Source organism: Schistocerca cancellata, chromosome 7 (genome assembly GCF_023864275.1).
Source record: "Schistocerca cancellata isolate TAMUIC-IGC-003103 chromosome 7, iqSchCanc2.1, whole genome shotgun sequence".
Lineage (NCBI taxonomy): Eukaryota > Metazoa > Arthropoda > Insecta > Orthoptera > Acrididae > Schistocerca > Schistocerca cancellata.
In genome coordinates, this window is record NC_064632.1 from 284,675,385 (window position 1) to 284,819,563 (window position 144,179).

Here is a 144,179-nt window from a genome sequence, read left to right on the forward strand (position 1 = left end):
CTATACACTTAGGTTTCTGGCTAACCTCAGCCTCAACAAACTTGTCACATTACAAAAAAATTGAAATAACTGTAAGAAACAACATGATCTTTGTAATCAATTATTGTTTTACATTCAATAATTTAAATTGTTCTCTTAAGTTTCTGACTAAAATTACTCTCAGAAATAGTGCCAAATACAGAAAGAAATAGCCAAATATTTGACAGAAAAGAATAAAAATATAATCACTGGTAGTTTACTTATCAATAATTTAAGCTGTGCTCTCGAGTTCCACCCCACCCACACTGTCATACATCATGGCATATTTGGAATAAGCCGCATAGTTCACAAATATCATAGATTACACTAAATACTAAGACAACTGAAGATAAAATTTAATAATTTGCAATTGTATCCTTAGTAATGTAAGCTCATGACGTCAAACAGAATGTGTTTGGTCAAAGCAGATGCTTGAAATCAGATCATGTACTTGACCCTAGATGTGACCACTAATGAACTGTCCTCACAAACAAATGGCCACAACAAAATTGTGGCCAATAACACTGCCAGAACATGCAGCAGAGCATGACTTGCTCAATTCTAATGATCACTTCACATTCTGTATCATCTGGGTCCTTACCCTCAGCAGAAGCTTTTCTGAACTTTGTAGATGGGAGTTTTGCTTGCAAAACTTCCTTCATTCCTGTAATCCTCCTGGCTTCAATATCCAATAACCCCCTGCATCACACCTGCCTCCAACATGCCCCAGAACTCCAATTTGACCCATCCTGCACCCACATCCTCTTCCCCATAGTCACCTTATCCTCTGTTCTGCCCCCCTCCCAGTTCACTCCTCTACAACATTGTCGTCATGTGCTGCATGAACTCATTGGGGACAGTGTCCATCATGTCTCTAATCTCTGTCCCACACACCACGCACCTGCAGCCTCTCCCTGTGTGTGTGTGTGTGTGTGTGTGTGTGTGTGTGTGTGTGTTGGTGTTACTGCAATGATCCTTGTTTCTGTTAAAATACCTTTGCAACAGTGAAATGGTCTATAATATGCAATCAATAAAGATGCAAAGCACACTGTAGTCCAACAACTGCAAGATGCAAAAGCACTGTGATGTAGTTGCCGTCAGTCTAGGCACAGCTCAGCATTGTGTTGGTGTGCAGCTCTTCCATTGCTTTCACTGAATCCATACACTAGGTGCTTTTCGGCCAAGTTTTCATCAGTAAACTTATCCATAATACTGCTGTGTATCATTGTTAACCCAAAATTAACACTGTTCAGAAACAACATTTTTGGCAGACCTGAGCTGTACTGAATGCCAGATTGAGACTAATAGGTTGAAGAGGACATTATTGTTGTCAAAAGCATTTACCATGTAGGAATGAAAACACAACACACAGTGAGTACCACCAACATCTGCACCATTGTGCTGTATTTTTAGTGTAATAATGATACAAAGCTAACTGGGGCAAGGCATCAAATGCAATGCAATAGCTGTAACAAGCTGCCAAAGACCATGGTTCCCTTACACCAAAATACTCAGAAGGTATCCACAGAGGTTTGCAGTTATGTATCACTATTTCTGAATCACAAAATTTATTTACATCATTATATCTATGTAATTAACTATGAAACAGTGAAAATTGTATGAAAATAAATGCCTGTTATGGGTGAAAAAGTATAGTAACCCAAGAGAAAGAAAATAAAAAGGAATAAAACTTAAGGAAGCCAGGTTCGAATTTAATATCCCTTAATGTTGGAGTCACTATGGATATATGAATTTAGCTACGAACATAGAAGAATTATTTGCATTTTAACAGACACAAAAAACAGAGAAGTCATCTCTAAGACACTGACTAATGAGGACCACCCTAACGATGTTTCAGAGCAGCTACACAGAGTTCTTCCCAAGAATTAAGTATTTAAACATTTAACAGTGATATAGTAGTTAACATACAGATGTTTTCAATTTTCCACACTGAAAAATGCACAGAAAATTTCATTGCACTGAACAAAGGATCATTTCAAACCCTCCATCTCATTATGCTATCGCAGGAGATTTTGAACTGCACTACATTCACATGCCACAGACAGTTAATTTCCTTGAAGAAATGCATGCAGTTCAAATAAGAACTAGTATGTAATCACATTTAGCATTTTTAAAAAGGTATTTTTGAATGAACTGTGAATCTCAAATGACCAAAATGTTTGTGAAGATGACATACATGGAGATTTATAGCTCAGTTGCTTTATTAAGCTTAACGCATCAAGTAACGGTGTACAGTGCAAATTTGATTTAACAAACCATGCCCTAACAGTCTGACAAAACATGTACTCAAAAAATATACATGAAAATCACATTATGAATCCAGTCTTGTGTAACACCATACATGTCATGTTGTGCCTAAGACTGCAGTGTTCTTTGTGGCATTTAAAAATAACCTGCACAGAAAAAGATAAGATTCTGCTGTAACAATATTAGACACTTACACCAGATACATACAGAAATGCTATACATAACAAAGTGTTGCATCTATATCACCAAGAAAGGTTGTGCATACATTGGAGTTTTTCAAAATGAGACATTAACGTAAAGACCAAGTAACATATGGCTGTTGATGTAGCTATTAGCGTATCTTTGCACAGAAGATGAGCACAACAAATGTTTATCTGTCATTCATGAGGCACAAAAATACAATTTATATTGCAGCTGTCATGTTCTGTCTAATAATAATTTCAAAAATCTTGTATTTGTAATGTCCCACCTCAGTAGGTTAATATACAAAACCTGAAAATATATTGGAGTCTTATGTTGAGAAGACAGACTTTTCATCAATGGTGTCCCTGCCACTCCCTGGAGGCAAGTTTGGTGGGGAGTTTCCAATGACAAAATGAGTTTCTTTCATCAGATCCTTATTTTTGAGCAGCCTCCTGGAGTCAGAAGTAAAGAAACAAATGTCATAATATGGGAATCAAGTAGAGAATAAATATTTTCCATATCTGATTAGATTAAATTAAACAATGAATAAAATTAAACAATGAATAAAATAACTTGACTGACAAATAACGGAAACTGTTTTAAAAAGTTTCATGTTCATAAACACATTAGGCCCTATAACTAATTTTTAATGAAAAATTTCACTCACCAGCCATGTTCATCAATCACTGTGTGCACTTTTGGGGTGGGAAAGCCACTAAAGGGAGATGCCACTTGTAAATTGTAAGCACCCATATTCTCAAATACCAGCCAGTCACCAATGCTCAGCTCTGGCAGCAAAATTAAGTTTACTACTTTATCTATGTCTTCACAAGTTGGACCCCAGATAGAACTGGGGTATACTGCATGCTTTGTTCCCTTTAAAAGAAGTATTAAATTAAATTAAGAGCAGTTTAATGCACATTGTTAAATAACAAGTCATAGTATGTCTGCTTTCAAAGTCAATAATAATACATCTGAAGATATTTAAAAAACAAACTTATATGTAGAAAACTGTATTCTGACAATACTGTCCTTTAACATTAATGGTTTGATTGTATGACAGCTGCATTTATTGAATTAGACTGAAATCCAACTTTGTGATTTGTTAGAAACAAAGGAAGTTTGTCAATGATGATGATGCATGCAGTATTCCATAAAGCAGAACTACAAGAAAATACAGTCATCTCACCAGATTACAACACTGTGTGAAAAATTATACAAATATGCTATTTTAAAAGACAATATTTAAGAAAGGCTGTTGCTTTTCTATTTTAAAATACCATGTTTGAGTAATAGCTCCCTCTCCAATCGAAACCAACTTTTCAAAGTAGTGACCACGCAAGCAGGGAGGCTTGCATGTTTGCATGAAGCTGTGGGCTATGCCGGCTGTAGCACAGCTACTGGCAGGGTCTCCCATGCTGGAGAGGTGTCAGCAGATGAATCATACATAGTGCATCCCAGAACACCCAATCTCTCCCATATCCATTCCCACAGACCTTCCCCAGGTACCCATTCAAAAGTGTAATGCAATCCATGCTGAGGGGTGCATGTCACATGGGAAGATGTGTCATGAATGGAACCTCAGGGATACTGGTAATCCTCCATTAGCCTTGCACCTTGTGGGTCCCCATAGTGTGGACTTAATATATCCCCAATTCACATGGGGCCAAAATGGAAAACACAGAACAAAATCAAACAAAAACTGAGAGCTTGATGAGACCTAAAACACCCAAGCATCGGGACTGGAACTCATGGAAGTTCTTCCACAACAGGATTGGGCACTAGACCAGTTCGAGAAGTGGAAATCGTCACTGAGAAATTGGACAGGGTCAAGATCAAAGCCCTTGTTGCGACTCAGAGAAGAAAACTTCTCAGAGAACAAAAGGGAAAGGAAGGAAATGACTGGCTTCCGAAACATAAATGGAGTGGATTAAGGGTCTCAAACCTAAAACCTCCAAAAAAAGACTGTCTCAGAGTGAAGGGATTAAACAGACTCCTTCTACTTCCAAGACAGGGAACAAGGATTGAGTCTAATACTCCCATTTCTCCAAGCAAATGAATTTAGAAAAGTAAAGGCAAGAAATAGGAAAATAGACCTATAGTGCTGCACTCTCAGTTTTCAGGATGGCGGTTACAAAACAGGGCTAACCGCTCATCAACATCACCTCACATCAGGTGAAACTTGTTCAGATGGTTCTCTTTGAGAGGGTCAAAGGGAGGGGGAGGGTTGCACATTCAGGTCACAAGACAAGAGTGCTAATTTTTTTTTTTTTTTTTTTTTTTTATTTTTTTTTTTTTTGGGGGGGGGGGGCCAAGAACAGTGAATTGGCTTAAGGAGATGTTGACCAAAATATCATCGTGAGAGGGGGTGAAGCTGCTGGTCAAGACAGCTCCTGAACTCTTAAAGACCACTAAGATATTAGTTTTGGTACCGAAACTTCTTAAGGATACTTACACAAAGACTATGTTCATGAAAGTATGGGTGCAGGACCAGAAGGTCTCAATAGAGGACTAGAGTGTAACTAACCAAAAGGTTATACTGGATGGCCTAATCCTTGAGGTAAAAGTCAGTGAAGAATACCTGAGGGCCATGAAAGAACAGGACCTGAAACTTTGCTTAGGGCTCTCATAGGTTCCCAGCAGGATAATCAAAGACATTAGGAATGGTCATGGCTGCAAGTTGGTGGCTACAAGTGTTGCAGATGGACCTGCAGTGCAGCAAGGAGGCCACTGCTGTCCTGAGTTGCCTTCTGGGAGGACAGGTGGTGGACATTACACTTATCTAGTAAAAGTTGATTTAGGCTAGAAATCTAAAGAACTACAGAACATGCATTTATGTCAACAATGTAATTTCATTCATGCTGATGGTGGACATTTGCATCAGGGACTTAGTGACTATAAGGCTGCTGCAAAAGGAAGGTATCAAGAGGAAAATTGTACTGGCCTTGGCTTATATTCCTTATGAAGACGGTTTTCCTCCTTCCCAGGACATGAGGAGACTGGTAGACAGCTGTTCACAGCTTGACCTGGAGATCCAGAACAGGGGTAGCAAACCTTCCTTCAGGAATAGAAGAAGACATGAAGCAACTGACATAACTTTTGGAATCATCTTAATAGATAGTTATATCAAACAGCATCCTCTGGTGGTGGAACCATCCTTATCTGACTAGGTGTATATCAAGTTCTTGGTTGAAATAGGTCCTAAACAGACCATGACCAACGGAAATCATAGGAAAACAGACTGGGACTTATATAAAAAAGACTAACACTCAACCTATCTGAAGTCAGAACTACAATACAGTATCTAATAGCTGTTGAAAAGTGTGTGTGAATGTTTAGTGCTTATGGACACTCAGCAGCAGGGTTATCAGCACCCTTACATGCATTAAAAGAAACAAATGTGGAAAAAAATTTTAAAATGTGATCATAAGACAACGGGAAAGAATAAAAGATGCAATAAAGGAGACTAAAACATAAGTAAAACAAGAAGGGAGCAAAAAGGAAGGCACAGGAAAATGTCAATGGCTGATCACTTACATAAAATGTGGACAAGCCAGTCACCCTGCAAACATATTAAAACCGCCTCTCTAAAATCTTGATAAAAAAATTTGACAGTTCAAAAAACTTTAATACTCTAACCATATTCATCTGATCATCACCTAAAATATATTGCAGATCAGTCAGAAAATCAGCCAAGGCCCACCAGTCAGAAAATAAAATGCAGTCCAATAAAAGATGTCACACAATGATCTATACACCTCAAGTGCCACATACTGGATGGTCCTCTTGCCAGATCAAGAAGCCATGCATCATATGGCTGTGGCCTATGCAAAGTCAAGTGAAGAAAACCTCATCCTGTGTACGTGGATGGAAGGAAATACACCATAGCTGTAGTGTGGGCTTTACTACACGGAGCTTATAATCAGTCACTTCTAGACACTCGTACTCCCACCGATGCAAGAATCTTGAGCTCAACAACAAGGTGATGGCATGCAGAGGGATACCACAATGAAATACCTGAGGATCAAGACATGCCTCCTTGGCTGCTAGATCTGCCCTTTTGTTCCCTGCCCTAGTACATAGCATAAAAACACCTCCTTCCCCAGTCATTGCAGTTGGAGCAGGGCATCCTGGACAGTCTGGACTACATTACCTGCTGGGTACAAAAGTTTCAGCACATGGAGCGTACTTAGAGAATGTGAACAGACAATAAATTTAGCATTGGAAGATCATATCATCTGCTCCAGTTTTTGTGATGGTACCTTTTCCGTGAAATGTTTGTAAGATGATAGTTGACTTTTTGTGTTGGCTTCAGTTGTCTAGTGAAAGTATGATTCCAGAATGCAGTTTCATCAGCTGCAGAAATGACCTAGTTCAATGTGTTTGCCTCATTTTTTGTGCTTCAAATACCATTTCTTTGAATGTGGTTCCTTCTTGATGTTTATATAAAAAAAAGTAGTAACATAATTCATTTTTCCTGTTAACTAGCAAATTATTATAACGGCAACCTGCACATTGTTCCACTCTCACACACACTGAGAGTTCACTGCCGACTGACTACAGTCAAAGACAACTCCAGCGTCAAAGACATTTCACACAACACACACGCTTCCACTTGTAACCAGTCTCTTTGATATTCTTCGTCACATCTACTAATATTAATCAATTAGCATAAGATAAGAAAAATTACAATTCACAAAAAAATATTCTGACAAAAATATAAGAAAACATTTACAACCTCGATCATTAGATTTGGTATCGACAAATCCGGTAGAAAATAACACATCTCCCAAATCCATTACACAGTGCACGCAATATCGCATATAATTCTGCATCAAATACAGTAATGGCTTAAGGCAGTGGGACCTAGAGGCCATGATCCAAGAAAATAACAGAGCAACCAACACTGTTCCTCGGTTTTGATTCATTAGTAAAAACAACTACATAATTTTGGTGCTCGGATAAAATGTCAGAAAATATCGCATTAAAAACAGAAGCAGGAGTGTAATATCTCCTCTACTGCACTAAATCTAAAATTATGCTGGACCTCAGCAGTAACCAGGGTAGCAGATGGTTGTTGTTGTCGTTGTTGTTGTTGTTGTTGTGGTCTTCGGTCCAGAGACTGGTTTGATGCAGCTCTCCACGCTACTCTGTCCTGTGCAAGCTTCATCATCTCCCAGTACCTATTGCAACCTACATCCTTCTGAATCTGCCTAGTGTATTCATCTCTTGGTCTCCCTCTACGATTTTTACCCTCCAAGCTGCCCTCCAATACTAAAGTGGTGACCCCTTGATGCCTCAGAACATGTCCTACCAACCGATCCCTTCTTCTAGTCAAGTTGTGCCACAAACTCCTCTTCTCCCCAATTCCATTCAATACCTCCTTATTAGTTATGTGATCTACCCATCTAATCTTCAGCATTCTTCTGTAGCACCACATTCTCTTCTTATCCAATCTATTTATCGTCCAGGTTTCACTTCCATACAAGGCCACACTCCATACAAATACTTTTAGAAATGACTTCCTGACACTTAAATCTATACTCGATGTTAACAAATTTCTCTTCTTCAGAAACGCTTTCTTTGCCATTGCCAGTCTACATTCTATGTCCTCTCTACTTTGACCATCATCAGTTATTTTTCTTCCCAAATAGCAAAACTCATTTACTATTTTAAGCATCTCATTTTCTAATCTAATACCCTCAGCATCACCCAATTTAATTCAACTACATTCCATTATCCTCATTTTGCATTTGTTGATGTTCATCGTATATCCTCCTTTCAAGACACTGTCCATTCCGTTCAGCTGCTCTTCCAGATCCTTTGCTGTCTCTGACAGAATTACAATGTCAACAGTGAACTTCAAAGTTTTTATTTCTTCTCCATGGATTTTAATTCCTAATCCATATTTTTTCTTTTGTTTCCTTTACTGCTTGCTCAATACACAGATTGAATAACTTCGGGGAGAGGCTAAAACCCTGTCTCCCTCCCTTCCCAACCACTGCTTCACTTTCATGCCCCTCGACTCTTATAACTGCCATTTGGTTTCTGTACAAATTGTAAATAGCCATTCGCTCCATGTATTTTACCCCTGCCACCTTCAGAATTTGAAAGAGAGTATTCCAGTCAACACTGTCAAAAGTTTTCTCGGAGTCTACAAATGCTAGAAACATACGTTTGCATTTCCTTCATCTATTTTCTAAGATAAGTTGTGGGGTCATTATTGCCTCATGTGTTCCAACTTTTCTATGGAATCCAAACTGATCTTCCCCGAGGTTGGCTTCTACCAGTTTTTCCATTCATCTGTAAAGAATTCGTGTTAGTATTTTGCAGCCATGGCTTATTAAACTGAGAGTTCGGTAATTTTCACATCTGTCAACACATGCTTTCTTTGGGATTGGAATTATTATATTCTTCTTGTAGTCTGAGGGTATTTTGCCAGTCTCATACATCTTGCTCTCCCGATGGCAGAGTTCAGTCAGGGCTGGCTCTCCCAAGGCTATCAGAAGTTCTAATGAAATGTTGTCTACCCCGTGGCTGTGTTTCGGCTTAGGTATTTCAGTGCTCTATCAAACTCTTCATGCAGTATCATATCTCACATTTCAACTTCATCTACATCCTCTTCCATTTTCATAATATTGTCCTCAAGTCCATCACCCTTGTGCAGACCCTCTATATACTCCTCCCACCTTTCTGATTTCTCTTCTATACTTAGAACTGGGTTTCCATCTGAGCTCTTGATATTAATGCAAGTGGTTCTCTTTTCTCCAAAGCTCTCTTTAATTTTTCTGTAGGCAGTATCTATCTTAACCCTAGTGATATACGCCTCTACATCCTTACATTTGTCCTTTAGTCATCCCTGCTTAGCCATTTTGCACTTCCTGTCGATCTCATTTTTGAGACATTTGTATTCCTTTTTGTCTGCTTCATTTACTGCATTTTGATATTTTCTCCTTTCATCAATTAAATTCAATATATCTTCAGTTACCCAAGCATTTATAATAGCCCTCGTCTTTTTACCTACTTGATCCTCTGCTGCCTTCACTATTTCATCCCTCAAAGCTACCCAGTCTTCTTCTATTGCATTTCTTTCCCCCATTCCTCTCAATCATTCCCTAATGCTCTCCCTGAAACTGTCTACAATCTCTGGTTCTGTCAGTTTATCCAGATCCCATCTCCTTAAATTCCCACCTTTTAGCAGTTTCTTCAGTTTTAGTCTACAGTTCATAACCAATAGATTGTGGTCAGAGTCCACATCTGCCCCTGGAAATGTCTTACAATTTAAAACCTGGTTCATAAATCTCTGTCTTATATATTCTATCTGAAACCTTCGAGTATCTCCAGGCCTCTTCCATGTATACAAACTTCTTTTATGATTCTTGAACCAAGTGTTAGCTATCATTAAGTTATGCTCTGTGCAAAATTCTATCAGGCGGCTTCCTCTTTCATTTCTTACCCTCATTCCATATTCACTTACTACATTTCCTTCTCTTCCTTTTCCTACTACCAAATTCCAGTCACCCATGACAATTAAATTTTCATCGCCCTTCACTATCTGGATAATTTCTTTTACCTCATCATACATTTCATCAATCTCTTCGTCATCTGTAGAGCTAGTTGGAATATAAACTTGTACTGCTGTGGTAGGCATGGGCCTCATGTCTATCTTGGCCACAATAATGGGTTCACAATGCTGTTTGTAGTAGCTTACCCACACTCCTATTTTTTATTCATTATTATACCTACTCCTGCATTACCCCTATTCGATTTTGTATTTATAGCCCTGTATTCACCTGACCAGAAGTTTTGTTCCTCCTGCCACCAAACTTCACTAATTTCCACTATATGTAACTTTAGTCTATCCGTTTCCCTTTTTAAATTTTGTAACCTTCCTGCCTGATTAAGGGATCTGACATTCCACACTCCGATCCATAGAACGGCAGTTTTCTTTCTGCTGATAACGATATCCTCCTGAATAGTCCCCACCTAGAGATCCAAATGAGGGACTATTTTACCTCCAGAATATTTTACCCAAGAGGACACCATCATCATTTACCATACAGTAAAGCTGCATGCCCTGAGGAAAAATTACAGCTGTAGTTTCCCCTTGCTTTCAGCCGTTCGCAGTACCAGCACAGAGAGGCTGTTTTGGTTAGTGTCACAAGGCCAGATCAGTCAATCATCCAGACTGTTGCCCCTGCAACTACTGAAAAGGCTGCTGCCCTCTTCAGGAACCACACGTTTGTCTGGCCTCTCAACAGATACCCCTCCATTGTGGTTGCATCTACAGTACGGTTATCTGTATCACTGAGGCACGCAAGCCTCTCCACCAACAGCAAGATCCATGGTTCATGAGGGGGGAGCAGATGGTTAGCAGATGGTTAAAACCATGGATTTGAGGTTGTAGTCACTCCACAACAAGTGCCTCCAGTACATGCTACATGAGAATCCCAAACAGCATTGTCACTCATAGACAGCTGGAGAAAAGTTATTCCAGAGGCAGATGAGCTACAGTATGGTATGAAATTGAAGTCAGCACTCCAAGGAGATTACATGCTTGACACATCATGAGCAGCTGCTGCTGGATGGTGAGTGGAACTTCCCCAGTCTCAGCACAGAGAATGGGTATGGGACTGGTCCTGTATGCACCTGTGGCCAGCCAAATCACCTCAGGGTGAAAGTGTTAATGATCTTCAAATAAGAAGTGCTCATCAATCCACATACTGTGCACCCACAGTCCAGCTGAGAACACATGAAACTCCTATAAAACTGGAGCAGACATGCCCTGTCCCCTTCTAAGACCTGTGAATAAGACACTTTAAGATATTTAGTGCCTTCAGGGTTCTGGCTTTCAGATCTCTCAGGTGTGGCAACAACGACAATTATGAAACAAAAATGAGACTCAGAAATCTCATTGAGTCTCTAAAATGTAGAATGGTGTCCCTCACAGTAAATACTGGTAAATTAAAAACACACTGAGAACAATTAAAATAAATACACACATACTTATCTGCAGGAAACTGAAAACCTGTCTTTACAGCACACTCTAACCTCTGCACTGTAAGTTGCAACTGACAGCTTGCTGTTACAACACTGGAGGAGGAACACAAAACAGCAAAATCGTCACAAAGAAGTAGCACTGTACAGGACTCCATACTGTTTATGGCTATGACAAAGAGGGTAACACTTAAAACCCTGTCCTGACTGGCATGGTACTCCTGCTCAAATCAATCGCGAGTCACCAAGTCAGGTCCTAAAAAGCTGCTGAGGCAGGAAAGACTGTATGAAGTTGGGGAGATGGTCATGAAAGCCACTTTGATGCATAATACATAGTCTCCAAATGGTATCATATGCATTACTGACATTGAAGAATATGGCAACACACTGATATTTCAATAGGAAAGCCTACTGAATCGCTGTCTCTAGTAAAGTAAAAATTGTTGACAGTGGACCAAAATCGTTGGAATCCATACCAAGAGTGGCTAAAGACTTACCTGGCCTCTAACAACCTGACCAGATGATGGTTAACCATTTGCTCCAGGGTCTTTCCTACACAACTCGAAGACGGTACTCTGATAATTACTGGGACATGTGTTGCCTTTTCCAGTTTTGAGAAGATGTACCAAAATTGCCTCTCTTCATGAGATTGGAATGTTACTTGTATGCCGTATGAGATTAAAGCATTCAAGGAGGATTTCTTTTGACGCTCCAGGAAAATGTCTAAGAATGGTGTACTAGATCTGGTAGTGACTGGGTGCAGCATAACAAGTCTGAGACAGGGGCCAGGGCTCATTTCAGCTCCCACATGGAGAAATGGTAGTTGTACCTGTAAGTCTTGGAACTGTTGGATCTAAATTCCAATTCTCCTCTCTCTACAGTTGCACGGTAGTGACAAAATGCTGGATTCTGGCTTGCACATTTCTCTGCCAGCACCTGAGCGATGTCTCCGGAAGTTGTTTGGTGACACCCCTGTGCCAGCACTGTTGCTGTTGGTTAATGATTGCATTTACCAGGTTACTGATTGCGTTTTCCTGATGGCTTCCCGTACTTTCACAGAACAAGTGGAATGGCTAATGGAGACTAGAGACCTGTTCTTGCTCTCCTTAATCATGCATTGGGCTTTGGCTTTAGCATCTCAGAAGATTAGGGGACTGTATTAGATTAGATTAGATTAGATTAGTTTTTTGTTCCATAGACCCGTGCTGAGGAGATCCTCGTGGATATGGAACATGTCAATATTTTTTTTAAAGCTCAAATAACAATACTAATAGTACGAATATATACAATACATCATTTGTTTCTATAAAAAATTCATCAATGGAGTAGAAGGAGTTGGCCACTAGTAAGTCTTTCAGGCTCCTTTTAAACTGATCTTTATTTGTAACTAAATTTTTTTATGTTTGCTGGCAAATTATTGAAGATGAGTGTTCCTGGGTAGTGGATCCCTTTTTGAACTAAAGTAAGTGCTTTTAAGTCCTTGTGCAGATCATTTTTGTTCCTGGTACTGTATGTATGAACTGAGCTGTTTGTTGGAAAAAGAGATATATTATTTAACACAAATTTCATTAAGAAGTAAATATACAGAGGCAGTAATTAGTATACCCAGTTCTTTGAAGAGGTTTCTACAGGACATCCGTGAATTTACTCCACAAATAATACATATTACATGCTTTTGGACTCTGAAAACTTTTGTTTGACTTGAAGAGTTACCCCAAAATATTATACCATATGACATTATGGAATGAAAGTTGGCAAAGTATGAAAGCTTTTTCGTTTTTATGTCACCTATGTCAGCTAACAGTCAAATGGCAAATACAGATTTGTTAAGGCGTTTCTGCAGTTCTGTGGTGTGCTCCTCCAAACTGAATTTATTATCAAGTTGTAATCCCAGGAATTTAAGACTGTTAACCTCTTCTATCTGCTCTTCTTCATACTTTACGCATATGCTGGGTGGAAACCTCTTACAGGTTCTGAATTGCATATAGTGAGTCTTTTCAAAGTTTAATGTCATTGAGTTAGCTTTAAACCGTTTATTAATATCCATGAAAATATCATTAGCTGATCTTCCTAGAACTACACTTGACATACTATTTATTGCAAAATACTTGTGTCATCTGCAAACAAAACGAATTCTGCTTCTGACAGTGTAACTGATGAGAGATCATTAATGTACACAAGAAAAAGCAGTGGCCCTAAGATGGATCCTGGTGGGACACCACATGTAATTTCTTCCCATTCTGATTACTTAATTCACTAGTCCCTTGCACTGACACCCTTTGTTTCCTGTTAGCAAGGTATGACATGAACCGTTTTGCAGCACTGCCCGTGATACCATAGAATTCTAATTTGTTTAAAAGGATGTTGTGGTTCACACAATCAAATGCCTTTGACAAATCACAGAAAATACAAGCTGCTTGTAATTTGTTATTTAATGAATTAAGTACATTTCCACTGTAGGTGTAAATAGCCTTCTTGATATCAGAACCCTTCAGAAATCCAAACTGTGTTCTTGATAATATATTACTTGTAGTCAGATGGTTGAGAAGCTGCTTTACTTTTTCTAAAATTTTTGAGAATGCTGGCAAAAGTGAAATCGGTCTGTAGTTTGATGGTCTCTCTATCCCCTTTCTTGAATAGAGGCTTAACATCTGCATATTTTAGCCAGTCAGGAAATGTCCCAGTTATAATTGACAGGCTACACAAGTAACTTAAAATTGTACTAAACTCACAAGAACATGCTTTAATTAACTTTGTTGATATTTCATCGTAACAACTAAACTGCTTTGTTTTTAAAGATTTTATTATGGAAGTTATTTCTTTTGGTGAAGTGAGTGACATATTCATGTACCTGAAGCTATTTGTAAAGGCTAGTTTCAGATATTCAAGGGCATTATTTACTGATCCTCACAATCCCATTCTATCAGTAACGGATATAAAGTACTTGTTAAATAGGTTTGCCACACTATGCCCATCGGTTACTAATGTGTCTTCTACCCTTAATGCTATTTGCTCCTGTTTCTTTTTGGTTCTACCAGTCTCCTCTTTCACTATATCCCATACTGTTTTTATTTTGTTCCCTGACATTGCTATCTTCTTCTCGTAGTGGATTTGTTTAGACGTCTGAATTACTTTTTATAATATTTTACATTATTCCTTGTATTTAGCTAAATCATCAGCATTGGAGCTATTCTTGGTTGACAGATACATTTTCCTTTTTGTCATACAGGAAATATTTATTCCTTGTGTAATCCATGGTTTTATTATAGACTTCTGTTTAACTGGAGTAACTTTTAGAGGAAAACAGTTTTCAAACATGGTACTGACATTGTTCATGAATGTGTTACATTTTTCATTCATGTCATGAGCACTATAAACATCTTTCCAGTTCATATCTTTGAGCAGTTTTCTAAAACACTCAATTTTTGATTGATTGACTACTCTCCTATACTCAGATTTAGCAGTCTTCATAATCTGCTTAGAATTTACATCTAAAACAAGGAGCTGCATGCCATGATCTGATAGTCCATTTATTACAGGTTTTATGATATGATTTTGTTCCTTTGATTTGTCTAAAAAATTTTATCAGTGGCTGTCCTTGAGGATTTAGTGATCCTAGTTGGAAAGTTTACAGTGTGAGTTAGATTGAAAGACAACATTACTAACTGCAGTAAATGTTTAGTGGAAGATTGCATTAGAAAATCTGTATTAAAGTCATCAGCAATCAAAATTTCTTTGTTTCTTCCTGTTAAATAACCCAAAAGAGCTCCTAGATGATTTTTCAATAGATTATAATTTCCTGCAGGTGCTCGGTAAATAGTTACTATTATATAGGATCTGTTATGGAACTCTACTTCTGTCGTACATGCTTCTAGATGCTGCTCTAAACAGAATTTATTAATGTCAATGTTCATGAATTTATGGCAGTTTTTAATAAATGTGGCAACTCCTCCTCAATCAATATCTACTCTTCAGAAGTAGGAAGCTAGCTTAAATCCTGAAATGTCTAACATATCTATACCAGTGGTCACTTGATGTTCAGAGAGGCAGATTATGTCAATTTGGTTAGATGAATTCATTTAATCCATACAAATGAGTAGTTCATTAACTTTATTTCTGAGTCCTGGAATGTTCTGGTGTATTAAAGATAACTGATACTGCATACTAATGGGATTATTACTGCTTTGGCAAATATGAACTGGCAGTTTCTGATTCCTTTCTGTTAAACATTGTTGAAATGGAGGCTGTATGCTAAAATCTGACCCCAGTTCATCTGTTTTCTCAAACTGAGTGTGTCTGCCAATCTCTCTTAAAACTCATTTTCTTTCCTCCTTCCCTATCCTAAAAAAGGCATCCCTCTGACACCTGTGACCACTGGTATTTTACCACTTGTGACAGTGTCCCCGCTTAAGTTTTCTGCAATCAACCCAGACAGTTTTCCCTTCCCTTTCCTATTGAGGTGAAGGCCATGCCTAGTGTAGTCCCACCTATTGATAGCATCCACAGGAATCAAACCGATATAGGACCCTATATCTGTCCTAAGCAGCCACTCCAACTCCAAGTTCACCCTCCTGGCGGAAGAGTTCAAATCGGGCCGATCATGGCATCTCAACACAGACACAAATCCCACACTCATATGCTTCGTTGCTGATGCTATCTTCACCAGGTCACTCTCTATGGAATATTCAGAGTCTCTGTCAATGTTATGCTGTAGAGCAGCTTTTAAATCATCATCCACCCATTCCTGGATGCAGCTGCAATGCTCAAACACAACTAGCTGGCTAAACAGCATCTAGTTAGCCTTGATGACTTTCCGTATTGGTGGCTTCCCTTCAGGTAGCGCTCCATCTGGTATGTGAAATCGAAGTGGGAAATGGTTAATGGAATGGAGGTCATCTATGACCTCCCACTGAAAAGAGTCTGCAAAGTCTGGAAAACAGAAAGAGAGGTTGGTGGCTCAGAATGAATCAGTTACAGTACAGAAATGTGTGTGAGTACCTGTGTTGGGGATGCACAGCTCATGGGAGGTCATGAGGCTCTCCAAAACCTGACTGTGAGGAATAGTAGAGGCCGAACCCCACAAAATATGATGGGCATTGAAGCCTCCAGTAGGAGAAATGGTCACGGGAGTTGTTCCAAAAGATCTATGAGCGCCTCAGAGTCGATCACATCTTGTGGAGGGAGGTACAGTGAGCAAATAATGATCCTCTGACACCCATGAATTTCAACAACAACTGCTTGCTGGTCAGCAGCCAGGGGGAGAGCAGAGGAGTGATGCATGTTATTGACAAACACAGCAACATCTCCCTTAAATCTGTCCCCAGTCAGGTGATCCTTGCAACGAAGGCTACAGTCACGAAGCACAGGGGTGTCAGTGGCTTTGAAATGTGTTTCTTGTAAACACAGACACAGAATGCGTTCCTGCCCTAGTGGTTTCACTTCCTCCACATGTGTCCTGAACCCATTAATTTTCCATTGTAATATGGGTGCCACCTATTACTGGGGTCGCACTTTCACCCTACCTTTACACCAGGGAGGGAATCCAGTAATAGGTGGGGGCTCAGTCAGACATCAAGCTCCATTGGTTCTACCAAAGAGTCAAGAGAGATGTCAGATGATAAGATGTAGACTCATCGGACCATTTACTTCCCGACTCCATCAGTGGTTGTTTTTTGGCCCTTGATTTTTTGCCCTGGCTAGGCTCCAGAGCCAAAACCACAGCAGTGGTAGTGGCACTGCTGGACAGTGGACTGGACTGAACCTATGAAGAAGCAGGGAGCTCCATAATGTGAGAGATAACAGACTTGTCTTATGTTTTGGGAGAAAAAGTAGGCTTTGAAAGAACTGCAGTGGCACAAGTGCACTGGCAAATGCAGGTGCTAGTGCTGACACTAGCAACCTCCATATGGGTAGCAGCTTCGGTTTCCTGAACTGATTGTTTGAGAACAAACATAATGGAGGTAGCAAACTTTAGGGGCTGCATGGCTTTATAGATCTTTCTGATGTCTCCATTTGAGATACATTTAGTTCTTTTAATTTCTGGTACCTTCCTATCTTCAAGAAAGAAACTGCAGTCCCTACTTCAGACAGGGCGATGACCAACACCTTCATGACTGACCTTACCACATTTGCCACATGTGGCTATTCCCTTACAACCTGAGGTGGTGTGCCCAAAGTGCTGGCATGTAAAACAGCCATCGGGTTAGGAAAATAAGGCCACACACTGTGGCAGAGGAAACCAGCCTTAATGTGCTCTGAAGTTTTGTACTGCCAAAAGACAGTATAAAAAAGTCTGATTTCAAGAGATCACCATCCACGCATTACATTATGTTCTGTAAATCAGTGATGCTTCCTGGGACCTCTCAGCTTTCACTCAACCAGATCCCTGCAAGTCACAACACCTTTGCCATAGTTTAAGATGTTGTGAAGTTCATTTTCTATTGCATACTCCAGGGGTCACTGACCATTATGGGTATTATTCACTTGTTGGGAATTGGATGTTTCTACCGACAGTGTCCCATTTCAAAAGCACTTGGCAGATTTTAAGCTTCCAGTGATTCTCTCTAAACCTTTTTGTAAGGAAAAATGTGAAACTTTCTCAAAGCTCCCTTCTTTCCATTGAATTACAAGAAACAATTTCTGGCCACCAGCAAACATTCTGTTACTCAATACTTATAGAGTCTGTGTAAAGCCTAAGTCTGGAGGAGTGGCTACATGAGCACCCTTGCTTCATTGGGTGTTGGTACCTACTAGCAGCCCACCATTTCTGCTAGGAGGAGGAAGAAAATATTTTGAAGGATCTATGCTGGCCCTGCAAGTATCTATGGAAATAAAAGTCAATCTAGACAGTGGCCCACATGCCTAGCTAAGCCTTATACAGGTACAATTGAAGTTCGGCAGGTTTCCCAGAGGTTGTCCACTAACAACTATTCCACCTCAACAGCCATGCATCTCATCAGCACACAGCACCCTTAAGATTGAGGACTTTTTACAGAGGTTTTAGCATCCTCGTGATCTGGGAGGTCAAGCCAAGATCCCCATTCCATGTGACACATGACATTCCGCAACCACACTGAACAATGGTCACTGAAGCAGGCCCAGAGCTGATGGTGACAAAGGACTGGCAGTGCTTACCACTCCCCAGCTCAGGAACCCTGGGGTCACCAAGTCCATTCTCAGCAGAGGAATGCTGAACCCCTGAGGGAGCTATTGAGGAAATGGTAGATGAAGTGACATCTGTCATTATGATTTCATACTTAGAAAACTGTCCTACCACCAAGAAGTACACCAACTGGAATGTACCTTGGTGGGATAAGAACCTGGAACTGCAAAGGAGGCAGGCAAGAAGACTGTTTAATGCTGCAAGAAGGAAAAGACAATGGGCAAAACATCAGGAGGCCCTTGGAAAGTACAACATTACGACTCAACAAGCAAAACTATCATCCCGGAAGGTATTCTGTGAGAATGTGGAAGGTACATTAATGTGGTAACGTGCACCAAACTTCACAAATTCCTCACTAGAATACCAAATAACTCAAGAAGCACTCTAAGAGAAGAGGGTGATTCAATCCCTGGGAGGTACCAATTTGCAGGAAACCAACAAGAGAACTGCCAATCTGCCAGAGAATGTGTTGATTACAAAAAAATACAGTAGACATTGGGAATATTTTAACCATTAAAGTCACTAGGACCACAGGGAATCTTTCTGGCTGTACTGCAAAAAGCAGGAGAGAGATTAATTAGATTCCTCCGCAGACTATTTAGAGTCAGCATACCAGTGGGAGTCTTTTCTATTGTTTGGAATGGAGTGTGGGTTACTTTCATTCTGGATACAGGTAGAAGTAATCATACCAGAGCAAAGGATATGAGATTGATGAGCCTGGCTTCCTTCCTCTTAAGGACTATAGAAAGACTTGTTAACATGCGAGTTGGGGAAAGTAGGTTAATTCAAGTTCCTCACCATATAAACAACATGCATATCAACTAGGGAAATCATGCGACACACCACTCCATTAACAGATGAGATGGTGACAAAACACTCCACTATCAGAAAATTGCTTTGTCTTCCTAGACATAATAAGGGCTTTTGGCACTATGACCTCCAAATCCATGATTAGAGGTGTAGAAGAACATGTCATTAAGAACACCATATGTAGATGGATTAAGACCTTGCTGAGTAAACAGAAGGTAGAAGCCATCAAATTGAATGATAAAATGGTGGTCAATACCACCAGAGGGTGTCTGCAAGGAGGGTTCTGTCCTCACTACTTTGGAACATAGCGATGAACAAACTCTTCAAAGACTTAAATACTAGTGGTTACTTTTGCCAAGGATACATGGCTGACATAGTCATAACAGCACTTGGCAAACTAGAGACTAAACCAACAAAGTTTTCCACTGGAAGGGAGGAGAGGGTACTCAGTGGCAGCTAGCTGAAAACAGTACTCAGAGCATATGTTGGAGATGTCTGAAGTTCCACAACAAGGGCTCCATCCAGGATCTGATTGAAGGGCTAGGATTAGCCAGACATGAGTTGGCACAGAGCATCAGCAGAGTACTGCTGAGGAGTGGATGTGCAAGGAGGTGTACGTTTGGATCTATTTCTGCACATGTGACTCTACGGAAAGAAGTAGATCCTTAGTGAGGAGGACCCCTCATGGAGCTTGACCCACTGTCTATCAGTTGCAATGTGATGCTCACCAGCGGCCACAGTAATGAGAGACCAAGCCAAGGAGGTATGCTTGTATGCAGTGCCTAACCATCCACCTGGTTGCCTGCCCATCAGGCATACTGCTAATATATGACATACCTCCTCTGCAAGAAAAGGAGAGAGATGGTAGCCAGCCTCAAAGTCAGGATCAACCTCCATGGTGTCAGCAGGTCCTCTCGGCATGTGTTGGTCCAGGGCATGCTGGCCTATTTCCATTGGGGTTGACCATGGAGTAGGCACTGTTCAGTTGCCATATACTTTTCAATATGTAGGTGGTGATTGGGTGACACCTTCTGGCTTTGCAGTTGATGACACAGGAATAAATAAAGTGGCTGAGCTCACATCGGAATCCAACAGTACATGCCTGTGGCAGACTTTGTGCAGATGTTTGCGGCAGTACAAACCATCTGAAAATTGTACTTCCACCACTGCTCAGCTCAATAGTCGTTTAACTACCTGTAGAGTCCAACAGTGATCATGTTGGGGAAATCTCAGGACTCAGATGTTACCATGAAGGGAAAAATGGTGCCAGTGACCCCATGAAGGAGGTTTTGTCAGCTGTCAGGCATGCAGAAGAGAGAGGTGTGACTGCTGTGGCCACCCATGAATTCGTTCAGCTCAAATGGTGCCCTCCTGCAAGAATGCCTGATAATAAGCCAAGAAGTTGTAGAATTTTGGAACACATATTGTGTTTGAGTATAATGACTTTTCTGGAGACTAGAAATCTACTCTGTAGGAATCAGCATGGGTTTCGAAAAAGATGGTCATGTGAAACCCAGCTCGTGCTATTCGTCCACGAGACTCAGAGGGCCATAGACACGGGTTCACAGGTAGATGCTGTGTTTCTTGACTTCCGCAAAGCGTTCGATACAGTTCCCCACAGTCATTTAATGAACAAAGTAAGAGCATATGGACTATCAGACCAATTGTGTGATTGGATTGAGGAGTTCCTAGATAACAGGACGCAGCATGTCATTCTCAATGGAGAGAAGTCTTCCGAAGTAAGAGTGATTTCAGGTGTGCCGCAGGAGAGTGTCATAGGACCGTTGCTATTCACAATATACATAAATGACCTGGTGGATGACATCGGAAGTTCACTGAGGCTTTTTGCAGATGATGCTGTGGTGTATCGAGAGGTTGTAACAATGGAAAATTGTACTGAAATGCAGGAGGATCTGCAGCGAATTGACACATGGTGCAGGGAATGGCAATTAAATCTCAATGTAGACAAGTGTAATGTGCTGCGAATACATAGAAAGAGAGATCCTTTATCATTTAGCTGCAAAATAGCAGGTCAGCAACTGGAAGCAGTTAATACCATAAATTATCTGGGAGTACGCATTAGGAGTGATTTAAAATGGAATGATCATATAATGTTCATCGTCGGTAAAGCAGGTGCCAGACTGAGATTCATTGGAAGAATCCTAAGGAAATGCAATCCGAAAACAAAGGAAGTAGGTTACAATACGCTTGTTCGCCCACTGCTTGAATACTGCACAGCAGTGTGGGATCTGTACCAGATAGGGTTGATAGAAGATATAGAGAAGATTCAACGGGGAGCAGCGCGCTTCGTTACAGGATCATTTAGTAATCGCGAAAGCATTACGGAGATGATAGATAAACTCCAGTGGAAGACTCTGAGAGAGAGACGCTCAGTAGCTCAGTACGGGCTTTTGTTAAAGTTTCTAGAACATACCTTCACCGAAGAGTCAAGCAGTATATTGCTCCCTCCTACGTATATCTTGCGAAGAGACCATGAGGATAAAATCAGAGAGATTAGAGCCCACACAGAGGCATACCGACAATCCTTCTTTCCACGAACAATACGAGACTGGAATAGAAGGGAGAATCGATAGAGGTACTCAAGGTACCCTCCGCCACACACCGTCAGGTGGCTTGCGGAGTATGGATGTAGATGTAGATGTAGAAGTTAGAGAGTGTGTCATCCAGTGAGTGTTGATGATAGATCTTCGACAGTTGATTCTTAAATGTTTGGATGAACCATTCTTCCAGGTCATTGGACACAGAGTTAAACAGCACCGTGTGGATAAGAGTGATTCCATTGGAAGCACAGAAGGATGTAAGCTCAGTGGACATAAACTGAGGCCTGTTGTCCATGACAAATGTTTTGGGAAGACCTTCAGTCATGAACATCGATGTCAAGGCTTGCATGGAGGACACAGAAGACATCTGGTACATGAAGGGAAAGCCAGATTCAACACCAACCACACTTAATCATGAATGACTCAGGAAAGAGTCTGCAAAATCCAGATGGAGTTGTGATGGTGTCAATGCCTCTGGGCATGGGAAATAGTGACACATAGGCCACTTGCTTTCTTTGGCAAGATGTAAAGGTTGCCACCATGGTGGCAATGTTGGCTTCAGTCCCTTTCCAACACACATGTTGAGGCACCAGGCATTTAGTTAGCATGAAGGTCCAATGACCATGGTGAAGCATGTGTATCTGGTGTTGGAATGAGAGCCTAGCCCAGCCATTTTTACCCTGGAGCAGCAGGTAACCACTGAGGGCAAAGAATTTGGCTTGTGATGCCAATAACTTTGAAAGTCTTGGTTGAGCAAGTTCCAGCAATCTGATGGCCATCACCACTGGACCAGAATGAGGAAGCTAGCAAACATTCTGGTCTTCTGCTGAATGCCAGGCCACCTGTTTGGCATCAATAGAGTGTGAGGCAATGGCTTCTTTATCACTGGCATCCAAGTGGCAGCAAACTTCCAGATCGAGTCAAAAGAGGAGTCCTGACCCACTGACCATATTGAAAGTAAGTCAGCATTGGCATGGTGATACACAGAGTGGCACTGGATATGGCAGATCCAATTGGTGAGAAACAAAGCCCACTGTTGAAGGCAGTGAGCAAATTTGGTGTGAATATTTGCATCAGATCAAGATAAGGGCAGCAGTGGTTTGTGTTCTGCCAGTAGAGTAAAATGATTCCCATACACATAGTTGTCGAATTTTTTCAAAGCAAAAATAATGGCCAGAGCCAATTTTTCAATCTGTCCAACTGCACTGACTCGATTGTCAATACTTTCGAGTGACTGGCCATTCCATGCCAACGACAATGTGCTAGAGGACAGTTTCTAATCCATTATCAGATGTGTCTGCTGTACCAGCCCAGGGACTGAGGGACCATAAGACATCAGACAGTTCAGCAGTTTTGTGATTTTGGAAACATGGGGGAGGAACTTATGATACTAATTCAATTGGTCCAATATAGACTGAAGTTGCTTCACATTCTTCAGAGGTGTAAAATTCTGCATAGCTTTGACATATTTTGGGCAGACTGCCAAACAACAGTGATGTCATCCAAGTAATTGGCCACACCCAGCAGTTCCAATGTATGATGTTCTAAATACCTCTGAAATATCACTGGGGTGTTCATAGTCCCAAAGGGCAGTTGATTCTAGTGGAAGATACCGAAGGGCATGTTGATCTCAAGCAAGTCCCATGATGCCACATCCAATGGAATTTGTAAATATGTATCCTTGAGATGAATATTCATGAAGCTATTGCCCTCAGCTAGATGAGCAAGAACCTCATTCACCTTCAATATAGGGTAAGAATTAACTGTGCGTTAATAGTATTCTTGAAGTCGCCACATGTATAGAGAGAGTCATCCAGTTATTTGACCAGCACAGTGGATGGTGTCCACTGACTGCTGGAAACAGCCATCGAATGCCAGCATCCTGCAAATGTTGCACCTCTGCCTGTAACTTATCCCAAAGGGCAAATAGGACATTAAGTGCCTTGAAAAAACAGAGCATGACCTGCAGTAGGAGGGTGATGTGGGCTTAAAATCCCATGACACCAGGAGTAAAATGAACAATACTTTGAGTGAAGAATTTTCTGTGCTGGACTGGATGCTATTGGTTGCATCATGCACTTCTAGCACAAAAGCATCAAACAGGTAAAGTCCCAATAAGTCTGTTGCCCTGGTGTATCAATGACAAGGAGGTGCACCATGCATGTTGTAACACCATGCTGAAGAAGAGCTATGTACTGTCTTTTGACCACCACTATGTCATTGCGGTAACTGCCAAGGCACTGGTTGAATGTTTGAAGTGGAGGAGAGCCCAACTGCTGATATGTGGTCCATGGAAAGATGAGAGAGGTAGAACCACTGTCCCCCTGGAAACTGTCTAGGTGATCATCAACAAAAACCTGCGAGGTCGTTTGTCAATCCCACGTGGGAAATACTGTGGGGACGTGGAGGACCTCTGAGTCTACCATGTCAGGTTCCTCTACTGGGAAGAGATTTGTAAGCAGACCTCTACTTTGTGACCTGTTTCATCACACAAGGCACATTTGGCATGGAAAATCTGGCACTGGCACACAGGATACATGAAAACAGTGAATGCGAATGCAAGAGGTCAACTGTTAAGGTAGGAGAATGTTGGTTTACCAGGAGGGGGAAAAGGGGAAAATCCTCTGAGTGGTGGGGGTTACTGGGGTAGTGGTGGGGGCGATGGGGTGCCACAGGTGAGTTGGACAGTGTAGAAGTGCGATGGACTGCACAGGGATGCTGATGCATAAAGGGACTGCACAAATGATTGGAAGACAGGAGACCAAAGCGAGGGCTCTAAACTTCAGTAAGAATGTCTGAAGCCCCTCATTGGGGCATGCACCAAAACCCATGTCCTGAATGAGTGGTGCAGCATACAACTGTTGACAGTTATTGTTTGTGCATCCAAAACACCGTTCCTCAGAGAGACCTTGCAGCATTGTGACCCACTCCCAACACCACTGTCCATGTTGCAATTTGTGCCACACTGCCACAGCATGCACTGGAAGTCAAAGTACTCCTGCAAGTAACATTTCAGTTCCTCATATGGCAAGGTGACAGTTCGTATTCAGAGTTTAATTGTTGAAGATAGGAGTAGACCTCTGGTCCAACATAAATGAGGAGGAGTGCCCGATGGTGGGCATCACTGGAGACACCAAAAGCCAGAAAATGCTGCTTGAGGTGGGACATATAGTCTGCCAAAGCTTTCAGTTTGCTGTCAAAAGCTGGAAATGGTGGAGGAACCCTGCAGTGGCCTTTAACTATGGAGGATATTTGAGAAGAACATTGTGAACCATCAGCAATGCTGCAGTAATGTCCACCATTGTGTTTACCAATCCCTCCATGATGCGCTGCAAATCTTGCAGGAACAGCAACACCTGTTGAATAATGTCGATGGGTTCTGGGACCAGGTGGTTGACCATGGAGAAACAAGAATATCTCACGTATCTGTCGACTCGGATGGAGTAGAGAAAAGTCTCCTATCCCTGTAAAACAACAAAGTGAATTAAGATGATAGGACATAGAGGACAATCCAAAGAAGTTTCCCACTGGAAGGGAGAAGAGGGTACTCAGCAGCAGCTTGCCAAAGACATTTCTTGGAGGTGATGTTGGCGAGGTCTGAAGTCCCACAGCAGTGACTCCAACCATGCTCTGATGGAAGGGCTAGGATTAGCAGGCACATGATTTGGCCCATAGCATCAGCAGAGAACTGCCAATGAGTGGAGCTGTGCCACTATAAATAGCATGTATGTGGAGGTATACTTGTTGATCTATTTCCATGCATGTGACTCAGCAGAGGGAAGTAGATCCCCAGTGAGAAGGATCTCTGGTGGTACTTGCCCCCTATCTATTTGTTGTGATATGATGCTCACCAATAGCCAAAGTCCTGGGCGGTGACACTTTGGAGGTATGCACGTACATGATGCCTCTCTGCCTGCCTTGTTGCTGGGCCATCAGGCTTACTTCTGATATATGCTAGTGGGGACAGTGAAGTATTTGGGGGTAATACTGGATGCAAAACTACCTTGGACCTCACACATAAAGAATATATATTCCAAGATGAAATATACTCTTATGTGTACTCGAAGGGCCTGTGGTAAAACTGTGTTCTTTGCCTCAGGAGTGTGTACTGGATATACACCACTGTAATAACATCTGTGATAAGTTATGGGGCTACAGTATGGTGACTGCTAAGGAGCTTAGCAAGGTGCAGAGAGTGGCCTGCTCAGCCATAGCAGGTGGAATTAGCAGCACACTCACTATAGGGGTGAGCTTATGCTGGCTATGCCTCCATTACACTTCTGGATTACAATGGAGACGGCAGCAGCAGCAGTATAAGATTAAAAACTGGTAACAACTGGAAGCTTTTAGGAAATACAGAATCCCACACCAATGTAGTGAATGCGGTAAATATACGAATGGTCAGGGAAATGCTTGCTGTCTATACAATAACTTCCCGCTGCTTCAATACAACTTTCATAGTAATAATTAGAAGCAAGACACTATGGAATAACGAATCTCAATACTGCTCAGGAGACAATGCCTGGTTTGCTGTCAGGCTGAAAACAGATGAAGATGCTGGGGTGGGCTATATGTGGTCTATCATAGATTAGAGAGAACAGCCTTTTGGGGAAACCAGCCACAGTATTCAAGGCAAAAATATCTGATGTTAGAGTGTATATGAAAGAAAATCTGCAAAAATTCTACAATAATTGTGGCACCAACATTCATTGAGACAGCCCACCAGCTCTCAAATCTCTATCAGCTCCTGCAACAAGATCAAAGATCATTTTAGAATGCCATAAGGCCCTTGTGAGACTAGGGGAAAGCAACAGGGGGGTTCCTGTGGGTTCCTGGTCACTCAGGAATCAGTGCCAAAGAACAAGCTAAGTTGGCAAGGACCGGAACCTGTCCTAACTTTCACTAAGGTGTTGGTAAGAACAAAACTGTATAGCCAGAGTAGGAGACAAAACAGACTATTGGACTAAGATCTAGAAACAGAAAAATGGCAAGCTAATGATTCTAGAACCATATTTCAAGAGAAGTTCTGTAATTCTGTGCTCATAGTAGGACTTTAAGAATCACCTACACTTGATGGATATTGAGAAAGAAGTCCCTAAATGCAGACCATGTGGTAAGGGGTACGAAACAACACCACATATAATCTTCTAATGCAAAGTGTTCAAAGACAAGAGACACAGAATATTCAGGTTATTATTCCCAGAAGAAATTGTGTCTGATGTTAAAGTTATAATGAAAAAGTAGTAATAGCAAACAATGGAAAATCCAGGATGGAATGTAACAATATAATGAAAAGGATAGTTGCTACTCACCATATATTGGAGACACTGAGTAGCAGGAAGACAGAACAGAAAGAATGTCAGATAATTGAATTTTGGCCAACAAGGCCTTTGTCAAAGGTCTTGGTTGCTGAAAGCTAACTTTCCGACAGTCTTTTCATTGTGCCTTTCTGCGACTCAGCATCTCCGCCATATGTTGAGCAGCAACTATTCTATTCATTATGTAGAAGTAGTAACAAGCCTCTTGTAACTCTTTAATGGTGTCAGCTGTTTACTAGATTAACAGGTGGAGAAACCACACAATAAACTCAGTTTTCATATGGGAAATAGTAATCTAAGACCGCTGTTGTTTTGTCTCCCTGCATAAATTAATCAATTAAGTAATAGCTTTGAATGTTCAACAGCTTAAAACTATTTTGTATCACTTCCTAAATTATATGCATTGCCTTAGTCATCTCATTCATAAAAACTATCACCTTTTTGTGTAGGATGTTCTAAAATAATCGTCGCAAACATAATAATGTATGTTTCACAAATGGGGAGTGGTAGAAAGGTATGACTCATGGTACAGTGCTCACACTCATTTGAAGTCTTAGTGGGCATTTAACAGACTTCAATGTGTGCACCATATGCAGAACACAGGATAACTGAACAATATTTCAGTTCCTCCTATCTCTGGTCTGGCATGTCCTCATTAATGTATGCAATTGCTGTTCTGATGCAAGCTCACAGTTTCTGCAGGTCCTGCATTGGCATCTGGAGATGGTATCCTTCATAAAGCCCCAAAAAATCTAATAGGGTTGTGTCTGGATACCTTGGGGACCATGATATGGGTCCTCCTTTCCCAATCTAGTACGTTGTAAGTGTGTCGTCCAGAGCCTTTCTAATAAACAAGACCCACTCAGTAGGGGCACCATCCTGCTGTAGCATGATGTCTAGTTGCAATTCTTTGACCTGTGGAGATGGAAACTGTTCCAGCATGTTCAGATAAAATCCCTACTGACACCTCTGCAAAGAAAAACAGTCACACCACACAGTCATGAAGCAGACCACAACACGTCTACTTTTGGAATATCACAAACAATTACCACAACAAAATGGAAGTTTTCACAGCTCCAAATCCTCACATTGTTTTGATTTAGCTTCCAGAACACACAAAAGCATCACTTTTCTAGATAGTCTGTGTCATAGCTGATGCAATTTGGAATCTCAATTGCAAATCTTTTTTACTTCGGCATGCCATAGATTGAAGTGCATGCAGTAGCTGCAGTTTGGTCTCAAGATAATTCTCTGTTGGACCCATTCCACATCTACATTACTCATGGTCAGATGTCCAGAACTTCTCCTCTCCATGACACTTCTGGATTCCTTTAACCCAGAGTATCACTGTCTTATGGTCAGATGTGATGGTGGTGTACTTTGTGAAGTGTATGGAAATTGTACTGGACCTGGCTGTCAGATAAGGTAGCTATTTGCCATTCTACACACTGTGCCATTTTTGGCAACAACTAACTTGGGAAAAAAGAGCACATCTAGAAATAGAGACTGTTGGTCCTTTTCTACATAAATTAGAAATTTATTTTGGCATAGAGATTGTTCAGATGCCTTAGGAAGTCATCGGGCTGTTCATCCCCATGGCTTGACATGACTAAGGTATCATCAACATACCTGCACCACATCTCAGGTTTACCAGGTGTCAAGGCCAGTACCAACTCAGTGAAGATATTGGCAAACACTGAACCCATGGCAGTGTATTCTGGAAGTGTCTCAAAACATAACATTTGGCAAGGCAACACATGGGTAGAAGAAATATCAGATATGGCCATTATGCCATGGTGATGGACAGAACTGGCCATATATTGTGCAAAAATGGCATAAATACAATTTACAAACCATCCGAGAAGATCAAAGTGGTTCTTTTGGAGAACAAATCTGCTTTTCATCATAATTTCCATAAATGTTAAGGAAAATAAACAATCAACTTCCAAATTCCATTCTCATACAGATATGCTACCTGATTTGCCAACCTATAATGAAAAATACTGCTGAGTGAGGTGGCACAGTGATTAGTGCACTGGACTTGATTTGGGAATATGAAGATTCAGGTCTACATATGGCCATTCAGATTTAGGTTTCCTGTGATTTCCTAAAATGCTTATAGCAAACGACAGGATGGTTCCTTTCAAAGGGCATAGGTAATTTTCTTCTAGTTTCTTCCCTCTGTCTCTAATAAGTTTATTGTATCTGAGACATTAAACTCTAAATTTCTTTCCTTCCTAAACAGAATTTACCTAACCCTTTGTAACTGAATAATTTAAATTTAGGTAAAGTAGCTAAAATTGTGTACTTTAGTATACATAGTATGAGGGAAAAATAATTTTAAAAAATAATTTCTCCACAATTTAAAATTTGTAATTCAGTTTCTTATTATAGTACTAATGCTGAGGATCTTGTCTTGGTGGATCTTGCAATGGTTCCTTGCCATGTGTACAACTACATCTGAGGAAGCTTCTGTATTTTCTTCTCCATCTCTTACAAAATTTTCCTTGTCTGTTTCAACCCAAAACTTGTAAGCAAAATCAGTTACACCACTGAACACAAAATTCTTTTTCTAACCACACTTTTGCAGTTTGACATGTATCATTTCATACTGTTATGAGATTTTGCTCAGCACATTTGTTCACCAACAGCCAGATATTGCTCAAGTGGCATTTTACTACACATTTCATTGAGTTTAATTGCCAGAGGTCTTATTTGAACAACCTGTTACAGACAGAGTCTTTCGCAGAAAGCAAATATCTGTCATCACTGAAGTGAATCAGCTCTCTCAGCTTGAGCACCATGCAAGAAATAGTTGATTTTTGAGGATCATATTCACACAATGTTGCATTTCTGAATCAGCTCAATGTCTTCACTTATATGTATAAAACAGAACAGTTACCAAAATCTGTATATCAGAATGTATGGCATGAAAGCATACCCGTTAAATACAGTGTCAGTTAAGGCTTACATAATACTTGTTTCTGACTTTCACTCTTTAAAAACAGCTGACATCAGATAAATATATTCTTGGAAAACAGCTGACGAATACTTGCAGCAGAGATATTTGGTAGAATCCTTGGGAACTTATAAAGGAAAATGGAATGCTCAAGCACTGCTACATTGTGAATCTTCTGTATGGGATATTTACTGCAAATTCAGGTACATCATGCCCATCTCTATTCCACAGGTCTTTGAAATGGAGATAGGCAGTTTAATAAGTTCCTGTGTATATCAGGAGACACAAAAAGGCATTCATCTCCAAACAGGTTGTGTCTGCATTCATCACCAAACAGGTTGTGGCTTGTGCATCAGAGGAGATCCCAAACAATCCATGAATGATCATCGTGTGCATGTTAGTGTACTTAGCAATGTCAGCTATCAATTTATCATCAAAATAAAGACAGAAAACTTACATTGCAGATTTTTGTGGCTTATACAAAATTGTGTTGTGGAATTTGGGTCTTCTCCTATGGCTAACTGGTTTTATCTGCATTCAGTCTGCCCATCTTTACTGATGTAGCAATTTTTAATGACAAATGACATTGAAATTTATCACTTGAATGGTAAACCACATCTGAATCCACACCATGCTCACTTATTTCAAAGTTGTCACTTCTGAACTTTCCTCAGATAGCGACTGTCATCAGTTCATTGCAGCTTTGATGTAATTCCCTCATCTGTGAGAAATGTTGAGATTTTTTGAAAGAACCTGAGAAACAATGTTGGAACATACTATGTAAAAAAGGACACTCCCTGAAACATGCAACTAGTTATAAAAGTGATAATAACAAATTTACTTATGAAATGATGCACATAAAATACTGTGATGGTGATTGCCTGTAAATGCTCGCATTGTATCACTTCACTGAAATACTGAGTAACACAGATTGTCATGTTGGATCAAAACACACAGTATAAGTAGATCTCAGGAGACAGCCATTCAATAGACGAATTAACATAGGGCAGGCTAACTTTATATAAAAAATCAGCAACAAAATATAAAACACTTGGATCATACTGGCCTGGTGTGAGAAGTTTAGGGGCAAAAATAAATGTTCAAGCTGGTATGATGAAATCAAAAGCAAAAATAATCATATGTTGTTCACATGAATTTTGTAATATAATAAACTGAATAACTAATGAATATCTTAACAGCTGGATTTCCACTGACAGACAAACATGGTGCTTTTAGCCACACCATATGAAAGGAGATAAGATATTAGAAAAGGGTTACTTACCCAGCTCATTATTGTTAGTAAGATTTGGAGCTCATGCACAATATATTATATAAACATTGCATACAGAAAAAACATTATCAGTGGCAAACAATTTTAATTTTAAAAATATTGTGAACTGAGCAGGCAATGTTGACATTGACACATCGTATACTAGAATTAGGAAATCCAGAGTATTTCCATTTGGAATATTTTGTGACTTGCCTAACATTTTTGACTGTGTGAACCATACAAAAGATAGATCTTACAGAATTGTAGACAAAGCAGGTTCATGGTTTTAATCTTATTGGCATGAAAGAAAGCAGTATGTATTAGTTACACTCAGTCACATACAATAGACACCAAAATTTGAAACATTCAGACATGGTGCACAACACGATTCTTTTGGTACCATCTGTTATTTCCCATACAAGCAAATAATCTTGTATATCCATTGTCATTTGTCAAAAATTTTGTACTTTTTGCAGATAATAAAAGTACAGAAAAGATAGCTAGTGAAATATTTGAAAATGTCAACCGATCATTCAAGACAAATTGATTATATACTTGAGTATTGCTCATCAGTGTGGGATCTGTACCAGATTGGGTTGACGGAGGAGATAGAGAAGATCCAAAGAAGAGCGGCGCATTTCGTCACAGGGTTATTTGGTAACCGTGATAGCGTTACAGAGATGTTTAACAAACTCAAGTGGCAGACTCTGCAAGAGAGGCGCTCTGCATTGCAGTGCAGCTTGTTCGCCAGGTTTCGAGAGGGTGCGTTTCTGGATGAGGTATCGAATATATTGCTTCCCCCTACTTATACCTCCCGAGGAGATCACGAATGTAAAATCAGAGAGATTAGCGCGCGCACGGAGGCTTTCAGACAGTCGTTCTTCCCACGAACTATACGCGACTGGAACAGGAAAGGGAGGTAATGACAGTGGCACGTAAAGTGCCCTCCGCCACACACCGTTGGGTGGCTTGCGGAGTATAAATGTAGATGTAGATGTAGATTATCTTTCACTTTTGACAAGACTCAGTTCAGCAACTCTCATAGTGTGCTACAAGCTACAGAAATACTCTGAAACATATACAAAAAGCAGAATTTCTTAATTTTTGGGACTATAGATATGTTACAGCATTAATTGGAAAATTGACTGCCTAGAATTAATGAAATATGTTAGTTCAGCTATGGCTATGACAGGACCCTTGCAGTTCATGGTGTAGCTGCCACATCAAATTTTGATAAAATTTCAAACTTTTGGTGATTGCCTTCATCATCACCATCATCATCATCATCATGGACTAAGGCTGACTGTTGTGAACTGGTGAGTCTCCCATTTTTATACTGCATTGCCACCCTCTACATCCATAGATTTTGTTTGCACTCTCATTTTGCGTTGGTTCACAGTACCATCCCCCACATCAGCCACAGAAGTCTTCCTCTGCACTCTTTCCTTATAAAGTTCATGCTTCCATGAATTTCCCAGTGCATAGCCTGTGCCCCTATTGAAGCTTTTTTCACAAAGTCTAATTTCAATTGCTTCCCTGATCACTGAGTCCCAACGGCTTGATGTGTCAGCTAGTATTCTTGTTTGTTCAAAAATCTTGCATGTATATAACAGGCTGTGTTCTGCCACTGATTTATCCAAATACCTGTATTTAAGGTAATGGTGATACTCAACACAGCAATCAGCAGCAATCTGTACAGACCGGACCACATAACATTTGCCATACTTGCAAGGAATGTTATAAATTCCTGACACTCTCAGGCACAGTTTACCCTTGATTGGTCACAACATTTCTTTAATGTTTTTGGGGTGCTGGAAGATTTTTCTGATTCTTTGTCTGAATAGGATTCTACCTGTCTTGCTAGTTGTTGCTCTGCAGAATGGAAACCACACTATGTGGAAGTCCTGTTGGCTTCCTTGAATGGTATTGTGTCTTGGGTTCCTCAACTGATCTAATATCATGGACAGAGTATGAATTCCTTCTAAACACTGCCATCATATAATTAATCTTAGAACTGGTGTGGTCCTTGTCTGTATAGTAAGATGTTCAGCATAGCTCTCTTATGAACTGCATGGTGAAAGCTATGCCCACTAAGATACAGATTTGTATGTGTCAGTTTCCTGTACACAGAATGGCTGAGTCATCCATCTGATTTATTTTTGACCAACACATCTAAAAGAAGGTAACTTCCTGTCTTTGTCCACCCGCTCTGCAAAACTTGTGTTAGGATGTATACCATACAAATGATAAACAAACTGCTGCAGCACCTCAATACCAAGTGGCAAGATTAAAAACTTGTCGTCAACATATCTGAAGAAGCAGGATAGCTGGAAGAGAGCACTGCTCAACATTTGTTCTTCAAAATCCTCCATGAAAAAATTAGCTATGGCTGGTGACAGTGGTGAACTCATAGTTTTTGCAGTCATTTCATAATAATTTTTATCACACAATAAGTAAGTTATCGTCAAAGTGTGAAATAATAATTTCAAAATTTCAGGGGGAAAATGAGTGGCCAACAGTTTTAATGTGTCTTTCACTGGTACCTTCAAAATAGAGAGGCCATGTCAAGGCTGACCATGACTTCATGATCACCATTATCATGGGGCATATCATCGCCCAAAATTAATTCTCCTTTGAAGGCATCACCTACAAACAAATCCATAGTATGGCAACGAGCAGCCACATGGCATCCTCCTATGTCAATCCATTCAAGGGACACCTAGAGGAATCCTTCCTGACCACCCAGAATCCCAAACCCCTCAACTGGTTCAGATTCATTGATGACATCTTCATGATCTGGACTGATGGCGAGGACACCCTATACACATTCCTCCAGTTCCTCAACACCTTCTCCACCATTGACTTCACCTGGTCTTCCTCAATCCAACAAGCCACCTTCCTCGATGTTGACCTTTACCTCAAGGATGTCTACATCAGTTCTTCTCTCCACATCAAACCTCCTACCCACCAATAACACCTTCACTTCAAAAGCTGCCATCCATTCCATATCAAAAAGTCCCTTCCATACAGCCTAGCCACTTAAGGTTGTTCCATCTGTAGTGACAAGCAGTCCCTGTCACTACCAAGGGTCTCACTAAGCCCACCAGAGATGAAAGTTGCCCTCTCAACCTTGTCCAGAAACAGATCTCCTCTGGCTTGTCTCTTGGGTCGCTCGCCACTACCCACATCCCCAGTGTCCAGCGACAAAGGAGTATTCCTCTTGTGATTCAGTGTCACCCATGACTGGAGAAACTGAATCTCATTCTCCACCAGATTTAGACCACATCTCATCATGCCCCGAAATGAGGAATATCCTCCCCACTATCCTCCCCAACCATCCAACAGTGGTATTCTGCTGCCCACCACTTGTCATGATATGAAATGAGAAATATCATGCCCACTATCCTCTCCATCCCTCTTACAGTGTTATTCTATGGCACACCGAATCTATGCAATATCCTTGTTGATGAATACTCCACCTCTGCTCCCAATCCATTGCCTCATCCCTCATGGTTTACATCCCTGTAATAGACCTAGATGCAAGACCGGTCATATACATCTTCTCCCTAGCACATACTACCATCTTGTCATATGCACCTCCTACCTGATCAATGATAGGGCTGCCAGTGAAAGTAGACATGTGATCTACAAACTAAGCTGCAACCACTATGTCACTTTCCTTGTGGGTAAGACAATTAACATGCATCTGTCCACATGAGTGGCCACTGCCAAACTGTGGTCAAGAGACACTGGCCACTCAGTTGGTGAAAAGGCTGAGTAACATGATGTGCTTCACTTCAGTGACTGTTTCACACCCAGTTCTGTCTATACTCTCTCTACCAACACTATCTTTTCTGAACTGCACAAGTGGGAACCCTTCCTACATAATATCCTTCATTTCCATGACATCCCTGGCACCAGCCTTCAAGTCCCTGCCCTCCACCTGCTCTTTTCCTCTCCTCTTCATGTCACCTCTTCCTTCACCCTTTCCCCCTCCCTCAGTCCTATCCCTTCATCACAGCCTCCTGACACTGCACCTAGCAGCTCTTCCTGTCCCCACAATGGCCCAGTATGCCCCCACAGGCAGCATTACATCTTCCTGCATTTGTACGCTGCTAGCCATCCCTGCCCCTTGCCTTCTCCTGTACTCACCACCCAGCCCAGAAGGTGTTCATGTCATATACAGCTGCAGTCCACAGCTGGGCCCCAGAGCCTGAAGACGAGTGGGCATGTGTGTATGAGTTGTGCTTGTGTAAATTTGAGTGTATTCTCTATTTCAGAAGAAGATCTTTTTTTTCCAAAAGCTTAAATATTTTTCATTGTGGCTGTTGCAACTCATTGCCATCTTTATGTGGTGAGTAGTAATCTATCTTTTCATATTGTTGTTTTTCTATCCTGGAGTCTCCATTGTTTATTTTATTTTATTTTATTTTACATGTCTAGTTCCATAGGACCAAATTGAGGAGCAAATCTCCAAGGTCATGGAATGTGTCAGTACATGAAATTACAACATAAAGGTAATAACAGTTAAAATAAAACGTTTATGAACGCAAAAGAAGACAAGCCATAAGTTTAAGTGAATGCAATCAACAATGTAACATAGGAATAAGCTTAATTTTTTGAGGAACTCCTGAACAGAACAGAAGATGTGACCTATGATGAAACTCTTCAGTTTTGATTTGATAGCACATGGATTACTGCTAAGATTTTTGAATTCTTGTGGAAGCTTATTGAAAATGAATATGGCAGTGTACTGCAAACCTTTCTGCACAAGAGTCAAGGAAGTGCGATCTAAATGAAGATTGGATTTCTGCCTAGTATTAACTGAGTGAAAGCTGCTATTTCTTGGAAATAAGCTGATACTGTAAACAAGAAATGACAGTAAGGAATATGAGAGGTCAATGTCAGAATACCCGGACTAGTGAACAATGGTCAACAAGAGGTTCACTAACTTATACCACTTATTGCCTGTTCTGCCCATTTCTGAGCCAAAAATATCCTTTGAGAATGGGAAGGGTTACCCCACAATACAATACCATATGAAATAACTAAATGAAAATAAGCAAAGTAAACTACTTCTCATGTTTAACTATCACTTACTTCAGATACTGTTCAAATAGTAAAAATTGCAGCATTAAGTCTTCGAACAAGATCCTGTATGTGGGCTTTCCACAACAGTTTATTATCTATCAAAACACTTAGAAATCTGAACTGTTCAGTTTCACTAATCATATGGCGATTCTGTGAAATGAAAAGGTTGGGTTTTGTTGAATTGTGTGTTAACAACTGTAAAACCTGAGTCTTACTGTGATTTAGCGTTAGTTTAATTTTGTACAAGCCATGAACGTATTACATGAACTGCACTATTTGAAATACAGCCAACATTGCACACAGCAACCTTTTTCTACCAAGTTACTGTCATCAGCAAACAGAAATATTTTAGAATTATCTGTAATACTAGAGGGCATATCATTTATATAAATACAAAACAGCAGTGGCCTAAGCATTGATCCCTGGAGAACACTTCATTTGACCGTACCCCATTCAGATTCCACTTCACAGCCATTCTCAACACTGTGTATCATGACCTTTTGCTGTCCCTTGTTTAAGCAAGAGGTGAACCAATTGTGAGCTACTCCCCATATTGCATAATGGTCCAGTTTCTAAGGAAATATTTTGTGATCAACACAATCAAACACCTAAGTTAAATCAAAAAAGATGCCTAACATTCAAAACCTTTTGTTAATCCATCCAATACCTCACAGAGAAAATAAAACATAGCATATTCAGTTGTTAAAACACTTGTAAGACCAAACTGTACATTTGATAGCAAATTATGTGATATAAAATCATCAATTACCCTGACATACACAGCCTTTTCAATAACATTAGTAAACACTCATGGTATAGAAATAGGTCTAAAATTGTCTACATTATCCCATTCTCCCTTCTTATAAAATGGCTTTACTACTGAATACTTTAATTGTTTAGGATACTGACCATTCGTAAAGGAAAAATTGCAAATATAGCTAAGTACAGGGCTAACACATGCAGCACAGTGCTTTAATATTCTGCTAGACACTCCATCATATCCATGAGAGTCCCTAGTCTTCAGTGATTTAATTACTGACTCAGTCTCACCCCTGTCAGTATCACAGAGAAGTATTTCCAACATCAGTCTCAGAAAGACATTTTCTAAGAGAGTTATATGATCCCCTGTAGAAATTAAGTTTTTGTTTAATTCACCAATGCTTAGAAAATGAGTCTTAAATACTGTACATATATCAGAATTATCAGTAACAGAAATATTTTTACTATGAACTGACTTTTTATCGTCGAACTTGTGCTGCTGACCAGACACTTCCCACGCAACTGACCGTATGGTTTTAACTTTATCCTGGCAATAAGCTATTCTACTTGCATACCACATACTCTTTGCTTCCTAATAACAATTTTAATCACCTTATAATACTGTTTGAAATGGGCTACTGTAGCTTGATTGTGACCACTTCTACATTTTTCTATAATCCCCACTTTGTTTTGCATTATATCCTTATCCCACTAGTCAGCCACCCAGGCCATCTTTTACTGCTAGTACCCTGTTCACAATGTTCTAATGAAAAGAAACTCTCAAAGAGCATGGAAAATGTGTTAAGGAATGCATTATATTCGTCATCTATGTTTTTGGCACTATAAACATCCTCCCACTCTTGCTCCTTAAGGAGGTTTAAAAAACTCTCCATGGCCATTGGATTAGTTTTTCTACATAGTTTGTAATTATATATAACATTTGTTTGAGTACAAAAACCTTTTAGTGTTAAAGTTTGTGCATCATGGTCTGAAAGGCCATTCACCTATTTACTAACAGAATGCCCATCTAGTAATGAAGAATGAATAAAAATACTGTACACGACTGTGCTACTGTTCTCCTGCATCCTGGTTGGAAAAAACACAGTCTGCATCAGACTATTTGAGTTTTGGAGACCTTCCAACATCATTTTTCTTGCACAATCACATACAAAATTAATATTGAAGTCACCACATATAACTAATTTTTGGTACTTCCTACAAAGTGAATCAAGAACCCTCTCTAGCTTGAGTAGAAATGCTCTGAAGACAGAGTTAGGAGACCTATGAACAATAACAATTAGAAGTTGTTTCACTGAATTCAACTACCCCTACTCAACATTAAAAGACCCGTTCAGTGATATATCTAAGGACTCAAATGGAATACTGTTTTTTACATACATGGTCACTCCCCCACTCCACAAAGAACTCCTTGAGAAACAGCTAGCTAATGTATATCCTGGCAAAGGAAGCCTCTCAATTAGATTATTTAAGTGGTGCTCCAATATACCAATAATGTGTGAGGCAACATCTATAGGAAGTGCACTAACTTTATTTCTACTACCTCTTATATTCTGATGAAATATGCTAATTCCCTGTCTACATCGATACCTGACCTCCTTTAAAGGTGATTCCTTTGTTAGAGGGACTTCTTTTAAGCAGGTATATCTATCAGCTGACTTCAATCTAAGAAAGGTGCAGCTCTAACACCAACTACTACAGGATTTTTTCCTCAAGTGATCCCACCACCACCCATTACACTGTCACTTATAAGCTTTTCCAGCCTTCCCTCCCCACAGCTGATGAGGTGCAGGCCATGCCTAGTGAAACCTGATCTATTGATAGGCTCAACTGGCACCAATGCAATGTGAGCCATGCCCTGTGTCATCAGTGCCTTCTCCAGCCCCATGTTATAAATTTCCAGAAGATTGTGATTAACAATTACTAGGAAGACAATGAAAAGGCTTCACTGAGAGGAGTGGTTACCACATTATTGTTCTAAGAGTGAGGCAGAGAAAACTGAGAGGTTAAAAACAGATCATGAAAATACATTGAAAGCGGGGGTTTGTCTAATGTGTATGTGAATGATGAGGGAACAGGATATGGTGCAGGTGCTGTAATGAATGAATATAGGCTTAGGCAGTCACCAGTAATTAGACTGTCAAAACAGTAAACCACTGAACTATTTCATTTGTATCAGAAGTGTGTCTGCATGAAAAATAATTAGGTATTCAGATTGATGGGTGGATATAGTAGTAAAGAAGTGAACAGCAGACATCAGTGGAAACAGCTTACTGAGTTTTTGGTAGCAGACGGGATAGTGGTGCAGTATCACTCAGATGTATACTACCAGTACCCTAACATTGCAAATAATTTTAAATATGGTGAAAACTTCTTCCACAATATTTGCTAATTAACTGAAATTAAATAAGCACTATTTTGTAGTTCCAATTCAGTCCATGTGTTTTCTTTGCAGTGGAGAGAGCATTCTTTTGGTTGCTTTAGATGTTTTTATATGTTTTGTTGTGGCCAATTTTATTGAACTGATAACTCCCAGTACCTCACTGACACAATAAAAGAACCATGAATCTTCTAGACAGGAACAATCCAAGAGCATAACAAAGTTTTTAACATTGTCAACCTTTGTCTCATGGGATTTTTAAGGTGAAATGAGGCTAGTGACCCTATTATAGAATATAGGATGAGAAGCAAAGAGGATACTACAATGGCATACCTGGATTAAGAATAGTGGAGTAGATCCTCCCTAATAGGAAGTTTTCAATAAAGTTGCACATCTGTTCCAATCTTCTATGTGCATATAATTTGATGTGATTCTTCAGTTTCTCCCAGCGTATTTCTTGCTCAAATTGTCCACGGGTGTACTGCCGGTTCGTAATGACCAATGGGCACAATATTTCAGTGATCAGACATGTTGCCATCATCAGGTACACTGACGTACTGAGCTCCTGAGGGTGGGTGGCCGTATTAAATCCCCTCCCCTCGTGAGGCGTTCTCTCGGTGGTCCGCACCAGCGCATCAGCGGTCAGTGAGAAAATGGCGTTGGTGTCTGTGGTGGCGTCGGTGTAATTCCCTTATACGCCCTAGTCACCTGTTCATTTCCTTTGCTGAGCATCTTTTGAACTAGACTCAGTGCTGGTTCCAATGCCCTGCTGAGATTGTAGCCGCAATCTCGGTTGATGAGTCCATCCCTGGTACAAATTTCGAGAGCCCCTCTAACGATGCTGTCCCAGTATTTAGATGTCTGTGCAAAGACCCTGGTATGTTGGTAGTCCATTTCGTGATTTAGAGACAAACAGTGCTCTGTGACCGCTTGTTGGGGTACCCAAGTCGAGTGTTCCTCTGATGTTCTCGGCAACGATCTTTGATGGTGTGCACTGTCTGTCCAATATGTCTTCCCACATTGACACGGAATCTGGCATATGCCGGCCTTCCGCAAACCGAGATCATTTATAATATTTCAGTTATTATAATATTACATATAATATATAATCTTCCTTCAGCTTCGGTCTCCATAGTGAATTTGATGTTCGGATGTATGGAAATCAGGTGTGTTGTTGCCTACTTTCGACCTTTGAACTGCCTTATCCAGCCAGTTATAGGGAGACTTACAGCTGAAAGACTCAGATATCCTGGTGAGTTTTGATGTTGTATCATTATTTACCGGGTACCCCTTCGATAGTCAGTTGCACTTATTGCACAGAAATTTGACGAGAAGACGACTGACCTTTTCAAGCATGTTCTGACCTCCACGTATTTCCTCTTTAATGGAGAATACTATGAAAAAAACAGAAGGAGTCACAATGAGGAGCCCACTCTCGCCTGTGGTCATGAATTTCTATATGGAGTACTTTGAGGAGGAAGGTTTGGCATCATCCAAATGGAAACTTACTTGTTTTCTATGTTATGTGGATGACACATTTGTGATCTGGCCTCATGGAAGGGACAAGCTCCTAGACTTCCTTACACACCTGAACTCCATACATCCAAACATCAAATTCACTATGGAGACTGAAGCAGAAGGAAGATTACCATTCCTGGTTGTCATGGTCAAAAGAAGAGCAGATGGCACACTGGGCCATGGGGTATACAGGAAGAAAATGCACACCGACCTGTATATGCAAGTGGACAGCTGCCACCACCCTGTGCAGAGGAATGGGGTGCTAAAACACTGGTGCACAGGGTGTGCATCATCTCTGATGCAGAGAGTCTGCCCCAAGAGCTGGAACACCTCAAAACTGTATTCCCGAAAAACGGGTACTCGGAATGGCAGAGCAGATGTGCTCTCCACCCCACCTTTACAGTACAGCGTGTGGAGATGGAAGAAGTCATGGAGGAAGAGACAGCCACTCCCTATATACCGTATACTGGCGCACTATCGGGGAAAACAAGATGAATATTGAAGAAACACCGAGTAGGAACTGTCTGTTGCCCACCAAATAAAACGTGAGCATTATTGGGAAGTGTCAAAGATGATCTTGGTTTGCGGAAGGCCAGCATATACCAGATTCTATTTCAATGTGGAAAGACTTATATTGGACAGACAGTGTGCAGCATTGAAGATCATTGCCGAGAACATCAGAGGCACACTCGACTTGGGTACCCCAACAAGTCGGCGGTCACAGAGCACTGTTTGATTGAAAAACAAGAAATGGACTATCAACATACCAGGGTCTTGGTACAGACATCTAAATATTGGGACAGCATCATTAGAGAGGCTATTGAAATTTGTACCAGGGATGGACTCATCAACCGACATTGTGGCTACAACCTCAGCAGGGCATAGGAACCAGCTTTGAATCTAATTAAAAAGATGCTCATCAAATGAAATGAACAGGTGACTAGGGCAGACGAGGCAATTACAATGATGTCACCACAGTCGCAATCACCACTGTCTAACCGACCGTTGACTCACGGGTGCAGACCGCCGAGAGAATGCCTCGTGAGGGGAGGGGATTTAATATGACCGCCCGCCCTCAGGAGATCTGTTTGTCAGCGCACCTGATGATAGTGACATGTCTGATCACCGAAATATTGTTCCCATTGGACACTACGGACTGGCAGTACACCCATGGACTATTCATGCATATAATTTGTTTAGGTGACACAGCATAGCTTTACTGAAAACATTTTGGAAGTCAAGCAACACTGCATTAATCTGGGTTCCACTAACTGCAGCCTTCTGGGTCTTCTGAATGAACAAAAGAAGCTTTGTTTCAAATCATCGGTAAATTCAGAATCCATAAGAAGTGTTTGGTCTCAAGAAAAGTAATCATATATGAGCACAGAGAGTTTATCATAATTATACCAGATATTGACATCAAAGAGATAGGGTGTAATTTCATGCAACTCTTCTGTGACTCCTCTTAAAGGTTGAAATGATGTGCAGCTTTTCCCAATTGCAAGTGCTGTTCTATTGTTTTAGCAACCTGTGACAGACTGTTGAGGAAATGAGTATTCCCACTCATTGAATATTAAATCTGATGGATCCACCATCTAGCTGACCTTCCTCAAACAGGAATTGTCAGTTGTTTCCACAGTTCAGTGTTCATTTATTTATATATATGTGATTCTTGTATCCACATAATGGTTCAACATAGGAACTGTGTAGTGATAATCATCAGTGAACCAATATCAGATCATATAATTTAGTATTTCAACCTAATTTTATGGCATTCCATTTCAGTGCCCTCATAATCAGTGCACATCTGCACATATGACTGATTTTATGTAGTATTAAAGTTTCACAATATACTAATAACTTGGCATCAGTGTTGAAAAAAACTGAGAGAATTAACATTTGGATGGATTGATCACATTGTTCTATTGTAGGTGAAGGCAGGTCAATTCAATTCATCGATGGTATTGGCAAAATAATAGTAAACTGCAGCTGTATAATGAAATAAGTTTCTCATTAACCACTTGTGTGACATACACCAAAACAGTCTTTAACCATATATAAGTACGCTGGGATCCATTGCAGATTATGATAACAGGATATGTAAACTATCAGATAGTCAGAGAAAAATGATTATTACCTGTTGAAAAGACACTCAAAAAATTTTCAGAAGTCATTCTCTGAAAAGAACTTAGGAATTTCTTGAGACTCACTACATATTACACCCTTGTAAGAATCTTTAAAATAACATGAGGCTAATTACAGTCCTATATAATCTATTATTCTTTTTATACTTTCTCTATGAATGTAACAGCATGAAAATATAATATACAGGGTGAGTTACTCACTATTGCCACCAAGAATAACTCCGAAAATATGGCAGGAGCTGAAAAGTTTGTTGGACAAAAGTTCCTTGGGACAATGGGGGCCTTAATATGATGTTGGTTTTTCATTGCTAGGTTGTTCCCAATTTACCATACACATATTTAAATGCACGACTTGTAGGGTGAGTATGTTGAGGATATCTTTCAGTGTATAAGTATCTAGCTCTCACTGAATTTTGTTGGCATTCTCCATAAATGACAAGCATATCGACTTGTTCTTCGAAGGAAGACATCATTCACATTTTCTTGATTCAACGGTACTAGTATTGCCATTCCTATTAGTGTTGCATTGTGAAACCATCGAATGGTGTTTACATGTCAATGGGACATTAGATGGATATGCCGTATTCAGCGAATATTTACTATTTGCACAATATATGAGAGAGGAGTGCGGGTAAGCTACTAAAAACAGCATAGTGAATGCATTATTGTGGCCAAGATAGATGCAAAGCCCCTGCCTACTACAGTAGTACAAGTTTATATGCCAACTAGCTGTGCAGATGATGAAGAAATTGATGAAATGTATGATGAGATAAAAGAAATTATTCAGGTAGTGAAGGGAGACGAAAATTTATTAGTCATGGGTGACTGGAATTCGAGAGTAGGAAAAAGGAGGGAAGGAAACATAGTAGGTGAATATGGATTGGGGGGAAGAAATGAAAGAGGAAGCCATCTGGTAGAATTTTGCACAGAGCATAACTTAATCATAGCTAACACTTGGTTCAAGAATCATAAAAGAAGGTTGTATACATGGAAGAATCCTGGAGATACTAAAAGGTATCAGATAGATTATATAATGGTAAGACAGAGATTTAGGAGCCAGGTTTTAAATTGTAAGACATTTCCAGGGGCAGATGTGGACTCTGACCACAATCTATTGGTTATGAACTGTAGATTAAAACTGAAGAAACTACAAAAAGGTGCTAATTTAAGGAGATGGGACCTGGATAAACTGACTAAACCAGAGGTTGTAGAGAGCTTCAGGGAGAGTATAAGGGAACAACTGACAGGAATGGGGGAAAGAAATACAGTAGAAGAAGAATGGGTAGCTCTGAGGGATGAAGTAGTGAAGGCAGCAGACGATCAAGTAGGTAAAAAGATGAGGGCTAATAGGAATCCTTGGGTAACAGAAGAAATATTGAATTTAACTGATGAAAGGAGAAAATATAAAAATGCAGTAAATGAAGCAGACAAAAAGGAATACAAACGTCTCAAAAATGAGATCAACAGGAAGTGCAAAATGGCAAAGCAGGGATGGCTAAAGGACAAATTTAAGGATGTAGAGGTTTATCTCACTAGGGGTAAGATAGATACTGCCTACAGGAAAATTAAAGAGACCTTTGGAGAAAAGAGAACCACTTGTATGAATATCAAGAGCTCAGATGGAAACCCAGTTCTAAGCAAAGAAAGGAAGACAGAAAGGTGGAAGGAGTATATAGAGGGTTTACACAAGGGCGATGTACTTGAGGACAATATTATGGAAATGGAAGAGGATGTAGATGAAGACAAAATGGGAGATAAGTTACTGTGTGAAGAGTTTGACAGAGCACTGAAAGACCTGAGTAGACAACATTCCATTAGAACTACTGATGGCCTTGGGAGAGCCAGTCCTGACAAAACTCTACCATCTGGTGAGCAAGGTGTACGAGACAGGCGAAATACCCTCAGACTTCAAGAAGAATATAATAATTCCAATCCCAAAGAAAGCAGGTGTTGACAGATGTGAAAATTACCGAACTATCAGTTTAATAAATCACAGCTGCAAAATGCTAACGCGAATTCTTTACAGGCAAATGGAAAAACTGGTAGAAGCAGACCTCGGGGAAGATCAGTTTGGATTCTGTAGAAATGTTGGAACACGTGAGGCAATACTAACCTTACGACTTATCTTAGAAGAAAGATTAAGAAAAGGCAAACCTACGTTTCTAGCATTTGTAGACTTAGAGAAAGCTTTTGACAATGTTAACTGGAATACTCTCTTTCAAATTCTGAAGGTGGCAGGGGTAAAATACAGGGAGCGAAAGGCTATTTACAATTTGTACAGAAACCGGATGGCAGTTATAAGATTCGAGGGGCATGAAAGGGAAGCAGTGGTTGGGAAGGGAGGGAGACAGGGTTGTAGCCTGTCCTCAATGTTATTCAATCTGTATATTGAGCAAGCAGTAAAGGAAACAAAAGAAAAATTCAGAGTAGGTATTAAAATTCATGGAGAAGAAATAAAAACGTTGAGGTTCACTGATGACATTGTAGTTCTGACAGAGATAGCATAGGACTTGGAAGAGCAGTTGAACGGAATGGACAGTGTCTAGAAACGAGGATATTAGATGAACATCAACAAAAGCAAAACGAGGATAATGGAATGTAGTCAAATTAAATTGGGTGATGCTGAGGGAATTAGATTAGGAAATGAGACACTTAAAGTAGTAAAGGAGTTTTGCTATTTGGGGAGCAAAATAACTAATGATGGTCGAAGTAGGGAGGATATAAAATGTAGACTGGCAATGGCAAGGAAAGCATTTCTGAAGAAGAGAAATTTGCTAACATCAAGTATAGACTTAAGTATCAGGAAGTCGTTTCTGAAAGTATTTGTGTGGAGTGTGGCCATGTATGGAAGTGAAACATGGACGATAAATACTTTGGACAAGAAGAGAATAGAAGCTTTTGAAATGTGGTGCTACAGAAGAATGCTGAAGATTAGATGGGTAGATCACATAACTAATGAGGAGGTATTGAATAGAATTGGGGAGAAGAGGAGTTTGTGGCACAACTTGGCAAAAAGAAGGGACCGGTTGGTAGGACATGTTTTGAGGCATCAAGGGATCACAAATTTGGCATTGGAGGGCAGCGTGGAGGGTAAAAATCATAGAGGGAGACCAAGAGATGAATACACTAAGCAGATTCAGAAGGATGTAGGTTGCAGTAAGTACTGGGAGATGAAGAAGCTTGCACAGGATAGAGTAGCATGGAGAGCTGCATCAAACCAGTCTCAGTACTGAAGACCACAACAACAACACATGAGAGAGAACTGTCAGAGCATGTGCTTCGATAAGTGTTGAAGTGACAAGGAATACCACTCAGTCCATGATAAGAAGATTGAAGCAGTGCATTGATACCAACAGTCATCACTTTGAACACCTTCTGTAAATTGATGCTCATGCCACCTTTGTGACCGCTGGCTTTCTAAGACCTTACATTACACATCAATGGATTCCTTTCAATAGCCCTTATCAGAAAATAAGTACCAAACTATACCATCCTATTTAAAAAAAGAAAAACAAAGTTGACCTTCATATCTCTGATGCCACCCCACCTAGAAACGAACAACCAGTCATATTATGGACCCTGTTGTCCTAAGCAACATCAATCCCAGAAAGTTTTCAGCTACTATCATACTTCCAGAGTTATTCTGGGTGGCAATAGTTAGTGACTCACTCTGTATAGTAGAGAAGTAAAAGTAACCTTTGCTATAGATTTTGCAGTGACTTACAGAGCATAAGGTTCCTGGTGAGCTAGAATTAGATTCAGCTGAAGAAACAGAATCATGTGCACTGTCAATAAAAAATTGTACTGCATTATAAAGTGAAAGCTTCTGATAATGTTGACCATAATAAATCTGTTGGGCAAGAACATTAAGTTGTGTGCTATTTAAGAGAAGTGGACTATGTTACATGTTTTCTCTTCATCACCTTCATCATCAACAACAACACAACAATAACGATGGCAGCAGCAACAACATCAGAAACACAACATTACATTCCATGTGCACTCATTACAGTACACTTAACAGTTTGACTTAAGAAACACAGCATGCAAGCTGCTGAAATGGCTTTAATTAGAAATGATTATTCCAGTTACAAGCCATATAGTACACCAAACCATTAATTACACAAACAAATGTATTTTATAAAGAAGAACACAATGCACATATATGTGTATAACAGATCTTGAAAAGCAGTAATACTACCCACAGAATATGATAAAAGTTTTTACACACTATTTTGCTATAGTGCCATATTATTATTCTTTGGAAAATGCCTGATTATCAAACTAAGCGCACATTTTCAGTGAGGCATAAACACAATCCCAGTATGATGAAGTAGCACAGATGGGACCTCAATTTTCCATTATGACATGCACTGTATTTATTATGTATGCATTTACAAAACAAATAACTGAATGATTCTGGTGTGCATTGAGAACTGAAGCAGAAGTAGTTCAGATTAAAAGTAATTCCAGTTAAAATAGATTTGATCTGAATGATTACGTACGTTGTTGCTAAGTGATATATTAATAAAATTTAAAGTTAAGATAACTAAAGTAAATCCATAACTCTGAAACCGACTATTAGCATGGCAAGAAGATGCTGAAATGAAAGAAGCAGTGAATAAATTTTAAATTACTTAGAGCACAATTTCTTTTCATTCATTTTAATTTGTTTCCTTACTTTCAAGAAGCAGCATAGGGAAATTATAAGATGTGATTCACCCATTTCACACAATATTAATGATGATAATTGTGCAAAAACTGTATCAAACTTACTTTAACAGGAATTGGTGTCACTTTTGCAGGTGCATACAATATGAAGTTAAAACTACCATATACTCCATCATTTATATAGTACATGACTGACGTTATGGATCCATCCTTTACATTACTAAGCTCTCTTTTGGAGTGGACATTTGCAGCAAGTGTGTAAGCAGAAGCAACATAAAAGCGCCCTGGTTCTGCTATAACTTGTGTGCCACAATCAGGAAAGAATTCTTCCAGAGCATTATTCACCACCTGTGCTATCTGTAAAATTGAAAGAAAAATTATATGTTACACAACACTGTGTAGTGAATTTCTTTATATGTGAAAGTTCTACTTCAGAATGAGATCCAAAAAAATGTATGTGTGCTTGAAAAATAGCAAACAACACTGTGTATACAGCAAATATAAAATAAGCTTTTGCAAGTATTTTGTACTTATTGTAGAGAAAAAATTATGCAAGGTTTCTGTAAACGAAGAAGTTCTCTAACAAGTGAGAGACTTATAATATTACCCTGTCTAAAGAACAACCCTTTTCACCAGGAAAACCACCACCAATATCAATTAGTTTCATGGAGAAACCCAGAAACACCCCATGGTCAAAAACCTTTCGGGATGCTGCAATAGCTTTGTGATAAACAGGTGGATCATCACAGCCAGAACCAACATGGAAACTGACACCCACAATCTCTAGTCCTAATGAGTGCGCCACATTCATTAGATGTGGTGCCTCTCTCTCTGGGTCACAACCAAATTTCTTCCCCAGGCAGCTTTTTGCTATAGCTGCATCACATCGTATCCGTATCACCAGCCTGAAAAATGAAAGACTGAGTAATATATTAAGCTAATTTCTTGATTTTTATTGTCTTACACAGTATTTTCAGAAAAAATAGTTATCCAAACAAACCAAATGTTCTTACAATATTTATTTATTTATTTATGTCAAAAGGAATATTGATTGAAAAAACTGCAAATTACAGGGAGACAGGATGGTTGGCCACTACATACATTCAGAGGGTGAAATTCTAAGACTGCTGATATACATGGCCGATGAAAGAAAACGAACAAATTATGCATTGCTTTTGGAAGTGTAAGGTCAATCTGGCTCAGTGGCTTAGCAGTCAAGTGCCAGACTACAAATCCAAAGGTCTTGGGATCAATCTCTGGTCAGTTATAGGACTTTAACTGTCATTTACAACTTCTTTCACTTACAGCAACATTGTCTTATGTGAAAAATGCTGAGCTCCACCATGGTTTGGGATCCACATTAAACTGTAGGTCTCCCTATAACTGGCTGGATAAGGCAGTTCAAAGGTTGAAAGAAGGCAACAACATACTACCTCCAACAGAACCATGCCTGGTAAAGTACACTACTGGCCATTAAAATTGCTACACCATGAAGATGACATGCTACAGATGCAAAATTTAACTGACAGGAAGAAGGTGCTGTGATATGCAAATGATTAGCTTTCCAGAGCATTCACACAAGGTTGGCACCGGTGGAGACACCTACATCGTGCTGACATGAGTAAAGTTTCCAACCAATTTCTCATACACAAACAGCAGTTGACCGGTGTTGCCTGGTGAAATGTTGTTGTGATGCCTCGTGTAAGGAGGAGAAATGTGTACCATCACATTTCCGACTTTGATAAAGGTCAGATTGTAGCCTATCGCGATTGCAGTTTATCGTATCATGACATTGCTGCTCACGTTGGTCAAGATCCAATGATTGTTAGCAGAATATGGAATCAGTGGGTTCAGGAGGGTAATACGGAACACCGTGCTGGATCCCAACGGCCTCGTATCACTAGCAGTCGAGATGACAGGCATCTTATCTGCATGGCTGTAATGGAATGTGCAGCCACGTCTCAATCCCTGAGTCAACAGATGGGGACATCTGCAAGATAACAACCATCTGCACGAACAGTTCGACGATGTTTGCAGCAACATGGACTGTCAGCTTGGAGACCATGGCTGCGGTTAGCCTTGACGCTGCATCACAGACAGGAGTGCCTGTGATAGTGTACTCAATGACGAACCTGGGTGCACAAATGGCAAAACGTCATTTTTTCGGATGAATCCAGGTTCTGTTTACAGCATCATGATGGTCGCATCCATCTTTGGCGACATGATGGTGAACGCACATTTGAAGCATGTACTCGTCATCGCCATACTGGCATATCACCCAGCATGATGGTATGAGGTGCCATTGGTTAGACGTCTCGGTCACCTCTTGTTCGCATTGACAGCACTTTGAACAGTGGACGTTACATTTCAGATGTGTTACGACCCATGGCTCTACTCTTCATTCGATCCCTGCGAAACCCTACATTTCAGCAGGATAATGCACGACCGCATGTTTCAGGTCCTGTACGGCCCTTTCTGGATACAGAAAATGTTCGACTGCTGGCCTGGCCAGCACATTCTCCAGATCTCTCATCAATTGAAAATGTCTGGTCAATGGTGACCGAGCAACTGGCTCATCACAATACGCCAGTCACTACTCTTGATGAACTGTGGTATCGTGTTGAAGCTGCATGGGCAGCTGTACCTGTACATGCCATCCAAGCTCTGTTTGACTCAATGCCCAGGCATATCAAGGCTGTTATTATGGCTAGAGGTGGTTGTTCTGGGTACTGATTTCTCAGGATCTATGCAACCAAACTGTGTGAAAATGTAATCACACTTGGGTCTAATATAATATATTTGTCCAATGAATACCCGTTTATCATCTGCATTTCTTCTTGGTGTAGCAATTTTAATGGCCAGTAGTGTACTTTGGTGTTCAAAATAGCCCTTTTTAGATTGATAACTGCTTTCCTTAAGTCCTTCCGGAAGAAGGGAATAAAGGTGAGTTGGGTCAAGCATGAGAGGAGACAAAGATTTGGGGGTTTGGGGGGGGGGGGGGGAGGAGGTCAGAGAGAGTGGTTAAAAAAATACATTCAATAGAAAGTTGATAGATGAATGAGCAAGAAGAAAATATGGATAATGAGTAAGAGATGAGTGCAGTGAAGAACTAGTATGAAAGTGGGAAAGGAGACAGGAAAGCACGAAGAGAATGAGAGAGAGAGAGTAAAAATGTAGCTAAAAAAGGAGCATCTTTATGTATATTTAGTACAGAGGTAGGAGGATGCAAAGTCTTGTTGCTTGTTGGTGGGTTTTATATTTAGTGAGGTTTGGATATGTACTTTCATGACATGATGGTCAATGTCAAGGACTTGGGAAAGCACCAGATGAATTGAAGTTTGGGAATTGGAGTTACACTGTTGCAGGAATTAGAGAACTTTTTGCTTACCACATGCTCAGAGCACAATGATGTTATTGCTTAATTTGTACAAAGCCACAGGGGGTGGGAGGAGCTGTATCTGGATGTCGAGGAGTACTTCTTCCATCCAGCCCAATGAAGGGGTGTCATAGGATGGGACCATTCCAGTTCCTGCAGCTGCTCTCTAATTTATTTGCAGACAAGGTCCTTAAATGCAAAGTACACTGCACAAAGGAATTAGAAGAGCACATTTTCAAAACCCTGTGACATTTCCCATTGTCATGCAGAAGTGTGAAATTTGACTCAAAGGTCCCTAAAACCTTCCTCTGCAATGGTGCATAAGTGTGGCACCTTGGAAGATCGCCCTCAGATTTGGCAAGGCATCGAACAGCAAGGCCAGAGCTCAGATATTCACATGAGGTTTAAGCACTGACATGAAATGTCACCGCAATTCTGCCCAATGCCACCAGGGCCATGTTATATGATTGTAAGGTTATCATACCCATCTTACACATATCTCACCCCCTCTCTTGATGCCTCTGTGATGTTGGTCAGAACTGCAACACCCAGAGTAGAATTCATGTAGTTTTCTTATGGTTGGCCAAGATAAACATTTTAGATATGTTGTTACTGGCTATCAACATGAAAAAGCCTCAGGAGAAAAAAACCATCCCTTCCATTGGAGAGACATTTACACAGGTTTTGTGATTGAAAACGACAGTTTCCAGTATCATGTGCAACAAAATTATGTTCTTGACAACCTTTCACACTGCTGACATCCCCAGATGATTCAACCCTTCTCTGAGAACATCATGCGACTGCAGCATCTTTGAATGTGATCCAGTCCCTTTTTACTGTGGCTTGACTACAGTTTCTGCTCTAGTATATACCATGGAACACAAGGAACCTTTCAAAAACATTCAATAAAACTTGGACATGATCTGAAGCAGTAAATGTTATTTATCCCTTTTTGCACCCTTCTGCAGCATGATCACTGGGAGTCGAGCAGGGGGGTGCAGGGTAGGGGGTGTGACATTGTTACACGCTTGAATAAAATGGCAAAGATCCCTCTAAGACCCCCCCGCCAATCTCAATCTCTCCAGTTCAGTGTCAACACAGCAATACCAACAGTGAACCTACAAACCTTTGTTAAGCACTTTAAAAATGTGCCTGTACAGAGACAACACTAGACTGTTTTTTAAGTGCCTGTAGGCAGGCAACCACTCTGACAGGCCACAGATTCTGCATGCCCACAAACAGATGCAAGGGCAGTAGCATAGTGCCACTCAACTGAAGGTTGACAAGGAGTTGCCTGCTTGCAGGTGCTAGGAATTGCTCAAGGGCTGTCTCTGTACAGGAGTGCATAAAATATTGTCAATAACATCATTCTGTGGCACATTACACTTCATACTGTTGTTTTCAGTCATGAAATGCGTGACAATAAAAGACTCAAAGACCTTCCAAGAAATTTCTGATGTCTTCTGCATGGATGGGTATCTCTGTGTGATTGATTGGAGATACTGGTCTACCAGGGCTGCAATATTTCCAGTCCCAAAAGAATCAGTTTGGATTCCGTAGAAATGTTGGAACACATGAGGCAATACTGACCCTATGACTTATCTTAGAAAATACATTAAGAAAATGCAAACCTATGTTTCTAGCATTTGTAGACTTAAAGAAAGCTTTTGACAATGTTTACTAGAATACACTCTTTCGAAATCTGAATGTGGCAGAGTAAAATACAGGGAGTGAAAGACTATTTAAAATTTGTACAGAAACCAGATGGCAGTTATAAGAGTCGAGGGGCATGCAGGGGAGCAGTGGTTGGGAAGGGAATGAGACCGGGTTGTAGCTTATCCCCAATGTTATTTAATCTGTATATGGAGCAAGCAGTAAAGGAAACAAAAGAAAAATATGGAGTAGGAATTAAAATCCATGAAGAAGAAATAAAAACTTTGATGTTTGTTGAAGACATTGTAACTCTGTCAGAGACAGTGAAGGACCTGGAAGAGCAGTTGAATGGAATGGACAGTGTCTTGAAAAGAGGATATAAGATGAACATCGACAAAAACAAAAGAGGATAATGGGATGTAGTCGAATTAAATCAGGCGATGCTGAGGGAATTACATTAGGAAATGAGACACTTAAAGTAGTAAAGGAGTTTTGCTATTTGGGGAGCAAAATAACTGATGATGGTCGAAGTAGAGAGGATATAAAATGTAGACTGGAGGTGCATTTCTCTCACATTGGACAATTCTCTGCAGTTGTCGTTTGTCCCATTTTTGCAGGTTCTTTTTCCATCTGCACTGATGTCACAGATCTGATGTTCCTGATATTCATGGTACACTAGTGAAATGGCTGTATGGGAAAATCCCCACTTCATTGCTACCTCGGAGATGCTGTGTCTCATCACTTGTGCACTGACTATAACACCACATTTGAACTCAGTTAAATCATGATAACCAACCATTGTAGCAGCAGTAACTGATCTAACAACTGCACCAGACACTGGTTATCTTGTATAGGCATTGCCGACCACAATGTCATATTCTGCCTATTTACATATCTCTGTATTTGAATACGCATGTCTATACCAGTTTCTGTGGTGCTTCAGTGTATAATATTGCTTTCAAGTTCATCTCCCCTGTATAGACCCTCTATGTGCTCCTTCCACCTTTCAGGTTTCCCTTCTTTGCTTAGGATTGGTTTACCATGTGAACTCTTGATATTCATACAGCTGCTTCTCGTTTCCCCAAAGGCCTCTTTAGTTTTCCTGTGGGCTGTATCTATCTTCTCCTTATTGAAATATGCTTCTCAATCCTTACATTTGTCCTCTAGCTATTCCTGCTTATCAATTTTGCACTTCCTGTCACTCTCACTTATTAGACAGTTGTATTCCCTCCCACCTGCTTCATTTGCTGCATTTTTAAATTTTCTCCTTTTTGATGAAATTCAATATCTCTTGAGTTATCCATAGATTTCTACTAGACCTTGTCTTTTTAACTATTTGTTTCTCTGCTGCCTTCACTGTTCCATATCTCAAAGCTACCCATTCATCTTGACTGTAATCATTTCCCCTGTTCTAGTCAACCATTGCCTATGCTCCTTCTGAAACTCTCAACAACCTCTAGTTCTTTCAACTTACCCAGATCCCATCTCATAAATTTCCTAGCTTTTTCCAATTTCTTCAGTTTTAATCTGCAGTTCATAATCAATAAATTTTGGTCAAGAGTCCACATCTATCTCTGGAAATGTCTTACAATTTAAAATCTGGTTACTAAATCTCTGTCAAACAATTATATAAACAATCTGTAACCTTCCAGTGTCTCCAGGTCTCTCTTGTTTTATGATTCTTAAACCAAGTGTTAACAATAATTAAATTATGCTCTGTGCAAAACTCTACCAGGCAGCTTCCTCTTTCACTCATTTCCCCAGTCCATATTCACCTACTATTTTTCCTTCTCTTCCTTTTCATACTTTCAAATTCCAGTGCCCTCTCACAATTAGGAAAGAATTAATAATTACAAAAGATAGGTTTATTCATCATAATCTTTTTCTACTTCTTCTTTAAAATGACAATGGTGGTAGTAATTGGAATTTCATCCCCTAAAACTGACCCTTCAACCACCTCCTTGTAATTTTTAACTTACCAGCATGTATTTAATTATTTTGCATGGAGTCATTAAAAAACAGTATTACAATAATTGTACATTTTAAAAATTAATATATTTTAAATGGAATTTGGAAGTATGTGCAACATAGTTATAAAAATGACCTCAAAGTCTTGTAACACTAGCATATCTGCTGACATGTGTTGGTCTACATTCTGCAAAAGAAAAAATACACCTTTTTTTTAAATATAAAAAGAACTTAACTGTAAATTAAAAACAAAGCAATAAGCAAAATAAAGGCAGTTTGTTTGAAAAAGGACATCTTGAAAATACAATTTGAAATGTAGTAAAGTGAGATAGCTGCTCTTGATCTAACATAACCTCTAATAGGAATATTGTTTTTTATTTTCTGCTCTCCTTCCCATAATAAATAGTTCAAACAGAAAAATTTAATTCAAAGAATTACTGTACACTACAGTCACTTTGGCCCTTTGTGGGTAACTTTGACCCACTGGTTGCAAAAAAATTTAAAATTGTTTTTCTCATGAAAATTACCTCATTAGCATGGTGTAAACAAGGCAGTATGCATTTGAAATGCACACATAATGATCTGGATGGTTATGAGTTTCCTGAAGTAATATCATAGTTTAATATATACAGCCAAGACACTCTCTGGTGCGAAAATTGTTACTGTTTAACAACTGGAGTGAGACTAGCACTTCAAGTGATAAGAAAACAAACATTCACATGCTTTGTAAGGATAATGCTTTTTTATTTAATTATTTCATACTTAATTAATGAAAAGTCGCTATATTTTTGAAATTCCATGTGGTAGTAAATTAACAATAGATATGAATTATCTTAAAATACATGTAAAAACAGCTGGATCACACTGATTCAATGACATAAGGTACAACTTATTCATGAAGAAATACTTTCGAACATCTGCATATTTGCAGCTTATTCCACTGAAAGCAGGAGAATATAGACATGAGAAGCATATATTTCTGTTGTTGTCTGGTGTTATTATCACAAGCACTTTATTTGACAATCACAAAATTTTTATGGGGTCTAATGACTGGCCCATTCTTACACTTAACTCATCTTTCTAACACAGGAATACTTTTGTGAGTGTAATCACTTTTGCTTCAAAAGCAAATGTGTTGAAGATCCTTGTGTTTGTGACTCATACTTGGCAACAATTGTGGAACTGGTTTCTTCTACATTGATTGACAACCAAGCTCTATCAGACGCTGCACTGTGGATCTTGTGGATGGTCAAGCTTCCTTCGGATCTACAGCTATACCTACTATCTCACGTAGCAGATCCTCCCAATGTTTGTCTATGCATGGCCGATCAGGCCTATGCAATCATTCGTCACCAACACCGTCTGTCATGGATGACAATGATTTTGCCTTCAGCTACATCCCCCATCCTCTCCACACAACCCCACCTCCAAGCTTACCCATGCAACATAAGGGGGCGCTGCTCGCAACTGTCATGCACCCTGTACGTACCCACTTCAGGAGCGATGTGGAGGGGTGTCCTTTCACTATCCACTCAGACCATAAACCCCTCATTGATGCAATATGCAACTTGGCAAAGGATCTACTACCACAACACTTCCAACACATGGTCTTCATTTGCCAACATTCTTCGGACACTAGTTACATCCATGGTGTGGAAAATGTTGTAGCTGACTATCTGTCTCGTATCTCGGTGATCTCCACACCCTTGAACTTAGATGAACTGGCGTGACTTCAGACTGAGGGTGTGGACATTCAATGACTGGTTTCGGATGACGAGTCTTTGCTTGCCATCAAACCTCAACTCCCACCCCTTAGTGCTGTGCATCCTACGGTGCGGGATCTTCAATGCTTTACACAATCTGGACCACCTCAGGACATGGGCAATGACAAGACTAGTGACTGAACATTTCATCTGGCCATGCATGTGGCATGATTGCCACTCCTGGACACACATGTGTGTCCATTGTCAACATAGTAAAGTGGGCAGATATGTGCAGCCTTCTTTAGGACAGTTTGACATCCCCAGTGGCCGCCTGCGGCACGTGAACATGAATGTGGTCAATCCTCTTCCCCCGTCTGAGGGGTACAAATACATTTTGTCTGTAATTGACTGCATAACCCGTTGGATTGAAGTGGTTCCTCTGGTTGACATTACTGCAGATACCATGCTCGCACTTTCTTATTGGCATAGGTGGAGAGATTTGGCTGCCCACTTTCACATACAATGGACCAGTGATGACTATTTGAGTCCTCACTTTTCGCTCAACTGTGTGAGCTGTAAGGAGCAGCCAAATTTCACACGACAGCCTATCATCCGCAGGTGAACAACTTGGTTGAGTCATGGCAGAGAATTCTTAAAGCTGCACTTATGCACCATGGTGGACTTTGGTCTGAGGCTCTTCCTTGGGTCTTACTTGGCATCCACTCTGCCCACATGGAAGACCTGAATGCTTTGCTGGTAGAGATTTTATATGGAGAACCTCTCATCCTGCCAGCTGAATTCATCAAGGACACACCCCCACCCGTGCAACTGATCTTTTGGCCCTCGCAGAACGAGTGCATGCACACGTTGCTCGCCTTTGCCCACCCCCACCTCATGCTCATTCCACACCACCAGTGTCTGTACACAAAGACCTGGTGTCATGCGAATTTGTCATGCTATGAGACAACTCAATATGGATGGCTCTGCAACCACCAACTCCGGTCCGCACCGCATCTTATGCCGCGGAGTTAATACCTTTGTTATAGTACTCAATGGACGATCGACTATGGTTTCAGTGCACTGATTAAAACCTGGGTTGTCCATCTCTGAGCCATGTTCCACTGCCCCCAGCCAGCCTTTCTTCACTGGCACCTTGCCCCGCTGATGCCACCACCTCAGCAGCAGCTGTACAATGCGGCTTCCAATGTGCCCACTTCACGCGCCAGACGCTGCCTTCATCTGCTGCACTGGCACAAGGATTTTGTGCTGACATGAGCTTGCTTCACCCCTATGCTCTGCACTGCCAAGGGGGGGGGGGGGGGTGGCGTAGGGGGGGGAGCGTAGGGGGGGGGGGGGAGGGGGGGGGAACTCTGTAGCACCTCTGGCATGAAGCGCCATGTCTTTGAACTGATGTTCTTTGACTTTACATTTAGTTCACTTTGTCTATGTCTCACTGCATGCCATGTTCGATAGCCTCTCTTGTAATTGCTTTGTTCAGGGTTAAAATAAATGTTCATTCGACTGCAAAAGTGTGTTATTATGGTTTTACACCATGTAATACCCACAGACTCTTTACAGCAGTACACCAACATTCTCATCTCAGCCCGCACTGCATGTAATTATCCCACTAGCCTAGTTAAAAAGCAGATTTCCTGGGCCATCACATTCAATCCTGATACTACTGATCCCTCCACAAAACAGCTTCGGAACACACCATTGTTGAATCAGTATTATCCTGGTCTGGAATGTATTAATCACCTACTTCAGTAGGGCCATGATATCCTAAAATCAAGCCATGAAATGCGATCTATTCTGTCTAAAATTATGTCCACCACACCTAGAATAGCTCTCCGTTGCCCTCCCAATCTCTGCAATCTTCTTGTAAGGCCCTATGCTCCTTCTGCACCCATCTTCCTACCCTATGGCTCCTACCCCTGTGATGGCCCCTGCTGCAAGACTTGCCCTATGCACCCTCCTACCACCACCTACAATAGCCCTCTTAACTGGCAAAACATATATTATCAAAGGGAGAGCCACCTGCGAAATGACATGTCATACACGAGCTACACACATCAAAAAAAGTTTTGTGTCACCCCAGTTCCCAGAACTACTGAAGACAGACATTGACTGTGGATATTATATCACAGACACAGTCCCTTTGACTGTTCAGAGATGTCACTAAACCCACCCAAAGATATAAACAACCATGCATGAGTAGTGTCTATCATACAGAGGGTGTCCAACAGCCGATCAGTTCCTGTCATTCTGCCAGGAAAGGGGCTATACGGCTTGTGTTGTCTGTAATTCAACCATGCCTAGATGGTCAATACTGTGGTTTGATTGCATCTGTATTGTTACTTTGTGCCAAGAAGGGCTCTCAAGAAGGGAAGTGTCCAGGAATCTCGGAGTGAACCACAGTGATGTTGTTTAGACACGAAGGAGATTCAGAGAGACAGGAACTGTCAATGACATGCCTCACTCAGGTTGCCCAAGGGCTACAACTGCAAGGAATGACTGCTACCTATGAATTATGGCTTGGAGGAACCCTGACAGCAACACCACCATGTTGAATAATGCTTTTCATGCAGCAACAGGATCTCATGTTATGACTGAAACTGTGTGCAATAGGCTTTGCAACCAAGACACCATGCAATGTGGTACAGATGGGCCCACCAACATGCTGAATGGACTGCTCAGGATTGGCATCACATTCTCTTCACCGATTAGTGTTGCATATGCTTTCAACCAGACAATCGTTGGAGATGTGTTTGGAGGCAACCCCGTCAGGCTGAACGCCTTAGACACACTGTCCAGCGAGTACAGCAAGGTGGAGGTTCCCTGCTCTTTTCAGGTGGTATTATGTGGGGCTGATATACTCCGCTGGTGGTCATAGAAGGTGCCGTACAATACGTGAATGTTATCCTCTGACCGACAGTGTAACCACATCGGCAGCATATTGGTGAGGCATTCATCTTCATGGATGACAATTCGCACCCCCATCATGCACATCTTGTGCATGACTTCCTTCTGGATAATGACATCACTTGAGTAGAGTGGTCAACATGTTCTCCACACATGAACCCTATTGAACATGCCTGTGAAAGATTGAAAGGGGCTGTTTATGGACGACGTGACCCACCAACCACTCTGAGGAATCTACGCCAAATCACCATTGAGGAGTAGGACAATCTGGACCAACAGTGCCTTGATGAACTTGTGGATAGTATGCCACAATGAATACAGGCATGCATCAATGCAAGAGGATGTGCTACTGGGTATTAGAGGTACCAGTGTGTACAGCAATCTGGACCACCACCTCTGAAGCTCTTAAGGTCACACTGTATGGTGGTACAACATGCTTTTCATGTGCAACAAAAAGGGTGGAAATGGTGTTTATGTTGATCTCTATTCCAATTTTCTGTACAGGTTCCAGAACTCTTGGAACTGAGGTGACACAAAACATTTTTTTTTTATGTTTGTACTATGTAAACACTGTTCAGCTTTCTACATCAGCATGACTACCATCAAATTATCAATTAGGATGAATGTACATAGGCAGAGGGTATATACTGGCAACTCACAATATCCTGTTGTACAGCTTCTCGGCACCTGTTTCACCACATGGGCCATCTGGATTCTTCCCCCAGACACCAGTTCCTCAGAACTCTGCAAGTGGCAACTAGCACTAGAATATGTCCTTGGTTCTCACTACCCACATGGCCTTAATTAACATTAATTCCTTCCGTCTCAGCTTTTCTTCACTTTAACTTCTCTTTGCTTCACTCCATTTTAGTTGTCTACATCTTTCATTGTCTTTCTCATCTATTTTTTCACTGCTCCCTCCCACCTCTATTATGTACAATGTGCTTAGCTTCTCACTCTTACTAACTCTTGCATGATGTTTTAGTAGTAATCTCTGTCTTGAATATTACCCTGTCTTACACCTTCAAGCACACAGGTTTTAAAATCTCGTCCGATGCAGTCCCCACAATCAGTCTTTCCTTCCCATCCTGTATGGTAAGCCTTGCCTGACCCACAGTTCTTGGTGACTTTCCCGAAATCTACCCATTTTCCTAGATCTCTCCAGTCCTTTCCCTTCATCCTTCTTCCTTCCCCTTCAACTCTTTGGCCTGAAGAAGGAGCCACTGGCTCCAAAAGCTTGACACTCACAACAGTCTTTTATGTGTGTGTTATGCCGCTGCTTGGTGAGTAGATTTTTTATCTATCCAATTAAATAATTTTTCAATAATCGATTGTTTTCATTATTAAATAGTGTAGGTATTAAATCCCATGTGGATTTCTTCCATTCCACATTCACTGCTTTGGCTGAAAGTGTAGTGAACAAACCTGTACTTTGTCCAGTAGATATATGAAGTCTCTCTGCAAAAAGTCAGATCTTATAGTGTTTACCAGCATTTTTTGGTTATTAAAGGAAAACAACATTATTCAGTAAATGTCAGTACTTTACAAGAGAATGGTAAATAAATGGTACAGCATTGTACTGTTTTGTATCTCCTAGTGTCATTAGGAAACTAAATAGTGGCAAGCGTAGTGCCATTTTTATGCATTGTCGATTTTTATGGCACAACATATACTCTCCATTGTAAAAACTATGTAACAAATCAATATAAACATTAGTTTCACATTCATCTTATATGGTATTCAGAAGTGTGGCTTGCTGACTGCTTGGGATGCTACCATTGCTGCAGGTAACAGAAAAAAATTGGAGTATCATAATTGTTATGTTAGACTGTGGTAATATTGTGTCTGCAGCACTGGACTCAATGTTGATCATATATATTTTGACAGCTATTACACCCCAATAACTTCTGTCTGAAAGGTTCACACCAGTTAGCTAAAAATACAATGAGTGTAATTTTGCATTGTGTCAGTACTAGGTAATAAGGTGAGATACTGTCATTTGTATGACATTCAGTTTGGATAATATATTTAATGCATCTATAACATAGTACACATTTTTGAAAAATATGTGGTTACCTTAGCCTGGGTCAAAGTAACCCTAAAACGAAGAATAATTGGTGTTAGAATCTGATGGTGATTCTGAAAGTTTCTCTGATGTGCAAGATGATGTCCAGCTCCACAAAATGTTGAAATGTAAATTAGCAGTTAGGTAATATGCTACTTTTGTACAAAAAAGTAGAGTATTCTGGAATTGGGACTGAGGTGATTGACAATATTGCTAAAGTGAACTGTATGGGAAAGACAATGTCCTGTTGCAAATGGTCAGAACAAAAAGATACACTATTTTATTCTTCAGAGGATTTGATGAAAAGTGTCAGTCCAACTAGCAAAATATGGCTATTTTGAAGTACCAGAGCTTCAGTACTGTAATTTGCATGATAAGGTTCACATCCATACAGTACAGTATCTATCAGCATATAGTTACCATTGAGTAACGTGTAAGTCAAAAATTAAATAGTCACTTGATGAAATATACTACACCTGCTTGTTTACTGTGTCACTTTGTGAATAAGTTCAATATTCCCTGTCCTTCCCTTCAAAAATGCAATGCTTTATTTGTTCCTCATGTGTGTGTGTGTGTGTGTGTGTGTGTGTGTGTGTGTGTGTGTGTGTGTAGCTTATGGGCACTTAATGGCAAGTTTATGAGTACCCTTACACACATTAAAAGAAACAAATGTGGATAAAACAGTGAAAATGTCAATATATGTTCTAAGACATTGAAAAAATAGTAAAATGTTCTATACAGGAGGTTAAAACACAAGTAAAATGACAGAGGAGATAAAGAAATGCACAGAGAAATGTGACTGGCTGACCACTTAAAAAAAAAAAAAACATGGATGAGCCAGTCACTCTTTGAATACAGTAAGACCATTTCCCTATAATCTTGGGAAAAGTATTGGACTGTTCACAGAATTTTGAAACTCAAAGCAAATTCATTTGGACATTACTTAAAATAGAGCACAGACCCAGTGGCAAATCCGCTGTGGCCCACTGGTCGAAAAATAAAATCCAGTCTAATAAAATGTGGCACGCAAAGATCTGTACACCAAAAGCACCACACACTGGAGGATCCTCTTGCCAGAGCAGGAATCCATGCATCATTGGGCTGTGGCCGATACAAAGATGAGTTAGAAAGACTTCCTCCCATTGAAATGGCTGGAAGAAGGTATCCCATTGCTAAGTTGTGGGTTTTACTACATGGAGCTTATTGTCGGTCATTTCCAGCCACTCATCTTCCCATCAATGTATGACTTTGTACCTCAACAATGAGGTGACTGCATGCAGGGGGATGGCACATTGAAAGAACTGAGAATCACAACATGCCTCCTTGGGTGTTACATCTGCACTTCCATTCCCCTCAATACCCATGTGCCTTGGTACCCAGCAGAAAGACACCTCCTTCCCCAGTCACTGTTGTTGGAGGAGGGCATCCTGGATATTCTGAACTACTTTATTTGCTGGGTACAAGCTTTGGAGAGAGTGAAGGGCACTCAGAGAATCATAACAGATAAGAAATTTAGCACTGGAAGAACGTCTCATCTGCTCCAGTGTCCACAATATCACATACAATTCTCCATCAAAGACAGTAAATTCTTGAGGCAATCAGACATTGAGGACAAGATCCAGGAAAATGAAAGAGCAACCAATGGAGTCCCCCTGCTTAGCCCCATCTTTAAAGATAGAAAGTATAGCATTAAAAAAAGAAGCAGGAGTGCAATATCTATCCTACTGCACTAAGTCTAAAATTATGCTGGGCCCCTACTGTAACCAGGATGGCAGACAGTTAAAACCATGGATTTGGGGTTGTACTTGTTCCACACCAAGTGACTCCAGTACATGCTACACACAGATCCCAAACAGCTTTGTGGCTTGAGGACAGTTGGAGAAAAGCCATTCCAGAAGCAGACAAGCAACAGTATGGTATACGAGTGAAGTCAAAGCTGTGAGGAGCTTACATGCCTGACACACCATGAGGAGCTACTGGTGGATGGTGAATGGCATTCCCTGGCCTCAGCACAGAGACTGGGTATGGGACTGGTACTAGAAGCATCCGTGGCCAGCCGAATCCCTTCATGGTGGACAGTGTCAATGATCTTCAAATAAGAAGGCCTTGCCAATCTACATATCGTGCACCCATAGTCCAGATGAGAACACACAAAAGGCCTATAAAACTGAAGCAGACATGCCTGTCCACTCCCCAAGACCTGTGACTAAGTCACTTTAAGATATTCAGTGCCTTCAGGATTCTGGCTTTCAGGACTCTCAGGTGTGTCAACCTTGACAATTGTGAATCAAAACTGAGGCATAGAAATCTCACTGAGTCACTAAAATGTAGAGTAGTGTCCCTCATAGTCAAGACAGGTAATAAAAACATGCCAAGAGTGATTAAAATGAACACACACATATCTGCAGAAAAACCCATCTTTGCAGCCCACTCCTATAACCTCCAAACTGTAAGTTGCGACAGATGGCTTGCTGTTGCAACACTGGAAGAGGAACACAGAACAGCAAAATCATTCACAAATAAGGGGTACTGTATAGGACTCCTTACCATACATGTTGTTGTTATGGTCTTCAGTCCTGAGACTGGTTTGATGCAGCTCTCCATGCTACTCTATCCTGTGCAAGCTTCTTCATCTCCCAGTACCTACTGCAACCTACATCCTTCTGAATCTGCTTAGTGTATTCATCTCTTGGTCTCCCCCTACAATTTTTACCCTTCACGCTGCCCTCAAATACTAAATTGGTGATCCCTTGATGCCTCAGAACATGTCCTACCAACCGATCCCTTCTTCTGGTCAAGTTGTGCCACAAACTTCTCTTCTCCCCAATCCTATTCAATACTTCCTCATTAGTTATGTGATCTATCCATCTAATCTTCAGCATTCTTCTGTAGCACCACATTTCGAAAGCTTCTATTCTCTTCTTGTCCAAACTATTTACCGTCCATGTTTCACTTCCATACGTGGCTACACTCCATACAAATACTTTCAGAAATGACTTCCTGACACTTAAATCTATACTCGATGTTAACAAATTTCTCTTCTTCAGAAACGCTTTCCTTGCCATTGCCAGTCTACATTTTATATCCTCTCTACTTCGACCATCATTAGTTATTTTGCTCCCCAAATAGCAAAACTCCTTTACTACTTTAAGTGTCTCATTTTTCTAATTTAATACCCTCAACATCACCCGACTTAATTCGACTACATTCCATTATCCTCATTTTGCTTTTGTTGATGTTCATCTTATATCCTCCCTTCAAGACACCATCCATTCCATTCAACTGCTCTTCCAAGTCCTTTGCTGTCTCTGACAGAATTACAATGTCATTGGCGAACCTCAACGTTTTTATTTCTTCTCCATGGATTTTAATACCTACTCTGAATTTTTCTTTTGTTTCCTTTACTGCTTGCTCAATATACAGATTGAATAACATCGGGGAGAGGCTACAACCCTGTCTTACTCCCTTCTTAACCACTGCTTCCCTTTTATGTCCCTCGACTCTTATAACTGCCATCTGGTTTCTGTACAAATTGTAAATAGCCTTTCGCTCCCTGTATTTTACCCCTGCCACCTTTAGAATTTGAAAGAGAGTATTCCAGTCAACATTGTCAATAGCTTTCTCTAAGTCTACAAATGCTAGAAATGTAGGTTTGCCTTTCCTTAATCTTTCTTCTAAGATAAGTCGTAAGGTCAGTATTTCCTCACGTGTTCCAACATTTCTACGGAATCCAAACTGATCTTCCCCGAGGTTGGCTTCTACCAGTTTTTCCATTCGTCTGTAAAGAATTCGTGTTAGTATTTTGCAGCTGTGGCTTATTAAACTGATTGTTCAGTAATTTTCACATCTGTCAACACCTGCTTTCTTTGGGATTGGAATGATTATATTCTTCTTGAAGTCTGAGGGTATTTCGCCTGTTTCATACATCTTGCTCACCAGATGGTAGAGTTTTGTCAGGACTGGCTCTCCCAAGGCCGTCAGTAGTTCCAATGGATTTTTGTTACTCCGGTGGCCTTGTTTCGACTCAGGTCTTTCAGTGCTCTGTCAAACTCTTCACGCAGTATCGTATCTCCTATTTCATCTTCATCTACATCCTCTTCCATTTCCATAATATTGTCCTCAAGTACATCGCCCTTGTATAGACCCTCAATAAACTCCTTCCACCTTTCTGCTTTCCCTTCTTTGCTTAGAACTGGGTTTCCATCTGAGCTTTTGATATTCATACAAGTGGTTCTCTTTTCTCCAAAGGTCTCTTTAATTTTCCTGTAGGCAGTATCTATCTTACCCCCTGTGAGATAAGACTCTACATCCTTCCATTTTTCCTCTAGCCATCCCTGATTAGCCATTTTGAACTTCCTGTCGATCTCATTTTTGAGACGTTTGTATTCCTTTTTGGCTGATTCATTTACTGCATTTTTATATTTTCTCCTTTCATCAATTAAATTCAATATTTCTTCTGTTACCCAAGGATTTCTACTAGCCCTCGTCTTTTTACCTACTTGATCCTCTGCTGCCTTCACTACTTCATCCCTCAAAGCTACCCATTCTTCTTCTACTGTATTTCTTTCCCCCATTCCGGTCAATTGTTCCCTTATGCTCTCCCTGAAACTCTGTACAACCTCTGGTTCTTTCAGTTTATCCAGGTCCCATCTCCTTAAATTCCCACCTTTTTGCAGTTTCTTCAGTTTTAATCTACAGGTCATAACCAATAGATTGTGGTCAGAGTCCACATCTGCCCCTGGAAATGTCTTACAATTTAAAACCTGGTTCCTAAATCTCTGTCTTACCATTATATAATCTATCTGATACCTTTTAGTATCTCCAGGGTTCTTCCATGTATACAACCTTCTATCATGATTCTTAAACCAAGTGTTAGCTATGATTAAGTTGTGCTCTGTGCAAAATTCTACCAGGGGGCTCCCTCTTTCATTTCTTAGCCCCAATCCATATTCACCTACTACGTTTCCTTCTCTCCCTTTTCCTACACTCGAATTCCAGTCACCCATGACTATTAAATTTTCGTCTCCCTTCACTATCTGAATAATTTCTTTTATTTCATCATACATTTCTTCAATTTCTTCGTCATCTGCAGAGGTAGTTGGCATATAAACTTGAATTACTGTAGTAGGTGTGGGCTTCGTATCTATCTTGGCCACAATAATGCGTTCACTATGCTGTTTGTAGTAGCTTACCCACACTCCTATTTTCCTATTCATTATTAAACCTACTCCTGCATTACCCCTATTTGACTTTGTGTTTATAACCCTGTAGTCACCTGACCAGAAGTCTTGTTCCTCCTGCCACCGAACTTCACTAATTCCCACTATATCTAACTTTAACCTATCCATTTCCCTTTTTAAATTTTCTAACCTACCTGCCCAATTAAGGGATCTGACATTCCACGCTCCGATCCGTAGAACGCCAGTTTTCTTTCTCCTGATAACGACATCCTCTTGAGTAGTCCCCGCCCGGAGATCCGAATGGGGGACTATTTTACCTCCGGAATATTTTACCCAAGAGGACGCCATTATCATTTAATCATACAGTAAAGCTGCATGCCCTCGGGAAAAATTACGGCCGTAGTTTCCCCTTGCTTTCAGCCGTTCGCAGTACCAGCACAGCAAGGCCGTTTTGGTTATTGTTACAAGGCCAGATCAGTCAATCATCCAGACTGTTGCCCTTGCAACTCCTGAAAAGGCTGCTGCCCCTCTTCAGGAACCACACGTTTGTCTGGCCTCTCAACAGATACCCCTCCGTTGTGGTTGTACCTACGGTACGGCTATCTGTATCGCTGAGGCACGCAAGCCTCCCCACCAACGGCAAGGTTCCATACATATGATACTGTTTATCAGAATGGCAAACACTTCCCTGAGGGTCACCATACTCCTGCTCAAAACGATCTGACAGCGAGCCAGCAAGTTAGGGCCTAAAAGACTACTGAGACAGGAAAGACCATATGAAGTATGGGAGGTGGCCACAAAAGGCACATTGATAGAGTTGTGTGTGAATAGAGTGTCTCCAAGTTGCATCGAATGCCTTACTGATAACAAAGAATATGCTCATACAGTGAAGTATATTTAGGAAAGCCTGCTGAATAGCTGATTCTTGCAGGGTCAGGCTTTTGACAGTGGACCAAAATCTTCAAAATTCACACTGAGAGCAACTAAGGAGTTGCCTGGTCTCTAACAACCATACCAGATGACGGTTAACCATTTGGTTCATGGTCTTTCTTACACATCTCATTAAGGTAACAATCCAATAACTACTGGGTCATGTGCAGTCTTTTCCTGATTTGAGGAGAGGTATAAAAGTGTCTCTCTCCATGAGTTGGGGAAGTGACCTGCCTGCCATATAAAATTAAAACATTTGAGAAGGATTTCTTTTGACACTGGTGACAAATGTGAAAGCATGCAGTACTGGATTTGGTTGTTACCAGGAGCAGTATCATGAGTCTCAGACATGGCCAATACCAGTTCCCACATGGAGAAGAGCAGTTGTAAGACTCAGAATTGGTGGATCTGAAGTCCAATTTTCCCCTCTCTACAGGTCCTTGGTAGCAACGAAGTGGCAGAACCTGGTTGGTGTTGGCAGTAGTTTGTGCAAAATTTTCTGCCAGCATCTCAGTGATGTCTCCAGGTGCTGTTTGAAGACAGCCCTCTTCCAGCACTGCTGCGATTGCTAATTAACATCTTTTACAAGAAATCCTCATGATGGCTTCCCATACTTTTGTAGAACCAGTGGAATGGTTGCTAGAGTCCAGGAACACTTGTCATGACCTCCTTAATTACAACTGGAATCTTGGCTCTCACAACCTGAAAGGCTATGACGTTGCCTCCTGTAGGGCACCATTTAAATCATCAAAGAGCTGCACAACAGTCCTGGATGGCTGAGCAGCACTCATCTGTCCATCAAGGTACTGGTTGCCTCATAAGATGACCTGAGGACTTTTGGATGAATAAGTCAGTGGCATTATGGATCACTTGTATGATGTAATCTACCCATCCCTGGATGCTGTTGTGATGTTCAAACATAGGCAGCTGGCTGAACAGTATCCAGTTAGCCCTGCTGACCTTCCATGATAGTGGATTCTCTTCAGGTAGTGCTCCACCCAGTAGGTGAATGCAGAGTGGGAAGTCGTCACTGGAATGAAGGTTGTCAATGGCCTTCCACTGAATAGAGTCTGAGAGGGCTTGAGAGCAGAGAGAGAGGTCGATGACTGATAATGACCCAGTAGCAGTGCACAAATAAGTGTGATTATCTGTGTTTATGATGCACAGCTCATGAGACATCATGAGGCTCTCCAAAACCTGACCCTGAAGGCAAGTAGAGGTTGAGCCCAACAAGACATGATGGGCATTGAAGTCTCCTAGTAGGAGAAATTGTCATGGGAGGTGTTTCTCAAGATCTATGAGAACCTCACAGCCTACTGCATCTGGCGGAGATAGATACAATGAGCAAACAGTGATCCTCCAACACCCATGAATTTTGACAGAAACAGCTTGCTGGTCAGCAGCCAGGGGAAGAGCAGAGGAGTGATGCATGTTATTGACAAACACAGCAACACCTCCCTTGGCTCTTTCTCCTGTGAGGTCAGCCTTTGAATGAAGGGTATAGCCCTGTAGCATACAGGGGTCAGTGCTTTTGAAATGTGCTTCTTGTAAACACAGACACTGGGGGCATTCTTGCACTAGCAGTTTCAGTTCCTCCACATGTGTCCTGAACCCACTAATGTTCCACTGCAATATGGGAGCCATCTATCATGGTTGTTGCACTCTCATCTGTCTTTCCACTATGGAGGGGAGCCTGTAATGAGTGGAGTCTCAGCACTGGGGTGAGATGATTACCCCAGACTGACACTGAGCTCCATTAGCTCTACCAAAGAGTCAAGAGAGACATCAGATAGTATGACTTCGACATTTTTGGACTGTTTACTTCCTGACCATCAGTAGTGGATGCTTGGCCTTTGATTTGTTGCTGTGGGTAGACTTCAGAGGCAAAACCGTGGCAATGATAGTGGCACTGCTGGACAGTGGACCAGACTGAACCACTGGAGGAGCAGGAAGCTCTGCAACGTTAGTGACAACAGACTAGTCTGATGTTTTGGGAGAAGAGTGGGCTTTGAAGGAATTGCAGAGGCACAAGTGCACTGTCAGATGCAGGTGCTAGTGCTGACTCTGTCAACCTCCATTTGGATAGCAGCATCAGTCTTCTGAACTGGTTGTTTAATAGTAGATGCAAAGGAGGTAGCAAACTTCAAGGGGCTGCATGGCCTTATAGATCTTTTTGACCTCACCGTACAAGAGACACTTAGTCGTTTTGATCTCCTGTATCTTCCTTTCTTCAAGGAATACGCTGCAGTCCCTACTCCAGTCAAGGTGATCACCAGAGCATTTTACACATTTAGGAGGAAATGAACAACCCAACACCTTCATGCGTGGCCTTACACCATTTACCATATGTGGCTGCTCCCTTACAATATAAAGTGGTGTGCCCAAAGTGCTGGCATGTAAAACAGTGCATTGGGTTAGGAAAATAAGGCCGCATTCTGAGGCAAAGGAAACCAGCCTTTACATGTTCTAGACGTTTTGTGCTGCTGAAAGTCAGTATAAATTAGTTGGATTTCACAAGATTGCCATCCACCTATTTTATTATGTTCTATACATCAACAAAGCCTTCTTGGGACCACTCAGCTTTAACTTCTTCTCCAGGAATGTTGACCAGATCCCTGTAAGTCACAACACAAGGTGTCGTGCAGTTTACTTTCTATTGCATATTCCCCAAGGCACTGACCTTTCTGGATGTTCTTCACCTGTTAGGAATTGGATGTTTCTACCAACAGGATCCTGTTTTGAAAGTGCTTGACAGATTTTAAGCTTCCAACAATTCCATGTAACCCTTTCTGTATAAAAAAGTGAAACTTTCTCAAAGCTCCTCTCTTTCTGTTTATAAGAAACTCATTCTGGCCAGCAGCATGTGTTCTATTACTCAATACTGACAGGGTCTGTGTAATGCCCAAGTCTGGAAGACTGGCTACAAGAGCCTTTCTGTTTGATTGGGTGTTGGTACCTACCAGCGGCCTACCATTTCCGCTGGGAGGAAGAAGAGAAGTTTTTGAAGGATCCATGTTGGTCCAACAAGCAGCTAGGGAAATAAAAGACCATCTAGACAGATCCCCGCATGTCTTGGTAAGCCTTATACAACTGAGGTGTGCAAGTTCTCCAGACGTTGCCTTCTAATGATTGCTCCACTTCAACAGCCATGCATCTCATCGACACACAGCACACTGAGGCATTTTTCACAGAGGTTTTCACCTTCCTTGTGATCTGGGTGGTCAAGCCAAGATCCCCATCCCTTGTGACACACATTGTTCCACCATCGTACTGCATGGTGCTTGCTGAAGCAGGCTCAGGGCTTACGGTGACAGGGGACTGGTGGCACTTACCAGTTCCCCCAGTTCCCAGCTCAGGAACCCTGGAGTCACCAAGCCTGTATTCAGCAAATTATGCTGGGCCCATGAGGGGATTTGTCCTCATACTCCCAAATGTCTGCTCTAGAAATATTTCATTGAATTTACTTTATTGCAATGTTATATTATTATTTTTTTTATGAAGAAACGACTGAGTGGGTCCAAGTAGCACCAAGTGCAGGTAACATTGGCCCACTTCCTTTAATGGTACCACAGCAAGAGACATGATGCAATTGTTTAATACCTTTTTTAACTGATGGTACATGTCTTTGACAATACTAGAAAAATTTATTTGAAATTTTCTCTCTGCCACTATCCTTCATTTTCTTCCCACATATAAAAAGATAGGCAAAAACTGAGCCAAAGTGACTCCACTTTATGATTTTCAGAATTTCTTATTTGTGAAAACCACATGCCCTTGAAAAATCAACTTTTCTAATAGCTGACTGTTTTATGATTGACCTATCTTACCTGAAAGTTCTGATTTTGTTCCTTACAAAGAACATACATTGTTTCTGAAAACTGTGTATTTCAAAACCTAACACTGAACAAAATTGTTTTCATCACAAGCATCCCAGAGTTTCTGGATCTTAAAATGTAACCCTTTGAATCCCCAGTGCTGGGTTCAAATGGCTCTGAGCACTACGGGACTTAACATCTGAGGTCATCAGTCTCCTAGAACTTAGAACTACTTAAACCTAACTAACCTAAGGACAATACACACATCCATGCCCGAGGCAGGATTCGAACCTGCGACCGTAGCGGTCGCGCGGTTCCAGACTGTAGCGCCTAGAACCGCTCGGCCACCAGCAGCCGGCCTAGTGCTGGGCTCACAGCACTAATTTTCCTGTTTTCAAAAATTTGTACTTTTAATAGAATAATATATTAGTTTACAAAATATTTCAATTAGAAAATTTAAGTTTCTAGGCAAATACTGGTGGCCTATTCTAAATACCAGGGATAAAAGTGCTTACCCAAGATGATGCTAAGTAAAATAGAAGCTATTAGTCTGTGTTTTAGTTTCAGATCAAATAAACTTAATGCAAGCATTTAGGAATCAAATGATCATACTACTACTTACAGGTTAGAACCTATCATCTATTCCATTTGAAGGATACTCAGATTATTGTTAAACAAAATAATTTATGTCTCTGAAGTACAGTATGTATGTACTAACTATCACTCCTGCATTTTATTTTTATTTCATCTCATATTATTACTGAATATGTAAATTCGCTGTATTCAGACAACCTGTAAGAAATTGAAGCATAACAGTCTAATTGAAACCCATTTAAACACACAAATTTTAACCATAAACAGTAATTTCTGACATAGAGGTGTATGGAAATACATACGTGTGGAAAAGCTACAAAGAAAATAATTATGGAATCTTAATTACACTAATGTGTAGAAGCTCTGTAAATGAAGGGAACATTTTCCATGGATAGAACCTCTAGTAATTAATAAAATATGAAAATGCATTATTGTAATTTCATATTCGAGAAGTTATACCCAAATAAAATAATGGACACAAACTAATATAGAATTGTACTTGCTGTTCTGGAGCAATCATGAGTTTATATAAGCATTTTCAGTTTTTATATTTTAATTTTAAGTGTTACTTAATTAAAAAATCATTTTAAACAATGCTGAGGATTGTTCAGGATTGTTAAGAAAGTATAAATAGTTAGAGCCATATTGGCATAGGAAGTCAGTTTGGTTTTGGTTTTTGAGCAATGAGCATGTAGCTGATCCTTTCGTATTGTAAATATTGTTTGCTTTTGTAATAATACTATAATTTTGTTTTGAAAGTATAATAAATATATTGAAACACAGTACAAAATTGATTTTTAATTTAAACTTTTCTTAAGTTAAAATTTTTACAGTTTCTGAGAGCTTAAGACTTCTGCTGCAACAGATTGCCAGCAATGATGAGTATTTTAACTATAATCAGAATTAATTCATAGTAACGTTTTAAGTGGTGGATGAGCTGGGATGCAGTGTAATTCTGTAAACTAATCTTGTATTTTGTTTCAGAGTTAATTTGTTTATTGAAGTATTCTGGAAGTTCCTTTTTGTGATGACTGGACAACAACCAGAGTGAACAACACTACAAAGAAGAACTTAGATATGCTTATGTAAAACACAACATGGAAAAATTAACTGTACTACAAAACTTATTTGAATTTTTACTTTTGGAAATTGCTTTTCATCTGCATTGTTATTATGTAGGATAATAGGGAGGTTAATAACAATAGGGAAGTTGACAATAATGGGGAGGTTCATGGAAACATGGAAAATAGTGTAGATGTTACTGATAACAATACAAGTATTAATGCAATGAACCAGGAAATAGATAACATGGGAGAGGATAGTGCTCACAATAGTGTATGTTCACCCTTTTGTGGATTTGAATGTAATGTATCAGCCTTGAATAGGTTAGTTCAATTAATGGAAGAACAAAACAGATCAATGGAAGAACAGAAAAAGACAATTAAAAAATCGTTTGATAAACATAATTTTTTTTCATCAAAAGCTTGATTACATTGGTAAAAAATTAGACAAACATGCAAATCAAATTTGCTAGCCAAAAGAGAGTTTAGAGGGGTGTTGGTAAAAAGTAGATGAGAATACCAGAAATGTGTCGACTATAGAAGGGAAATTGTTACCTTGAAACAGTAACACCAAAATTTTGAAGAGCGGCTAGATTCCGTGGAAAATTTCGAAAAAGCTGCTACTGTAGAAGTGTTACAATTGAAAGAGCTCAACAAAGATTTCATAAAGAAATTCACAGAAACAGACCACTGTATACAAAATTTCACTAAAATCACAAATGAGAATTTCACAGAATTAAAAGAAGATGTAGACACTTGTTTAGGCAAAATTTCGAACTTCATACCTAAATTCCAACGAATCGAAGATTCTGTTGCGGTGAAATCTTACTGTAGTTACAGTCCATTGTGGAACAATGTCAACATAAAAACATTTTCAGAGAAGGGAAATATACATCCAGTTGATTTTATGTGCCAGATAAAAGATAACTTCAATGTTAAATGAGTGATAATTTGAAAATTAAATTTTTTTAAAAGTTTTTAGATGGGGAGGCTTTGTCATGGGCAAACCAAGCAATCAAATCCAAAATGTCATTTAATGAGGTAGAATGAGCTTACATGAACAGAAACTAAACAAGCCAAAATTAAGTCAGAATTTTTGAATGGCACAAATTTCAATCACAGTGATGGTCACATCAAAACCTGTTGTGAACAGCAGTTATGAACTTTAGTACATCTTGATAAACCACTTGATGAAATGATCCAAATAGATGCTTTAAAACGTAGATTGTCACAAAGGATACAGTGGAGTCTGGCCTATGAGTCTGGCGACATTATTAAGGAATTTTTTTGATTTGTAGACAAATTAGACTTAGCCTGGGAAAGAAACGAAATCTATAATGACAGGCAAGATGACACTAGAAATAGAAACAGAGCCTTCAACTTCAGAAGGGGAAGGAGTAGCACAAATAGGACATACCAAAATGTTGTACCCAGAACACAACCTAAAGTGAATAGAATGAAGTTTGATAGGGAATTTTGGGAAAATTTTTTGTCTGAAAACAGCGATGAACTAAAAGATAGAAGAAAATCTTAGTTTATATTAGAAGAAAACACTCTGACAAATTTCTTTGACAATAGTAATGCAGCAATAGTTACAGATAGTGATGAGAACATATCCGATGAATATGGTTTAGTGAGAATATTGAGTGACTGTGAAATGAGTGTGTAGGGGTTATCGACGACAATAGTCAACTGCCTCATCCTTGGGAACGAACTTCTTTGAAAACTGTTGATCTCAGTGTGTTCCGAACTCTGTATTCGAGTGGATGTGTTTGTATCGACATGATCAGAATAAAGTTAGTTCATTATAAACGAGCGAATACTTAATGTTGTGTTCGATATTACCGTACGTAACATCTCGATCCCCTCACTGGTGACCTCGACACTCACGAACACCGCTTACGATGCCAGAAATGTGTACTGGAACATCGCCATGGACAGACAATGCAGCAACCCTTCATCGGATTTCCACGTCCATCGACTTCGCATCGCACCGTATCTGGATGCAGTGTATAGGATGCGTGATTAGTGTGTAAATTCCCGACTCATGTGAATCGTGTTTTTTGGTAACTTTCGTCACCTTCTCACACATCAACAATGCGACCAAGGCGCACACGTCGTCCGTCGAAACCCGCTCAACGCATCGGTAATTTCACTTCCGGACAGTACAGTGCTCCTTTGCCGATTAATTTGGACAATTTTGACTTGCTTTTGTGTAATGCATTAACTTTGTGCAGTGCTTTGATACTGGACAATCATGCCAAACAATGGACTGCAACAAATGGGGACTATGTTGCAAATCCCAGTTCACACAAACTCCGAACTACGGCTAAATCGCATGCCTGGTCAAATTCACAGGAACACCCTACCGATCAATGACAATGCACCAATTACACCGACAACAATGCCGGCTTTCTCTCAGTGCAACACTGGACGTGCTACGCCTCCCTCTACACAACACCTGAGCCGCACCGACTCTGCCTGATCGCTACCGACAGCGACATCACGGCTACCGCCTGCTGACTCACTGACCTCGACCCAGTCAAAACAAACAGCTGCGTGACATACGATCCCACCACAGCTACTGCACCTGCATCTTGTCAACAACTCGCTGACACTATACACACTTACCGTACTGCCGTTCACTACTCAATCACGCCCACAACTTGTTCACCCACCCCAGAAGACGATTTCAACTGTATCAATGCTTCATACAGCAGTGAACGTGTTCCCACTCCGCCGCCACTGAGTACTGAGTTTCACATTCGCGATCACACACACGATCTCTTCTGCTCGAACTTATAATGGTACTTGAATTACGCAACCATTACGGCACCTCACCTGAACCTCTCAATACCAGCTATATTCTACTGTGTTTCTGTAAAGTAGTTAACATATTTATGAGACAACATTCAGATTTGATTTCATTTTTGATACATCGATATGTTTATATTGCAATGATATTATTCTTATGTGTATTATTTCTTTGGTCACTATGATCTTTTACGTACTTGTAACTCTGATTTTTGGACGCATAAGCGATAGTTAGTTGGTTGTTAACTTGTTAGAGAGTCGGACCATGAGAAAGTCAAGTCGTGGACGTCGTGTTGGAAAGACGAATATAAAAGCAATTAAAAGGAAGTGTAACTTAATTTCAGAGTGCTGATTATTTTTTTACATCACCATTGTCCAGCAAAAGTGTAATCTCCAAGAATGGTTTGTGAAGCGCATCTACAAAACTTTTGAATATAGCAGAATAAAACCTAGGCCTCTTTGCATCCGAGCTTGGAATCATATCCACCTAGATTTTTGACAATTGAGCCATGATTTTACGACAAGACCAGCGTTGGAAACACAAAAAAATGAGTGCCTAGTTTATTCATTATTACATGAAATGACATTAACTGTGCTCTAATAACACCTGCCACATAATAACTTAGTTGTTGCCCAAAAATGCAGTATTTAGCAGCGTGAGCAACATCACAATCGTTTTTAAATTTTGACCTTTATTGTGGTAGGGTTGTTAGAAACTGTTACGTCAATACTGTGCCGCTGACCTTGTCTTGTATGCCAGGTTACCCTTTGATAGGGACAGATTCTGATTTCGACCCCATCTTACTCTGTGATACACAGCAGACTGCTTCACGACATACATTTTCACCTGAACAACTGCAACAGCTACGTGAGCAAATTGTGACATACAACTTGTTGGTACAAGATCAGTTACGCATGCTGCAGCCGACGCTGACCAAGCACGACATGCAACGAGATGCATTTTTGCCTGAACAACTGCAACAGCTACATGAGCAAATTGCGACATACAACTGGTTGGTACAAGATCAGTCACACATGCTGACACCGACCAAGCACGACGTGCAACGAGATGCTCCTGTCGTTGTTCTGCCTCCGACTGCTGACGATCCTTTGCCATTACAACCAGCTACAACTAATACCCTGACAATCACGCTACATGGATCTATGTCCCAGATGTCACAACTGTCATCAGCATGCCACCTCAAGTGGACATTCTACATTACTGATGTGATACAAGCAACTTATTTAAGCCACTGCCACTTTTCCTTGGTAGTTACAGACACTTCGTTTCTGTACCACGGCATAAATAGCCACATTCCAGTGTCGCTTGCTTTGCCACCCTCTTCACTACCTCCGCAATGTACGACCAACACATCTGCAGTTTCTGCTTCAATGAGTGAGCATCTTTCCGCTCCGACACACGACGTGCAGCAGTTTCACGCGAGCTGCTTGCAGCCTTACGACTCGACCACAGTGCTGACAGTGACAGCACACACGCAGTTACAGTTCCATCAAACTGTGTTGCCTCTCTGCCACAGACCAGTAGTTCATCCGCCAATTCGACGTCTTCACGTTCACATTATGTCTCATCACCTTCCTGCCCCAACCACGGTTTTGCTGACGACGTCCGCCTTACACCACCTCTTGCCACCACCATGCCTCATGCACAGGGCTCACGGCCACAACCCCCAACCTTCGCTCATGGCTGTTTCGCACATCAAAACACCGACACTGTCAACTCCGCTTGGAACATCCTGCCATCTACCTCTGTAACACACTCACCGTCCACGAACTCTGAGGTGACGCTTTTGTCTACACCGAAGTCATCCTCCGCCAAGGTCAGTCATGTGCAGCTTGCTGTTTTCTCCCCTGCTGCGACATCATGCGCTTCTATAACTCCCGTCATTACCGCAAGTGTTGCTCATCCGGCATCTAATACGCAACCTGTTAAGCCACAGCATGCTTGCCCCTTTATGTCATATGGCCAATAACAAACTGTTACTGGATACGTTGCACTTAATGCGGTGCTCGCCGGCAAATACTTTGGCAATACATCGCATCGTATCTTTGACGCACTCTGCGCCTTTGATCGGATCAAAACCCCGCTGCGCTGCACAGCCTCGGCACGACAATGTTCTCCCCACCGACACGCCGCCACCTTCTGCTTCCATTGTGCCATCAGCATCACGGCACGGTCAACCTGTGGACGCCTTCCACACCTCCTTCCCTCCGCTGGTGGCACCTGTGCTCCGCACTACCGGTGGGGGCTCTGTGGTGGTTATCAATGACCAGAGTCGACTGCCTCATCTTTGAGAACGAACTTCTTTGAAAACTGTTGATCTCAGTGTGTTCCGAACTCTGTAGTCGAGCGGATGTATTTGTACCGACATGATCAGAATAAAGTTAGTTCATTATAAACGAGCGAATACTTAATGTTGGGTTTGATATTACCGTACGTAACATCTCGATCCCCACAAGTGAAAAAGCTGATACTGGTGCTGTATGTGTGGAAGCTGATGTTCATGTGCTTGGCAATGGAGATGAGAATGACAGTGTAATTCCAGAAGAAATACCAGTAGACAACAGTAAGATAAACGAGGATGTGTTAGAACAGAATGGTCACAGTGTTGAGGTTGTTGAAGTGTGTGAAGAGCTAAATGAGTTTGGTGTTAAAAACAATATCAAGTGCAATGATAATGTTTCTGATGATAATGTTTCTGATGATGATGACAATGATGTTGATGATGATATATTGCTTACAGAATTGAATGGGATGGTACATGTAGAAGTTAAAATTGATTATTTGATGCTGAACGATTCTGGAAATTCTGACGTGTGTTCAAGTAATGAGTTAGAAACCAGTAGAGCAGTGCCAGATAGATTAATGTTGCCAGTTGATGTCAGTGATGTTGTGTCTGAATATGTTGGTGAAAATGGTAAAGAAGATCTAATTAGTGATAAAGTACTAAGTGTAGTTAGTGACTTTAGTAGCAAAAGTCAGTATGGTGATCAAAAGTTTGAAGTCATAAATGAAATTTGTCAAAATGTGCATTTACGACAGGAATGTTGTTTTGGAAATTTGGAACAAGTACCTAATAGTAATTCAATCAGTGAATGTGTACAAGTAGTGGAGGAAGGGAGTGTGTGTGTTGAAATCAGTAGCTTGCAGACAGATTTGAGGGAACTTTGCAAAAACAATTGCCTCGTTCATGAAAGTACCACAAAACCGAATAAACAACCAGCAAATAGCAAACTTGTGTTGAAGAATGTATACTCTATGCCACACATACAAATCCATGTTGTGCACATTGTCATGCCACACTACGAATATTCTGACAGTAGTAACAAAAACACTAATTGAAAGAAAATTACAAATCACAAAAAGTGCAGTTAATGTTGACTGCTTTCTGCAAATTCAAATACTGAGAAGTGAGAAATTGGATAACTTAAAACATTTGAAGCTAATACTGTAAAATATTTTTTTGTAGTTTATATTCATATTTCTTTTATGTGTGAATATCTGCATACTGTTACATATATTTTGTCTATTCATAGTGTGGGGGTTGAAAAGGGTATATCTGAACATTTGTGTATGCTTGGCATAGATTGGGGGTTGTTTGATTTTTATGTAGGACCATTGAATTTGTTGTTATTTGGACTTAGGAACCTGACACAGCTGAAATTGTGCAGACAACCTTAATCACCCATTTAGCATCATGATATTTGTTCTTTGACATTTGACACACCATTGGAAATTTATTTGTTATGCATCTTACTTTACACAGTCAAGATCATACAGTATACTTTAGCAAACTCTACAGTGAGTACTTTAACCCAGTGAAAGTGAAATAACCAATAAGAGGAAATTTATTTTCATTTTTTCATTTTTTGTTATCACATATTTATTGAATTCTTATGTCCATCATAAATTATGAATTAAACAGAGATTTGAGGAGTTGAAATAGTTGAAAATACATTCTGTGCATTGTATAGTCAAGGCAAAATCTGGGGCTGAACATCCTCTCAGAAACATTTTTCTGTAGTTTTGTGGTGAAATTTAATAGGTAGGGGATCTGTTGTACTTTCATAGATACACCATGTGCCTTGCCCCAGCCAGTGACTCCATATTTATTTCTGGAATCACTCCTCTTTTACTATCCTATCTTGTTAGTAAGAGCAGTTAGGATCCTTCTACAATCCTAGTGTAGACAGTGTGCAGTTTGTAAGACACAAGACTATATCTTGACCATGCATTTAATTTAGAATGTGGAAGAACAAAACAACACTAATTACAATTTTTTTAGAAACCAGCATTTTCCAAAAAAAATAAATAAATAAAAATATGTTTTTCTTATTAAGATTCATCGTCTAGTGATTTTCTACTGTGTACCAGTAAAATATGAACATAGTAATTTAGTATATGGTCCTTCAATGTGAAGGAACAGTATTTATTTCATGAAAATTTTAATGAAAAAGCAGATGATATGACTGACTGTTTGTGTGGCATGAATATTAAATATCTGACAAATGATATTCAAAAATATTGTGTGATTCTATGAAAGCTATGAATTCTGATGAAACATTCAGTGACAAGCATAACAATTGTGTGAGTGCAGTAAGAACAGATGTTATTTCAAATGATGACAACCTCAAATCATTCTAACATTTTCCTCAGGAGGTTGCAAACTCTTTTTGCAATTTGGCGGTGGTGAACCCAAGGCTCCGAGCTGGGGTGACCCTTTCCTTTTCAAGTCACATCCTCTCTCACTTTTCTGTCCAAACTGACCCTCCTTCCACTATTCATGTGCTCCAATAGCTAGTAAGTCAATGATTATGTTGTTTGAATGAATACAGGTAGTCAGAAAATGTGACAATGCAACATATGTATGAATTTTGAGGAGAGTTGGCGTGATATTTACTTATTATGTCTATGCAGTTATAACGAAGCTCTGTTAACATATGTATGAATTTTGAGGAGAGTTGGCATGATATTTACTTATTATGTCTATGCAGTTGTAACTAAGCTCTGTTAACATATGTATGAATTTTGAGGAGAGTTGGCGTGATATTTACTTATTAGGTCTATGCAGTTATAATGAAGCTCTGTTACATTATATTTGGGATATAATACTCTCATTGTGCTGGTAATGTTATATTCTCGTTGTGCTGATGATTTTGTAAAAAGTTGAGAAAATGTTTAGAGTTGGTGTAAAGTTTACTTGAGATATCTGTGCAGTTATAGTGAAATTCTATCACTTTACATCTGGGATGTGATTACAGTTAGGTTAGACTGTTTGTAGTCTTATATATGTGTTCTCATTTGGTTTGTCCTGTTACTATACCTATTATGTGAAAGTCACTGGATAGACATTGATTTACTATCAAGTATGAAAATACTCTATGTCATGATCTTGTCCTTAACATGTATTAGATCTACTGTGTAATTGGCAAAGGAACATTTCTCAGAAAGAAATTTATATGTTTGTATTACTTGAATGGTTCCATCTGTGGAGCATGAAGAAAATGGAATTTTATATTGGAGATAGTTATTGGGACAGAAGTGTTTCTGATTCCCAGGATTTGAGATTCACACAGTCTTATTTTCATGTTATTTATACCGCTTCAATGACCATTATGATCAACCATTGGTAGTCTTATTTAATTATTCTTTTACCATCTTAGTACTATGAGATAGGGATGATGTTTGTTACATGTCTGGTATCTGTATATGTCATGCTATATCCTTAGTATAGGTACAAGGTGTTCTTTGTCACAATGTCTACACAAATCTGAAAAAAAAAACAGCTCAGCTATCAACTTCATATGAGACAAAATGTTTGAGTTAGGTACTGTTCAATACTGGTGTATGTTACAGCAAGTCAATGCTTTTCAATATAAAAAAAAAATCAATAAAGTTTCTAAGCATTGTAACTTGAGATTTCCACTTCATCCCTGCACACTCCCCAGCAGTGCTTCAGCATCCGCCACTCCTACCCTGTTATCTCTCGCCCTCCTCACCTAACCTCCTCCTTACCCCCACCCAGCTACCTCTCCCATAATGCACTGCCACTGCAGTACACGGTGTGGCTTCAGCTGCCACAGACTGCAGTCATATGCGTGTGAGTTGCATTTGCTTGTATGTGTGTGTGTGTGTGTGTGTGTGTGTGTGTGTGTGTGTGTGTGTGTGTGTGTGTGTGTGTTTTGTCTATTTTTGACAAAGACCTTGTTGGCTGAAAACTTATTTTGTGACAGTCTTTTTTTGTGCCTATGTGCAACTCAGCATCTCTGCCATATGGTGATTAGCAACTAACCTTTTCATAATATTGTTGTGCTCCATCCTGGATTTTTTTATTGCTTGATTTTTACCTGATGGCTTTTCTTCCATGCTAAGCCAGTGTTTTTCTCCTTTGTTACTGTTCCTAATACTGTACTATACTCAATGTCTGTCCTTCATACTCTTCTTTCCTGTAATTCTCTTGTCGACTTACAAACTTCACTGTGTGCTCTACTTACAAGCGCACAACAGACTGCTACAAGAGCACGCTGATTGTTGATGTAGTATTGTACATCCCACATTACTCCCGCTGATATCATTAATTGATCACTCTCCCTGTGTCACTTCCCAGTATTTTCATGTGTTATTTCCCACACCTTTCCGTTGCCACACAATCTTGTATCTCATCCTACAAACACCTCCCCACTCCCACCCTTTCTCCATTCTGTCCCAGTTTGCACCCACTATTTCACCTCATCCAGTCACATCTGTCATCCGCATTCTTCACACTTATCAACCCTCATACCTGCTACCCACAGTAAAACTTTCTTTTTATTTATATCTTTTCTTTAATCTCACTGTGACTTCAGGCCAATTTTAGAGAGTTTTTGCCTTTCACTACTGTCGACTCCCTCAGATTTCATCTTTCTCATCCATTTCATCCTTCTTGTGATTTTTCCCATGTATCTGGGTGTACTTTTGAGAATTTTTTCGTGTGTAATTCTACATTATTTACGTAATTTTTAGGGTTTTTTCCCCAACACCATGGATCCTTGCTTCTTCCATCTGCATCAATACAGAAAAGTTTCCTTATCCCTTGCTAGAAGCCCATCCCACATACTGTTTCTGCATTGTTGTTTGGCTCATAGAATCCCCCCAAATTGCCTTACCATCAATTTACCCACCTCTGGCTGCCACCCCTCCTTATCACCTCCATCTGTTCAGATTCCAAAAATTCTTAGCCCACACCAACATAATCCTGCAAAACCATATCAACCAAGCCCAAACGTCCTTGCAGTATCTTCTCTCCATCTGTAAATTTCTCCTGCTATGTAATCCCAAATTCATGGAACCCCTTGTATACATTGAATCTCTTGCCCTCCAGCAACTAGGGCAACATGCACAATGCGACCTCAAAAAACTCTCCATCCTGCTCACTTTCTACTCCCACCTTGGAGTACCACTGTCCACCTCCTCCATAACAATCTCCAAACCTACCCCATGTCCCCTAATAGCTGACAAACCCTGTCTTGCAGAACTACTACATTTACACCACCCTCCAGAACTCCCTCCCACCACCACACAGAATCCAGAACCCAAACAGACCCAAAACACTGTCATGAACGTTTCCTCCAGAAGCCTTAGCCCCACAGAAATACCAGTCCGTTCGAAAGGCCTCACCTTTTGCCCCACTCCCAAATTCAATCACACAGGAATTATTAGAGACATTCTCTCCTTCTCCCAGTCCCTACAATGGAAAAACTTTTTCACCAGTAATCCTACCAATCAGACTCAACCAGAGACCAACGTTGAACCCTACCTGACTCACTTCACTCCTCCATCCAACCGTGATCCACCCCCACTGCTCCCAAATCACCCCTTGTTGACTTTCCAGAATTTCTTAACCTTGAACCTTGCCTCAACATCATTCCCCAAATCACTAAAGATGCAAACTACCCTTACATAAGCGGAAAGAACTGCAGTTCACCATCTAAAATCTTATCCCAACCTTATAATCCTACCTGCAGACAAAGGCTCCACCACTGTTGTTTTGAACCGCCTGGATTACCTGGCAGAAGGACACTGCCAGCTGTCTGATGAGTCCACCTGCAAACCTTTTCACAATGACCTCATTCCAGAAATCCAGCAGGATCTTCAGTCTCTCCTCAAATCCTTAGGCCCATCCCACAACTTCTCCCTGGAGTTCATTCTTCATTTCAATGTCTGCTTCACAGCCTGCACCATATGGATCCTACTCACCAACACCAGCTTTTCTGAATTGTGCAGGTGGCAATCCTCTTTGCAATATATCCTGGCCTCAACCTCCATTAGTCATTGTCCTCACCCATCCAGCCCCTTCTCTATTCTCACTCCAGAGCACTAAACACCGCTCTAATCCGCCAACACACCCAGTGGTTTTATTTCTCTCCTTTGCCTCTACCCCATCCCTCTCCCCTCCCCTTCGTCTAACATCCCAGTTGCATTCAACTGCACTTAACCTGCCTCCACCTTGTCGCTGCTTGCTCCCCCTCAGTACTTCAATGTCCCCCACTCCTACCCCACTATCCCTCTCCCTCCCTGCCACAGCCTCCTCCTTACCCCCAGCCAGTAGCCTCTTCTATCATGCACTGTTGCTGCAGCTCATGTGTGGCTTCAGCTGCCAGAGACTGCAGTCATGTGTGTGTGAGTTGCATTTGCATGAGTGTGTGTGTGTCTGTTATCTATTTTTGACAAAGGCCTTGTTGGCCAAAAGCTTATTTTGTGACAGTGTTTTTGTTGTGCCTATCTGTGATTCAGCATCTCTGCTATACAGTGAGTAGCCACTGACCTTTTCTTGATATTGTTACATTCCATTCTGGGTTTTCCATTGCTTGATTTTTGTCTCTAAGTTTCTCGTAAGTGTATTCAAGCAAAAGTATACTACAGTGATTCAAAATAAACAAGATTGCCCACAATACTAAAGAACTATTTGTTGTGGGACGTTACAGCATGGCTGTTTTCTTATCTTTAGCTGTCTCCTTACTTTGTGCGAAGTTTTATTAAAATTTAGCAATTCAGTGGTAGTGTACAATGAAAGCTTTCAGGACCAGATGTCTCTTGGTTGTATGGTCGTGGTTCAAGAAAATTTTTGGTGTTTTCTTTTGACACTGTCTTACTCCCAGGTGGCTACAGTGGGATGATCAATTTTATGAGTAACCCATTAGGTCTTATGATTGACAATTTTTGCATCGAAAAATTTGAACAGTCATCTCCAGAAAAAGAAAATAAGAAACCATGTCGATGGTATTGATTTGTGGTAGATACATTCATGGTTTGATCACATGGTAGAAAAGCTTTAGAAGAATTCTTTTGTTGCCTAAAAGATATAAATCCAATTATTTAGTTTACCATGGAAATGGAATATTTCTTGGATGTTTTAGGCATGAGATAGATTGATGGATGGTTGAAACATAAAGTGTTTTGGAAAGTCATGCATACAGACAGATTTTTCCATAAGAACTCCAATCATCATCCTCCACAAAGGAGTGATGTCATTAAAAGTCCTCTTGACAGAGCCAAAAGAATTTGTGGGCTGAAACATCCAGATGTCAAATTAAAATATTTGAAGCAGGTTTTCGAGAAAAATGGGTATTCGGGCAAAGAACACCCATGAACAAATAACAGTAGGCCAAAAGACAACGATAAAACTCAGGTGGCTTCTGTTCCCTTTATCAAAAAGTAACTGAGCAACTAAGAAAATATGTCAAGCACTCCGGTCTGTATAGGATAAATGCTCTCCTGTGTTGGCATGTAGGGTGTATAAGGATTCGGAGTACACATTGGAGCTACCGAGAGAAGCACTAAGTGAACATGAAAGTCTCTGTGGACTATGTGGACTAGGGAAAACAGAAAAATCTACTGTACCAAAGCAAGCTCTTCAGTCAGGAAATCATTAAGTGGAGTTTTCTGAAATCATAATTTTATTGACAATGACAAACTATTATCCATGGTTGTATAGAGAAGACATTAAAATACACTCCTGGAAATGGAAAAAAGAACACATTGACACCGGTGTGTCAGACCCACCATACTTGCTCCGGACACTGCGAGAGGGCTGTACAAGCAATGATCACACGCACGGCACAGCGGACACACCAGGAACCGCGGTGTTGGCCGTCGAATGGCGGTAGCTGCGCAGCATTTGTGCACCGCCGCCATCAGTGTCAGCCAGTTTGCCGTGGCATACGGAGCTCCATCGCAGTCTTTAACACTGGTAGCATGCCACGACAGCGTGGACGTGAACCGTATGTGCAGTTGACGGACTTTGAGCGAGGGCGTATAGTGGGCATGCGGGAGGCCGGGTGGACGTACCGCCGAATTGCTCAACACGTGGGGCGTGAGGTCTCCACAGTACATCGATGTTGTCGCCAGTGGTCGGCGGAAGGTGCACATGCCCGTCGACCTGGGACCGGACCGCAGCGACGCACGGATGCACGCCAAGACCGTAGGATCCTACGCAGTGCCGTAGGGGACCGCACCGCCACTTCCCAGCAAATTAGGGACACTGTTGCTCCTGGGGTATCGGCGAGGACCATTCGCAACCGTCTCCATGAAGCTGGGCTACGGACCCGCACACCGTTAGGCCGTCTTCCGCTCACGCTCCAACATCGTGCAGCCCGCCTCCAGTGGCGTGAATGGAGGGACGAATGGAGACATGTCGTCTTCAGCGATGAGAGTCGCTTCTGCCTTGGTGCCAATGATGGTCGTATGCGTGTTTGGCGCCGTGCAGGTGAGCGCCACAATCAGGACTGCATACGACCGAGGCACACAGGGCCAACACCCGGCATCATGGTGTGGGGAGCGATCTCCTACACTGGCTGTACACCACTGGTGATCGTCGAGGGGACACTGAATAGTGCACGGTACATCCAAACCGTCATCGAACCCATCGTTCTACCATTCCTAGACCGGCAAGGGAACTTGCTGTTCCAACAGGACAATGCACGTCCGTATGTATCCCGTGCCACCCAACGTGCTCTAGAAGGTGTAAGTCAACTACCCTGGCCAGCAAGATCTCCGGATCTGTCCCCCATTGAGCATGTTTGGGACTGGATGAAGCGTCGTCTCACGCGGTCTGCACGTCCAGCACGAACGCTGGTCCAACTGAGGCGCCAGGTGGAAATGGCATGGCAAGCCATTCCACAGGACTACATCCAGCATCTCTACGATCGTCTCCATGGGAGAATAGCAGCCTGCATTGCTGCGAAAGGTGGATATACACTGTACTAGTGCCAACATTGTGCATGCTCTGTTGCCTGTGTCTATGTGCCTGTGGTTCTGTCAGTGTGATCATGTGATGTATCTGACCCCAGGAATGTGTCAATAAAGTTTCCCCTTCCTGGGACAATGAATTCACGGTGTTCTTATTTCAATTTCCAGGAGTGTATATAAGCAAGGGGGTAATTTTAACAGAAAATAGGAACAAATGAAACTTGATGATGTACAGACAATGGCTCTGCAGAACTGATAGCTAAGTTTCTATCACTGACATGAGACAATCAATAGCTATGCTTTATCTCTGAGAAGGATTATTTCTTCTGATCACATGTAAAATTGAACATGCCCATTTTACACAGTATTTATGTCACTCTCTGGCATCCAAATTGTTATTTGGCAAGACCCATCATCTCCAGCAGCACCCACAAAACGTCCACTGCAGCTCTGGATGAAACGACAGGAACCAAAAAGTTTCTTTGACCATGGCTATACAAACCAGAAGACTCACCAGCAATGAACGGTAGTTGATGACATGTTTACTTTCACTATGATATATGTTCTGCCAGAAAGAGAAGTGCTTCTCCTGCAAAAATCCACAGAAAAACACATGTAGCAATGTTTGATGTGAAGGCAATAAATGACTGGAAATATGCATCTTATACACATATTTTTCGTTTCTGAATCATAAACCAGATCATACCACCTAGATGTCATTTATTGTTCAGTGAGCCATATCTTTGCTGAGCAGCAATAAAAAAGCAGGTGCATTGGAAACACATTTTTCATTCTGGCACCTCTCACAGATATTTTTGATACTTTACATTAGCAATGGAACAGCTCGAAAAGTGCATTTCAGTTATTAACATTTTTCAGTGTTCCACATCAAGTGGTTATACATTATTACACATTACTGAATGAAGGGTGATCGCAACTTCTATTCCTTATGCTAAGTGAATTATTGAATACAATTCTTACCCACTAAACTACTCACTTTGCAGTAGGAAACACGTTTTTTATTTTGTGAAGCTCTCGTTCACCATCAAAAGTCATTAGATCAACACCTACAGCTGCTGCATGGCGAAGGTGGGATAATGGTTTTGCAGGATGTGCAAAAATTATGCGACTTGGATCCACACCAACAGACAGAACTTTATTGATTTCAGCCTATAACAAACCAACATGACAAAGTTAATTTCCACACACACTGTATTCTGTGAATTTTAAATCAAAAGAGAACCTCCATAAACACAAAATGTGTTTAAAAAAAGGTTTAAAACATTCCTTGTTGCACTTGTTACCAATAAGGTTGAAAAACATCTTTATGATACACAGAGTTTTTGAGTACAATATTGTCAAATTATGAGGCAGAATTGCTGGCCAGTACATGTCTTGAGTAGAGAAAATGTGTAGTACTGTGAAGAGAAACACATAGTAATAAATGTGGCATACTACCTAGCTTTCAGAACTAGTTCCTCCTTTCAGGAGGAGAGAGGAATATAGTGGGGAAGGTTAAAAAGGAAGGTTGGGCTCTGTCTCCTGGATGAGACGGACCTGTCCACAGTGAGGTTGAGCACAGACAAAGATATTTAACATTATTTTTAGCAAGTTTAATTTTTCTGTAAGTAGCTTTGAATTGTACAAATTCTCATTTTTGCATTTGCATTTTGCAGACGGTTGTAATGCTAATAGTTCTAATTTCAATTTATGAATTTTTTGCAAAATTAATGGAATAAGGACATGATAATTTGATGTTACAATTAATAATGAAGTATTTAAATTAAGTCAAAAAAGTTCAGAGTAACTTCACCAGAAAAGTCTTCATTTTTATACTTAAATATGAATCAGTTCTATAACATAACATTTTATTTGTCAACAATACTTATTTTTATTTATGTAAATAGTCTGATAAAGCTATTGCCCCCAAAAAACCTCTCATTATGTTAAAATTCCTTTTACATCTAGTTACTCAATGAACAGGAAGGTTGACATAAGTATCCTTCATGAACTATAAAGCACATAATATTTCAGTAGATTAATTAACACATTCTTTTGAACAAATTCAATCAGTGGTCAAATGTAATCTTATCAATAATGTGAATTAACAAACAAAATTCCCACTTATTACAGTAGCAATCATTGCATGTAATTTTGTGATTAAAATCATTGTTGAAAGGAAAATAACATGTAAAAATTGTTCTAACATTAATGAACAATAATTTGTTTGATTGTCTTTATGCAGTTAAGTGGCCAGTTATGGCAATTACACCCACGTGGGATTCCATCAACGATTTCATATAACTGGATTATGTTGCATAGCTAATTCAAAATTCTCACAGTAATTCTATCTGTAGCCATAAAATGATAGCTAATAAGTGAAAAACACTTTAATATGTGTGCATTTAATCTAGCTTTTCCCAGGTAATACTTGTTATACTAAAGACTTCAATTACTGTGATAATTAAATTAGCCAAATATACTGGTTTCAGCTGAAGTGTCAAATCTAGATTCCTTTAAATTTCTGCCTATGACCGGACGCATTAGACATTAATTTCTTGTAATGTTTAGTGAGTAAACTATTAAATCAGCTACACCAAAATTAATCAGCTACACCAAAATTAATTTTTTTGAGATAGTAAGCTGTACTATTGAAACAGTTTTGCAGTAGAACAGTCAACACATGGTACTGTTAGGCACTGTACTGTTAATAATCATATATAAAGGCCACAGGTTTTAATTTTTGCTAATGTACCCATGAATTTTTATTCTAGTAAGTGTACTAGATCAGTAAATGTGAACCAATACATGGTAAAAAAGAAAACAGAAATTCAGTCTTAAACACTCTTCTTTTCCTCAAATTACTTTTTTTCTCCAGGAGATGCTCCAACCGCCAACCTCTAATATTTCTGCATAGGTGGCATCATCAAAAAGTCTTAAGATGTTTAGTCTGACAAAACAACATTGCTATACACACATACCAGAAAAACTTCCATGCACTCATCATTGTTTGGCTGTCATTTTATGGCCGTAGCTCCACAATGGTGCATTTTTGACCTACATCATTTGGAAAACTATGTTTGATTTCACTTTCCCTTTTCTGACCTTACTACCAGATTGTTTTTCTCCACCATGTATAAAATTCTAAAGAAAACAGTGATTTTAAGAAACTTTCCTGCTGTAGTTGAACATATATATCACAACAATTACATCTACATCTATACAATGGACATTAAACTACTATGTGACACAGAGTATGAGCAAATTAACTATCTGTTATCCAACTTTCCTTTACAGTGTATCAGGGATTCTTACAATGGTGCCAAGAGAAGGAGAATATCTCGAACATAAATACCTTGAAGACACATGTTTACTGTGTTTAATACATATAACTAGCTCTAAGCGATATTTAAAAGTGCGATACAATAAATGATGCAAAATTATTGACTGTGTCTTGAGAATGATGAAAACCATGCTCTGCACACAAAAAATGTCTAAGAACAAAGCAAAGTCAATTTCAGGAATTATTAAGCATGTAACACATGCATTCAAGGTACTTCAACTCTCTGATGATAGCATCAGTGAAACACATTAAATCCAAGTCAGTTGCACTAAACACAATTTATTCTTCCTGCCAATAATCGGGAAAAGTGACAAAACTTGGGCCATTGCAAGCAGATCTATTAGATTTACTTAGGCAGGTACTGTGTACATCACCAGCAAACTTCGTTCTTGCCAGATCAACTGTTAAAGAGACCACAAAAATCATTAAATCACTCAAAAACTTTCTCTCTCTCTCTCTCTCTCTCTCTCTCTCTCTCTCTCTCTCTCTCACACACACACACACACACACACACACACACACACACACTCACAACCACACACACACACACACACACACACACACACACACAGAGCTTCCTTGAGTTATTTTTCTAACCAGTCAATAAGTCAAGATTACTTACTAAAATGATTGAAAAATGCAGAAGCAATATCCATTTTTTTGCTTCCTCTGTTCTTAAAAAGTTTTGGGAATTAGCATATAAGATAATAATGAACCATTTTTCTGATTGTAACCTTTCAATAAATCATTAGTTTAACTCCTGTAAGGAATCTCTATAAAGAAAGCAATGCATTATCACACAAGCCTAGTCCTGTTAGAACTAAATAAGAAGGAAATCCTGCAGACTTTTTTTACAACTTTTCCATGACCATCATTTATGTAGATCACAGAATTTTACTTGCGAAAATTAAACTATTTTAGTGTTTAGTATATTCTGCCTACATCAGTGTAGTTGGTCGGTTGGTTGGTTGAACTAGGGGATGAGACAAAACAGCAAGGTAATCGGTCCCATCGGATTAGGGAAGTATGAGGAAGGATGCCGACCATGCCCTTTCAATGGAATCATCCTGGCATTTACCTGAAGCAATTTAAGGAAATCATGGAAAACCTAAATCAGGATGGATGAACATGGGTTTGAACCATCTTTCTCACAAATGCGAGTCCAGTGTGCTAATCACTGCACCATCTCACTTGGTGTCAGTGTAGTCACATATAAACAGCATATATGACAGGAATGATAGTAAATGAGGAGCAGAAAAAATTTGGTGTTCTGCAAAGATCAGTGCTTGACACACTGATGTTCTTGACTTACAAAATGTGATGTTTCTTAATAACACAAATATACTGACAAGAGGTCAAAAAACATTCACACCAAACACAGCCAGGAGAATGTTTAAACATTGTGAGAACTGTTTCACAGCAAACTGATAACTCTGAATACAACAAAAACACATATTATGCAGATACAGACAACTAAAGTGACCAACTGACACCAAAATAAGTGCAATACCATCACTGTTTTTGGGCACTACTGTGGAAGCATAGCAATGTAGCACTACCTAACCTACTGGAAGCCAGTTAGGGCATGGTGTCAGCGCACCAGTTAAGGTAACAGTACTATTTAGACATTACAAAACAGACTAGGCCTACAATGTGGATCAGTAATGATTAGACTTACTGTGTTGTAGGTTGCATTGGGTGAGGGACAGTGATGTGAGGTCATTAGGGGAAAGTTATCCCCAGTGAAGTACTGTGCAAGATTAATCTGTCTTAAAGTACAAATCAATTGAACTGTGTACAAAAACACTGAAATTTGATTTGCATGATACTGTGCTGGAGGACACAGGAAAGTTGCTTTAGATGAATGTGAGAGCAGAGTTTCCTGTTGATATGTTGTGCATAACAGAGCCACTAGAGAAAAACCATGTATTGGAAGCATCATGTTCTTTGTTAGTAGAAGCATTGTAGGGAAATGGGATGGTGAGAAAGTGACATCTTGGATACTTTGCTGCTGATGAAGTAAGCCTAACAAAGAGACTGTTAGTAGCAATTTTGATGTCCTGGAGGAGAATGACTGGGAGACATGAAGTATGAAACATGGGCAGCCACATATCACTGCTAAAGCTGCATTATGGAAAAAGGGTGGTGAGGGATAGAAAGGGTAGAGAATGAGAAGTTATTACTTGAGTTCAGGGACTTGTTTTATCCTCAGGGTCCATCACCAGCATTGCCCATAATGCAACACTGAGTTACAACAGGGACTGAAGCACTAGTGTATCACAAACCATATCATATATCTTGGCATTTAGAGGCAATTATGGATGATTTCACTAAATAATTAACAGTTAGCTGATGGAATAATAGAGGAGAGCACTAGTCCACAGTGTGACCATGACCAAAAAATCAAGAGAAGGTTTCAAAAAATATAGATTCTGGTATGACTAGTGGCATCTGAATAGTATAACAGTAATCAATGAGTAACCCATATCAAATATTGATAACTTACATCAGTGACGGTACATCTCTATCACAGGTTAAGGAATGGATACCATCAGACCAATGCCAGCATTCACAGTTACTTGAGGACGCTGGCAATTGTGAAGGATGCCATTTTGGTTAAGGAATGGACCACCAATATTTCAGGCTTAAAATTTTGCAAATGTTTGGCGTACCTCAGTGACACAGTTGTGTTTCCAAGGTTACAGAAGAACATACCAAAAGTTGAGAGAGGTTTCCATGAGGTTACAGGCCACAAACACTACACTGAGCATGGAGTAATGCCATTTCTCCTAGTAGGAAGTGGGTTACTTGGAGCATCCTCTGCAAGTGTTCTGGCCTTCTCCAGAGCCACTGACACCACTCATCAGCTGCCACCACTTTCAGAACTGGGTTACTTGCTGTTAGCTGGCCAGGTGATATTAGAATTCTGGGGTGCAACATCACCATCATGTAACTCGTGGCCACTCACTGTCTGCCAGCGGCCTCCACACCCCATGAGCCTTCCGTACCACTTGCCAAAAGATGTGCTGCAGCCACACTGTGACGTGCGAGTGTAGCCACATGAGTTGCAATGAAGTGATAGGCTTTTAATATTGTTTCAATAAGCTATGAATGGTTCTGCATTCCAGCAAGGACCCTTGCATGACCCTTGCCCATTGTCTAGTGCTGAGTGCAAGTAGCTCACCCAGCCCTGGGACTGGACTCTCATTAAATGAAACTTCATCCAGCAGCTTGATAGTATGACACACTTTTAGTCCCTGGAGTTGTCTTAAAGCTTGCCAGTGCACCGACAGCCACCAGTATCACAATGGCATTGAAGTAAACCATCATACAGGGCACCAAATTAGCAATGTCACAGCTACCAATATGTGATTTAGCAGCCAACATAAGCAAAATAATCTATTTATGTGCAGCCATCCAGCCACCAGAGCATGTATCATTCTGTTACACACTGCTGATGCTGTATCTGGACAGCTGACATGCATTGATTGTTTGGCAGAAATTGCGATTAAGCAGTTTGGTAACTGTGAAATCAGATAATCCAACTGTTTGGCCTCTGCTAGGCATCTGACATTGATTTTTCTACTGCCAGGCCTAAGTCAAGATTCAGGGCTTGGTGTCACCCTGACTCACTGCTGCCCACAACATTACAATTTCAGACATCAGTATTGTACAGCTGCAAGTCATGGAAATGTCAGGCAGCTATAATCATTCCATGTCAGCAAACATCCGATGCAGCACTGCCTAAGATACTACCAACCTAACTCTGTTTCCCAGCTGGATCCTTGGGTTTCTCACTGTGACTGATTTCCTGCTGCTGATTCACTCCCAGTATTCTAGGGGTGAACATCAGATAATGCTTGCAGGAAGTAGATACCTATTTGGTTCCATCAACATGATGTTAATAACAATTTGACACAACAGCTGGTGTATTGCTGACTGGATACTAACTGCAATAACCACTGTTTGAACCTGAAATGCCTAGATGAGGAGCAGCCACACCATCCTGACCAACAGAAGAACAGCTACCTATTAATAAAATAGTCATTCCACAACATCACGATACAGCCACGTGAAAATCCTAGGCATTCAGATGGATATCAAACTGAAGTATCAGCATCATGCAGGTAAGTTAATCAAGAATTTCAGCTCTCCCTGGTCTATATTCAAAAATCTCTGTCCCTGTGCTTGTCTGCTGATGGCAGTTTTACAATGATTTACATATTTTTATTCAGTATTTCCCTGTGGCCTCCATCCCCTGAACCATAGGTGCAATCACAATGGAGGGGTATCTGTTTAAAGGCCAGACAAACGGGTGGTTCCTGCAGGGTGGCAGTAGCATTTTCAGTAGTTGTAGGGGCAACAGCCTGGACGGTTGACTCATCTGGCCTTGTAACATCAACCAAAACATCATCACTGTGCTGGTACTGCTAACAGCTGAAAGCAACTGGAAACTACAGCTGTAATTTCTGCTTGCCTTCAGCCGTTCGCAGTACCAGCACAGCTATGCTGTTTTAGTTGATGTTACAAGGCCAGATAGCAGTAATGTATGCCCCCGGTAGCTGAATGGTCAGCGTGATGGATTCTCAGTCTTCTGGATCCTGGTTCGATTCCAGGATGGGGAATTTTCTCCACCCAGGGACTGGGTGTTGTGCTATCCTCATCATCATCCTGTCATCCTCATCGACTGCAGGTTGCCGAAGTGGCGTCAAATTGAAAGACCGACACCTGGCAAACAGCCTGCACAGTGGGGGGCCCTAGCCATACAATTAAATAAAACAGCTGTAATTTTTCCTAAGGGCAGGCATCTTTACTGTATGGTTAAATGATGATGGCATCCTCTTGGGTAAAATATCCCAGAGGTAAAATAATCCCCCATTCTGATCTCCGGGTGTCGACTAGTCAGAAGGACATCGTAATCAGGAGAAACAAAACTGGTGTTCTACAGATTGGAGCGTGGAATGTCAGATCCTTTAATCAGGCAGACAGGTTAGAAAATTTAAAAAGGGAAATGGATAGGTTAAAGACAGATATAGTGGGAACTACACTACTGGCCATTAAAACTGCTACACCAAGAAGAAATGCAGGTGATAAATGGGTATTCACTGAACAAATATATTATATTAGAACTGACATGTGATTACATTTTCACACAGTTTGGGTGCATAGATCCTGAGAAATCAGTACCCAGAACAACCACCTCTGGCCGTAATAACAGCCTTGATATGCCTGGGTATTGAGTCAAACAGAGCTTGGATGGCATGCAGCTTCAACACGATACCACAGTTCATCAAGAGTATTGACTGGCGTATTGTGATGAGCCAGTTGCTCGGCCACCATTGACCAGAAGTTTACAATTGGTGAGAGATCTGGAGAATGTGCTGGCCAGGGCAGCAGTCAAACATTTTCTGTATCCAGAAAGGCCTGTACAGGACCTGCAACACGCAGTCATGCATTATCCTGCTGAAATGTAGGGTTTCGTAGGGACTGAATGAAGGGTAGGGCCACGGATCATAACACATCTGAAATGTAATGTCCACTATTCAAAGTGCCGTCAATGCGAACAAGAGGTGACCGAGACATGTAACCAATGGCACCCCATACCATCACGCCGGGTGATACACCAGTATGGCAATGACGAATACATGCTTCCAATGTGCGTTCACCGCGATGTCACCAAACACGGATGCAACCATGATGATGCTGTAAACAGAACCTGGATTCATCCGAAAAAATGATGTTTTGCCATTTGTGCACCCAGGTTCTTCATTGAGTACACCATCGCAGGTGCTCCTGTCTGTGATGTAGCGTCAAGGGTAACCGCAGCCATGGTCTCCGAGCTGATAGTCCATGCTGCTGCAAATGTCATCAAACTGTTTGTGCAGATGGTTGTTATCTTGCAGATGTCCCCATCTGTTGACTCAGGGATTGAGATGTGGCTGCACAATCCATTACAGCCATGTGGATAAGATGCCTGTCATCTCAACTGCTAGTGATACGAGGCCATTGGGATCCAGCACGGCATTCCGTATTACCCTCCTGAATCCACCGATTCCATATTCTGCTAACAGTCATTGGTTCTCAACCAACGTGAGCAGCAATGTCGTGATACGATAAACTGCAATCGCGATAGGCTACAATCTGACCTTTATCAAAGTCAGAAACGTGATGATACGCATTTCTCCTCCTTACATGAGGCATCACAACATTTCACCATGTAAAGCTGGTCAACTGCTGTTTGTGTATGAGAAATTGGTTGGAAACTTTCCTCATGTCAGCACGTTGTAGGTGTCACCACTGGCACCAACCTTGTGTGAATGCTCTGAAAAGCTAATCATTTGCATATCACAACTTCTTCTTCCTGTCGGATAAATTTCGCGTCTGTAGCACATCATCTTCATGGTGTAGCAATTTTAATGGCCAGTAGTGTAGTTAAATTCGGAGGCAGGAGGAACATGACTTCTGGTCAGGTGAATACAGGGTTATAAATACAAAATCAAATAGGGGTAATGCAGAAGTAGGTTTAATTACGAATAAGAAAATAGGAAAGTTGATAAGCTACTACAAACAGCATATTGAACGCATTATTGTTGCCAAGACAGACACAAAGCCCATGCCTAGTAGTGCAAGTTTATATGCCAACTAGCTCTGCATATGATGAAGAGATTAAGAAATGTATGATGAGATAAAAGAAATTATTCAGAAAGTTAAGGGAGACAAAATTTAATAGTCATGGGGGACTGGAATTCTATAGCAGGGGAAGGAAGAGAAGTAAAAACAGTAGATGAATGTGGATTGGGGGGTAAGGAATGAAAGAGGAAGCTGCCTGGTAAATTTTGCACAGAGCATAGCTTAATCATCACAAACAATTGGTTTAAGAATCATGAAAGACGGCTGTATATGTGGAAGAGACCTGGAGACACCAGAAGATTTAAACTGATTACACTAGCTAACAAATTTAAACTTTTTTTCTGCATCTAGTTTGTAAATGGGTGGATTTATCTAATTTCAGGGTGCTGAATACACTGGTAAAATCAGTTTTTCTCTATGACATCACATTTACTAGATACACAGCAGAATAGAAAATGGTAATAGTGAAAATTGACACTATTAAGTCAAACAAAAATATATATTCAGAACATTTGAAATCAATACTATTTTGTATGTATCATGATGCCAATAAAACATCCAAATTACTTCAGAAGATATTTTCACTTTTAATCATCTCTGGTTTTCGAAAAATGTGACGATGGAGCTCTTCTTTTGTTTGCTGTTTCCTCACTGTCCCTAACAAGACCCAAGCAGTGGTCCCCGATCATCAAAGGGTTCCAATGGCCTTGGTAATGGTGTTCCATGGTAAAAATGTCATGGTGAAAGTGTTCACCATGCTCATCACTTATGGCTCCCAAATTTTCTGGGAAGAAATCAAGGCGAGAATGTAAAAAGTGAATTTTAAGTGACATTCTACACCCAATGTTCTTATGGTTGTCCAACAGATCATTCACAATGGTAACATAGTTTTTGTCTTTTCTGTTACCCAAAAAGCCCTTCACGATTGCTTTAAAAGAAGACCAAGCAACCAATTGGGCATCTGTGAGTTTGGTATCAAAGGTTGGATCTTTCAGCAATTTCATTATCTGTGGTCCAACAAATATACCATCTTTCAGCTTTGTCTCACTTAATTTGGGAAACTTTTCTTTGAAGTGATTGAAAGCCTCACCTCCTTTATCAAGAGCTTTTACAAAATTCATGATAAGGCCCAACTTGATATGAAGGGGAGGCAAAATTTTATCAGGTTCAACCAATGGGGTATTGTTCACATTTACATTTCCAGGAACATATGACTTCCTTATAGGCCATTCCTTGACTGTATAGTGGCTCTTGGTGTCACGGCTGTCCCAAAGTCACAAAAAGCAGCAGTATTTCATGAATCCAGCCTGTAAACCTGTAAGGAGTGCAACAACTTTTAAATTGCAGCAAAGCTGCCATTTATGATCCTTATATTTGTTTGCCTCTAGCAGCAACACCATGGATTCATAAGTTTCTTTCATGTCTACAGCATAAACCAAAGTTACTGATGGAAATGCATTGCCGTTACGCAGTAGTACTGCTTTCACGCTGGTTTTAATGGAGTCAATAAATAGTAGCCACTCCTGGGGATTATGTTGTACACCTAGCCACATCGTCAGACCACTGACATCTCTGCATACACACACTGAATTCTGCATATTGAAATATTGAGCAAAGGAAGCACCTCTTGATGAAACAGGAAATTTTTGTCCCTCAAGCTAAAAGGTTCCATTGTTGCAGTCTTGACCCCAAGAGCTCAGCTTGCCATTTCAAAAGTTTTAGATGGCAAACCAAGTCGTTCCATTCACAGGAAACACAGACTGAGGATCTCTTTCACACCACTGGATTACCACACCAACCATTTACTGACTATTTGTAGATGTTCTAGCTCTCCTCTGCAAATCAAAAACAAACAATTAAACATCAAAACAGAAGAACAGCAAAAAGCAAAATACTGAATACAAAAAATAAAAATTCTTTAAAAACTCAAAACTGGTATGTGCTAGAACATTTTGAAAGGTATATTCGGATTCTACATACCAAAATACATACTAGTTGATGTATCACATCCCAGATGCAAAATAGCTGTTGACTAGTGTTATATAATGGTATGACAGAGATTTAGGAAACAGGTTTTAAATCATAAGACAGTTCCAGAGCCAGGTATGGACTCTGATCACAATTTATTGGTTATGAACTGCAGATTGAAACTGAGGAAACTGCAAAAAGATGATTTTAAGGAGATGGGAGCTGCATAAACTGAAAGAACCATAGGTTGTAGAGACTTTCAGAGGGAGCATTAGGGAATTATTGACAAGAACAGGGGAAAGGAATACAGTAGAAGAAGAAGGGGTAACTTTGAGAGATGAAATAGCGAAAGTGGTAGAGGATCAAGTAGGTAAAAAGACTAGGGTTAGTAGAAATCCTTGGATAACACAAGAGATATTGAATTTAATTGATGAAAGGAGAAATTATGATAATGCAGTAAATGAAGCAGGTGAAAAGGAATACAAACATCTGTCAGAACAATACCCAGGAGTAGACAACACTCTGTTAGAACTACTGATAACCTTGGGAGAGCCAGCGATGACAAAACTCTTCCATCTGGTGAGTAAGATATATGAGACAAGTGAATTACCCTCATACTTCAATAAGAATACAACAATTCTAATTCCAAAGAAAGCAGATGCTTACAAGTGTTAAAATTAGTGAACTATCAGTTTAATAAGTCACAGTTGCAAAATACTAACACAAATTCTTTACAGACGAATAGAAAAACTGGTAAAAGCTGACCTCAGGGAAGATCTGTTTGGATTCCATAGAAATGTAGAAACATACGAGGCAATACTGAACCTATGACTTATATTAGAAGACAGATTTAGGAAAGGCAAACCTATAGAGAAAGCTTTCGACAATGTTGACTGGAATACTCTCAAATCCTGAAGGTGGTAGATGTAAAACACAGGGAGTGGAAGGCTATTTCCAATTTGTACAGAAACCAGATGGCAGTTATAAGAGTTGAGGGGCACAAAAGGGAAACAGTGGTTGAGAAGAGAGTGAGACAGGGTTGTAGCCTGCTCTGATGTTATTCAATCTGTATATTGAGCAAGCAGTAAAGGAAATAAAAGAAAAATTTGCAGTAGGAAGTAAAATCCAGGAAGAAGAAATAAAATCCTTGAGGTTTCCCATAGACACTGTAATACTGTCAAAGACAGCAAAGGACTTGGAACACCATTTGAACAGAATGCACAATGTCTTGGAAGGAGAATATAAGATGAACATCAACAAAAGCAAAATGAGGATAATCGAATGTAGTCAAATTAAATCATGTGATGCTGAGGGAATTAGATTAGGAAATGAGACACTTAACATAGCTGATGAGTTCTGATATTTGGGTAGCAAAATAATTGATGATGGTTGAAGCAAAGACGATATAAAATGTAGAATGGCAATGGCAAGGAAAGCATTTCTGATGAAGATAAATTTGTTAACATCGAGTAAAGATTTAAATATGTGGAAGTCTTTTCTGAAAGCCATGTAGCCATGTATGGAAATGAAACATGGATAATAAACAGTCTAGACAAGAAGAGAATAGAAGTTTTTGAAATGTGATGCTACAGAAGAATGCTGAACTTTTAAAGGACAGAACATGTAATGAAAGATTAACTACTGAATGGAACTGGGGAGAAGAGGAAATTGTGGCACAACTTGACTAGAAGAAGGGATCAGTTGGTTGGACATGTTCTGAGGCATCAACAGATCACCAATTTAGTACTGGAGGGAAGCATGGAGGGCAAAAATCATAGAGGGAGACCAAGAGATGAACACACGAAGCAGATTCAGAAGGATGTAGGGTGCAGTAGTTACTCAGTGATGAAGAGGCTTACACAGTAGCATGGAGGGCTGCATCAAACCATTCTTTGGACTGAAGACCAGAACTGCTCTGTGGCATAATCTTCTGTCACAGTGCTACTAATGTTAAAAGAATATCCATTCTACAGAAGTGTGACATATAAATACTGTTGTCCAATATGGTCTATGAGTGGTATAATTAAGATACGACATGGTATGGAATGATAATAACTCTTTATTGCTTCAACATTACACGGTAAGACAAACACAACCATTCTATCAGAAAGCATAGAACACGCTATCTTAGAACATAACCAGGTCAAAGATGTGGAGTAGAATAACTTGTCAGCATCCTATGTGGTACAGGGTTCTGGTAACGGGATTGTGGTGTGATGACTGGCAGCAGAAGTTTGCACTGAGCTCAGGTTGTGGTATGTTGTCCTCATTCTCCACCACTGTTGCTGTAGGGGGTAGCGATGTTCAAGGGATGGTAATGGTCAGAAACCCTTAAGAAGATAGCGGCAATGAGATGGCTCATATGTCAATGTTGTTAAGCACTGTATAAGAATAGGTGAAATGGTGGCTTTCTCAGTCTTGCAACAGGGTTAAAACTTTGTCCACAAGGGAGTTTCTATAAGTTTGATGCTCAGGTCATTGCATTGTAAACCATTGACATCAAGCTTTACCACAAAGTCAGTGATGGGCACGACATGCATGGTCACATTGTCATGGAGATCAGCAGCAATCATGTCAGTGCTGGATGGATTGTCCTGAAGCACCCATGTCAATTGCAAGTGGTTTATCCATAATGTGCTTGGTTTTGCTATTGAAAAGTTAGTTGAAAGTATGAGTGTTGTGTTTTAGCACCGTGTGCAGGCCTATATAGGATCCTGCAATGTGGAACATGATGTGGGAGCAATATGCAAGTGCTATATGGATAAAAATCTTGAGGTGCTGTAAGGTCATGGAGGCAGAATTTTCAGGCGGGCAGTATGTTCTTTAACCCTCATAATGAGGGTGGGAAATTCAGTGGTATCTGCCAGTAGTGTCTAAAGCATGAAATCAGTGGGGAGGACAAGTGATTTTCTATGTGAGGATTTGGTTAAGGATTTGTTGAGTTCTTCCTTGTATGTGCTGTGTATGACTAGAAGCACCCATGGCAAAGCTTCTGTCCAGTAATCTCTATGTCATATTAGAGCAGCCTTTAATGTACAATGCCACTGTTCCACCATACCACTGATTTGAGGCTGGTATGCAGCAGTTAAGTAACAGTGGGTGCTATAGAGAGTGCACAGTGCAGAAAACAAAGTGGACTTGAACTGTAGGCCTTAATTGGTGGTAATAGACATAGGCCATCCATAGCAAGCAATCAAGATGTTGATGAAAGTTGTTCTGCCAACATGTTGTGTAGAGGAATAGCTTCTACCCATCATGTGATATGGTAAATGATTGATAGTATATATCAGTAATCCTTGGATTTGGGAGGGGTCCCAAAAAGTCAGTGTGGACATGATGAAATCACCTTTTGGTATGGTAAAATGTCCAAGTGGTGGTTGTGCATGCCATTTCACTCAGCTTCTCTGACAGGGTACACATGTACATGTCCATTCTCAGCAGTGTATCTTGACATGTGGCCATAGAAACTGAACAGTAACAAGTTTTGTTGTTAATCAGATGCTGGGATGTTTAAGTTGTGCAGCTGGTCAAAAATGAGTTACCAGAATTGTCATGGTATTAGGGGATGAGTTCAATTTTGTGATATGTGATTCAAGGTCTGTCTTGTTTACTTGGTAGGAGATGATTTTCAATCTTCAGGTTCATGATTGTGTCACTGACTAGGCCTTTAATTTGTTTACCGTGCTGTTGTGCTTCCATGAAATAATCATAATCTATTTATATGAATATAATAGAGGGAAACATTCCACGTGGGAAAAATATATTTAAAAAGAAAGATGATGAGACTTACCAAACAAAAGCGCTGGCAGGTCGATAGACACACAAACAAACACAAACATACACACAAAACTCTAGCTTTCGCAACCAACGGTTGCCTCGTCAGGAAAGAGGGAAGGAGAAGGGAAGACAAAAGGATATGGGTTTTAAGGGAGAGGGTAAGGAGTCATTCCAATCCCGGGAGCGGAAAGACTTACCTTAGGGGGAAAAAAGGACAGGTATACACTCGCACACACACACATATCCATCTGCATATACACAGACACAAGCAGACATTTGTAAAGGCAAAGAGTTTGGGCAGAGATGTACACATGTACATGTCCATTGACATCTCTGCCCAAACTCTTTGCCTTTACAAATGTCTGCTTGTGTCTGTGTATATGCGGATGGATATGTGTGTGTGTGCGAGTGTATACCTGTCCTTTTTTCCCCCTAAGGTAAGTCTTTCCGCTCCCGGGATTGGAATGACTCCTTACCCTCTCCCTTAAAACCCATATCCTTTTGTCTTCCCTTCTCCTTCCCTCTTTCCTGACGAGGCAACCGTTGGTTGCGAAAGCTAGAGTTTTGTGTGTATGTTTGTGGTTGTCATAATCTATTTATGTGGAGATAGCACTGATGTGTGATAAGTAATCAGTGACAACATTATCTCCTCACTTTAGGTGATGTATGTCCATTGGGAATTGTGCAATATGGTTGAAGTGTTGGAAACATCTCAGACATAAATCTTTTGGTGGGTTGCAGATTGAATTCACTACTGGTCAATGGTCTTTGTAGTTAACAAATGGTCTACCTTCAGCATCTCCTTAAACTGGCAAACTGCCTCATCGACTGTGAGGATTTCATGGACATAAGCTGACTTGTTTTCTGAAGCAGTGAGTTTCTGGGGGAAAAAATCTGAGTGGCTTTTGGATGCCTGCTACTTCCTGCTGGAGGACTGTGCAGATTGCAAAGTCATTTGCATACACCATTATTGATAACGGTGCATGAAGTAGCAGATGGGCCAAGATAGTCACATGGGTAAGGCAGTCCTTTAGTTCTGAAAGCTGTCTGCATGACAGTAGTCCATTTGCCATTGGTGTTTCCATCTTTTAGTGCCTCTGTTATTGGGGCATTTAGGGTAGCACCATGCTATGGGTGATGCCTGCAAAAATTTATCATCCCCAGGTAAAGATGTAATTCTTGGTAGTCATGGGAAGGAGGGGGCTGATGGATGAGTTCTGTTCAGTGAAATGTTGGGTGGTTGCCTGTGGTATTAACTCATGACCCAGGAAGACAACTTTGGTTTGTCATAATTTGGTGTCAGTATCTGCCGATTAGATGAGAATGTCATCCACGTGAGTGAAGCAAAATGACAGCTTGAGTAAGATACTGTTTAGAAACCATTGTCACACTTGGGCTGTATCTTTTGAGGCCATACAGCATAAAAGGATATTCAAACAGTCCAAACAGTGTAAGGATTGCTGTCTTTTGAACATCTTCTGCATCCATCAGTATTTCATGACAAGCTTGATTACAGTCCGGAACACTGAGTAGAGATGTGCCAACAAGGTAGTGAGTAAAGTTTTGTATATTGGGAGCCAGGTAATAATCAATGATACTGCATGCATTAAAGATTCTGTAGTCACCACATAAGCATAAAGAACCTTCTTTCTTCAGAGCTAGTTTGATGGATGAAGCTCATGGATTGTCTGGGGGTGTGATTTTAGTAGTTCACTGACCACTGCTTTCACCATGTGGAGTTTATTGGGTGAAAGCCAGCTTTGTCAGTGTCAAACCAGGGGATGTGGTAAGGATCTGGTGTACAGGCACAATGAGCAAAATACACTTATAAAAAGATTTGTAAGTGACTGCACGTGTAGACTGGATGCAGTATGTGTGAGGCGCACTTGTGCGAGGAGTGCATTACTAACTTTATTGGTATGCAAAGATTGGATAGGCAGTGGTGCTTCCTGCCAGACAGGTAGATATGTGCCACAGCTGTGTTGTGTGTGTGTGTGTGTGTGTGTGTGTGTGTGTGTGTGTGTGTGTGTGTGTGTGTGCAATGAAGTCATCATCAATGACTGGAGATGATAGCAGTTTTTGGAGATGGTGTCATGCTGTGGCCAGTTCACTGAACATTTTTGTATCACCAGTCGTGGTGTTTCATTATCCTCTAGGAAGCATAGAGACTCTGTCCAGGTTTTGATGTAACGAAACTGGTTTTGTTCAATTTGGTTGATCTCGTGGATGTCGTCGAGGAGATGACAGTAATGTTGATCTGTTTTGACACTCTGTCATTCATCACTTTAAAGTGGTGTGGTTGTGTTGTATTGATTCTGACAAAGGGTGTGGCTGATGATGCCAGAGACTATATGGCTGGTGATACATTGAATTAGTCTGCCATTGTAATATTCCATAATAGCAGACAAATCAACTCCAATGATGGCTTCACTGAGCTCCACAGTCTGAAGATTCCATGTCGACATTGTTCCAAACCCCAGATGTAAGATGCATGTTTCAGTGCTGTAAACAATGACAGTCAATTTGTTCATTGCATTAAGCTAAATGGCTGTTTTGCTGTAGGCTGCGATCGGTGAGTTCAGGGGTGCTGCACTAACTTCTGAACCTGAATTGATTAAGTAATATTGTTCTCTGAGTTGATCCAGGGTACAGAGCCTGCCATTATTCCATGATGATGAGATGTGCAGTGAATGGTTGATGCTTGAAACAAGGAGGCTTGCATGGTAACTGCAGCTTGATGCGCCTATAATGAGCTACACAAATCTTTTTGGTGGTCACAGGGTGAGCGATAGTTAAGTGTGGTGTTGCCGAACTGTGCATGATACACGCAGTATTTCAGGGTGGCAGCATGTGGAGCATGGTTGAAAGTAGTTTTTCTTTTTGTTGTTTCAGTTTCATGGGGGTCACAGTCCCAGGCAGAGGTTGTGACATTGCACTTGGTAGCAGTCATGTGTGAGAGAATTGCATGGCAAGTCTGGTGCAGCTGGCTATGCATGGTGGCACTGTTGTCAAGCAATTTAGTACATTGACTGTGTTTGTAATGACAAAGATTCTATCCACTAAACTGAGTTTATGTTCCAGCAGTTACCACTTTTTGGTAATCATGATGACTTGTATCTGGGTTGGAGTTTTGCTACCACACTGTCCACAATGTGTGATCGGGTATTAACTGTGGGTCAATTGATGTTCATAGTCAGTGTCATAGTTGAGACGGCATTCTATCTGTTAAATGTTCACTGCATATTACTGTTGTAATTGCTCTTTGGGCATCCTGGAGAGACACTGCAGGAGTGTTGATTTTTCTGTTTAATATTTATTTTCTGCAGGTGATGCCAAGACAATATTGCTGCTCATGCCTGCACATTGATGAGGAGTTCGACAAATTTAGCTGCATCAATTATGACATTGTGGGCAATAAGAATGCTATCCACAATAGTGAATCATATGAAGTATTGATTCAGTGGAAGTTTGGGATGGATACCAAATCATGATTGGGTGATATTAGTGGTTGCTTGAACCTGTGGCCACGGGAGAATGTGTGGAGATAGTGCAGATGGATCTCCAGCTTCCGTATATAGCACATTTGGTAACATGAGCAAACTATGCTGTTGCATGGGCCATTGTGTCAGCGCTGGTTCAAAATTTAGTTTCTGTGATGTGGTAAGATTGTTGTTCATATTTGATTGCCACAAGCACAATAAATTGAGTGGTAGGGGTTCAGAATGTACTGTGTGTAAAGAAGTAATGGAATCAAAGTTACACAGTAAGCCTGTGGCAGGACACCATTGTTTAGCCGTGACATTGGTTATCAGTTCATTGCATTGTTGAGTGCCACTGCCACTTTTAATCAAAACACTTTGTTGAAAAGCTCATCGTGGAGCACCATATGCCACAGTGTTGCATTCATGAAAGAACATTGCAAATTGTAATGCTCAATGGCTACACATGAGTTGCATTGTTGTTGCATAGTAGCCAGTTCATTACATATCCACTGTGATTTGCAGTCACTGTGGGTCAACAATGTGGTCTGATACAGTGCAGAAATGTTATAATTAAGAAACGGCATGGTATTATACAATATTGATTTTTTATCATTGAATATTACAAGATAAGACAAACACAAATCTACTACCACAAAGCACAGAATGCACTGTCTGAGTAAACAGTCAGGTAAATAATCATATGCTGTGAAGCAGAATCACTTGTCAATAATAATATGTGGCACAGAATTCCCACATGTCTAAAGCAGAATCTACACATTTTGCACATTTAGCATGAATGTTTTCAGGGGCCAATGCATTCTCTCACTAAGAGCAGTTGTAGTTCATGATAAGAATAAGTTAATGATCAACCATGGGATTTATAACAACAATACTATAAGTCAAAATAATTGCCATATAGACTTTGTATCCCTTTCTAGGGTTCAGAAAGGAGATTTATACTGTTGTGTAACTGCAGTAGTAGCAGTAGTACTGGGTAGTAGTAGTTGCAGTTGTTTTATTCATACTAACAAGATTTGTTTAACAAGGATAGGACAGATTGCCAGCCACAGCATCAAAGTTGAACCATCCCATTATTTGACTTAACTTATTCAAGTAAACCATAGAAAACTTAAATTAAGATTTCCAGACTGAGACTTGAACTTCCATCCTACTGAATGTAACTTCATTCATTTTATCCCTAATGTGCAATATTGCTTTGTTTAAACATTCTTGCAAAGAAGTTATTTCATAACGCAAAAAGGAGAAGGTAATTGTATGCTATTAATTCACGTATCAGTGACAGTCATCACAGATAATGCACACACTAGACACCACAGACTATTTCTTACACTTAACAATGTCAACTGACATTGGGAGCCTGAGGACAATGTTTGGTTTCCAGCTTGTATGCTGAAACTTTCTATTTGCTTGCCCAAAAAACTGAGCCAGCATCTCTCCATAATGAGTGAGACACTGAGCTCACAAAGATAATATGATATTTGTACAGTAATGCTCTGGACTTATGCAGTAGGTGGGGTTGAGCGATAACCATGAACAAAAAATTATTTCCAGTTGGAACCAGAGACTGGTCATCGTTTTTTCCAGATACCATTTAAATTTTTTTGTGAAATAACATTCCAAGGTTGTCCACTAATTCTCATAGCATCTAAAATATTGAATACATTCCAAAAAACTTTATGAGAGAGCTCATTCTTTTGTCTCAAAATTTCATGTAGATGTGCAAACTATCATCTCATCCAGTAAGCTTTAAAATTTTAAAGACTGAATGGTCGCTCAGTTGAAGCAAGCTGGTGGTATACAGTGGAAAAATATAACTTTCACATATGGGTGGAAATTAATGGAGTAACAGGAGGATGACTTGGTGCTTTGTTGATTAATAGTGTAACTTTAAATGGGATTTGTTTTAATTAACAATAACATTTGATTTCAGACATGAAGTGTTGACCAAACCTGTCCTCAAAAAGGGAAGCTGTTGCCCAAGCTTTAGTACGTGACTTCCAAATCATGGTCAACTTTAGATGCATTTTTAAAGCTCATGAACTTTCTGAGCAATAAACTTTGAGATGTTTCAATTTACAATCATCAGCTGCATTCATGCCAATCATCACTGTCACTCCATCTGCAAAAGTTTTATCTTCACATGTGATAAAAGTTCTTTTAGGCATATGTTTCCAGAACAGACCAGTTACATCTACAGAAAATATGGTTTGGACAGTATAGCCACTTTCATTGGCCTGAGATCCTCTGGATAGAGCAATGCAGTCTCTTTATTAGTGCTTGCTGCCTCTCCACTACCTGTAATGCTATGCCAATTACTGTGACTTTTGAATCACTTAAACCAACTGTTACTAGCTTTAAATAATTTAGCTGTAGCGACTTTCCCAAATTCTTCTTTTCAATATCTTAAAAATCAACTTAGCCTGAGAGCACACCATGTTCCATTCAATCAGACAATTTTTCACTCTTATTTGAATATCACACCATAATGTTACCATTAACACCTAATACCATGATGTTTATGAATTATACTTGAATTCAAAGACTTTCACAGATTTAAAAATTTTAATGATGGCCTGGTCCCTCAGTTGAGGCAAGCTAGTAGTATTCAGTGGCAAAAATACAACTTTCACATGTGGGTGGAAATAATTGTTGTGATTGTTGATTCCAGTAGATCAAACTTCTTTGACAATTCACAAATCTTAATTTTTGCATCCAAGTCTTTGATAATATTACATTTAAATTCCGAAGATAATGAATTTATTGTCTTGTTTTATGGAAATGAATCAATTATGCTTCATTTGGATGACATAGTTAGAATCTATCAATCAAGCCAACTCATTGGATAAAAAGATTCCACACGAAAATACCTGTTGTAACTCAAACACTGTTGTTGTTGTTCTTGTTGTTGTTGTTGTTGTCATCGTCATCATTGTCATTGTTGTTGTTCTTTACTCGCATAACATTTTTCAGCAAATCCCTACTTTGTGTTATCCAAACAATCCTTTGCCGTATAGAATGTGTTGCTTACAAGGTACACTTACTGCTTGTTTCAGTAATGTCTTTAAGATCCTATGGAAATTTGCCATACTGTTTTATTCCTTGGTAGTAAATGCAGTTATGAGTTTTATGTTTATTCTTTCTTGGTACTTGTAAGTTCAGTGCAGTAATTATCAAAGTTATTACTGATGAACGTAATATTCATAAAGGTGCTCACTTGGTGCAGTTAAAATTCTCAGTAGTTTCAACAGACCTTTACAATGAGCTTTATTACTATTTTTGGTTATTATTCTTATGGATCTTTTCTGTAATTTGCAAACTATGTTAATATTTTGTAGATTTGTTCCCTACAAATGAATTCATTTCTAACAATTGACTGTGCATATGAAGAGTATGTAACTAATTTATTTATTTATTTATTTATTTCTTGTTCCGTAGATCCAGTTAGTGAGTCAATCACAAGGATATGGAACGTGTCAAATTGTACAGGTTTCAATTTAAACTTACAATAAATACAAGGGCAAATCAATGGCAAATTGTACATAGTTTAAGTAAGACATACTATAAATACAGTAACAGATACAATGTCAGCTAGATAGACTAAGAGACACTGGCTGTTACACACTGATGACGGAGCCTATGGCCATTGCACGCTGATGATATTCTGTTTGTTTTAGCACATTTCTGTGTTCACTTCAACTGACAGCCAACATTCATCCCTATAAATTTTGTGACTGTTATGCAGTCTATAAAGGTACTACCTGTATTAAATTTAACAGTTTCATTTTCCCTCTTCAAACTAAACTTCGTGGGGTTTATCTTCATAATGTTCAATCTAGCTTTACTACATAGTCTACAAGTGCAAATTTCCTTCAGGTGGCCATTTGCTTTCTCTGCAAGGAATTCTCTCATTTTCTCAATGAATATAAGCACTACAAGTCTAATAAAGAATTGTCAAACATATAGATAAAATAATGGGAAGTCCAGGAAGGAATCACAGAAAGATGAAAAGGATAGATTTCTACTCACCACATAGAGAAGGTGATGAGTCCCAGACAGGCGCAATGTAAAAGTATGTTAGAACTTTTCAGCTTTCAGACTATGTCCATTAGAAAAAGAAAACACACTCACATCAACACATTTTCATGTACCCAAAGTTCACAATGGCCATATGTCTGTAAGTTGTGCTTGTGTGAATATGTGTGTTTTCTCTTTCTGATGAAGGCATAGTTTGAAAGCTGAACAGTGCTTCCATACTTTTCCATTGCGCCTGTCTGCAACATGATGCCTTCTCCATGTGGTGAGTAGCGGTCTACCTTTTCCTGTTGCTGATATAGATAAAATAGTTGGACATACTACAACATGAGTCATTACCCTAAAAAAAAAAAAAAAAAAAAAAAAAAAATCAGCTGAAGGGAGGTTAGATGAAAAATTCTGGGTATAGGCTTAGATGTTAGTAGATACGAGGTCTGTTCAAAAAATTTTGAAACCTTGTTCACAAAATTTTCTGCACTTACTTTTCACTTATTGTGCATGGCCTCCTTTCAAATGCTCTCCTCCACAATTGATATTCCTCTCTCAATGCCTTTTGTACTTCCAGTAGCAGTATTGGTATGCCTCCTGCTGGATTTCATGAAGCACCACCTGCGAATTTTCTTTTATCTCATGTATTGTTGCGAATATTCATCCTTCCGATGTGGTTTTAACTTTTCAAATTAAAAAAGCCAGGTCTGGAGAGTATGGAGGATGAGGCAGCATGGTGATTTCATTTTTTGTACAGTAGTCATGAACCAACAGAGATGAATGTGGACATGCGCTACCATGATGCAAGAGCCATGAATCATCTCACATCATTTCAGGCTGTTTCCTTCTCACATTTTCTCCCAGGCATCACAATATATCCTGATAGTATCATCAATTAACAGTTTGTCCCTGTGGCACAAATTCAAGATGAATTAATTCTTCAAAGTCAAAGAAAACTATCAGTATGGCTCTGACATTTAACCTGACCTGATAAGCTATTTTTGGTCTTGGAGAACCTTTCCTGACCAATTATGAAGTCTTAATCTTAATCTCAACATTAAAAATGTAGACCCACATCTGATCATGTTATAATTCTCTTAAACAACATCTCATTCTCATTTGCACAATCCAAAAGCTCTTCACAGTTTGCAAGGTGAAGGGCTTTCTGGTCCTGACTGATGAGCTGTGGGATGAACTTGGTGGCAACTCAGTGCATTCCAAGATGCTGTGTTAGGATTTCATGACATGATCCAATTGAAATGTTACATTCTTCTGCAGTCTCTCTGATAGTCAGTCTTCAATTGGCACACATGATTTCTTTGACATTCCTGACATTGTCGTCGGTAGACATCAAAGGACATCCTGAGTGAGGGGCATCTTTAACTTTTGTCCAGCCATTTTTAAACCATGTGAACCAATTGTAACACCAAGTACGGCTTAAGCACTCACCACCATAGGCTTGCTGCATCATTTGGAGTGTCACTGTAAAGGTTTTCTTGAGTTTCAAGCAAATTTATAGTTGACTTGTTGCTCCTCTAACTCTGCCGCCTTGAAATTCACAAACTGTGCAACACAATGTTCTACTCAATACAGCACTGAACAATAAGTGACAGATATACAACAATAAAACGTCCAGCAGTTACATGTTAAACACAATCATGTGCAGGGATGCCAACTGCATTTCGCTCCAACATATCATTGACATGAAATTACAAATGTTCTGGAAGTTTTTGAACAAACCTCATATAGCAGATCATATGTGATGTGGAATGCAGCAGTTTTGCTGAGATGCAAAACTATTTTCACCCATCATGCAATCACAAATGGATGAATAGAATATGTATATGTACGTAAATAAATTTACATTGCACATGAAATTACTGTTTGCATCTTGAATTGGTTAATGGTTACTGGCCAGTTTCTTTTCTTTTTTAAAAAAAGGGGGCAGCTACTTGGAGAACTTTCAAGCTATGCGCATTCAAAATGTGAGTAAACGCAGGTAGAAGAGACTAATAGGCTGGGTCTTGGCATGTAGAACATTTAAAAAATTAAGTTGAGAAGATTTACCTCATCATCATCATCAGGATGTCTGTCCAGCAAATCACTCCTGACTCTGTCTCTCCTAGTTTTTTGTGCAGATGACCTAAGGAACATTATTTCACATGCTTGTATTTGACCCTCTTCTCTCTTATTTTTGACACAGGCCTCTGGACTATACATCATGATTGGCTGGAGATAAGTTTCTTTCATGGTCTGTTTGGCTTTTTGATGGACTTCCTTGTCCCAGATTAGATTTTGTACTGGGTGGAAGAAGCTAAATCCTTTTGTTATTCTGTTCAAGATTTCTAATTTGGAACTTCCATCGCGTGATATGATGCTACCCAGATAACTGAAGCTTTTCAGACATTCAACCTTCTCCCCCTCCAGTATGATGTGACAAGGTGTGAGTGTTCTGCTCATCTTCATTGCCACTGTCTTGTTCCTACTCACAGTTAACTTGAATTTTTTAAATTTTACAAACAAAAGCATTGAAATCTTCATTTTCTCCTTCCTTGATTTCTTTCACAATTGTGTCCATAAGTGTAATGAAGAGCAAAGGGGAGAGTAAACTGCCTTGCTGAACACCTCCATTTGTCTTAAACTGTTTTGATCTTCCACGTCATACTTGTACACTGCTCTCACAACCATCATTCAGCATCTGGACTTTTTTAATTACTGAATCAGGAACATTATGTTTTCTCAAGCATTCGCCTAATTTTATCCCTTGGTACACTGTCACATGCTTTTCCCAAATCCACTAATACTACTATCAAGTCTTTTTCTTTTTCCCAATATTTCTCCATTAACTGGTGGAGGGAGAAAATTAGATCTATTCTTCCCCTATTTCTTCTGAATCCATGCTGTTGTTCCTGTAATTGGTGTTCTAGAATTTTCTGCAATCTTTTTTCTATGACCTTTTCCATTACATCTACATCTACATCTACATGGTTACTCTGCAATCCACACTTAAGTGCCTGGCAGAGGGTTCATCGAACCATTTCCATACTACTTCTCTACCATTCCACTTTCGAATGGTGTATGGGAAAAAGGAATACCTAAATCTTTCCATTCGAGCTCTGATTTCTCTTATTTTATTATGATGACCATTTCTCCTTATGTAGGTGGGTGTCAACAAAATATTTACGAGTTTGGAAGAGAAAATTGGTGATTGAAATTTTGTAAATAGATCTCACTGCAGAGAAAACTGCCTTTGTTTCAGTGACTGCCACCCCAACTTGCGTTTCATATCAGTGACACTCTCACCCCTATTGCACGATAACATGAAATGAGCTGCCCTTCTTTGAACTTTTTTGATGTCCTCCGTCAATCCTACCTGGTAAGGATCCCATACCATGCAGCAATATTCCAGCAGAGGATGGACAAGTGTGATGTAGGCTGTCTCTTCAGTGGGTTTGTCGCATGTTCTAAGTGTTCTGCCAACAATGCGCAGTCTTTGTTTCGCATTCCCCACAATATTATCTCTGCGGTCTTTCCAATTTAAGTTGCTCATAATTGTAATTCCTATTATTTTAGTTGAATTGACAACCCTTAGACTTGTGAGATTTATCGTATACCCAAAATTTATCGGATTTCTTTTAGTACCCATGTGGATGACCTCACACTTTTCTTTGTTTAGTGCTAATTGCCACTTTTCACACCATACAGAAATTCTCTCTAGATCATTTTGTAATTGGAATTGATCATTTGACGATTTTATGAGATGGTAAATTACAGCGTCATCTGCAAATAATATAAGGGGGTTGCTCAGATTATCACATAGATCATTTATATAAATCAAGAACAGCAGAGGGCCAATGACACTACCTTGTGGAATGCCAGATATCATTTCTGTTCTACTCAGTGATTTACCGTCTATCAGTATGAATTTTTCAAGAATTTCAAGAATTTTATTCACCATAGATCATTTTACAATAATATTGGCTTTGTCATACAAGATGTACTAGTACATACAGAATAACAAAATAAACTTCTGTCAATACATTATAAATACATTTGAAGCATGGCAGTGTACCAAATTACAAAGGATAGCTTTTAAAAGCTAACACAACAAGCTATCTTATAATCTAATATAATATGGTATTTTATTGTTTATAGTATAAACTTTGTAATTACACACGATTAACCACAGCACAAAATAATATGTTTAACTACAGACAACTTTTACATGCTTATATTCTCCTCAGGCATCTCAAAGAATTCTTTAATGTCATAGAATGGATGATCTGACAGCCAGCTGTACCACTTAATTTTAAAAGAATTTGTATCCATAGACTGAACATGAATTGGCAGTTTATTGAACATTTTGAGTGAGTTAACTTTGTGGGAATTTCCTGTTCTCGCTAATCTGTGGTGCGGTATGTCTAAATTACCGTTCGCCCTGGTGTTGTGTTCGTGTATTTCCTTTCTGGCAATAAATTCTGAAATATTATTTTTAATATAGAGTGACCTCTCTGAGAGGAAATCTTGAATCCAGTCACACAACTGAGACGATACTCCATATGCACACAATTTGATTAATAGTCACTTGTGAGGAATGGTACCAAAAGCATTCTGGAAATCTAGGAATAAGGAATCGATCTGAGGTCCCATGTTGACAGCACTCACTACTTCATGGGAATAAAGAGCTAGCTGTGTTGCACAAGAACGATATTTTCTGAATCCATGTTGATTATGTATTAATAAGTCATTTTCTTCAAGGTGATTCATAATGTTCAAGTACAGTATATGCTCCAAAATCCTACTGCAAATTGAGGTCAGTGATATGGGTCTGTAATTCAATGAGTTACTCCCTATTTCCCTTCTTGAATATTGGTGTGACCTGTGATATTTTCCAGTCTTTAGCAACAGACCTTATGTCAAGTGAGTGGTTGTGTATGATTGCTAAGAAAGGCGCTGTTGTGTCTGCATACTCTGAAAGGAACCTGATTGGTATACCATCTGGACCGGAAGACTTGCCTTTCTTAAGTGATTTGAGTTGTTTCACAACACCTAAGATATCTACTTTTATGTCACTCATGCTAACAGCTGTTCTGGTTTCGAATTCTGGAATATTTACTTCATCTCCTTTCATGAAAGAATTACAGATAACTGTATTTAGTAACTTCGCTTTAGTGGCATCACCATCGGTAATATTTCCATCGATATCATGCAGTGACGGTATTGACTGTTTTTTGCTACTGGTGTACTTTATATATGACCAGAATCTCTTTGGGTTTTCTACCATATTTTGAGACAATATTTCATTGTAGAAACTATTAAAAGCATCTCGCATTGACGTCCACACGAAATTTTGAGCTTACGTGAAATTTAGCCAGTCTTTCATTATCATAAGGCAGTGTGATAACAGTGTGATTCCTCAGTAGTTGGTGCATTTCTTACTACTACCTTTCTCGAACAACAGTATTATAATTCCTTTTTTTCCATTCATCCAGCACTTTGTTTTATTTCCATATCACCCCCAGCACCTGGTGAAACCATTGTATTCCATGGATTCCCGCAGCAGAGGACTGATGACTTCAGATGTTAAGTCCCATAGTGCCCAGAGCCATTTGATTCCTGCAGCCTTAATCATATCCGCTGTCAGCTCATCGCCTCCAGCTGCCTTCCCACTTTTCATCTGTTTCAGGGAATTCTCAGTTTCTAACCAAGAGATTGGATCCTGCTCTCCCTCTAATTCAATGACTTTGGTGTCACTTTCTTGTGCACCTTCGCCATTCAGTAAGATTTCAAAATAATTCTTCATCTCTTCTCTGATACCTTCCAAGTCCCTGATAATATCCCCATACTCTGTTTCAATAACTTTTACGTCTTCTCTATCAGATCTTTTACTTTTCAATAACCCATATAGCAGTTTGGCCAAAGGGGAGGAGCCAGATGAAGTGTGTCCCATGATGACCTATCCTATCCTAAACCTCTACTTCTTCCTTACCATTATCAAACCCTTGCTAGATATATGGCGAAGTACTTAATGGCAGCTCTGGCACAGAAGAACATCTTTGGTATGGCACAGTTGGCGGAGGAGGTATCCTTTCCCCCCCTAAGGGCAAATGAGGAGTGGAACCACTGCCTTGTGGTGAAGAGGGATCTTCAAAGGCTGAGGGAGTAAACTCTGAAAGAAAATCCTCAGATGCATTAGGCTTAGCAGGCCAGCAGATGAGAAAAAGTTGTAATTGCTTTCAATCAAAGAACGAGCCTCAGATTAAAAATACCTAATGTAGACAGCACTTCTTGTTCCCCTGGAACGAATGACAGCTCTTCACAGCCTAAAGAAAAACCAAGGAATGCAAGAAGATATACTAAACAAGAGAAGAAAACTAGAACCCAACAAAAACACAAAAACAAGTTGAGAGTGGGAACATTAAATGTAACAACCTTGACAGGAAAGACTGAAGAGACAGTAGACATGATTGAGAGTAGAAAGATTCATATCCTTGGATTGAGTGAGACCAAGTGGAAGGGAAAAAACTCTAAATTGCCAAGAGGTGGGTACAAATTACATTGGCAGGGTCACAATAAAGAGGCAAAAAATGGAGTGGGGTTTGTTTTTCACAAAGACATCGAGCCAGTTGCAGATGAAAGCTTTGTAAGTGAAAGGATAATTAGAGCAAGAGTGAACTTGGGAAGAAATAGTTTTACTATACTCCAAGTGTACGCACCTCAGCATTGGTGCAGTGAGGAAAAACAATGAAATTCCTTGAAGAACTGGATGACCAAGTAAGAGAAGATAACATTATGATAATAGAGGATCTGAATGCTCAGACCGGCATGGATAGAAATGGATATGAGGAGGTGATGGGCCCTTTTGGATATGGAGGACGAAATGTTGAGGGTGAAGAAATTTTAAATCTGTGCATAGGGAATCACCTTTTAGTGAAGAATACATTGTTCAAGAAACAAGATAGCCATAAGGTTACTAGATATGGTTGGAATGGCAAATGTAAAACAATTATAGACTATATATTAACAGACAAATTAATTTGAGGAAAAGTGAGGGACACTAAACTCATACCAAGTGAGCACTTGGATAGCGACCACAAGCTACTAGTAGCTGATCTAAATTACAAGATGAAAAGTTAGAATGCTGTACAAAGAATGCTAAAAATTAAGGAGTGGAAGTTGAAAGAAGAAGAAAATAAGAAAAGTTTCCAAAATCTAGTAGCACAAAAATTGCCAAAAACTGAAAGGGGTAGTGTAGAGGAAGAGTGAAACCTATTTAAAACATCAGTAGTTAACAGTGCTGCGCAGGTATGTGGCAAAAAAAGGGTAAAATGAAAGACAAAGAAACCAGTTAGTGGAATGATAAAGTAAAAGATGCAATTAAGAAACGTAATATGGAAAAGAAAAACATGGAGTTTGAAAAAAGAAATCAGAACCAGGGTCTAGTGCCAAAAGATGAACACAAGGTGACAACACAGAAGAAGGAATACTGACCAAAGAACTCCAAGCAAAGAGAATTGTGAAAGAAGAAAAGGAGAAGAGTTGGGAAATATTCATCCAGACACTAAAGCAGGATAGCAGAGGGAACCAAAACCTGTCATATGGGTTATTGAAAATATTTACCTCATAATTATTAAAATAATTGAATAAATTATTTCTAATGAGACTAATTTCAGATGCAGACAGCACAGAAGCTACCATACTTTGAACTTTTTTATCCATGTGTCATATGGTATCATATTATATGGGGTAACACCTCATGCCAAGTTGAAGTTTCCAGGTCAAAAAGTGTGTAACACTAGTTATATAGTTTATGAACTAGAGACAAACAAAAAAGGTGCCCAATATTAGGAATATAAATATTCAGTAATGTACCACTAAGCATAAAAAGTTTTATTAAGAACAAAGTACAGTTTAATAGGAGCCTGACTGTCATGTTGATGGCTGGCTGTTGCTCCATCATGAGTTTTTATCAGGACCAGCCGATATATATATAAAAGTAATAATAACCACACAATATGAATGTCATGTACTATTCAACTTTTGTACATCTAAACTGCATAAATCTGTTTAGTATAAGTAAATGCTGTAACTAATTTAATTTGATGATGTTTGAATGTAATTGCCTAGGAATTATTTACAAGAGTAAGGTACATGTTCTGTGTCATTAGAATTTATGCTATGTTCTGCACCTCTCAGCATCAACCTATTATACCCATAACAAACTACATGTCTAATATACTATTCCGACAACATGTAAATGATATGAAATGACCAATTAAAGAATCCATTCATCAACTCACCTTTGAAGCACAATCAAAGCAAGTTCCAAGTGCAGCCAGCACTCTGATCACATTCAGACTGTCATTGCATTTCACTGCTGCAAAAGTAGCAGAGGTTGTTGAAAATTTTGAAACAAACTGTAAATATGTAATTTATTAAAAATTTGGTGCCCTGGGTTTAAAGATACACAGTTCTAAAAAATCAATTAGTGTGGGAAAAAACTTTATCCTTAGGGTAATTTTTTTATGCTCTGTAAAAAAACAGATTGAAACATACCATAAAATGGTTGGATTCTGGGCATTTGCACTTTCCATTCCTCATGTTTCTTTATTACATCACTAATATCACAAACACAGAATGGGTCCTCCTGTAGCTAAAGAAAAAAATTCACAATAATAGCATAATTTTATCAAGTCAGTGAATAATGTTTAAAATAATGTGAAATGTAAAATGGAAGCAGTTTGTTTATGAAGAAAAGATAAAATTGATTTTCATTTTAAGAGGCATTTACTACATACTCCTGACTCTGTAATGTCCTTTATGATGTTCCACACATTTGTACTGGCATCCATGACATGAATGTGTTCATCATGTTTACTCAGCTGCATGCTGGGTATTGTCTGAACCATTGATGAACAGTATCTAAGATAACCTGTAGTTGATCAGACACCAGTTTTGAAGAAACTTGTTAGAACATCAAAACTGAAAGAAGAAATAAGAACAACAAAATCAGATTCAGAAATATTTTAAACAAAAATTTTATGAGGGATACTTTAGGAAAAATCCCATCAAGTGCCCTTTTTACTGAAATATGATGTTTATAAAATTTATTTATTTATTTACATTTTCTTTGCATGGAGCCATCATAACGATGGCTTTTGCAACGTCAGACTTAATACTATGGTTATATTTATACTTATAAAATACACTATATTCTGTAGCTGTTGCTTCTTATGTCTATTTTTTACATTTATCACATTACAACTGATATGCTAATGCCTCATGTTACAATCAATATCTTAAAATTCATTGAAAGAATATAAACATTTTTCTATTAGAAAAGATTTTAATTTTGTTTTAAAAACATTTCCCATGTACATTCTTAGAGAGTTTGGTAGCTTGTTATACCAAATCAAACCACTGATATACGGACTTCTATCAGTAATTTTTAACATCGTTGTGTTACGGAAATAGTTACACTTTGTTCTAGTGTTGTGATCGTGTACATCACTGCCCTTGATAGCTTCTGTTGGTTGACTTATAAAAAATACAACTATTTTGAAGATGTACAGAGAATATATTGTCAGATATTCATGCTGCACAAACACTTCACGATGTGAATCACTATGTCCCATCCCATGTATAAGTCTTATTGCTCTTTTCTGTAGTAGTAGTATTCTTTTTAAATGTACATCAGCTGCACAGCCCCATAGTTCAATTCCATAATTGAGAAAGGGGTAAAGTTTCCATAATATACTAATTTCAGTGCTTGGCTAGGAACTATCTTTGTGAGCTGGCTGAGGAGATATGTGGCACTACTGACTTTTCCGCATACAAAATTAATGTGGTATGTCCACCACAAATTTTCATCAACATATACACCCAGGAATTTACAGTTACCATTTTCTGTTGCAAAGATATTACACACACTATTCATATTGTTGTGATGAGAACTGCCTGTTTTAAATCTCAGTAGTTGAGATTTGGTGACATTCACCTTGGGTCCCTGATCATTGAAGTATTTTGTTACTTCTGTTACACCACTAGTAGCAAGAGATTCTAGCTCTTTAGATTCACTCCCATAGAATAAGATTGACGCATCATCAGCATAGCTTACAATATGGGAGTTAATGGGTTGTGCAATGTCGTTAATATATATAAGGAAGAGAAAGGGTCCAAGGATTGAGCCCTGTGGTACACCTTGTACTACAGGTTCACTGGTGGACTGGGAGTTCTTGATTTTATTATCTAGTTTGTATGACAATTTAGTGCTTTGCTTATGATGCAACAGGTACGTGGTTAGAAGATTCATGGCTTGATCCCCAATACTATAAGATTTTAGCGTTTTAAGAAGTGAGCAAGATGTATGAGACAGGCGAAGTACCCTCAGACTTCAAGAAGAATATAATAATTCCAATCCCAAAGAAAGCAGGTGTTGACAGATGTGAAAATTACCGAACTATCAGTTTAATAAGTCACAGATGCAAAATACTAATGCGAATTCTTTACAGACGAATGGAAAAACTGGTAGAAGCAGACCTCGGGGAAGATCAGTTTGGATTCCGTAGAAATATTGGAACACGTGAGGCAATACTGACCTTATGACTTATCTTAGAAGAAAGATTAAGGAAAGGCAAACCTACGTTTCTAGCATTTATAGACTTAGAGAAAGCTTTTGACAATGTTGACTGGAATACTCTCTTTCAAATTCTAAAGGTGGCAGGGGTAAAATACAGGGAGTGAAAGGCTATTTACAATTTGTACAGAAACCAGTGGCAGTTATAAGAGTCGAGGGGCATGAAAGGGAAGAAGTGGTAGGGAAGGGAGTAAGACAGGGTTGTAGCCTTTCCCCAATGTTATTCAATCTTTATATTCAGCAAGCAGTAAAGGAAACAAAAGAAAAATTCGGAGTAGGTATTAAAATCCATGGAAAAAAAATAAAAACTTTGAGATTCGCCGATGACATTGTAATTCTGTCAGAGACAGCAAAGGACTTGGAAGAGCAGTTGAATGGAATGGACAGTGTCTTGAAAGGAGGATATAAGATGAACATCAACAAAAGCAAAATGAGGATAATGGAATGTAGTTGAATTAAGTCAGGTGATGCTGAGGGAATTAGATTAGGAACTGAGACACTTAAAGTAGTAAAGGAGTTTTGCTATTTGGGGAGCAAAATAACTGATGATGGTCAAAGTAGAGAAGATATAAAATGTAGACTGGCAATGGCAAGGAAAGCATTTCTGAAGAAGAGAAATTTGTTAACATCGAGTATAGATTTAAGTGTCAGGAAGTCATTTCTGAAAGTATTTGTATGGAGTGTAGCCATGTATGGAAGTGAAACATGGACAATAAATAGTTTGGACAGGAACAGAATAGAAGCTTTCAAAATGTGGTGCTACAGAAGAATGCTGAAGATTAGATGGGTAGATCACATAACTAATGAGGAGGTATTGAATAGAATTGGAGAGAAGAGGAGTTTGTGGCACAACTTGACGAGAAGAAGGGACCAGTTGGTAGGACATGTTCTGAGGCATCAAGGGATCACAAATTTAGCATTGGAGGGCAGTGTGGAAAGTAAAAATCATAGAGGGAGACCAAGAGATGAATACACTAAGCAGATTCAGAAGGATGTAGGTTGCAGTAGGTACTGGTAGATGAAGAAACTTGCACAGGATAGGATAGCATGGAGAGCTGCATGAAACCAGTCTCAGGACTGAAAACAACAACAACAACAACAACAACAACAACAAATATCCTATGGTTTACCATATCAAATGCTCTTGTCAGGTCCAAAAATATACCTGCAGTCTGCATTTTCTGGTCCAACAGACAGTAAACATCATGGATGAACTGTGTAACTGTTGTGGTTGTACTTAGCTCTTTTCTGAAGCCATGTTGCGAATCTACAAGCAGTTTATGTTTTGTGAAAAAGGCACTTATCTGAAAAAGGATAATGCTTTCGAATATCTTACTAAAAGTGGGAATTAATGATATTGGTCTATAGTTGGAGACTTCTTCCTTACTTCCCTTTTTATACACTAGTTTCACTACACTCATTTTTAGAACCGTTGGATACATGTTTTCTCTAATGCTGCAATTAATCAGGTGAGTAAGAGGTTTAGAAATTTTGTTTTAAGCATGCTTTAGTAATAGTACTGGATACGCCATCCCATCCAGATGAAAGTTTTTTTCTTTAGCATGTATATTGCCCTGCGAACCTCCTGCTTATTCATTCCACAAATTCAAATTCGGTACACTGGGTGAGATGGCATTGCATCTCTATATGTGAATCTGTAATATGCATTGATTGTTCACCGGAAATGTAGTAGTTATTAAAAATATTACGTATAGTATCTGGGTTTTTACAGTGTTACCATCATGTCTTATGCTGAGTGGTTTCATGTTCATCTTGTTGGGACCATTTCGGTATTTGTCAATCAGCTTCCAGGATGCTTTGCTTATGTTGTCAGACTGTTCTATTGTTATGCTGTTAATCTGCTTCCTTAGATTGACAATTTTAGTTTTAAAAGTTTGCTTGGCCCTATTGTATTTTTCCTTGAAAACCTGCATTGTAGTAGCTTTATAAAGCTGGTTTAGATCATGTACTTGCTGCCTGAGCCTAATCAGATTTGTTGGGTGTTTTAGCCTGGGATTACTTCCATTTTGACAGTGTTCAACTACCTTCTGGATTTCTCTGACTGGACAACTATATTCATAATGGTGCAATAGGGTTGAGTAGAATTCATTCCATTTCTCATCTGAGCCTTTTACCTGGTACACAGAATCCCATTTCTCATTCACTAGTTTGTCTTTAAGAGCATTAATATTTGAGGTATTCAGCATTCGTTTCTTGTACTGTTGTGTAAAATGTGGAAATTCAAAAGTTAATGTTGTCAGTTGTGGCAAAATTCTCAAATTTACAACAACTGTCACAGCTGTTGTCCTCTGACTACCAAGATAGGCAATGTGTCCACTTTGTGTGTCCACTTTACATATACAAGGTAGCAGTGTCCAGAGATTAGATTACATTAGATTCAGTTTTTGTTCCATAGACCCAAAAAATGAGATGGTTCTCATAGGGATGCTTTCATGTGCAATTAGCAGAGGATGCTTCATGACTCGGCAGACTATGCTAACCATTTAATACTTTGTGACAAGTTTTACACCCTTTTAAATGTAAATATGCTTAAGATTTTGTCTTTTTTGACTGATTCCACATCCAAAAGTGCAACTTTACTTGGGATCTATGGAAGGTACATTACCATATCTGTTCTCATTTTGCAAATATTTATTGTGTATTCTTGTTTCCAGGCATGTTCCATATCCCAGAGGATCTCCTCACTATGGAGCAATTGGAATGAAAAATACATGTAATCTAATCTAGCAGCATTTCTTCCCTGCAGTAGCATAGTGACTAGTAAAATAGGATGCATTCTTCATAGGTGTTGGTTGAAACTGGTGTTCCAGCCCACTCATGATTCATGAAAAGTTACAAGATTAGCGTCAAGTGTGTACAACATTTATGTAGGGCAAACCATATGCACAGCTACCAATCGGTTCTGCTGAACAGAAGCGCCATACACCATACAAAACAAAGAGAACTGGACAAGTCAATCAAAAATCTAATCACCAAACAGCAGCAGGAGACCACACATGAAAATGAGCAAAATGTGCAAGCTTTCAGAGCCAGTGGTTCCTTCTTCCAGTAGAAAGGTTGAAGGGGAAGGAAGAAGGGTTAAGGAAAAGGACTGGGGAGGTTTAGGAAATGAAAGAATTATGGAAAAGTTGTCCAGAACCCCAGGCCAAGACAGCCTTACCCTATAGAATGAAAAGGAAAGACTGATTGCTGCAGACTGCATTGGATGAGATTTGAAAACCTGAGAGCTTAAATGTTGAAGACAGAATCATAAGCAAGACAGAGATTATTGATGAAACATCAAGCAAGGGTTAATAACACCATGAAGACAAGTTTGTAATACATGGCATGGGTGGGGGTGGACAGGTCAGAAAATAAAAGATATAGACAACTTGTAAGGGATCCATGATCCCATGAATGTGGATATTAGTATCCGACACACAGGTTGATAGAAGATGGGAGTCAATTGTCGAGCACTGCAGGAAGCAGTGAGATTAGTGTTGAGTGAAAGCAGTACTGGAAAGACTGGCAAAAAAATTAAAAAAATGGAGGTCAAGCTGAGTACGGTGTCAATGGTGGATGTGCCGCGTGAGGAGTAAATTGTAAATTCACCGGGTTGATCCTCATCAATACCAATTCATGAGTGATATAAAACCAAAAGTAACAAGTGCCAAATTATGTGTTTCACATCAACTGTGTTGGCCAGCAACAACCATGGATTGCAGTGAGGATTGTTGCGAATGTTAACCATCATCATTGCGTGTGATGAAGTACTTAAAATCAGAAACCAATAAAAGATGTAACCGTAATTAAAAATGTAAGGTGAAGGTAACAAGTGCTTCAGAATTTGTGTATTAATAGAAAATACATATAATTTTGTATATCACAATTTTTGTGGTCTTTAATAATAGAAAAACTTTCAATCATTAACTATTCCATCTCAGAACAGACGTACTCTGTTGAAATACCCCCAAAACCACAGCAGAAAAACTGATGGCCTTTCATTCATTAAGCACACGCTCATATATTCAAAATAATCAACTGTTTGGTGGATTCAGTAAATCACACAAAACCCAATAAAGGATGTAACGGGGATTATCAAACTACAAGGTAGTGAAAAATGGAACAGTTACTGAGAAGAAACATTGAGACCAAAGAATTAAATGTAAATTAAAGAGCAGATGGGTGACTGAACCATGGACCCCATGAACCATGGACCTTGCCGCTGGTGGGGAGGCTTGCATGCCTCAGCGATACAGATGGCCGTACCGTAGGTGCAACCACAACGGAGGGGTATCTGTTGAGAGGCCAGACAAACATGTGGTTCCTGAAGAGGGGCAGCAGCCTTTTCAGTAGTTGCAGGGGCAACAGTCTGGATGATTGACTGATCTGGCCTTGTAACATTAACCAAAACGGCCTTGCTGTGCTGGTACTGCGAACGGCTGAAAGCAAGGGGAAACTACAGCCGTAATTTTTCCCGAGGACATGCAGCTCTACTGTATGATTAAATGATGATGGCGTCCTCTTGGGTAAAATATTCCGGAGGTAAAATAGTCCCCCATTCGGATCTCCGGGCGGGGACTACTCAGGAGGACGTCGTTATCAGGAGAAAGAAAACTGGTGTTCTACGGATCGGCGTGTGGAATGTCAGATCCCTTAATCGGGCAGGTAGGTTAGAAAATTTAACAAGGGAAATGGATAGGTTAAAGTTAGATATAGTGGGAATTAGTGAAGTTCGGTGGCAGGAGGAACAAGACTTTTGGTCAGGTGATTACAGGGTTATAAATACAAAATCAAATAGGGGTAATGCAGGAGTAGGTTTAATAATGAATAAAAAAATAGAAGTGCGGGTTAGCTACTACAAACAGCATAGTGAACGCATTATTGTGGCCAAGATAGACACAAAGCCCATGCCTACTACAGTAGTACAAGTTTATATGCCAACTACCTCTGCAGATGATGAAGAAATAGATGAAATGTATGACGAGATAAAAGAAATTATTCAGGTAGTGAAAGGAGACGAAAATTTAATAGTCATGGGTGACTGGAATTCATCAGTAGGAAAAGGGAGAGAAGGAAACATAGTAGGTGAATATGGATTGGGGGGAAGGAATGAAAGAGGAAGCCGCCTTGTAGAATTTTGCGCAGAGCATAACTTAATCATAGCCAACACTTGGTTCAAGAATCATAAAAGAAGGTTGTATACCTGGAAGAATCCTGGAGATACTAGTAGGTATCAGATAGATTATATAATGGTAAGACAGAGATTTAGGAACCAGGTTTTAAATTGTAAGACATTTCCTGGGCAGATGTGAATTCTGACCACAATCTATTGGTTATGAACTGCAGATTGAAACTGAAGAAACTGCAAAAAGGTGGGAATTTAAGGAGATGGGACCTGGATAAACTGAAAGAACCAGAGGTTGTAGAGAGTTTCAGGGAGAGCATAAGGGAACAATTGACAGGAATGGGGGAAAGAAATACAGTAGAAGAAGAATGGGTAGCTCTGAGGGATGAAGTAGTGAAGGCAGCAGAGGATCAAGTAGGTAAAAAGACGAGGGCTAATAGAAATCCTTGGGTAACAGAAGAAATATTGAATTTAATTGATGAAAGGAGAAAATACAAAAATGCAGTAAATGAAGCAGGCAAAAAGGAATACAAACGTCTCAAAAATGATATAGACAGGAAGTGCAAAATGGCTAAGCAGGGATGGCTAGAGGACAAATGTAAGGATGTAGAGGCTTGTCTCACTAGGGGTAAGATAGATACTGCCTACAAGAAAATTAAAGAGACCTTTGGAGAGAAGAGAACCACTTGTATGAACATCAAGAGCTCAGATGCCAACCCAGTTCTAAGCAAAGAAAGGAAGGCAGAAAGGTGGAAGGAGTATATAGAGGCTTTATACAAGGGCGATGTACTTGAGGACAATATTATGGAAATGGAAGAGGATGTAGATGAAGACGAAATGGGAGATAAGATACTGCGTGAAGAGTTTGACAGAGCACTGAAAGACCTGAGTCGAAACAAGGCCCCGGGAGTAGACAACATTCCATTTGAACTACTGATGGCCTCAGGAGAGCCAGCCATGACAAAACTCTACCATCTGGTGAGCACGATGTATGAGACAGGCGAAATACCCTCAGACTTCAAGAAGAATATAATAATTCCAATCCCAAAGAAAGCAGGTGTTGACAGATGTGAAAATTACCGAACTATCAGTTTAATAAGTCACAGCTGCAAAATACTAACGCGAATTCTTTACAGACGAATGGAAAAACTGGTAGAAGCCGACCTCGTGGAAGATCAGTTTGGATTCCGTAGAAATGTTGGAACACTGACCTTACGACTTATCTTAGAAGAAAGATTAAGAAAAGGCAAACCTACGTTTCTAGCATTTGTAGACTTAGAGAAAGCTTTTGACAATGTTAACTGGAATACTCTCTTTCAAATTCTGAAGGTGGCAGGGGTAAAATACAGGGAGCAAAAGGCTATTTACAGTTTGTACAGAAACCAGATGGCAGTTATAAGAGTCAAGGGGCATGAAAGGGAAGCAGTGGTTGGGAAAGGAGTAAGACAGGGTTGTAGCCTCTCCCCGATGTTATTCAATCTGTATATTGAGCAAGCAGTAAAGGAAACAAAAGAAAAATTCGGAGTAGGTATTAAAATTCATGGAGAAGAAGTAAAAACTTTGAGGTTCGCCGATGACATTGTAATTCTGTCAGAGACAGCAAAGGACTTGGAAGAGCAGTTGAACGGAATGGACAGTGTCTTGAAAGGAGGATATAAGATGAACATCAACAAAAGCAAAACGAGGATAATGGAATGTAGTCAAATTAAGTCGGGTGATGCTGAGGGAATTAGATTAGGAAATGAGACACTTAAAGTAGTAAAGGAGTTTTGCTATTTAGGGAGTAAAATAGCCGATGATGGTCGAAGTAGAGAGGATATAAAATGTAGACTGGCAATGGCAAGGAAAGCGTTTCTCAAGAAGAGGAATTTGTTAACATTGAGTATAGATTTAAGTGTCAGGAAGTCGTTTCTGAAAGTATTTGTATGGAGTGTAGCCATGTATGGAAGTGAAACATGGACGATAACTAGTTTGGACAAGAAGAGAATAGAAGCTTTCGAAATGTGGTGCTACAGAAGAATGCTGAAGATAAGGTGGGTAGATCACGTAACTAATGAGGAGGTATTGAATAGGATTGGGGAGAAGAGAAGTTTGTGGCACAACTTGACTAGAAGAAGGGATCGGTTGGTAGGACATGTTTTGAGGCATCGAGGGATCACAAATTTAGCATTGGAGGGCAGTGTGGAGGGTAAAAATCGTAGAGGGAGACCAAGAGATGAATACACTAAGCAGATTCAGAAGGATGTAGGTTGCAGTAGATACTGGGAGATGAAGAAGCTTGCACAGGATAGAGTAGCATGGAGAGCTGCATCAAACCAGTCTCAGGACTGAAGACCACAACAACAACATGGGTGACTGAGCACCCAGGAAATGTAGTAACACCAATTCCCACCTGCAGATTCTGAGAAAATCCCTTTGATTGTGTATGTTTTGCCAGTTACAGAGCTGGAATAGGTGGTGGCAAGAGGTTGCATAAGAAAAGTCTTACAATGGTGACAGTCACAGAGGTGGGAACCATAGGGTAGAGAAATGGGTCCAGAAGGAGTAGAGAGCAGAGGATCTGGCCAGGATATTAGGGTGCCTGGGGGGAGGGGGGGGGGGGGGGGAGAGGACAAAATGATTTTCTAGGTGTGGTGGGCAAAATGTCAGACAGAATGGATATGATTTTAGGAAGTCATAGACTTTCTGAAGTAGCTGATTAATACATTCAAGACTAGGATAGTACTGAGTGACAAGAAGTGTACTCCTAAGTTGTTTTTTTGGAGGAACACAAAGATTGGATGTGATGACCTGAGAAATCTACTTTTTAACTAGGCTGGTGGGGTAATTAGATCCAGTGAAGGCTGAGGTAAGAAAGGTGGCATGTTGCTGTAGAGAGTCTGCATCTGAACAACTATGTTTGTCTCAAATGCCAAGGCTGTATGGTAGGGAATGTTTGACAAGGAAAGTATGGCAACTACCAAAATGTAAGTACTATTGTTTGTTAGCAGGTTTAATGCAAACAGATGTGTGATGGTGTAGCTGACCCACAGTGAGAATGTCATCACAGTTAAGGAAAGTGACATGAGATATGCAACAGGACCATTTGAAATTTAGTTGGGAGAATTTATTTAGAGATTCCAAAAATTTTATCGGTTCAGCTGCACCATGGGTACATATGCTAAAGAAGAGATCAGTGTATGTAAACCAAACCAAGGGCTGAAGGCTTATGGATACCAGGAGAGCCCCCTTCAAGTACCCCATGAAAAGGCTGGCATAGGAAGGAGCCATCCTGTTTCTTGTGGCCATACCCCTGTCTATTTGTCTGTCTGCCCATCAAATTCAAAGTAGTTGTTTGTAAGTGTAATTCAATGTTGGTGAGCAGGAAAGACATCATAGGTTTGGAATCCAGTGGAAGCTGTAGTGTCTAGCAGCAGAGAAACCATGCGCTAGGGGATGGTTCATCTTCCTTCCCTAAAAACTGATGATTCCATGATTATTTCCACAACAGGCAAGGAGCCTATCACTGTGGTACTTGACTGATGGAAGTTTGAAGCCAGTGTCATGATGATGATCCCATTAGCACCATTTACAGCCAACCTGTTTATGGAGCACTTTGAGGACATTGGCCTGGACACAGCTCCTACAAAGCCTAGTTGCTACTATCGTTACATCAACAAGACTTTTGTTGTCTGGCCTCATGGACATGAAAAACTGGGAGAACTCTTGGACAACGTCAGCAATATCCTAACAACATAAAGTTCACAATGGAGGTAGATACTGATGGTGCCTTGCCTTTCCTTGACATCCTCACCCACCTTTAACCAAATGAATGTCTCAGCCACAGTGTTTACCAAAACCCATGCACAAGGACCAGTATCTGTGTGCTAACAGTTACCATGTTTCAAAGAAATGTCATGTTCTGAGGACCTTGGTAGACTGAGTGGCAGCCATCTCAGATGCTGAAAACCTGCTGAAGGGACCAGTCCACTTAAGTAAATTGTTCAAGGAAAATGGCTACCACAACTGCTAGATTTTGCAAGCTATCTTTCCAAAAAATGGAAGTAGTAGGACTCTGAGGAGGACTCAAAGGAGCTTGCATTTTTGCCTTTCTTTTTTCGAATATTGTTCAGGGATATTTTATGAGTATTTTCATACAAGAGACCTTTCGTCTCTTGTCACTTGTTACATACTAATTACATTTTGTTTGATTTCTTAACCCGTTTATCTTCGTTGTACTGAAAATATTTGCAAAACAGTGCAAATGTCGATGGCATGAGCTGTCCCAAGTACTAACATTTTAGGCTGACTTGTGTCATTGGTATTGTAGTGCCTCATTCAATGGGCAAACTCCACAAATTAAATGGTGTCAGATGTAGGTGGCATCCACACCCACACAATCCTGCCCAAATTTTTATCAGGATTATTTTCTCGATAGGATGAGAAGCCACATTTCAGTATCCTGTTTCCTTCTAGTGATATTGATTATCCTGATTTGGGTTTCCTTTTTGTTTCCCCAATTTATTTCAGACAAATTTCAAGGTGGTTGCTACTATAAGGCCATGGCTGACTACCTGTCCCATCCTTGACATTCCAGATTTGTGAGTCTGTTGATGTCTGTGAATTACTTTAATTTTGTTGTTCTTAAATTGTAGTACTAAGATATATGAAATATCCTTGTAAAAGGGATCAACAGATAAATAAAACTTCTGATAGTACCACCATTACTAGTAGTATGTATTTGCTTTTTAGTATTTTACTGTTCTTCCACAAACTCTGTAAGCACTAACACCACCACACAACCAAAAATGACCAATGCCAGAAGTTATCTATAGCGAAGATTACTACATTGTTAGGTAGCATTAACTTTGTCCCTTTGTTTTTTGATGGGGGGGGGGGGGTTGTAATATTCCACACAACATACGTTTCTATTTACAAGGTTACTTTCTAATGTAATTTCAACTGCTTCCTTAACAACACTTGGAAGGTTACAAGCCATCTGGCCTGATTCCATCCATTAATAAGTTAAAACTATCTGCTTCTTGTCATGTCCAGATATATGTGGAACACATGATTCTCATCACTTTATTTAACTCTGATTACTGTACTTAATAATGAGTATTGTACTGGATAAAAAAGTGCAGGGGATTTGTGGGAACCTTAGGGCTTCCTTCTCCAGAAGTTGGGGAATGGCTGGGAATAACAGAGCAGTCCACTCACCACTCAGATGTTTAATTCCTTGGTGGTGGGGACACTTAATTGAAGCTTGCAAGACTCTCATGTCACTCAGAGGAGGACAGTATTTTAGATGTTTTGGCATATGGTACAGTCAGGAGTGAACATAAATAATTTTACACAGCCAGATTTACTTTTTTTCTAGGTCTTCTTCACAGTCATATGGTAGAATTTTATTGTATAATTTCACAGTGTTTTAAAAACTACTTTGCAAACAACTGTGTTAATTTTTTTTAGATCCATGTTAGTTACAGATTCCTGGCTCCTATTATTAATTTCAACATGTATATTTATTTGTGCTCATATTTTGGTCTTGTGGTTTCTGTCCCATGTCTGTTTCTTGTTTCTGTTGCATCGACAAACATTACTGTAACTTCAGAAGATGTTTTTTTTCTTTCTTTAATTGATATGTATTGTGGTTAGGAATTAATAGGTATGTTAGTCTATGGCAAATCATTTCTTTTGTGATGCAAAGTATAAAGTTTTACATAAAGTGATATTCTGTTATATTATCACATAAAGCAAAGCTTGGATAAATTTGCCAAAACTGACAGGATAGAGACCATGGAGCACAGTCAGCCACAAAGTTTCACAAACACAGGAGAGGATTAGATGAAATACCCACACTCAAATGAGAGGGAAAACCACACAGTTGATTGGGGTCAAATGCACTTTGAGGTAGATGTACACCACAGTAATGATAGTGGGAATGAAGACAAAGATGACATCTTGTCATGACACAATGATGGCCTAGCAAACATACTGGGCCACAGGGGTCAGAACAGAGCAAGATCCATCATGCTGAGTCAACCAGTCTCGCATTCGAGTTTGCATACATCCTTGCATAACAATAGGACTGAAATTAAGCAGAATGACCTACAAACCCTTTTAAAGAAAATGGTAGACAGGGCAATGAAGTTGGAACAAGAGTTTAAGAAAGAAATGGAAGACAATGCAGAAAAGAGGGCAAGGAAGTGATCAAGAAAATTAGAACAGAAGTGAAAGAGGAAGGTAGGAGGACCCAAAAATTAGTTGTGTAAGCCTCAAAGAAGCATATGAGGCAAAACTGTTAGAGATGGCAGTGGATAAGGAAGCAAAGATGGCACACAAGGAAATGAAGACAATGTTGCAAAATATTGAGCAATTAAGAGATCAAGGTCAAGAGCTGATTAAGGAAGAGATAAAGAAATTAGGTGCAAATTTCAATGACTTCTGGGGAAACAGCAAATGAGTTTGGAAATTACAAGAATACAAGAATGCATGGCACAGATGTTAAGAGGAAAGCAAATTAAAAGTGGCATAGATAATTGCCCACTACTAAGCAGAACCAATGACTGGGTGAGCTATGTAGCGAGTCTGCGAGTGAGTAACACTGGTATTTCGGGAACTAAACCATTGCAGGACAGTCTCACATGATCAATATTGTGTGGATGAGTGGATGGTGCATCTGACTTCAAACACAAAATTATGGAGGTAATGGCAACACTTCACAGCCAAAGACATCTATTTCACAATTTGACCTGTTGTAACCCCCCCAACACAATATTCACTCAGATGCAAATTAGATTTTGCTTGTGGGCACCCTGAAGCTGGTTTCACAGAAAGGACATGTACATTTGCTGCAACATGCATGTCATATAAGGAATTTGGGGATGAATTTTTGGCAAACTACTGGCTGTCCAAGATTCCAAAATGAATTAAATATGACATTGTGTTAAGTAAAGATCTGGTCACCTCAGGGTTCAAGAGTCCTATTCAGTTCTTTGATACTCTGGTTAAAACAAACCAGTTTCTGGATTATCTGTGCAGTAATGATGAGATTATCTACTTCTGCCATATGAAGCTCCCACCACATTATCAGCAAGTATTGACAGGCAGATGTGAAAATGATATACAAATATTTAAGGAGATTTTAAGAGAATTGGGATTCACATATGATGAGCAGAGAGCTAGGGAGCACAGAAATACAGCTGATTACAAGGATAACACCCATCAGAGGAAGAATAAAAATGGGGATAATTGGCCAGTGAACAGAGACAGGATATCTGGTGACAGTGGATTTCACTGCAACTATCCATGTCAGAATGGGGGCTGGGAAAGCCACTATCACAACAGAACCAATAACATGTGACCATACAACTGAACAGACTTGCTCCAAAGTAAAACAGAACACATGAGAACACAGTTGATTTTCACCAAGCCAACCCACGCTGCAATTAACATCATAGAAATGGTAGGCAACAATGACAGAGGGTATCTGTGGAATGGGCCATTCAGACACCCACTAAACATCTTGTAACTAGCCACTTGAAATCATTTGTCTAATGGAGTACCTAATTAGGCTACAGGCAACAATAGCTTAGTTTATATTCCTGTCACATACAAGATAACATTTATTTTATGTCCTGTATTTCAGGAATGTTCTGTTAGTTATACGTAAGTAGGTGTGCTCCTTCAAACTTTGTACACAGGTACTGTGTTGCGTATTGCATGATGAAATGTTGGGGCTTGATTTTATTTATCACCTTGTAGGAATACTTGTCTGGAAGGAGGGAAAGCTCCAAGTTATAAAGACTGATGGTCGAGATAAGACAAGCTGTCTGATGTTTTTATTTTCATTACTGTAGAGGTTGCAGAAATTGTGGGACACCTGTTACTGAGCTGGCTATGGCAAAGGGAGAACCATCTGATTCCTGAGTTAGATTTATATTTCTGATGAAGTTATTGTTGCTCCAGTGTATGCCAACCCAAAACTTACAAGGAGTTAAAACATTTTTTTGGTTATGATAAACTTTTATTGATAATAAATTTGAGAAAATGTCCCATAATTAGTGAACTAAAATAGTCCAGTAGTGATATTTGTATGGGAAAGTGGTAACGATTATTTGAATTAATATTTAGAGCCACACAGGTGTCAAGTGCAGATCTGCAATAAGCAGTTATTAGCGACTGATACTGTTCATTTTTCACCTTTAAATGAACACAGTCACTTAGTGCACCCATTTCATCTGAAATTGAACCTGATTTCATGACACTTAACTAGAGTAGCACAAACCCAAGCCACTCTCAAAGCCATCTAGCAGGAAAAAATACCACTGGTAAATGCATAGTAACTTGGGCACAAATGACGATAGAAGCCTTTTACAAACTCAAAAATACATTGGCAATGGTTACCTTCCTTTCTCATCCAAGTCACACCACACAATTAGCCTTGTCAATAGATGTTAGCCAAACTGCCATTGGCATGGCACTGCAGCAGAGGGTATCAGGAAATTTGCAGTCATTAGTGTTTTTTATGGCAAATTTGCACTGGCTCAGACCCATTGATCAGCAACAGACTGAGAGCTTCTAGCAATGTACAAAGCAGTAAAACACTCCTGCAGCCAATTGAAGGCGAAGACTTTCACCCTCTTGCTGATTATCACCCACTTCTCTGTGTTTTACAAAAATCTATTAGCAAAGTCTGACTTGCTGTATAAGACCCCTAGAACATATGGGACAATTTACCACAGACATCCATCATATAAGTGGCTTAAAAAATAACATTGTGGATTGTCTCTCATGGGAATGCAATGCAATCAGTGAAGTGTCATGGCCAGACATTGCAAACACCCAGTCCCAGATCCAGATCCAGATCTACAAATGTTATTACTCAGTTTTAGCTACAGTTACAAATTAAAGGAGATCTTTGTTCCAGCCCTGCATACCACCTTACAATGTAACACACAATGGTCAACAATACCCATACCACTGTGCACCATGGAAATATACGTCAATGATCTGTCACACACTGGTATTTGTGCTTCTCTATCCACTGTGACGCAATGCTTTACACAGCCAGGAGCTAAAAAACAGTGTCATCATCTGTTGATGTCAAGAAAACAATGTTGGTCATCATACTTTCACAGCTATTGGTGATATACCCATAGTTAGCCCCATAACAAGATTTATACATGCATGAGATCTGCTCAAAAATATTCCAGAACATTCATAATTTTGAGCCAATAGTGTGCTGGAGCAAAATGTTGATGGCACCCCTGCACACATCTGTGTTTAATGTGTAACTACCATAAGTTTCATTGTTGTATGTCTGTTAGTTATTGTTCAGTGCTGTATTGGGTAGAACATTGTGTCACACAGTTTGCAAATTTCGAGATGATACAGTTAGAGGAGCAATGAGTCTGCATTAAATTTTGCATGAAACTCAAGAAAACCTTAACAGAGACGTGCCAAATGATGCAGCAAGCCTATGGTGATAAGTGCTGAAGCTGCACTCAGTGTTATGAATGGTTCACTTGGTATAAAAATGGCAAGCAGAAGATAAAGATGACACTTGTTCAGGATGCCCTTCGATGTCTCCCAATGACACTCATGTTAGGAACTTCAACGAAATTGTGCATACCAATCAAAGATTGACTGTCTGAAAGATTGCAGAAAAATGTAACATTTCAGTTGGATCATGTCTTGAAATCTTGACACAGCATCTTGGAACACACTGTGTTGCCACCAAGTTTGTCAAATAGCTCACGAGTCAAGACCAGAAAGATCTTCATCCTACAATCTGTGAAGAGCTTTTGGACTGAGCAAATGAGAATCATTTGTTCCTTAAAAGAATCATAACTGGTGATGAGACATGGGCATATGGTTATGATGTTGAGACCAAGATTCAATCTTCGCAACAGGTCAGAAAACATTCTCTGAAACCAAAACCAGCTTGTCAGGTCAGGTCAAACGTCAAGGCCATGCTGATAGTTTTCTTTGACCTTGAAGGGTTAGCTCATCTTGAATTTATTCCACAGGGACAAACTGTTAATTGATGGTACTATTGGGATACGTTGCGACGCCTGTGAGAAAGTGTGAGAAGGAAACAGTCTGAAATGTGGTTTGACAATTCATGGCTCTTGTATCACAATAACGCACCCACACAGTCATCCCTGTTGGTGCATGAATATTGCACAGATCATGGAATCACTGTGCTGCCTCATTTTATATACTCTCCAGATCTAGTTTCTGTGAACTCTTTTTTTTATTTCTGAAGTTGAAAACCCCACTGAAAGTAAAAAGATTCTCAACAATAGACCAGTTAAAAGGAAATGCAGACAGGGCTTTGTCCAATCCAGCAAGAGGCATATCAAGAGCCATATCTGGAAGTGGTAATGGCATTGGGAGTGGTGTATCAGTTATAAAAGAGAGTATTTCAAAGGACACTATGTGCAATAAATAAAAGGTAAGCACTGAAAAATTTTGAGGACAAAGTTCCAGAATTTTTTGAGCAGACCTCATACATCTGAACATAGTAGGACCACTTCCCTACTCCAGAGGGTACAAATACTTGTTACCAATAATATATCAGTTTACCTGCTGGCTGGAATCTAGGGAAATGATTGATATTTCAGCAGAAATGGTGGCTGAAGAATTTGTCCGCATGTGGTTCACCCGATTTGGAGTTCCAGGCACAGTGATCATGGACGGCAGTCAACAATTTGACTGTTTTCTTTTTACTAATCTCACAAAACTAAGTGGAATCTCCCATCTCAAAACTATCAGCTATCACCGTCTGAGCAACGGCATGATAGAATGAAAAGCAACACACATGTACCCCAAAAGTGCCTGGGCCAGAACACTGCTTGTCATATCACTGGGTTTACGGGCAGCCATGAAAACAGATACTAACCTGACCCCAAGTCAATTGGTCTGTGAACAACAAATTCATGTTTCAACAGACATCACAGAAAGCCATGAAGTAAGGACACTATAATATAATATCCTCCTCTAGCATTACCTTTTTTTTATATAGAAATAACTGATGCCATGTAAACTATTGATTCTTGTGTATGTAAACATTCTCGGCTGTTTAACTGAATAAACTTCATATGATTTTGTATATGAGGTATTATATTTCAGGCTAAAATGTGTAAAAAGAAATTAATCTGTTACAATCGATATGTACTAACAATTAAAATTTATTCTTGTTTTAGAAATATTTGAAATTAGAAAGTCTGGCATACTTAAAATTCATATTAGTAATTGTGTAATTTAATGCTAATCATTCAATTTATTTCTGGATTTATTTATAGAATAATGATATGTCTTAGTAAAGATTCTTCATTTGCAAGAATATTTGTAAACTATTTTGCTTTGTAAACTCTTTGAAATATTGTGAGTACCACAGAATGTAAGTAGTAGTGGACACGCCTCTGATGGAAGTACACAAATTTCTAATCTTGTCAACAATCATGTGAATTTATGTTCTGAAAATGGAGATTGTAATGTCGGTGTGATTTAGAAGATAAAATAAAAAGATATTCACAGCAACAGGCAGATCTTCATCACTTATTCAGTTATCAGGAACCTGTTAAACCAAAATTTCAGACACAAGAATGTACCCCTAGACACAAGACTTGGAGCCAACAACAAGAGGAGAAAATGAAGATACATCTACATCTACATGATTACTCTGCAATTCACATTTAAGTGCTTGGCAGAGGGTTCATTGAACCACAATCATACTATCTCTCTACCATTCCACTCCCGAACAGCGCGCGGGAAAAACGAACACCGAAACCTTTCTGTTCGAGCTCTGATTTCTCCTATTTTATTTTGATGATCATTCCTACCTACGTAGGTTGGGCTCAACAAAATATTTTCGCATTCGGAAGAGAAAGTTGGTGACTGAAATTTCGTAAATAGATCTCGCCGCAACGAGAAACATCTTTGCTTTAATGACTTCCATCCCAACTCGTGTATCATATCTGCCATACTCTCTCTCCTAGTACATGATAATACAAAATGAGCTGCCCTTTTTTGCACCCTTTCGATGTCCTCCGTCAATCCCACCTGGTAAGGATCCCACACCGCGCAGCAATATTCTAACAGAGGACAAATGAGTGTAGTGTAAGCTGTCTCTTTAGTGGACTTGTTACATCTTCTAAGTGTCCAGCCACAGTATTATCTATGTGGTCTTTCCAACTGACATTGTTCGTAATTTTAACACCCAGGTACTTATTTGAACTGACAGCCTTGAGAATTGTACTATTTATCGAGTAATAGAATTCCAACGGATTTCTTTTGGAACTCATATGGATCACCTCACACTTTTTGTTATTTAGTGTCAACTGCGACCTGCCACACCATACAGCAATCTTTTCTAAATCACTTTGCAACTGATACTGGTCTTCGGATGACCTTACTAGACGGTAAATTACAGCATCATCTGCGAACAACCTAAGAGAACTGCTCAGATTGTCACCAAGGTCATTTATATAGATCAGGAACAGCAGAGGTCCCAGGACACTTCCCTGGGAACATCTAATATCACTTCAGTTTTACTCGATGATATGCCTTCTATTACAATGAACTGCAACCTTCCTGACAGGAAATCACGAATCCAGTCACACAACTGAGATGATACCCCATAGGCCCGCAGCTTGATTAGAAGTCGCTTGTGAGGAACGGTGTCAAAAGCTTTCCAGAAATCTAGAAATACGGAATCAACTTGAGATCCCCTGTCGATAGCGGCCATTACTTCATGCGAATAAAGAGCTAGCTGCGTTGCACAAGAACGATGTTTTCTGAAACCATGCTGATTACGTATCAACAGATCGTTCCCTTCGAGGTGATTCATAATGTTTGAATACAGTATATGCTCCAAAACCCTACTGCAAACTGACGTCAATGATGTAGGTCTGTAGTTCGATGGATTACTCCTACTACCCTTCTTAAACACTGGTGCGACCTGTGCAATTTTCCTATCTGTAGGTACAGATGTATCGGTGAGCAAGTGGTTGTATATGATTGCTAAGTAGGGAGCTATTGTATCAGCGTAATCTGAAAGGAACCTAATCGGTATACAATCTGGACCTGAAGACTTGCCCGTATCAAGCGATTTGAGTTGCTTTGCAACCCCTAAGGTATCTACTTCTAAGAAACTCATGCTAGCAGCTGTTCGTGTTTCAAATTCTGGAATATTCCATTTGTCTTCCCTGGTGAAGGAATTTAGGAAAACTGGGTTCAATAACTTCGCTTTAGCGGCACAGTCGTCGGTAACAGTACCATCGGCACTGTGCAGCAAAGGTATTGACTGCATCTTGCCGCTTGTGTACTTTACATACGACCAGAATTTCTTCGGATTTTCTACCAAATTTCGAGACAATGTTTTGTTGTGGAACCTATTAAAGGCATCTCACGTTGAAGTCCATGCCAAATTTTGTGCATCTGTAATTTTAGCCAATCTTCGGGATTTCGCGTTCTTCTGAACTTCGCATGCTTTTTCCATTGCCTCTGCAACAGCGTTCGGACCTGTTTTGTGTACCGTGGGGGATCAGTTCCATCTCTTACCAATTTATGAGGTATGAATCTCTGCTGTTGCTACTATATCTTTGAATTTGAGCCACATGTCATCTACATTTGCATAGTCTGTTCGGAAGGAATGGAGATTGTCTCTTAGGAAGGCTTCTAGTGACACTTTATCCGCCTTTTTAAATAAAATTATTTTGCATTTGTTTCTGGTGGATTTGGAATAAATGGTATTGAGCCTAGCTACAACGACCTTGTGATCACTAATCCCTGTATCAGTCATGATGCTCTCTATTAGCTCTGGATTGTTTGTGGCTAAGAGGTCAAGTGTGTTTTCGCAACCATTTACAATTCGCTTGGGTTCGCACGTGTGTGCGGATGGATGTGTGTGTGTGTGTGTGTGTGTGTGTGTGTGTGTGTGTGTATGTGTGTGTGTGTGTGTGTGTGTGTGTGTGTGTGTGTGTGTGTGCGAGTGTATACCTGTCCTTTTTTCCCTCTAAGGTAAGTCTTTCCGCTCCCAGGATTGGAATGACTCCCTACCCTCTCCCTTAAAACCCACATGCTTTCGTCTTTCCCTCTCCTTCCCTCTTTCCTGATGAAGCAACCTTGGGTTGCGAAAGCTTGAAATTTGTGTGTGTGTTTGTGTGTTTATTGTCTCTATCAATATACCAATGCTTTTGTTTGGTAAGTAACAGCTTCTTTGTTTTTAGATATAAGTTACTTGTCTTGTATTGATACCTCACTTCTCTTTGACAGTACGCAGAATGTGCTCTTCCTGGACAGGTGTACAAGCAGCATGTGATCAACCTTGATCAATAGTCTGTGATGCTATGGATCTTGTCTCCGCAATGGGATGATACACAGCCCCGAAAGTTGAATGAATTGGTTGTCTTTGGTCTAAAAACACTGTCTGCTACAGCTGTGAAACCTTGCATTCACTATCATTTGCATGGTCCTGCACAAAAAGCATGTCTGTCTGCTCACAAGATGAATATCCTGCCATGTTTGAATTGAGGACCATGAGTTAACACACTACCTGTAGGACATGTACGTAATGGACATGTTGAAGACATGAATGACAGATGTAAACAAGTCTCCTTGGCAACAATATTCCATATAGGATATAACAACTCAAACAGGTGCATATATAAGTTGTTGGATTGTACCTAGAAAGCCGTTTAATGTAAACTTTGACACATAACTCAAAAACAAAGGATTTTTGTACTATGTTTATATAACCTTTTTTTTTTCTTCTTTTGGTTTAAGGATCCTGTCGGTAAAAGTATTTTTGAAACACCCTGTGTAAGGAATGGAAATGGAGACAAAAGTGGACCCTGTGGGACACCTTTTGTGATTTCTCCCCATTCATTAGAATTTTCTACACTTCCAACATTTTTTAAATTATTCTTCACAATGTTTTGCATTCTGGTTGCTAAAAATGATTCCAACCAGTTGTCTGTAAAGCCATTAATTCCATAAAACTTGAGGTTTTCTAAGAGCAGGCTTGTAACATGATCTACACAATTGAATGCCTCTGAAAGATCACAAAAAATACCAACTGATGATACACTCCTGGAAATGGAAAAAAGAACACATTGACACCGGTGTGTCAGACCCACCATACTTGCTCCGGACACTGCGAGAGGGCTGTACAAGCAATGATCACACGCACGGCACAGCGGACACACCAGGAACCGCGGTGTTGGCCGTCGAATGGCGCTACCTGCGCAGCATTTGTGCACCGCCGCCGTCAGTGTCAGCCAGTTTGCCGTGGCATACGGAGCTCCATCGCAGTCTTTAACACTGGTAGCATGCCGCGACAGCGTGTACGTGAACCGTATGTGCAGTTGACGGACTTTGAGCGAGGGCGTATAGTGGGCATGCGGGAGGCCGGGTGGACGTACCGCCGAATTGCTCAACACGTGGGGCGTGAGGTCTCCACAGTACATCGATGTTGTCGCCAGTGGTCGGCGGAAGGTGCACGTGCCCGTCGACCTGGGACCGGACCGCAGCGACGCACGGATGCACGCCAAGACCGTAGGATCCTACGCAGTGCCATAGGGGACCGCACCGCCACTTCCCAGCAAATTAGGGACACTGTTGCTCCTGGAGTATCAGCGAGGACCATTCGCAACCGTCTCCATGAAGCTGGGCTACGGTCCCGCACACCGTTAGGCCATCTTCCGCTCACGCCCCAACATCGTGCAGCCCGCCTCCAGTGGTGTCGCGACAGGCGTGAATGGAGGGACGAATGGAGACGTGTCGTTTTCAGCGATGAGAGTCGCTTCTGCCTTGGTGCCAGTGATGGTCATATGCGTGTTTGGCGCCGTGCAGGTGAGCGCCACAATCAGGACTGCATACGACCGAGGCACACAGGGCCAACACCCGGCATCATGGTGTGGGGAGCGATCTCCTACACTGGCCGTACACCACTGGTGATCGTCGAGGGGACACTGAATAGTGCACGGTACATCCAAACCGTCATCGAACCCATCGTCCTACCATTCCTAGACCGGCAAGGGAACTTGCTGTTCCAACAGGACAATGCACGTCCGCATGTATCCCGTGCCACCCAACGTGCTCTAGAAGGTGTAAGTCAACTACCCTGGCCAGCAAGATCTCCGGATCTGTCCCCCATTGAGCATGTTTGGGACTGGATGAAGCGTCATCTCACGCGGTCTGCACGTCCAGCACGAACGCTGGTCCAACTGAGGTGCCAGGTGGAAATGGCATGGCAAGCCGTTCCACAGGACTACATCCAGCATCTCTACGATCGTCTCCATGGGAGAATAGCAGCCTGCATTGCTGCGAAAGGTGGATATACACTGTACTAGTGCCGACATTGTGCATGCTCTGTTGCCTGTGTCTATGTGCCTGTGGTTCTGTCAGTGTGATCATGTGATGTATCTGACCCCAGGAATGTGTCAATAAAGTTTCCCCTTCCTGGGACAATGAATTCACGGTGTTCTTATTTCAATTTCCAGGAGTGTATTTTATTATTTAAGGCTCATTATAATTAATGTGTGAAAGCAGAAATAGCATTCTCATTTGAGATATCCTTCTGTAATCCAACTGTGATATGTAAGTAAATTGTTTCTACTTAAATGTGAGACTACTCTTGACTACATTATTTTTTTCAAATACCTTGGCAAAAGATGTCAGTAATGAAACCAGATTGTACCTATTTAACTCCTTTAACTCCTTCTTGTCACAATAAGCCATTTGAGGACTATGTTTCAATTTCAGTTCTTTGTTCCTTGTTAATTTCTTTTCTTCCAGTATGCTTTCATCTGTTCACTATGTTTCATCTTTCTGTCTTCAGACGATTTTGAAACAGTCATTTTAGCTACTCTGCTTTGCAATCCTTCCACTTTCAATACTTAATCCTGAAAGCCTTCTCTATAGTTTATATCTTTAGTTTTTATATGGTTTCATTTTAACTACATTGACTCGGCTTGTTGACTTCTTACCCCACAAATATTTGAAAATTATTTTAGTTAATCTACTGTCTTGCATTCAAAATAAATATTCAAAAAACAAAAGTCTTCTTTTTCTCATTATGTTTGAAATATTTTCTGTATTTTGGTATATTTCAGCATTACTTTGTGATTTACAACCTACTGCTGTGTTATGTGGTCCTAATAATTTCCTTATAATTTGCCTTTCTAATACTTTTAGTTTGTCTAAATTATAGTTTAATGCCAGGCACTCACTTGCAAAATAGGCACTGTGGCTTCATTACTGTGCTGTAATGCCTTATTTTTACATTTTTGGTTAGGCAGTTTCTATTGTAGAGATCTTTGGTGAAAGATCTCCCCATTTTCTGCAACCTTTCTTCTATTGCACATTTTTCCAAAAAGTTTTCTTGGATCATCTCCCCTAGTGATTTAAATTTTTTACCCTTTTTTGGAGCATCTTTAACATTTGTCACAAAGTTTTGTTTCTCTGCAGAAATATTAAACCAGTTCTGCTGACTATTTCTTCCAGGATATTTATTTGTGTTATAAGAGATGCCACATTTTTGAAAGTATAGCCAAACTGTCTACAAATGCAAGACAGTTGATTTTGATCTTTTTGCTTCCTCTTCCTAATCTTATAGACAAGATGTTGAGTTCAATATTTTGTTCCAAATTCTATTTTCTCTAACACACTATTAAAAAGAATTGGGGATAGGCCATCACCTTGTTGTATACCTGCTTTTACTTTTAAGGG

General features: G+C 40.0%; 1 protein-coding gene across 1 annotated transcript; it reads right to left on the reverse strand.

Annotated features, from left to right (window-relative positions):
- Positions 1 to 2,797: 2,797 nt before the first annotated feature.
- Positions 2,798 to 119,582, reverse strand: LOC126092735 (ornithine decarboxylase-like). Its single transcript, XM_049908461.1, has 9 exons — positions 119,493 to 119,582; positions 119,251 to 119,347; positions 118,995 to 119,071; positions 88,451 to 88,623; positions 48,735 to 49,032; positions 48,229 to 48,484; positions 44,556 to 44,567; positions 3,137 to 3,329; positions 2,798 to 2,921 (listed from the first exon to the last, which is right to left on the reverse strand). Exons 1-9 carry the CDS (start codon positions 119,580 to 119,582, stop codon positions 2,798 to 2,800), a joined length of 1,320 nt encoding a protein of 439 aa, XP_049764418.1.
- Between the last annotated feature and the right edge of the window lie 24,597 nt (positions 119,583 to 144,179).

Excerpts from the sequence above, each read along its gene's own strand:
- LOC126092735 (XM_049908461.1), bottom strand. The coding sequence starts at position 119,582 with ATGCAGCTGAGTAAACATGATGAACACATTCATGTCATGGATGCCAGT. Across the intron at positions 88,624-118,994 it reads GCTTTGATTGTGCTTCAAAG|GCTGAAATCAATAAAGTTCT; the intron begins GTGAGTTGATGA and ends GGTTTGTTATAG. Across the intron at positions 48,485-48,734 it reads AGGGTTGTTCTTTAGACAGG|ATAGCACAGGTGGTGAATAA; the intron begins GTAATATTATAA and ends TCAATTTTACAG.